Genomic DNA, 143,372 nt, shown 5'->3' with positions numbered 1-143,372 from the left:
AAGACAAAATGAATATAAAGAAGTAGAAACTTACCAACCCATATATCTTCTTCTTACTGACCTCAATAATAATTGAATTAACAAGACAAGTCAGAAAACCATAAGACCCCACTTCACACCCAACCCAACACATGCAAAGTCAGAGAAAAGAAGCCTCAGAGTAGACTCAGTTAAAATTTGCATTTCCCATATTTCCTGACTGTTTCAGGAAAAGAAAATCAATAGATTACATACATTAAAGTCACAGATATAGATGAGGCGAGGAGATAGAATCTGAGAAATTAAGAAAGATACAGAGAAGATGTACAGAGAGAGAGAGAGAGAGAGAGAGAGAGAGAGGTTTTGTTTAAGGCATGAAGAACTTATTTCCACATTTGCAACGCCAAGCTTCAGGGTAGTATTCAAGAGGTGTACTCCGACCGGGTTGAATCGGTACATGTACTGGTTTGCAAGGTGAACACCTCCCACATTTTGATCTGCAACTCGGTGGAGAAGATCCAGGTCCAGTGAGTCTCCTCCGAGTCAGTATCATTGTCTCCCAACCCTGCAACCAATAACTTCCTTTTCTTGTTTCCTCTCTCTCTTCCTTTACTATTCCACCTAAAAGAAAGAACACACACATGCATCAGAGAGATTATTAAAAGAAGGAGCAGAAAAAAAAGCTGACACTTGCAGTTAATTATAACTTTAAAACGTACCGAGTTGGCGAATCGGTGAGAGAGCAGAGTGAGAAGTGGCGGAGGAGGAGAAAGAGGCGAAGGCAAAGAAGAGGAGAGCGAGGGCAGTTGCAGAGGAGAGTCGACCTCGGCGATGGTGTTGGCGTAGTACGCCCATGGCCAGCCCAAAACTACTAAAATAGGGCTGCGTACGTTAGCACGGTTCTGGAGGGTAAAGATTAAAGGGTTAAAGCTCCAGAAAGAGATTGTGTTGAGCGAATGGCCAAATGCTATTATTGCAGATGGCCTCTCAGTCCAAGTCAAAGATCTAATAGCTACTGGCCCCACACCACACCGATCCTCTGGAGTTCCTGAATATTTACATTAATAGCCATTCAGATCTAGACAGGTGAAAAAAGGGAATGAAGGGTAGTAAGTAATTTGTCCAAATAACTATGGGTTCATTCAGGTGGTCATTTATATTTATGGGGTGCACACGTGTGGTTGCGCCCGTGTGGGATCGTGTTTGTCTAGTCACCGGGTGGAGGGAATCCATGTGGGGATGGTCTCTCTTTAAAATCTTTCTCCATCAAGTTTCCCCGAAAAAGGGCTCACTGGTTTTTTAGTACGACAGTTTATTAAATTTTAGTGGGCCCTCTTACAAGATGTCACATCAAACCACTACTGTTATTTGTTTTGGCCGATTCCTCTTTCTTGTGGTAAAGTCTTCAGATTTCAGAACCAAAAGAAGAAAATTAAAAAGAAGGAATTAAAGATTGAGTGGCCATGGTTGGAAGTTTGAACTGTTGTCAAAGTTTAAGATTTTAAGAACCCTAGAGAAACAACCCTGTTCCACCATTCTCTTCTTGCCTTTGTGAAGTTCTATGGCTATCACTAAGGTTGGCCATCTGCAATAATAGACTAGAGAGATAGAGAGAGAGAGAGAGAGAGATTAAAAATTCTCTCTTTACAAAACCAAGGAATCCAAAGTTGCCAAGTTTATCAGAAATGAGAGTTAAAGAATTAAGGATCAGGATTGAAAACCAAAGATACCCAACAGACCCAGTTGCAGAATCCAAAGTGAAGCCCCAAGTGTCGGCCTCTGAGGGGGGAAAAAACTGGTAAAAGGAGATGTTTCTGTTGTGTTTGTTGTTTTATCTCATTAACATAGAAAGAAAGAAAAGATGGGTAGGGGGATTGTACTCATTTGAGAGGGGGAGCCCTATGGTTTCAATGTAGGGGCCTATGGGTTGATTTGAGAGGGGGGCCCTATGGGTTCCATCTTCAATGTAGGGCTGTCAATCGGTTTGGTTCGGGCAGTTTTGGTCTAGACTGAATCGGTTTTGCTATGGTAAGGATGAATCCGAAACCAAACCAATATGAAAAGCTTTGGGTTCAGTTTGTTATCAAGTTGGTTTCGCTGTCGATCCGATTTGACATATAATGCAAATCGTCTGATTTTTCAACCAGTTTCAATTTTGGGTTAAATCGATTTCAATTTGGTTCAATTTCAGGTGTGCAATACCCCAACTTAAAACCGATTTTATAGGATCAGTTTGATTTGGTTTGCCCTATATCGATTCAGTTTGGGCCGATTTCAGCTGTTCGGATTAGGTTTTGACACCCCTAGTTCAATGTAAACTCTTGCAATGGTGAAAAATCATGGGCGAACTGTGAAGATCTGACAGATAGTCAATGAAAAGAGCAGCATATGTATTTATATATGGTATGGGCATCAAGATTTGAATTTCCTGGTTTGGTTACCAGTCCCCCTTTCAGCTAGAAAAAAGTTCTCAAACATGGTGGGCCAATGTAGATATGAAAGTCTGATATTTAGATAGGGTCATACTTAAATTGAATAATGCAAAATCTCAAGTTTGAGTATCTACATTCTAGACCATTTAATTGCCCAATAATTTGCCAACTGTTCCATAATGAATGGATCAAGACCCTATGTTGGGTCCCCAATAAAAATTTAAAAAAAAAATAGAGATTCTCTCGTATCTAGGCTACTCTTGTAAATTTAAGGGGTAATTACTATCACTACCCTACATTTAGCCTATATTTATTAAAACTATCCTACCTTAAACTTCTTTTCTGAAACTACTCTGATTTTAAACTTTTACATCTCTTTCTACCCTTATGTTTTTAAATATCAAGATTGCCCTTCCTTTTCACCTAGTAACCTGCTAATCTATTTAACATACCATTCATCTTCTATTATTTACTATTTTTGTCAAATGAAATCACACACCCGCTTCTTCTCTCTCCCGTTATTTTATTTTTTGTTTTTCTTCAATTTTTTTATTCAACATTTCATCTCCATCGTTCTTCTTCGAACAGATCATGGTTCTAAGTATTGGTATCATATCACCCGTATCGGGTAATACGTACTGGTTTTGCTAGTCACCGATACCGTGCCGATACCGTATCGATAGCATGGTATGAGAAAAATTATAAAAAAAAAAACTCATTTTAAAGGAGATTCAGGGGTAATTTTGCTTGATATAGCTAATTCAGGTCGATACCGTATCTGTTTTGCAAGTTACCGATACCCGTTCCAATACCATGCACTAAAACCATGGAACAGATCGACTCTCTTCAAAACACCCCACTTCTTCTCTCTCTTCCTCTTTTTATTCAATTTACTTTTTACTATTTTTGAAGAGAGTCGATCTGTTCCATGGTTTTAGTGCATGGCATCGGAACGGGTATCGGGAATCTGCAAAACCGATACGGTATCAGCCTGGATCGGCTGTATCAGGCAAAACTACCTTTGAATTTCCTTAAAAAATGATTTTTCTAACCATTTTACCCCTTGTCAGTACTGTGCTACCAATACGGGATCAGCATGGTATCGGTATCGGTGACTAACAAAACCGGTACATCGCCCGATACAGGCGACACTATACCGATACTTAGAACCATGATCTGTTTGAAGAACGATGAGGATGGAATGTTGAATAAAAAATTAATTAAATAAAAAAATTGAAGAAAAAACAACAAAAAAAACTGAATGGAGTAAAAAACAGGAGAGAAGAAGCGGGTGGGTGCTTCATTTTTTACTATTTTAAGGACAAAAATAGTAAAAAGTAGAAGATGAATGGCAGGTTAAATAGATTAGCAGGTTACTAGGTGAAAAGGAAGGGCAATCTGGGTATTTTAAAATATGAGGGTAGAAGGAGATGAAAAGTTTAAAAGCAGGATAGTTTCAGAAAAGAAGTTTAAGGTAGGGTAGTTTTAGTAAATATAGGTTAAGTGTGGGGTAGTGATAGTAATTGCCCCGTAATAGAATGCTACACGGTCGCACGACTTGTGTGGATCCCACCCCTAGATACACAAAGCATCTTGGGTGATTGGGATTTCCACCTTTACAATGGGGGTAAGGTGGTAATTTTTAGCCACCTAAGTCACTTTGTGTGTCTAGGCCTAGGATCCATGCAAGGTGCACAACCAAGTAATGTTCTTTACCCCTAATTAAAAAGGAAAAAGAATATGTCCGTATGCCTTCTCATATGGGACAATGAAATGATCATTCCGCCCATGCCCTTGGATGTCCGTGTACGCGCTCCCATTGGCCCTGTGCTATGCAGCATAACAGCAAATCCCTTTCATTTAAAAGTTATGGAATAACTAGGTCTCCATTAAATAAGGAATTTCCTTTTGTAGAACACAGTAACATACAGGGAGGAAATAGATGCACATAGAGTGTAACTACATGGACCACCCACAAGACCTTTATCATAATAATTTTAAGCAATCTTATTTGATTACTATATACTATTATTTTTTTATTCAAGATTAATTTTATTAATAATGCTATTTTCGGACAAAAATTGGCTGCTGCCTGGGTTGCAGCTATGTTCCTGCTGCCCCAATTGTAAGCGCTGATTTGGAATCCAGAAGGGTATTATGAAATACAGAATAACCATTTCTTTTCAATAGAAAGATAAATGAAGAGGGCTTAAAATGTATTGATAATTCAAAACCATGAGTAAAGGACTCAAGATAGAGGACAAAAATCAGTTAAGGGATTCGAGTCCAGATGATGGTTCATGCAGAGTTAGATCAAGACATAAATTCCAAAGTAATTTCTACCAAAAAAATAAAAATAAAAATTCCAAAGTAATGGGTCAAGTCTGTACAATATGCTAATGGTCTAATGCTGGTACTGGTAGTACTTTTTTTTTTTGTATGGTAGAAAGCAAGCTATTCATTCACGCGTGCCCAACGTCAAACAAAGAAAAAGGAAATACATAAAGCAGATAGATAGCATGATAAGCACAAGGTATGGATATACGATTTCCAAAACCAAGGAGTGAAAATTGACCCGGTCGCACATGCTATTGACAGGGTCATCCAGGCTAGGGGTTGGGCCACTACCATTTTCCTAGATAACAGGTTGTAGCCTATGCTAAATTTAAGCGCATGTACGAACGTGCCAATAGTAGGGGCCCCAAATATGCCAAACAGTCCAAAGTGACACTGCCCACACGTGCCAACATGCTGCCACAACTTACTTTCAAACAAACTTGTCGGATCGGCAATAGTCCGTTGGATCGGCAAGTGGAGCGTTGATTGACGGCAGGAGAGTGTTGGTGAATACGGACCGATGGCTGGGGCTATAGAACCGACGTTAACCTCGATGCCAGAGGCACCAGAGTCAGCAACACTTGCAAAATTATAGCTTTTGTGCTCCATGGATTCGCAGGACTAGTCCCCAACACAGCTTCGCAGGACTGGTCCAGCCTCACAACCAACCGCAGTTCTACCATGCCCGAGCGTAGGTCGAAAAATCCACTGGAGCCAACAGCGAAGACTGAGGCGCTAGCACCTGTACCACCCCAAGCAAAGTCGAAGAGCTCGTTGTGGGTGTCCATGGCCTTGCGATTGAGGATCCAGAGAGTGCTGGTAGAATCGCTGCCGGAGAGGCCAATGCGCATAAACTCAGATTCGTTCCTGACAAACGATAAGGAGAACCCCAACACCAACACCAACTCCAACCCCTCCCTAACATACAAATCGGGATCCCTGGTGCCGTCAACGATTGCGAAGAGGATGAGTACGCCGATGACCTGATGGTCGAAGATCCAAAGCGTGAAGGTGGTATTGTTGTCGGAGATGCCGTCAGAAATGCACTAGCTGCAGAGGCAGTCTGTTGCCTTGCGCTCTGGTCCTCGAAGGTAAGGTCGAAGCTGGAGGTGCTGGAGCACTTGGCCTCCGCCTCACTGGTCAGGTTGTCGTTGAGATGTTTGTTGAGCTCCACACGTTCGTTGCCATCAGATCTGATCTCGCCATCGAGGTCATCATCGGCATCGTCGTCATTGACGTCTTCTTGGATGGTGATTCTGATAGTCATGGTGGAAGAGATGAGGAGGAAAAAAGGGGAAAGGGAAAGAAACACGCACAAGGCGGACGGGATACACGCACCGCGGAGGAAGAAGGGAAAAAAAAAAAAGAAAACCCAAAGCGATAGGCTTTGTTTAGTATTGGTAGTACTATGTATTAGAGGTGTAAATGAATAGTCGAAATTCGTTTTCGTATCTGTGTCCGTATCCGTTTAGTACTATCCGAATCTGTCCGAAAGCTAAACGGATGCGAATATGGATAGGCTATAGCTATCCGAAAAGTTATATTTACATGTAAACGAATAAAATATCCGATTCGAATCCGTATTTGTATCCGTTTAGTACTATCCGAATCCGTCCGATAGCTAATCGGATGCGGATGCGGATATAGCACTATCCGAACCGAATCCGATTCATTTACAACCCTACTATGTATGCAGAAGAGTCAACGTGTCCATTGCCAGAGATTGCCCCCATAAATCTGTTAAATCAAATGCTGATATATAGCTCCATCTTCTTTGAGGACGATTTTTCTACTTGATTCAAGGTTGGCCTTTCTATGATGTGAACAATATGAAGCTAGTGAAATGATTAAAACAAACTTTGCTATGTTTGTTTTCACGTAAAATTTTACTTGAAAATTTTCATTTCAAAAAAATTGACATGTAAAATTTTACATGTTGACAAGTGTTCTAATGTTTGGGTTTTTTTATGGAAAAAAATATTGAAAACTTTTATATTTACGAAGTAAAATTTATCAAGGAAAAAATTTCAGGTACAATTTTACACCGAAACAAACGGAGCCTACATAACAAATCTTTTTTTTGTCAGTTTATTTTGCTAGGTGTTGTTCCATTTCCTAGAATGGAGAGAAGGAATTTTGCTAGGTGCTGTTTCATTCTCTAATTTCATAGAATCGAAGGTAGAGGAGAGGCATAGAATGGAGAGAAAGAATTTACTAACTTTCACCGGAGAGTTGCAGTCCTCAGGTCGCCGGAAATTGCAGCTGGGGGAGTTGCCGGGAGGTATTGATGCAAGTCGCTGGAGTAGAGTCGCAGGATGAAGGAGACACGGGGAAGAGAGTTTAAAAAGGCTGGGGTTGATGCAACGGTCATGTGGGTTTAGACTTTAGAGGGAGAGGGGGTAAAAGAGTCATTTGAACTTCACACCTGAAAGAGCCGTCCCAAAAGTAATTGATTGTAATTTCAAAAAACACAAAAAACACAAGGGAGTGTCTTAAATATATGGCATAATCTAGGGAATGTCTGTGTAATTTACATTTTTTTTTTTTTGTTGCACATTCGTGTACATTCATGGCTGACGCTTCAGCCTTTCATCTAGGGGTGTCAATACCCAACCCGAACCGATGAAACCGGCCCGAATGAATCCAGACCACACCGGACCGAACTCTTAATGGTTCGGTTCGGTTTGTGGATCCAGAGAGGCAAACGGTTTGCTTTAGTTTGGGCTAGCCCGACGGTGCACCGGTAGCCCGAACCGCTAGGCCCGAACCCAAACCGAACCGACCTAACCCGATAAATGAGTAAATCAGTAAATGCCTAATGCCCCCATTGCCTCCTAAATGTGTTGTGATAGTTTCTCACTTTATCTCATATCCTTTGTTAGTGATTACCCAACCAATTGTATCCATAGGCCATAGGACATAGGATACAAAGATGCATTGTATTTGAAATATTTTATGTACTTAAAAGAGAAAGAGAAGAAAAATTAGCACTAACCAGACCTTACTAGTTATATAAAACTGGTACCAAACCGAATCCAAACCGATATCAACTCGTTATCATAAACCGAAATCGACACGAAACCAAACCGCACCGAACCGAAACCGCACCTAAACCAAATATTTCTTAATGGTTTGGTTTCGATTTCTATAAAAGTCACACCGAAACCGAAAAGCCCGAACCCAAACCGGCCCGTTGACACTCCTACTTTCATCTAATAGGGGTAGAAATGATATTGTACTTCTTTTTTCCCCATCTAACGTCTGAAGCGATGGCTTCACAAAGCTTAATATAAAGTCTCATATCCCATTTTTTGTTTAGATAAAAGTTCTCTGTGGGGGAGTGTGAATCCTACATTCAGACACTGAGGGGACAAAATGATTGCCCATCCCCCATGAATGACGGTAATGACCACCTATTGATCCCGCTGCATGCACACTCTCCCATTGGCCCTTGTGTGCGTAGGGGTCATGTTCTCTCACAGAGAACTCGATCTTGCCCTTTTTGTTATTCAACTATGAGATAATCACAAAAGATTTGGTTTGGCAAATGCTTTATGTCTGGCCATAAGGCCCTCTCTTCAGCTATGATGGGTGAGACCTTAGTGCTCCATCTGGTATTGGGCGCCGCTCTGCATGCCGGTTTCCATCGTGCTGTTTTTCATTTAGAGTGCCTAGCTATCTTTATAGCAGATGTCTTCCCAGCCCCCTGTGGAGATATCCACCGTTGTTGAGGATATTAAGATTCTTCAATACTTTTTTTTTAAGTTTTTGTAATTTCAGTCATATATATAGGGCAGAAAATGTATTGGTCCATCATCGTGTCTTCATGGGTACCCTCGGTTCCTGAAGAGTTATTAGATTTGTAATACGCTTTTTCCCCCTAGGACTTAATATATTTAGGCCTCTTGTGAGGGGTCTTTGCACCAAAATAATGTTTAAGCAAAGACGTATAGCAACTACCAGAAAAGAAAAAAGATATTAAGACAAAAATCATGATGACACGATGATTGATTTATGTGTATAATTTTATCCTCAATTATTTTTCTTTATTTTTCGTTTCTTTTCTTGGCTTCTAAACATAGCCATAGTGTTCTATCCAGCTTTGAGTTCAGTTTTAGCCTGAAAAACTTGTAGGCTGGGCTGGGACTATCTATCCCACCATAGCCCAAGCCTCTTACGCACTTTAGTAAATGTGTCGAAAAATATATCACACTAATAGGGCACGTAATATCGTAATATTAATTGTAAAATATTTAAAAAATATTCTAGAATTGCCATATGTTAAATTTCATACTCAAATTAACTCATCACTTATGTACCTCGTAGGATGTAGTAGCGTTTACTATTTCGATACTCCAATGAATTTGTATTCAAATTTCTTAGTGTTGAACTATTCCAAAAATACGCTATGGACTCGACATGCTAAGATGAAGAGAGAATCTTTTCATTCATGGGGTTTGGAGAAGTGGACAAAGTAGTTTGAACATCAATATAGAGACTCATGAAACAGTGGAGAAAGTAGTTTGAACATTAACATGTTCATAAAAGGAAAAATTAACACTTTCCCCTATAGTAGAAACCTAAAAAGGCTAGTCACATTGATATATAGTAGATGACAAAATGTCATACAACTTAATTTGGGCATCAACTAGGCTGTACCCTGGTTGGTAATGATCTCTTAAGAGCTTCTCCAAGGGTTGGTCAATGCCAATGGATCAATTCCTCTTAATGTGCACCGGTGTTTGGTATATTCACGCATTAAGTATTAGTTTTCTTTCTTCCAAGAAATGTGTAATCCTCTTAGGACCCATTCTACTCATGTCGATCCCTTGTATGGCCCTTAGTAGATCTCTTGTAAGATAGAGTGACCCAGCTCCATGAACTTGTGGTTCACGAGGCCTTAGATTGTACATGATCTTCTGTTAAATGAATTTTCTTTTTAACGAAAAAAGAGAAAAAAAATTTTGCATTAGACATCACGATTCTTATTAAACAGTAATCAAGTAAATAAAAATTATGTTTTTTTTATTAATTGGTGGATGTAATGGATCTAATTAGATAGTAGAAAGAAATTAAAGAACAGTTTTTTGGCCTTTATTAGTAATAATGCAGTAAATGGCTTTTAAACCACCATGAACATTATTATCAAAACTGTTATGGAGACTTGAGTATTAATTCTTTGACAGCTTGATTTAGAACAATAATCCAACAAAACATATCGAGGTAGGTATCGACTTAAAGGTAGAGGTTGGACGTTGGAAATTGGAAGTTGGAACAATAATCATAAAGCGAAATAATTTCAGGCCCGGTTCGATCAAACCATATATCGTTTTCATAACTTCCATCGGTTTGGATACTTGATACTCTAATTGTGAAGCAAGGAAGGAAGATTAACAATGTATATGCATTTCCTTTCACCAAATCGAACCGTTTGAAATCAAAATCGAATTGTTTAATAAATGGTTTTTCAGTTTTGATTTAAAACGGTTTGATTTGGTTTCAAGAAACGGTTTCGATTTGATTTGACACTCTTAATTGAAAGAGCTGTATATGAATGTCTCGTGTTTATTGTGTAGGCCAATCCATCCATCATGTCTGCTTTGCACTATGAGATGATCTAAAACCCCCTTGTTTTTATTCGGCTGGATCTTTTAGCTCTCGTCACGACACGAAGAAAGCAGAACTAGGTTCCAATTACCGATTCATAAAATGCTCATCGTTACACATTTGTAGAAGTAACCCTTACACACTCAAATCTGGGTGTTACCATTTATAAATGCACCTCAGCAATCAATCCTACTCTCACATCACCGTCTTCTTCTTTAATTAATTGCAACTCCCAACTCCCTTCTCCATTAGTTATTGCTTCTCTCTCTTTTTCTCACTGCTACTAGTACTTATTTTTCTCTGTATTGAATCGATTTCTTCTCCCTCACACAATTTCAAATTTTAAACTGAGCTGCTACTCCGGTAGCCCGGAGGGATCAGGAAGAGAATGTCAAAAAGTGGAAGCTCAATGGTGAAGGTACAGTCAAAACTGACGGTTGTGTCGGACAAACCGGTAGAGACAGGGAAGACGTATCCCTTTTCCGTATTGGATCACGCCATGGGACTCCACACCCTCCACATCGTCTTCTACTACAGGTATGATCGACCAAAGTCCGAAGACCTCGGCCACTTGAGGGCATCTCTGTCACATCTCCTCACAATGTACCCGACCATTACCGGCCGGTTACGGCGGAGAGCCGGCAAGGAGGATAGCAACTGGGAGGTCAATTGCAACGATGCTGGGGTGAGGGTTTTGGTTGCCAAGGTCCACACTACCCTCGATGAATGGCTTAGATCTGCTGATGGGTCCCATGAGAGAGATCTGACGGTTTGGGAGGACATGCCGGAGGAAGATACCAGCACTTGGTCTCCTTTCCGTATTCAGGTAAGTTTACACAAACTTTCAGCATTCAGGTAAGTATAGTAAGTAGAGTCGATCTCACACCATCCATGAGCTGGTATGAAAATGTGATTCGGTTTCACCATTCATGGGGTGTGGTCCTGAGTTCTGTGGCGTTAGACTTGGCAGTCTCATCCATACATGTGGACCTACAGTCTTACACCCATTCAAAGTGGGGGCTATTTTATTGGTGGGATCTCAATCATGCAAGAGAGGGTACTCTGATTCATTTCCTAGATTTCTAGTTGGATATGGATGTTGGTCCTTTCGACAACCCATATAACCCAAGAGATCCTTGTCAACTCCTGTGTATGGGGGTCAAAATAGAACTGAAACTGATTGTCTGAATCGGAACTGATCGTTTATGATCGAATCGAACAACACTGTGTAAAAATGACTCGATTTTGGTTTCATAGGTTCTATTATCGGTTTGGTTTGATTCAAAATTGAAAAACCATCGGGTTAACCGAATAGAAACGAGTAAAAAAACAAGATTAGAAATATTCTTATTTGTTTAAAAATGGGGTTAAGCACTCTAAAATATTAGGATTCCTTACAGAGAGTTTTTTTGAGTTTCACTTTGAGTGCCAAATTCATGAAACAACGAAAGGTTTTAGTATGAGCATGTCTTAGTGGACTTTGTTAATGTATTGAGTGGGGTATGGATTAGTGATGTCCTCAGGTCGGTTTCCTTTGTGGTACTTTGCGGCATTGAGTAATCACATAAAACTATCATTGCAATTAGCGTGTTTAAGTGAACTTTTTCTAGAGTTAGATGTATATGAAACAATATAATTTCTCCCACATAACAAGGATATGAAAAATAAAATTAAAGGGTACAAAGGTGAAACCGGTATTATAAACTGCATGTAAATTGGATAATGAAAACCGAATAGAAACCGCTAAAACCACACTCGCATATTAAACAATTCTGGTTTTGGGTGATTCTTATCCAATGCAGTTTTGATTTCTACCTTGCAAAATGTGTACCGAACCGGAACCACACCATATAATCAAAACCGCACCGTTTGACAACCTTACTCCTGTAGCCACTATGGAAAATTATCTGCTCTATTTCCTGCCTGGTCCATTTCCCCAAGTCCCTCTGATAGGGAGGGTGGACCCCACCCGAGCAGGGGGTAGGGTGGTTATTTCCGCCCCCTATTAGAGGAACTTGGGGAAATGGACCTTGCAGGGAAATGTAGCAGATAATGATCTGGATAGGATTGTAATTTGTACACTCATGTGAATGGATGCAAATCCACCAGCGTCGACCCTACGCCTAGACACACAGGGAGCCCAGATCCTCTACCACACCCCATGGATGATGTGAGATCAACTCTGGTGATTAAATGTCATTGGAGAAGATCTGGCTTTGCGAAATGATCATCCCACGCCCATGAAAAGCGGAAGTGTCTGCTCAGTTTATGCTTCCTCGCGCATCACCCTTATGATGTAAGGGTGAAATGAAAAGGGAACAAACATTTGGTAGCTCAAAACCTGCAAATTGAAATATCCTGTTGATTCCAAATCCATGGATGTCACAATTCACTTTCTAAAACAAGACCATGAAATTATATGATCCATATTGTCAAAATGCCCAAGAACATATTGCAAAAGCTCTCTCCGTGATGTGAATGAACAAACATAACTTGGTTGTTGCTTGCAGATGAATGACTTTGAAGGTGGAGGCCTTGCTATTGGTCTAAGTTGCACACATATGTCTGCAGATCCAACCTGCTGCACTACATTCTTCAAATCATGGATGGAGATAGACAGAGGTGTCTCCATTGCACATCCACCATTCTTCCACCCTCCTGGGCTACGAAGCAGAGCTTGTCCCAACACAAACACTAAATCTGCAGATTACTGTGCTACCAAATCGAAGGCTGAACACCCATCTCCAGTGAAAACTTCCACTGTAACCTTCCGTTTCTCAGACAAAATGATCAAACAGTGCCTCTCAGATATCCAAACTGAGTGCCCAGATGCCACCCCTTTTGATTTTCTTGCTGCTCTATTCTGGTCTTGTGCTATGCGTGCAAAGACACATATGCATCATGACAAGATGTGCAACCTCTCCATATGTTTTGATTTCAGGAAACTATTGCACGCCCCACTCCCTAATGGTTACTTTGGTAATGCTCTGCATTTTTTAATGGTTTCATCTGAGTCAAGCAAGATGAATGAAGCTAGTGGATTAGCTTATTTAGCTGGGCTAGTTCATAACCATTTGTCAAATCTTGAAGAAGAGGAGTTCTTGTCAGCTATAGATTGGCTTGGATCACAAAGAGGAGGAGGAGGAGGGACATATGCTTCACCTTTCAAGATGTATGGACCTGAGCTGACATGTATAAACATGGAGCATCTGTTTCCTTATGAAGCAATTTTAGAGAACAAGAAGCCATTGCATGTGTCATATCATGTGGGCAATGTAGAGGGTGAAGGGCTGATTTTGATTCTCCCATCACCAGAAGAAGGGCTAGGTCGGACGGTGATCGTGACATTGCCGGATGATCAGACTGATAAGCTACGAAAAGATCCAGCTATTGTGTGCCTTGAGCCTACCATGATTGTTAGTGGGAGTTGATGATGAAATGATTTGATTTAAGTTTGGAATGCTTGAAGAGAATTTATTGTGAAGAGATGGAGGGAATAAGGTTTTATATATAAGAACTCTTCTAGTGATTGATTGTATTAGATGTGTTAAGACTATGTGCAGGTAATCCCTGAAATCAAGGGTTTCCCTCAATAATCATGTAGCCTCATTTAGTTGTTGTTTGATTGCAGCAATAATTCACAGATGGAACATAACTTGGCTGTCCTAACCTATGATTTGGCTCTTCCCCTTTGTATTCTACTTGGGAGTACTAATGGACTACTGCTACAACAAATTGCAGTATCCTTCAACTTAAAACAGCATTTCAAATCAAAAGCAGAAACTTTTAGGCTGTGTTTGGTATTCCATTCGCAATACGCCTGGCATCTCTATGATACATGCTTGGTTTATATGCTTAAATGGTGCTAGCCCGTCTTGACCGGTAGGATTGTATGTGTGATAGCATCTACTATATCAAGAATATCAATGAACCCAATTATTGCAATTGCTCAGATACCCTTTTTTTTTTTTTTTTTTTATGCTTTTAGGGTCTATTTCTTTGTTCAATGTGTGACTGATTGCTCATGTTTGAAGTTGATGAAATAAAAAAGTTTGCTTCACATCTAACCAAATGGGGCCTTAGGTACCACTCTAGATCAATCACTCATGCCTAGGGGTCAGCATGGTCCACGCTCAATTCTATAGTCTTCAGCCCAAAAACCACTGGTTTGGAATTATCTTTTAGGAAATGGTTTTCTGTCCAAGAGTGCGGCCTATGTCAGTGCTTCGTGTGTCTATCTTTTTCTCTTCAAAATAAGAGATAGATGTGTCTGTTTCTTTTCATCTTTTTCACTCTTACTCTAACAATTTGGAATTTGGGTGTTATGTGAATTATACTATTTCCTGCACTGTGATTGGTATATTTACATAATTTCGTCAGCAATATTCCATAGCATGTATGATCCTAGTACGTCTCAATCAATTGTATCTTTTTATAATTATTGAATCAATAGTCAACAGAAGATTCCTAAATAATGGGTTTCTTTTATAAGGATCTCATGGACCATTGGTCTATTCTATCATAATCCAATAAAAATATCTCAGATGGTGTTTGGTCATAGAGGATCTGCTTTTATTTTCTTCACATCTTAATAGGTGTCCATTCCACCATTCTAATGAACTAATTAGGAATGGAGGTGAACATTAATTAATAAGAAAAAAGAATTATGTTCGAAACGGTGATCTACGCCAACATTTCTATGAACCTATTCTCTCCTCCCCATATGAAAAACACCTATCCAAACACCTATGCAACTATGCCCCCTTATTTTGAAGAGGAGAGAGACAGACACATGGGAGCGCTGACATAACACAAACTTCTAAACAAAAAACTACTTCCCTAATTTTGTATCCCAAAAAAAAGTTCTCTTTCGTTTGTAATCAAACTCTTTATTTATTTAGTCTAAGGTAAAATGGGTCATGAAAAAAATGAAAAATCTGTAATTCTTGGATTTATTTCAATGGAATGAGAAAGGATTCAATTTTATAGGGAAGTAGCACAAGTTTATGTCCAATTATAATAACGATATAAAATATATCAAAAAAATATTCCTATAATAATTTAATTCTGAGTATTTTACATTTAAAATTCAAACAAACATGTGTAAAGACAAATAAAAAGGAAACGTCGAAATGACACCTCTATATATAAGTGTATTTAAAACTTGACACCTTCGTTTAATTGTTTTTTCTTCTTCTCAAAAGTATTTAATGTAGTTTTTCAATGAAGGTAAATTACTCATTTCACATAAAAAATACATTAAATATTTTTTTAAATAATTTTCAAATCTATTGATGCCTTAGGGGTGTCAACAAGAAGAATCCCAATAATATATTGGGGTTGTGATGTAGGTAATCCATTCAGTGGAAGCTATCCAATCATATGTCACATTTAGTGCTAGGGACCGACCTTATAAGCTTTATGTGCCTAACACCACTTTATGTGCTTCAGAGAAATTATGTGTGAGAGGATATGGACACTCCAATCAAACTCAAGGTGAATATATATATAAAAAAACTGAAATGGTTCTCATGTTTGGTAGAATAAAGTGATGTTATAAATTAGAGGGTGAAGTGAGGGTTCTCTGAACCGACAGCATACCAAACTACACTCAAAGACATTGAACTTTTTTTTATTTTTTTTAGAATAAAGAAAGAATAAATAATTTTTTTCATATCTCAGGGTGTAAGAATGTAAGATACGTTGTTGGGTTAAAGCGACTTTTTTCTAAATTGGAAAGCCATTGAGGAAGTTTCTTTCTACTTCTTCTTCAAATAGTTACTAATCAAAATTTGAAAACTTACCTGTCAAAGTCGAGATAAGAAGCAAAATGGATCCGGATCCTCTCAAGTGTATCCAACAAGCATCAAACGGCTAGGTGCACTGGCACGCATTCCAACATACTACGCAACCATCAGATGCACACAAGAGTGGATCTGGTTCCCTACGTAGCAAATCCCACAAGGAGGAATAATTTAAGATATGAAACTCATTAGTGCGTTCCATACAATAGACCATATTATTGGTTTCTTTGTTTAAGCAATATATACTAATGTACCCTCTTTGGAGAATTTTTTTTTTATCTAATCTAGGTAGGGGTATGAAAATGAGATTGGACCAATTGAACCAATTGGATCGGATCTTAATAATCGATCAAACTCCTTATTAGTTCAGTATTAGTTTTGTTTTTATTTTTATTTTTTTGGTACAAAGTTTTGTTTTTATTTTAAGAGCTTATTAAAAGATCAAAACCAATAAGATCAATAAAACAATTTGGATAGAAATTATAAAAAAAAAATTTATAAAACCATTAGAATTTTTTATAGGTAGAGGGTTCTCTGAAAGACACTGTAGCCCTACACCAACACTGAGGGCTAATGGGAGCGCATGCACAAATACATCAATAGGAGTGATTATGTGGACCCCCCATAGAGGTAATATCATTTAATCTCTCCATCTTTTAGTACACTACCATTGTACAGATTCTTTCATACCTTCCTCATATAATAAATAATGGGATTCACACTGACATTTCACTATCCTATTCTGATAATGTGGGCCCATAGGGATACTGCCAATTAGGGATGTAAACGGATCGGATTTGGCTCGGATAGTGCTATATCCGCATCCGCATCCGATTAGCTTTTAGACGGATTCAGATAGTGCTAAATGGATACGGATCGGATATTTTATCCGTTTACATGTAAATATAGTTTTTCGGATAGTATCTGTATCTGTTTAGCTTTCGGACAGATTCAGATGGTGCTAAACAGATATGGATACGGATACGAAAATGGATTTTGACTATTCATTTACATCCCTACTGCCAATTTCTAGCTCCTCATTGCTTGTGGTGTTATATATATAGACCGGACCATTTGACACACTTAAATTTAGGAGTGTAGTGTTATAGAAACCTACATTGGACTAATTTGATTAAATGCTTACCCAAAAAAAATTAATAATAAGAACCTGTGGTCAAGAGTGGGGGATCATACAGAAACTTGAGGTTCCCAAGGGCAGCAGCAGGTGTGTTCTCGACTCGTGATGACAATTGGGTGGAATCTCGCAAGCAAGTAGTGGACTAGAAGATGTTGGCGGAGGGCTTTCGTAGCTCCAAACGCCTGCTTGATTCAAGGTTCAAGAGATGATTAAATCGGCAACAGAAAGAACAAATGCAGAAAGACAAGGTGCTTAATCCTTGTTCTATTTTAGTTTCGGCTGGGAGAGACTCTACACTTAGAGAAATGCAAGAGGTGATCTTGCAGCAGCATCGGGAGAAGAGATCTTTGGGATCCGTGAACACTACTCCTTTGGTTACTTTATGAATTGTTTATTCTGGAATATAAGGGGTGTGGAGAATAAACCTTCTTTACGACGGTTGAAGGCAATTGTTGTTTCTTCCAAGATAGCTATGGTGGCTGTTGCAGAACCTAAAATACCTTTCTCGAACTCTCCACGTATTATGAGGAATCTGGGCATGGACGATGTATGCTCTAATGGTGCGGAATATTGGGACAGAATTTGGGTTTTCTGGAAGGGAGACATTCAGGTTTCAATGCACAAGGGACACATGCAATATGTTTCTTTGGAATGCACTTTGAACGCTTCTTCGAAGTGTTTAGTCACTTTTGTTCATGCCTTGTGTACGGCAGCAGAGCGTCGTTTGCTTTGGTCGAGCTTGAGTGAGGATGCGGCAACCATTTCTTTGCCTTGGGTTATTGGAGGGGACTTTAATGCTATTTCTGACCCGTTGGAAAAGCGTGGGGGAAAGGCGGCCTATCCTATATCCTTGGATGATTTTGGGGAATTCATTAATGATGCGGCCTTGGTGGATGGGGGGTTTGAGGGAAGTATGTTTACTTGGTCTAATAATCAAGAGGGGAGGGGGAAGATTCTGGCTCGTCTGGATAGATTTTTGTTTAACGATCATTGGGCGAACCATTGCCATGAGTTGGATTATCCATCATAACAGAACTTTCTCTGATCATTCGCCCGTTCAGCTGGAGTGCTCTATCCAGAGGGTTTCTAGATTCTCCTCCTTCAAATTTCAGCAGATGTGGACCACTCACCTGAGTTTTTGAGTTGTGTTCGGCAGTCTTGGTCAGTGACTATGTTGGGTTCCCCTCTCTACATTCTTTTTGCAAAGTTGAAGGCCCTTCGTTCTCATCTGTGTAGCTGGAATAAATCTACTTTTGGCAAGATAGACCAAAACGTCCATGAAACAGAAGATACAGTGTCTCGCAAGGAGATTGAATGTGACCAAGCTCCTAAGGATGTTTCTAAGGAATTGGCATCCGCTAAAAAGGCTTTACATGAGGTTTTGTTGCAGGAAGAGATTTTTTGGACACAAAAGTCTCGGGTGAGGTGGTTGAAAGAGGGCGACAAAAACACCAAATTTTTCCATACGATGGTCAATATCCGTAGGCAACGCAAAGGGGTGGACAAAATAAAAAACCAGTCATGGAAGTTGGGTGACGGGCGAAGATGGGGTGGAAGATGAAGCCATCAATTTTTTTGCAGTAGCCTTTACTTCCCAGGATCCCCAAAGAGACAATGATTTACTGCAATACATTCCCCAACTAATCACTGATGAAGATAACGCCAACCTGCTGGCCATGCCTTTATTCGAGGAGGTAAAGAAGGCGATCTTTGAGCTATCCGTGGACAGTGCTCCTGGTCCGGATGGCTTCTCGAGCTATTTTTTTACTACTTGTTGGGAGATAGTTGGTAGAGAGGTGCGGGAAGCGGTCAAGGACTTTTTTTTCGGTGGTTTCTTCCCCAGGAGCTATACTTCGGCTCATTTGGTGCTTAGCCCCAAGAAGGACAACCCTGAGAGAATGTCTTATTTTTGCCCTATTAGTCTTTGCAATTTTTCTTACAAAATTATTGCTAAGGTCATTGCTTCTAGATTAGCGCCCATTCTCCCTTCAATTATTTCGGAGGAACACGGGGGCTTTGTCCAAGGCAGATGCATCCATGATAATATTGCTTTGGTTCAGGAGGTTATTAATGATATTGATAGGAAAGCCATAGGAAGGAATGTGGTTCTCAAATTGGACATGACTAAGGCCTACGATCGCCTGGAGTGGGACTTTCTGTACAAAGTTTTAGAGAAATTTGGTTTTGCCACCCCTTGGATTAATCTAATTAGAAAAACTGTGAAGAACTGTTGGTTTTCTATAATTATGAATAGAGGCCCTACAAGGTTTTTCAAATCGACCGGGGGGGTGAGACAAGGTGATCCTCTTTCGCCTTCTCTTTTTATCCTGGCGGAGGAAGTTTTAAGCAGGGGACTTAGATCTTTATTCCTGGAAGGGAGGGCGCGGTATTTTCATCTTCCTAGGAGTTGCCCAAGAATTTCTCACAGTCTGTTTGCAGATGACACCATTATTTTTGCAAGGGGTCTTAAAAATTCTCTAAAACAAATCATGGGATTTATCACCAGATATGAGGTTTCTTCAGGGCAGCTAGTAAATAAGCAAAAGAGCTACTTTATTGTTGGCAAAAGGATGGAGGACGGTAGAAATTACAGGCTTTTCTAGGAAAAGGCTTCCCTTAACTTACCTTGGAGCACCAATGTATTCGGGACGTTTCCAAATCCATTTTTTAGATTATTTTTTGGCCAAGATGCGCAAAAAGGTGGCAAGTTGGAAGGGTAAATTATTATCTTCTGGTGGGAGAATTACTCTTGTGAAGTACATCTTGAGCTCTATGCCAGTACACATTGTCTCTATTCTGAATCCTCCAAAGGTTGTTGTTAGGAAATTTAATGGTATCTGTGTAGACTTCTTGTGGGGCTATTCTGATTGGGGTAAGCGCCACCACTGGGTGGGGTGGCACAATATCACTTAACCTCTTGAAGAAGGGGGTCTTGGCATTCGCAGGTTGGAAGATATCAGTATGGCTTTGAGATTGAAGGGTCTTTGGAGAATCATGCATGAATGTTTCCTTTGGTGCTCTTTCTTCAAAGCTAAATTTCTTCAGAATCAGCATTTTGCTTTGGCTAGCCAAAGGAACATAGGAACCATTTCCTAGAGAAGAGCTTTACAGCATAAAGAATTGTTACTCGCTAACTCCAGGTGGCTCATTGGTTCGGGGAACATTAAATTTTGACTTGATAATTGGTCTGGATGGGGCTCACTTTTGGACCAGGTGAATGGGCGATCACCCTGGATTTGGAGACTTGAGTTGAAGATGTGCTACATATTGATGGTTCTTGGGATGACAATATTTTGATGCAAATTGATTCTCAGGCAGTCAGAGACAGTATCTTGAGCAATTTCTATTCCATCTCACACAAAGAAGATAAATTAGTGTAGTCTCCTTCTAGTGACGGTACCTTCACCACGAAATCTGCTTGGGATATAATCATAACTTCTTCAACTCCGAAACCTTTTGCAAAATGGCTATGGAATCGTGCTCTTCCCCTGAAAATTGGGTTTTTGTTTCCTGACAGATCATGTGTGGTGACATCCCAATCGATGAGTCGTTGAAAGGTTTGGGCATTCCCTTGGTTTCCAAATGTCTTTGTTGTGCTGTGCCTGCTTTTGAGTCAACTACGCATTACTTGGTGGAGGGGAGGACAGCTTCTAAGGTTTGGAATTACTTCTCCTTAGTTTTCAATGTGGAGATATTAATGTCCCAAGATGCCAGAGGACGTATGTTATTTTGGCAGGAACATGCCAAGGGGAAAGGCTTAAGTGGAAATATCATGGGGTTAATCTCGTATCTATTTTTTTGGGAATTGTATAAGGAAAGGAACAACAGAAAGCAAGGAGGGAGACCAAGACCTGTTAGTGTCATTGTGGAAGTGGTGAAAAATTGGGCGAAAGAAATCACTTGTGTTGCCTCTAAAAGATCAATTTCTTTTGAGGATAGAAATGTCCTCCAAGTGTTTAATATTGATCTTGCTCCTTTTCATTGCAAACCACCTTTAGCAGTTTTTTGGTGTCTCCCTTTCACGGCTGTTAAGTTCAATGTGGATGGAGCTTGTAGAGGTAACCTTGGAGTGGGGGGAGGGGGTGGGATTTTTAGGGATGGAAGATGAAAAGTATTGGCGGCTTTTGCTAACTTTTATGGGGAGTGCACCAACTCCATCGCGGAATTTAGAGCCTTAAAGGATGGTCTTAAGCTCTGTGCTGATATGAATCTTGAGGATTTCCATGTAAATTCAGATTCCTCTTTAGTGGTTCACTGTGTCTCTTTAAAGAGATGCAATATTTAGAAGGGATGGTACTGGTTCCATGACATTCTATCTTTGGTGCAAGCCCTTCGGCCGATGGTTTCTTACACTTTTCGAGAAGGTAACAGAGCGGTTTACTGGCTAGCTAATTATGCCTGCAACTCAACGTCTAACACGACTTTTCTTTATTGGCTCAACTTCCCCTCGAAGCTAAGGAAAATAGTTTGGGAGGAAGCAATAGGTTTACCTGTTATTTATAAGTAATTTTTGTTTTTGGGAGTGTTGGACGCAGATTTTCTTTGTCTACATTGTGTATTGGTTGAGAGAGTGACTAGTTCGTTTCTGTGGGTTGGGGTAAGGCGGGTTATGTCCGGAAAATTATCACCTCCAGTTTGCTGACCGGCCCAGTTCCCCAGTTCCTCTAATAGGGGGATGGTGGAGTCCACCCGGGCAAGGTGTTTGGGCATGGGTAGAGAGGTCATTTCAGCCCCCCTTTGTTAGAGGAACTGGGGAACTGGGCCGGTCAGCAAACTGGAGGTGATAAAGATCCGTTATCCCCCCCCCCCCCCCCCTTAACTCTTAATCTTTTATGATTTGACTATTTAATAAAATGTCAAGGGCCAACCCGGTCCCAGATAATATTCAAGTTATAAAAATAATAATAATAATAATTTGATTAAATGTTGCGCAGTTTAGTTTGATGGCATCGAAAGAACTCGGGGAGACAGTAGTGGGTCGCACAATACGGACGGGGAATCCTAGCCATGCGTCCATGTCTCCGAGAACGTGCGCGTGTACATTAGTGCTCCCATTCTGTGAGGTCGTAAATTTGTAAAAGATGGAAGGATATTATAGTAATTGAACAGAAGCCGAATGATATTTAACTTGGGGGGGAAAGCAGTTACGTGGCGTCGCGGGGTGCAACGGAAGATTAGATAAAACGTAAAAAGCCGCAATCTCTTAAGCATTGAAACGCCGCAGCCAAACCCCACCGCCCTCCTCCTCCTGCGTGTTCACCTTTTTTTTCTTTTTCTTTTTTGGATTATTACAGAGAAAATGAAAATTAGGAAGAACTGCAAGCAAGAGATAGAATCAATGGATCTCCTCTCTCTGCTCTGAGCTTGTGATTCCTCTCTTTCTCTCAGTCTCAGAGGAATATTAGACAAAGAGACAGAGATCTCCGGTCGACTTCTCCGGACGGGAATCTGAAGTCATGAGACCGGAAGAAACGAGTTACCAGTCGCCACTGGACAAACCCCTCGATCAGCTCACTGACGAAGACATTTCACAGCTCACTCGTGAGGATTGCCGTCGATACCTCAAGGAAAAAGGTTCATTCCTTTTCCCCATTTCTCTCTCTCTCTTTCTCTGAGAGTTTACCGGCACGTGTCCATTTTTCTCACCGTGACCGTACAGGAATGCGTCGTCCATCGTGGAACAAATCGCAAGCGATCCAGCAAGTTCTTTCCTTAAAATCGCTGCTTGAGACGAGGTCAGATTCCGGCGCCGGTACTCGCCAGAGTTTCGTTTCTTCCCGGACGGAAAACCCACAGCATCATGTGAGTACCTACCACCATAAACCACAAAACCACTGGCACTAACTTTCTTACTTACCGCATTTGCTTTCATCATAACAACACTTTGCTCTGATTCTCTGTCCACTTTATCGATGATTAGTTCCATTTGCCATAAAATAACCCAAATTATTAATTAAATAAATAGAGGTACAGTTGATCTCTAATTCGAATAAAAGAGTAGCAGTAGAGTTCCTTCTGGATTCTGCTTCTAATCGAAAGTAGCTAACGGGCGCCAAATTTCCATTTGTTCAGATCCCTCCTGTATCGGCTGCTGAAGAACCTGTATCGTATCGGCGAAAAGACCCTCCGAAACCCTCTTTTTCCGGCAATGTGTCGGCCCGTCTCCCCTCCGCCGACAACAACAAATCCATCCCTCCCACCCCTAACAGGTCATTTCTGTCGCTTTATTTGATTTCTATTTTATTATTACTTTATCATCTTATCTTATTTTATATTAATCTTCTGCTACTGTTTTTGGTTGTTTAAGAATCCACTTGCATCATGCTTTGACCAAAATGATCAAGAGCAACCTAGATTTTCCACTTCCTGCCTAGTGTAGAAAAAATGTCTCTACCATTTCTTACAGCTTCAGATCATCATTGAAGGTACTCTTAACAATTTCTAAAATTAGTACATCTATGTGGATGGTATAGAATTTCGAGAACCCATCAAAGAGATCATTATTAGATCGGAAGCTTACAAAGTGATTGCTGATATTCGATCTTTAACCTGCTGCCCGGGTTATATTCTTGATGTTTAGATCATAGTTTGATCTATGAGAGCTTCCAGGTAGTGGGACCAACAACTTGTGTGGATCAACTACATTTCCTTGTGTACGTCAAGATCTGTTTCCTTTGCAAGTGTCCTCAGGCACAAACACTTAACCGTCCAACCAAATCTAAGTCCAGTGAGAAACAAATGCTCGCTCAGTCAATAAAGGGAGAGTTAGTGGTGCTAGCGACATCCAATGGTGGAATTTTAAGCCATGATCCTTTATATTTGCCCTTTATTAGTGGAACTGTTGATCTACTGATTCAGTTTGGGTTATTGTTCGGAAATGGATTTCTTATTTCCTTACCCCTCTCGTTTAGACTCTACCCAAGTTAAATGTATGCATGGATGGTGCTAAATTTGCGGTAACTCCTGCTCTAAGCCAAATTATATCCCAACAAAGAATGGATAGTGCATCTTCAGGGTGTATTCTTACTATATAGAGAATGTTGTTCGACAAACCATGACTGTGTTGTCCTTTATTCATGTAAGAACTATCATACATTGTAGGATTCCTTATAAATGGATTACTATTGATGTAACGGTACATGTAATGGGTGCCTTTCAATCAGTATCACATTGCTTTCAAATGGTTTCAGATTTACAGAAAGCTTAGGTAGTGAAGCTTTCTTGACCTATATGGTTTTTGCATTTGTCAAGTTGTGAGCATAAAGATTCTTCAAGTGGTAAAATTTGCACAAGAAAAAATATCTAAAGTGGAAAATTCTTTTCTATCTAAATTGAATCTCATACAGGAAAAAAGGGGAAATGATGAATCAAACAAAGAATCTATATCCAAACGCCACCCCTCAGAAAAAAAAGCATCTAAGAGAGATGCTCATGGAAAAAGTTCCAGGTTTCAGTTGGTACCGACTGGTTTCGACATATTTCGACCATAATTCGGTAGTTTCGACCTGAATACCTATATAAGTGTCACTTATCCCCATCGAAACTTAAGGAAGCCTGGATGGAAACTAGGACAAGCATTTCTTTTTGCCAGAAACCAGGCCAGACACTTATTTATGCCTAATATCATTGAAGTAAATGTTTTTATATTGGCATTTCATTTACTTAGGATATTATTCATAAATAAGCAAATACTCCCTATTTGAATCCAATAAAAATAGTTTTAAAAAAATCAAATTCCAAAAGAATAAAAAGTCAACCCCCCAGTTCAAGAACAAAAACTGGATTTTAGGCGGTAGGTGAAATTTTCAGCTTTCTAATGTTGGGGTTTTTATCAAATCTAGAACTTCATAAATCTTAATATGGTAAAACATTGTTAAAAACCAAAAGTACGGTAAAATATTCATTTGTTTTGATGTCTAAAAAATTATTTTCATTTAGAGCAAGTTTAAACAGCATCTGCGCACGCCAAATTAAGTTTGACCAGAATATAACACCTTCAATATAAATCAGATTTAAGCAATCTTGGATTTGTTTGTGTAGCTTCCAAACAAATCCAAGATTGCTTAAATCTGATTTATATTGAAAGAGTTATGTTCTGGTCAAACCTTATTCAATACCATGTCCAAGAACAATATACAGTATCAAGGTAAGTATTATTTTTAGTGTTTCTATGTGAAACTAATGCATGGATGGGGTTTAAAATGTCAAAAATAGGCAGCACAACAAGAATCAGGGCCAAAAAAAATTTTGGGCATCGAAACCAAGGTTCAAGTTAGCCTGGAGAAAGTCCTAGGTTTCAACCGAGATGAACTCAGTTTCTGGCTAGTCAAAACCTGAGTTTTAGAACCTTGGAGATGCTCCAACCATGTAGTGTCCTGATATTCAGATATCCACACATCAAACATTGAATTTAGTAAATAACGTATAATGTTTGTCCCCTAGAGTTTTAATTTGGAACAAAACATGATGGTGAGTCAGGTTATCAAATCAGTAACTTGAAATTTTGGAGTAGCATATTTTTCTTGGCAATTCAGGAAACAGCCTCTCCACGAAGCAGGGGTGAGGCTGCGTACATTATGAACCTCCCCAGACCCCACAGCAGCAGGAGCATGCACTGGGTACGCCCTTTATATTTTTCTTGGCAATTTGAACTAGGCAAACTAACTTTTGGCAAGATGTCTGGTGAAATTGAGTAGAATGGAAATTTCAAATTTGGAGATCATTTTGCATGCAGGATTCTAGACAGGATATGGAAACAATTTAATATTTCTTGGACAATTTATTTTGGCTTTAAGTTCATGATTTGATGTTTCCGAGGTCCCAATTCTTGGTCTGTTTTGAGGCAAGGTTGTCCTTGCGTTACTTATGTATCCAAAGCTCTTTCTAGGAGAAAGTAAATAAGCTTATTTTCTGTGAGAGGTTGGAATCCTACATAGAACTTGTTATGGTTGATAAACCACATGAAATAAATCTGCTAAGCACACCACAGGCCTCATTGTTCTTTTAGATAGCCAGTTTTCTCTGCCCCAGCAGTGGTGTATATCCAAACACAGTTTGAGAGCGTAAAAATGTGGGTTCAAGTCTGAAAGCCGTCATTTTATGCAAAAAAGTACCCAATGTTAGGACCATCTCCAATCCACCTCTTGGGAACCTTTGAAAGAAGGACTTGAACCAGTTTAATGATTGTGCATCATTTGTTTCTAAAATTAAAAGAAATATCTTTGAAATTCATCATGTTCTAGGTTTCTATGCTTGAATTTGTGTCGTAAAGATACTAACCTTCACCAACCTAATTATGAAGGGAGTTTTATATTCATGTGCATATAATAGTTTGTTTCTGTTTTGTGTCACTAGAAAAAATTTCCTTGGTCTGTCTACAGAGTTCCTTCATAAACCGAAATTAAGCGTAACATATTAGGATTTTACAAGCTTGTCTTACTTTAGCTTTTGAATTTTATCCAAGTTTGTTTGGACTGCCTATTTTGAGTGAGATTCCATCCTAAAAAATTGAGACACACTTGGGCTCCATTTGTTTTGCGTAAAGTGCTCAGAAGTACGATAAGGTAAGGGAAACATTTTGCTTCCAATAATCTGTTACAATTTTGGGGCGTAAAATGGCGGACCCCACTGGAGAATACACCCCTAATGTTACTTTCTATCAAACAATCTCTATATGAAAATTTCGACAGTCTTTTTTTATTTACTTCCAGTTTACATAGAAACAAAGAGAGCTTAATTGAACTGGAAAAGTTTGGTTGATTTGATTGCTAATCTGAGATTTTATCTTCAAGAATAGTCAGATGGTTTTGATCCACCATTGTGCACTGTGCTGTTTATGTGGTAACGTTGAAGGTGCCAACGTGGTTTCTCTGAGGATGCTATGATTGTGGGTTCTCTGTTTCAGCAGAGAGGGGTGCAAACTGGGGGAGAGAACAGGAACCAGAGGGCTTCTTCCTGTTTTGTATTGCATAAAACATTCTGCTAAAGGTTGTTGTGAGGGGTTATCAAACATTCTGATAAGTAGACAGCGCTTGGGCCAGAAAGAAGGCTTATCAAAGGCTAACCCATTGAGGTGTTTTTTTTTTTGGTTGGGAAGGGGGGGGGGGGGGGAGTCCTGAGGATTTATCAGATACGTAATGGATAGCGCTTGGACCAAATATCTCTCTTATCAGAGCCCAACCCATGTACAGCTACCAAAATAATCATGGAATATGACCTTCAAGTTTGTTTTGATCATTTGCATCCATCCCGAAGACACTTAACGAGTCGTGTAGGATTTTACAATATACATGTTCCAGTATGATCAATCAAAACTGTCTCATGACTTATTTGGTAGCACATGGTCTGGACTTAGCTCCAATTCTCTGATCCTAATTTCTATATACTACCATATGTTTATTTGCATCTTGGTTCTTCCTTAACATGGTTCAGTACTTCATTTTATTGTATCAGCGCAATTTTACACCTGGGTAATCCAGATCAACAGATTCATGTACTTCTTGCATATTATGTGTATTCTTAGACTGTTGACATTACTTCCAATAAAGAGATAACAAACCTCTTCTTAAATTTTCTAGTAATTGAATTCACTAGCATTCCTCTAAAATGTCAGCAGAATCAGGAGCCTAGCGAACGAACCAGCGAGTCAGATGACTATTTTCTACCATGGAAAGGTGAATGTCTACGATGATATATCAACTACTAAGGTAATGCTGCTGCTCTTTTACATCAATACCCAGCGAAACGTGCATAGCATGTTAGGCTTCGAATGTGCCAATTGATCAATTTGCAGGCAAGAGCAATCATGCAACTTGCAGGCAGCCCCATCTACTTGCCTCAGGACACTCCATCTGGTGTAAATACAGCAATCCGGACCTTTCCTTGCCATTTACAGGCAGCATCTGACAAACCAGGATCCAGTTCTCCGGCATCAAGCTCTCCAAGTTTGCAAACAAGTATGTCTTCTGCAGGAACCCTATCTTGTCTTCTCTCCATAGTTTATTTGCACTGAATTAATTTATGACGACCAATTCAGTCGCTTACTGGATATCAGTGTAAAAATGATAATAATTACTTTGGGGGGTGAAGGTGGGATTTAACTCCATGCCTGGGAATGACAACCAGTGGAACATGCTGGTACCTTCATTGTTGAAATGAGCCCTGCCCATAGTGGTTGCTAATGTCAATACAGTTCAAACACAATGTAGTTGCAGGAGACACAATGTTAATACCCCAAGACCATATTAATCTGGTATTTACGAGTTTTTTCGGATGTCTTTAGTCCTAATAATCTGTTATTTCGATTCACCTCTACAGCAAGTTCAAACACAATGTAGTTGCAGGAGACACAATGTTAATACCCCAAGACCATATTAATCTGGTATTTACGAGTTTTTTCGGATGTCTTTAGTCCTAATAATCTGTTATTTCGATTCACCTCTACAGAAAAAGTCGCTGAACATACTATGCAGTACAGGGAAGAAGGGAACATGTCTCATGAAGTCGAACCTGGTAAGGTCTACTTTTAATCATCACTTATCCTAAAACTTACTCAAGTATGCAATGCTACCTTTCAGTAACATCACCATCTCAGATATGGATCCTCTCCAATGAGCATCCCGCCCAATTAGTGTCCAATGAGTCATCCGACAACCTTCAGGTGCCTCATTCGGCTCTCCACTCAGTGGAGAGGATCCCAAAAGAGACTGGTTGATGGAGGTATACAGTAAGTGTCACAGAATTAACATTTGTAAGGTAGCTTTTTAGTTTGAAGTCCTAACAGTAATTTCTGGAAGTTTTATAGAGCTTGACTAACTTAGCCTTACTATCTTCAAACACAGTTTCTAGGATGCCTATAATCTGAAGGAAATTAATTCAAATGCACCAATGCATATCAATTTGATTGGAAATCTTAACTTTAATTGCTATAGGAGCTCAAATTTATCAAAAGTCGGGAATGGAATGGAAGCGATTCTGACAGAGGAATTTGATGCTGAATGCACTGGTTCTTAATTTCTTTGTGTACAAATTTGGTCTAAATCAAATTATATTTTCTTTTTCCCAGAGGAAAATTTGATGGTTTAAGATTTGTTACATTAACATGGATAAAGAATTTTGTACGTTAATAATTCAAAAAGATATCGTATCATAGCCCCTGCACCAAGTATTAACAATATCACAAGTTGTTGAACTTCAGAGTACTGTGTTTACCTTTGTCAGACTGATGTTTAACGTAAGCCATAAGTTGGACTGTTTTTTTTTTTTTCTTTGATGCATTCACCTTATTGTATTGACGGTTTTTTTATTTGATGTAAAAGGTCCAGCAAGTAGAAAAGCATCATTGCAAAGATACCTTGAGAAGCGAAAAGACAGGTATGGTTTAAAGGGCTAATATGTTCTTTTGGAGGAGAAAAATAAAACCCAAGTCTTCTACTCAAACTAAATGCCCTTCAACAACCAATTTCTGTCTCTCTCTCGTGACTGTGTTAGAGGAAGATTTAAGAGCAACAGGTGAAGATTAAGCATCCTTACAGGCAGTCAACCCAACATGGCATGTATTCATCATCCCAACCTAGTCCACCTCACACTCCTAACTCATAATGTAGCTCAGTTGAGAACCAGGCCAAGGATGTTGATCTCAATGACAATGGTAAGCTATGTAACATTCCCTTCTTGGCAACTGGGCTTTTATCCTTGTGTGTTTTAGATGCCTAGAACTCTTGGGTACAAAGCTTATCTATTGGGAGCTAAGTGTTCCAGCTCTAAGTGACTGCGGGTGGTGAACTCACTGTATGATAGCTAACTTAAGATGGGTCGTGGTTAAAGACTAGAGAAGCAATGTCAGACCTCATGGTTTATTCTTTGGGGATCAGTATTAGTTTCGTGTTTTTTTTTGGGGGGGGGGGGGGGTGGGGATGAACTGCAGGAGTGATGAGTGATGTACTACTACTGGCATTTGACTCAATTGGATGTAAGTGATTGTTTTAGAGAATTTAAGAAGGGAAACTGCAAAATTTTTGGGTTGCTCTTAATGTTTGTTTCAAGGGTGTAGCAGCCCAAAGTTTGGCTTGGCATTTTGAGGTTGCAAGTTTGTGGTTGGGCAGGGGAAATTACCTGGGTCAGATCCTCTACTTAAAACATATGAGGGTGGGTGGGTCTTTTGAGGCCCAGAAATTCTAGATCTACTGTTGGTGGGTTAATAGATTGGAGCCTTGGGGGTGATGTTGGTTTGGGAGCTAGCAAAGACCACAACTACAACAACAAAAGCCACTTTTTTGTTGTACCTCCAACCAAACAACCAGAGAAATGAGATCTGATGCATACTTCACCTGAGATAGGACATAAGCCCTCCAACTGCCTTAAAGCATTATAGAATGAAGGATTCAGATCGTTTGGCATGCGTTATCAACCTTCTTTCAACTCTTGAAAAGCCATAGTGAGTAAGTTTGCCTTTGGGCACTAGAGCTTGTGGTGGGGAGTTACTTTCAGTACAGAGAACATCGACCTACCCCCACCCCCAATTTTCTGATGGCAGCTGAGTCTGACAATGATGAAGAGCCCCTGGATGTTCTTTAATTTGCATGTTTTAAGTTTAAGGTGTTTGAAAGAGTACAGTATCTTGAAGGTAATAAAACTGCATCCATAGTTCATAAGCAAAATGGCTCTATAGCTTGTAGCTTGAGACATGGCTTATGCAAGGCAACCGAATGGGTTGGACTATCCTAATCAAGGGGCCATGATCAATTACAGCTAAAAGGTGGGGAGGGAAGGCTAAGACAAGCCAACAGATCTAAAACTACTTAGGGGGAGGAGGATGGGGAAGAGAAATGGTGCCTTAATAACGGCACAAATGTGATATGATTGTAAGCTCGATAGACTATATAATGTAGTCTTTAAACATTGGAATATACATTAAAATACTCATCTTTTCATGATATTAGAGCCAAATCCGTTTGTTGTCCTACCTAAGATGTATATCCACGTGTATGCCGTCATGCTGACAGTCTGTCTTCTCAAACATAATATAAACCTCCTACTAATATGTCTCCTACCATCTCATTTGATGTTGTAAGAAATCTAAAATCTTTAATTAATTATGGAAAAATACTCCTCATTCATTCATGAAGAAAAATGTTCTATCGTTGAATAGGTGTTGCAACTTGAAAGCGTTGAGTCCTTTGGGTGAAACAAAAGTATTGGATTAGAAGCCCTTTATAGTTAATGGAGGGACTCACTACTCAGTACAGTAGTATAGGATAGAGTGTGGCTCTACAGCCAAGACAATTAATAAATTTTTTTATTTAAAAAGGGAGATATAAAGCTTTTCACACAGTGATGCTCTCTGTAGGTCACGCAGGCTCACAAATAGTCTCCGACAACCCCCTAAGACGAAAGTATCAAAGCATCACTTCCCAACGTTCTTAAGACCCAACCCCAGCGACCCATAACGGCTCTTAGGTCCAACAATGGTGTTAGGAAACCTTTTAAAAAAAAAAAGTGCCATCGTGATGAATGAATGAATGATGATTGGGTCCTCAATATAAATTCTAAAAGAAAAAAGATTTCATTTGTTTTTTTTTTTTTTTTTTTTTTTTGGGGTTAAGCGAGTAACATGAGATTGTTTACCCATTCATTGCATCTTATGAAAATGGAATTCTAAATGCTCAATGGTGGGACCTCTAATGTATATGGTCCCTCTTAAAAGCTTTATATTTTACGTGGCGAATAAGGATCAAGTAGCCCTTTCTAAGGGGCTGGTGCCAGGTTGCTCCTTCTATCTTAGGAAAAGTCAACTTCATGAAATTGGCTTACAAGGTAAAGAAACCAGCACCATATCAATTTACACCAAATCACTTTCGTAACCAATGTGGGATCATTCCTTACATATTAATATGAGGCCATCACAAATATGCGATAGTTTTTCTTTTTTTAATTTAAAAAAAAAAATTAACTCGAGTCTGTAGAAATTATTTAATTTTCTAATTGTATGTCTTATATGACCATAACTTATTGATCAAATATGTTTCAATATAATAGTTGGATTTAATTGAGGAAACATATTAAATACCAACTTACGGATTAGAGTTCTACTCTGAATAACAATCATTGATGGAAAAAGTGCATCACAATATCTATATAGAGGATTCTAGATCTTCCTTCTATTTGTGCTAAATTTCATATCAGTCCATCATTGAGAAACATTGTGGGAGATCAAGAGGGAGAAACCTAAAAGCTATATTGTGTGTTCTTGTTGCCACCGGTTCGAAGATGAAACAGCATACAATGGTGATCAATATAAATAGATCCCTCTATTTTATTTTTATAACTCATTAACACATAAACAAGACCTTTAAGTATTCATTAAGTATTCATGTGGTTGGGGATATTAATCCCACAAAGTCGTCAATTGAAATTCAAATTTATCTTTTTTTAGCATCTTAGCTCATCATGAAGGGTGTGGAATTTGTCAAATGATAATAAGCTTCTCTTTATTTTTCTTGATGATAGTATCTTGGGATGCATGGGTGAGGGGGAATTGATGATAGATCTTAGTAAACATATATTGGAGAGCCTTCATAGGGTTAGTGTGAAAATTTTCCTTTTAGAGAGACAAAGAGAGAGAGGGAAGTTGGGGTTGGTGCGAAGATAGTGTACTAATATAGAGCATATTTAGATTAGTGGGAGAAAAACTAATATTTGCTTTTAAATAATAACATTCAAAACTTCCACATTTTGCTTGTCGTGGAAGCACATGGACCAGTACTTGCATGAATATTCTTTTTCTTCGTGTAGAGAAAATGCCAGTCTTAACAACTCATACAACTTATATATAATACTTGAATTCTCGTCATTTTTCCAACATGATATATTTTATTTTTTATTTATATTTTCTTTGGGTACTACATTGACAGATTGTTATTTCTTTGTTAAATATTATTAAATGTTAAAAGTTCAATTATAACAAAGAAGTTCATGTTGGGGAAGGGGGATGGTTAATTTGATTAACTCTCTCTGTTTCAACTAAATCGGATCGGCTATATGGATCCTTACCCTTCAATCAGTTCTATTTAAAGTCACATTTACTACGTACAAGGCCTAAACTATGTGTGTCGTTCCTCATCACTTTTGTCATAATCTCAATCGATTTTCTCACAGCTTATTAGGTATTGAAGCTATTTTCAAATCAAATATAATTTGTTCATTCTTTATTTTATCTTTTCTAATTTTACAATACACGTACCCATCTCAACATTTTCATCTCAGTCACACTAAGTTTATCTATATATATGATGTTTTTTTAGCTGCCCAACATTTTGCACCATACATCGCAATTAATCGTAACTGAAACAATTATATCCTATAGATTAATTACCTCATATCATTGAATCAGAAAGTAATTTTACAATCATAAATTGTATATCACTATCTAGCTAGGTTAGTTAATGCATTTGTTACTGATTTGAAGATAAGAATTAAGATGAGGATTGTGTGGCATTGAGATGGCACAGACTTTAGCACCTACTCCAAAACAACCCTGGCCAAATACCATAACCTATACCTCTCCACTTCTCTCCCACTTCATTAATTATAATTATAGTAAACTTATTTTATATACAAGATAAGAACTAAGACGAGGATTGTGTGCTCAACCATGCAATTTCCTGTTTGTCATATTGCTAACCATAGAACATGGACCACAAACCCGAAATTATAATAAGATAACAATAAAAAATTTTTTGTTGTATATGATGTTTTTAAAAAAAATTTTATGAGAGTGTGAGAAAGAGATAGGAAGAAAAACAAAATTTATAAAAAAAAGAGGCTGCCAAGAGTATAACAATCAAAGCCACTGACCATCTATAATTAAAAATCCATTTACTATGAACAACATAATTAGTACATAATTAACCTCTTGTAGAAAATATCATCATAAATAAATCAATCCAAAATCTATGGCTTCAAGTTCAACACGCATAAAGACATAAAATCCTTTCAATTGTTTTACAGAGTAGAAATTAAAGTCAGTTTCACGACAATGAATTCTGGGAAAATATTATTCACATCTTTCATTCTCTTTCCTTCTGACACTCTCTTATCCTTAATATATGAATTCTACGTTGATGAATTGTATAGTAATTGAACAAAAAGATTCCATTATTCAGACGACAACATGTAGATCCCTCTCTCCCCTTAAAGGAAACAACATGACTAAAAATTGGGAGGAGCTAGAGAGAGGTTGAGTAAATGGTTACTTGAAAGTGTTTGATGAAAAGGAAAAAAATATATCTATATTGAAACTTGAAAGTGGGGAACAGTGTGTTTGATTGAGTTGGTGGTTGCCTTGTCTTTCTCACCCAATGAACCATCCAACCTATCCCATTATCACATACACAAGGCCACCCACCATCTTGTCTATATCTCATTGTTCTTACTTTCATTCGCATAAGGACACTTGAAGAAAAATCTCACTTTTCACTTCTCGATCTTACCATACATAGATCTTCCTCCCGTTTATCACGCTGAAAAAAAATCTGGTAATCATGTCCATCATTATCGACAATTCTATCCATAGAGTTTCGCCTTGAAAAAAAAATTGATGCATGAACATGTCATTTCAGGGAAAATTATCATCTCCAATTATTTGTCTCTTCATTTCTTCCATTTCTTTCTATTCCTCTAATAGGGGGGAGTGAACCCCACCTGAGCAGTATGTTCAGGCAGAGGATAGGGTGGTCATTTCTACCACCCCTATAAAAGGAATTGGAAGAAATGGAGGGACAGATAATTGGAGACGATAAAGATCCATCATTTCAGTACTCATGAAAATTTTACATAAAACAACAGAAGAATTAGATAAGTCATTTGGTTGAGATAGATCATCAAATTTTATAAATGACTTATAAAGAGAATTGTCATTGATTTAACTTAAAAAATTCACTTGTGCCCATCGTGACTCAAAAAGAAGAGGGATAGACACAACATATTAGAAAGAGTACAATGTTATTGAAGTTAATTTTCCCATCTTGGTAGTCAAGAAATGTCTCTTATATAATCAACCCATTTCTACTGCATTAGTTTTGATCACTCTGACCATCAAATATGTATGAGGGTGTTAATTTGATGCCTAATTAATGGATTCATGATTATCCATTCCACCAACCAAACCAATTTCAAATTTGGGTGTATGAGCAATAACTCCAAAGGATCTAGAATATGTGTTTGTGATGCTCATTAGGGTTTGGATAATGACATTGGAAGTTCTAAGGAGATATGTTAAAGTAAGTAGTTGAGTATCAAAAATAAAATAAAATATTAAATAACTTTAAGTGTTTTAAAATTAATTTAAGGGAAATGTTTTCTGTCTGAGAGAGTGGCCTATGTCAGCACTCTCATGTATCAATCTCTCTTCTCCCCCGTGAAATGACATCTTTGTCCTCTTTTGAGGGAGGAGAGGGATAGACACATGGAGCATTGGCATACACCACGCTCTTAGGTAGAGAACTCTTTCACTTAAAATTAACAATTGGACTCATAACTTCACTTCTTTTTTAGCACATGTCCAAATTCGTTTGTACCAACTAATAACTTATCTTATGATTGAGTGATCATACTCGTTATCTAAGTGATGGATCTTCTTAATGAGAATGCTAACCTAACATGATTGTCCAAAATCACATAAATGGTAAAATTATATGGGAAAAGGTTCTTTGAGCTGCCGAGGCGGAGGGTACATTAGCATCTCTTGCGACCTAGTGGTTACGGGTTTGAGTTGAGAAATAGTCTCTCCGCAAAGAGGGGATAAGGTTGCATGCATTATGATCCTCCTCAAACCCCGTAGTGGCGGGAGCTTCATACATTAAGTATGCACTTTTTTTTATGAGCCAATCATGATGTTATGTTTCATCATAAGCCACCACATTGGTAATTGGTAACAATAGATGTATCCTTGTGTTACATATAGATGGGTGGATCCGTGTAGTAGAGAATTCATACTCATCTCACTAGTCAAGTTTTAATTATAAATTAACAATGAATTCAAGTTACAAATTTATAGAAATAAAATCTGAATTTTCCACATTACAAAAACTATGATATTTTTCTAATTTAATAGAACTCTAGAATCATTATTTACATGTTTTTATTCTTTTAAAATTAATCAAGTTGTACATACGTTAATATATTGATTTTGAATGTTCCTTAGAGTCTTACATAGCTCATTTAGACAATATGTCAAGTTTTAAGTTTCATTTTTATTGTGTAATTCCATGAGTTGGGACTTTCTCATTATGCTTCAATGGTTGAATGAAAGTTTTCCCCAAAACTTTAGGCTAGGGATAAAAAAATTTAAATACTAATTTTTTTTGGTAAAAAACTCTTACGTGGACAATATGGCTAGAAAATTTGAACGGGAATGGAATTGCAATGTAGTAAGTTTTTTGGACTAATATTTGACTAGTGAGATTCTCATGGATTATGTATTGTTAAGTAGGGATGTAAGTAGGGATGTAAATGGATCAAATTCGAATCGAATGTAACTTTATCTGTTTCTGCATCTGATAAACTTTCGAATGAATTCAGATAGTTTCTGAAAACCAAATTTTTAGATATGGATTACCCTAAATGTATACGAAGACAAATTGAATACAGATTTTCAACTATCCATATACAATCTTAGTGTAGACCAGAGAGTGGAGTCATGCGTTTGTAGAGAGCAACATTGCAATCTCATTGTTTGCGTTGAAGAGTGGAGAACTGGAAAAGAAAATTTGACAAGAAACGGTGAAAGATTGATCCACTAGCCGCCACTAGAGTTGATGTTGGAGAGTCATAGCTACAGTTATACAGATGTCCTCACGAATTTTTTTTTATTTAATTTCATTTCTAACTAATTGCAATGTATCATGAATTTTAATTTTAATAATCTAAAATAATTATTTATAATCGTACCAAAATAGCTCAGATAATATATATGGTATGAAATTGAAATATTTATATATCCAGTTATCCACATCCAATTAACTTTTGAATGGATTCAAATAGTTTTCATAAATCTATTTTTCGAATTTATATCCCTTAAATGGATACAAACACGAATCGAATACGAATTTTCGATTATCCATTTATATCCTTACAAGCTTACATATAGATGACAAATAGTAGAACATTACAGTTCACTAGGCATGCCTAAAAGGACCTATTTCATTATCATAAAAAAAATTTTGGACAAGAGAATGCTAACTGGTCATGCAGTCCTTACACCAGTATGATAGCCCAATGAAAGTGCACATAGAGGCATTGGTTTGGATGCGATTTTCGATTTAATTGGAGACCGAATAGTCCTTTCACACACAAAAGCATTGATTTGTGTTTAAGCACACGAACCACTTGTGATCGATTAACGTTCTCTTTCCCAATTTTTTTTATTATTATTTTTTATGATCACTTAAATGGATCGTCCATTTACATTAACCCATCACCAAGATTTTAAAACTCAAAATCGGGAACGGAATCAGTTAGATCGGATTCCAATTCAAATCAAATCAGAATCTAGACTTGATGGTGACAATCGAATCGATTTAGGAATCGAGAATCAGACCATGAATTGGTCCTATTCAAGATAGTTTATAAAAAAACATGATTAAGAATGGGCCAATCTGATTCTGATTCAGGAAGCAACGAATAGGAACGGTGGAAATCAAAATCGGTGTCTTCACCTATTTGATTCTTGATTCTTAAAACCATGCCCACCTAAGGGTGTCAAAATGGAATCGAAACCGATTGTCTAAATCAAAATCGACTATAAAGATCGAATCGAACCGAACCGCACCATATAAAAACGACGTGATTCTGATTTCATATGTTCTATTACCGGTTCAGTTTTATTCAAACCGAAAAACCATCGGTTAAACGAATAGAAACTAGGTAGAAAACCGATATTAGGAATATTCTTATTTGTTTAAGAATGGGGTTAAGTACTCTAAAATATTAGGATTATTTACTAAGATTTTTTTGAATTTCAGTTTGAATGCCAAATTCATGAAGGGACGGTAGGTTTTAGTACAAGTATATCTTAGTGGAATTTATTAATGAATGGAGTGGGGTATGGATTAGTGATGTCTTCAGGTTGGTTTTTCTTACGGTACTTTTTTGGCCTTGAGTAATCACTTCAAATTATCATTGCAACTAGCATGTGTTAATGAACTTTGCCTAGAGTTAGATGTATATGAAACAATATAATTTCTCCAACATAATAAGGATAAGAAAAATAAAATTGAAAGGTACAAAGGTGAAACCCATATCACAAATCACAAATAAATCGGATAATGAAAATCGAATAGAAATTACTAAAATCGCACCCCATATAAAACGATTCTACTTTTGAATGATTCTTATCCGAAGCAATTTTGATTTATACTTTACACAATACGCACCGACATCGCACTTTATAATCAAAACCGCATGCCCACCACATGGTTGTCGAGACACATTGTAAATTGGAAATGGAATCGATATCGCCGGAATCGATCGGAATCCGACCAGAATCTTAGAAATCAAGTACGAATTGATGGATTCAAAGAACCGGAAATTTTTCCTTATCACATTGATTTTTGAAAAGAAAAAAGTTCTACTTTGGCATGCTCATCACATAAATCGCTTTTTCTTTCTTATTGTTACTCGCTTTATCTTCAGCCAAAAGAAAGAGAAGGAAAGAAGGACAACTGTAAATTTTCCTCTTTTACAGCTTTTTATTTTTTTCCCCCTTCTTGCTGATCTAATGGAGTACCGTTGGCCGTGATTTTAAGATTTTGAAACTGGAAATCTGAAATTCAAGCAACAAATAAGTGAGTTTGTTTTTAATTTCCCTCTCCACCACCACCACCACCCCAAAAAAAAAATTCTGGGTTTGTTGCTTTGATATATTGAACATGTTAGTTGGGTCTCTGTAGTGTCTTTAGTTAGTCTTTATTATTTGAGATTCGGTTACGTTTAATGTGGAGTTGGTAGTGTTTCTGGTGGAGATCTTGTTTGCTGTAAATCGTTTTGTACTTGTTTTGGGGTTTCTGCTGATTTATTTCCCTTTTTATCATGAATAAGACTTCATAGATTCGTTCATGATTGAGGAGAAAAAGGATTGTGGAAGGAAAGCTGCGTCTGTTCGCCTCTGTAGAGTAAGAATCAAAGAATAGTCATAGCGAGCTTCACTTCCTTCTTCTGTGCCAAGAGTCCATGACGTTTTATTTTCTTTGTAATCACGTATTTGAGCAGTAAAAGGAAAGATTCAAGGGTTTCAGTCTTTGTATTTATTATTTTTTTTCATTCTTTTGTATATTGGTTGGCACTGAAAAATTTCCCCAGTTAAGGTTGTGAGTTTTGAATAGTGAATGAGAGGACCTCTTTATGTTTCATTTTATTTTATGCCAATTTTTTTGTTCTGACTTTCGAGTGCTGGAGAAAAATCCATTTGGAGATTTGTGGAGATCTGGGTTTTGTTTAATCTGCTATGCCTCATGAAAATTTTTATCTTGGAGAGAAACCCATTTAGAGATTGTGGAGATCTGGGATTTGTTTAATCTGATATGCCCCATGAAGAATCTCTTCCTCTCTGAATCCTGCAAAGAGACACAGCTTAATGCTCTAAATCCACAGTCATGGCTTCAAGTTGAAAGAGGGAAGCTGTTCAAATCCTCTTTCCATTCACCCTCTTCTATGTAAGTTCTCCCTATTCTCTGGTTCTACGAAACTGGTTAGTTTATATTTCATGAGATTGAAACGAGGTTCCTTTTTGTTTTTTTTTTTCTTTTTGCTAGAGAATCTCTCATCAAGGTACCTGAACCACCCATTCTTCCGTTCTTTAAGCCCATCGATTATGTTGAAGTTCTAGCTCAAATTCATGAAGAACTTGAGTCTTGTCCTCTCTGCGAGCGGTCAAGCCTCTACTTGCTACAGTTTCAAGTCTTTAAGGGCCTTGGAGAAGTCAAATTGCAACGCCGGAGTCTCCGTTTGGCATGGCTGAAAACAACCAGCGTTCATGAAAAACTTGTTTTTGCGGCATGGTTGAAGTATGAGAAGAGAAGAGAGGAGCCTATCTCTGACTTGCTTTCATCATGTGGGAAATGCGAAAGAGAGTTTAGGCTAATAGATATCGCTTCTCAGCCTCCTGCTGATAAGAAATTAAAGTCCCCGGAAGTAGTCGAGGTTACTGGGACCCATGTTTCCGATACCGTCTTCTTTCGAATTGGAGAAGAGAAAATAGCCTGTGATAGGCAGAAGATTGCAGCCCTCTCTGCTCCATTCCATGCTATGCTGAATGGATGTTTCATGGAATCGAATCTGGAAGTCATAGATTTGTCCAAAAATGGAATCTCCGCTACAACTATGAGGGTGATCAGTGAGTTTAGCCAAACAGGCAGTTTAGAGGGAATTCCTCCATCTTTACTTTTGGAAATTTTAATATTTTCCAATAAGTTTTGCTGTGAAAGACTTAAAGATGCTTGTGATGGGAAACTTGCATCTTTGGTTTCCTCAAGGCAGGATGCGGTTGACCTCATGGAGTATGCTCTTGAAGAGAGTTCCTCTTTCCTTGCCTCTTCATGCTTGCAAGTTTTTCTCCGTGAGCTGCCTGACTGTTTGAACGATGATCGTGTGGTTAAGATATTCAGTAATGCTGATCAACGCAAAAGATCGATTATGGTTGGGCCTGCGTCATTTTCACTCTACTGTTTATTGAGTGAGGTTGCTATGAACCAAGATCCTCGGTCAGATATAACTGTGTCTTTCTTGGAACAGTTGGTAGAGTCAGCAGTAACTTGTAGGCAGAGACAGTTAGCCTTTCATCAGTTGGGATGTGTGAGGCTTTTGAGGAAGGAGTATGACAAGGCTGAGCTGTTCTTTGAGGTGGCTTTCTGTGAGGGCCATGTTTATTCTGTTGCAGGTTTGGCTAGGCTCAGCTCTATCAAGGGCTATAAACTTTGGTCATATGATAAGCTAACCTCTGTGATCTCTTCCTACAGCCCCCTTGGATGGATGTATCAGGAGAGGTCACTATACTGTGAAGGTGACAAGAGATGGGAAGACCTCAATAAGGCAACAGAGTTGGATCCCACGCTCAACTACCCATACATGTATCGAGCTGCATCCTTGATGAGGAAACAAAATGTTCAGGCTGCCCTAGCAGAGATCAATAGGATTATTGGGTTTAAACTAGCCTTTGAATGCTTGGAGCTCCGGTTTTGTTTCTATCTTGCACTCGAGAATTACCAGGCAGCCTTATGTGATGTTCAGGCGATTCTTACACTGTCTCCAGAATATAGAATGTTCGAGGGCCGGGTGGCAGCTTCTCAACTGCGTACTCTTGTGCGTGAGCATGTTGAGAATTGGACTACCGCAGATTGTTGGTTGCAACTGTATGACCGGTGGTCTTCAGTTGATGATATTGGGTCTCTCTCTGTTATCTTTCAGATGCTCGAGTCTGATGCAGCAAAGGGTGTTCTATACTTCAGACAGTCTCTGCTTCTCCTTAGGTATATTTTAGTATCTAAAAGGCTCATTCCTTGTGTGTTTTAGTTGGTAATATTATGCTTGCGTCAAGGCAGATAGAAACCCAATGTTTTGATTTATCAGGTTGAACTGTCCTGATGCGGCCATGCAAAGCCTACAACTGGCACGCCAGCATGCATCAAGTGAACATGAACGTCTGGTTTATGAGGGATGGATCTTATATGATACAGGTCATTGTGAAGAAGGTCTCCGGAAAGCTGAAGAATCAATCAACCTTAAGAGATCCTTTGAGGCCTACTTTTTGAAAGCCTATGCCTTGGCAGATTCTAGCCTTGATCCTTTATGCTTTTCAACTGTTGTTTCACTACTTGAAGATGCATTGAAGTGCCAATCAGACAGGCTACGCAAGGGACAGGTATACCTTTTTTTCTCCATCTTCCTGCTATCTGAAACTTGTGTGCACCAAATTGCCAAGCTTCAGCCACCTTTTCTGCTTCTAATGACATTATCACCTTGCTTTTATCGGAAATAATTAAAGAGTGATGATGATAACTTTATAAGAAGATACACACATTGATCCTTTGTATCCTTGACTTGTACAGCATGAAGAATTACTTCTTCGAACTGTAACTTCTATCCCTGAAACTGCTGTGGTTGTGTTGTGTAATTAGTACAAGTGCAATACCACCAAAAGGGAAAATGATGGAAGAGGAGAAAGAAAAGTGTCTGTGTGTATGTATGAATTGCCATTTAAGTCATGATATTGTTGCAACTTGCAAATATTCCGTCCATGTTTGGCGATGTAGGCATTGGTATTTGTGTCAGTATGTGCCAACACGAAAAAGAGAGTAAAAAATGAAGTGTCCTTGTTACGTAGTTTGTACGGTTATGTGTTCATTAAAGTTTATGAGTTTATGGACTAGGGTGTTGGTGAGTCTCATTGTGAGTTTGAGGTCCTTAAGTGGTGTGAGTGAGTCCCCAAGAGACCCAAAGTTAAGTCATCTTTTCTAACCCTTGAGTTAAGTGGTCTTCTCTAACCCTTGTTATCCTGTATTTTTTTGTTTATTTTCTAATTTATTTTGAATTCTCCCATTTTGAGCTGCATCATTTTGGTATCAGAGCAAGTTTCGATTCTTGTGGTGAGAAATTTCTAAAATCGACCCAAAAATCAAGAAGTGAATTCGAGAATGGAGAAGGTTGCCAAGAATCATTTTGCCTCTCTGGTAGACGGGAGTAAATATCTAGTATTCAATGAAGCACAACAAAATGTTATTTTGTGAAAAATAAAGATTGCCGCTTCAAACTCAAGGGCAAGTTCTTTTATAACAAGGGAGAGTCATGATGATGAGCATTTAATGCCCACTTCACTTCCTCTCTTCCAACGTCTTTCTCAAGTAATGGCTCTTTTTTCAAATGCACTCTTTTCAAGATGTTTCTAACGGCTCTTTTTTTTCCCCTTGCCTATATATGTATCTTTTGATTTGAAGAAGGTAGAGTTGATAATTTGTATTTTTAGAAATTTTGTGTGTGCCAGGCCACCTGGGTGAGCCCCATTGTGAATTTAAGGTTTTGTAGCGTTGAGTGAGTCCCCAAGAGACCTTGAGTTAAGTGATCCTCTCTGACCCTTGAGTTATGTGGTCTTTTCTAACCCTTGTCATCCTGTAATCTTCTTTATTTTCTAGTTTATTTTGAAAATCTTCCCATTTTGAGCTGCATCAAGAAAGTACTATGCTTCCTTGAATGTAGAGAAAACTGATGAAAGTGCAGCTGATCCAAATTAGGCCTGTACTGTGTCAAGTTTATATGTAAGCTTCGGCATTTAACCATATAAACTTGTGCTGTGATTGACCATGAATCCATGACAGTAATTAAGTTCATAGATACTTGGGGTAGTTCTATTACTCTTTTTTTTTTGGGTAAATGTTCCATTACTATTGTAGTTGCTACAATGTAGGTCTAAATATAGAGTTGCACATGTGATCCTTCTGGAAGATCATTGTTTGGATGGATAAAACAACCTGACCTTGCTGTTTGTGATATGAGTTCTCAATTCCGTTTACTGAATAGCTAAGATGCAATGTATTAGTTCTATATATATATATATATATATATAGGGAGATGTTCTTTGTGCCGCAGCGCAGCCTGCACCCAGGCACATGGGCAGCCTGTGCAGGTGGGCAGGGTGGTCATTGCGCCCACCCCCATGTGCCTGGGCGCAGGCTGTGCTGCGGCACAGAGAACAGCGCCCCATATATATATATATATAATGTTTTATCGGTAGCTCATAAGGAAAGCAAGTACAACTGAATGTGACCTGAACTCATCCAACAATTAACTGGTAATCCCTCTTCGTAAAATCCCACTAAAACAATCACAAAGGATATATAAATCCTCTTAATGCACCACCTAGGTCAGCTTACTATATTTCATTATTTCCCACAATTCTAGATCATTTAATCTTTATAGTAAATTGTGAATCCTCTCATTCTTAATTCCAACGGTATAGATTCCTATAGCCTGCACCTCTTCAATCTACATTTATAGCTGGAGGGTCATCCCATGCTTACTCCCTGTCAAGCCATTTCCTACCCCGTTTCTTGTTCTATGTGAGGTCTAGCTGCCATCTACTATGGCTTGCGATTCTATATTACCCCCTATCTAGACATTTCCTACCCTATTTCTTTTCATCTAACATCTTTTTGCTTCAGCTTGTTAGTTTTGATTTAGAAGCTCATCAATCTAATGAGGCATCAACCATTGTTGCAATCCAATGAAACAGTCTAGATTGATTAATTTGTTGGCCATGTATCATTGTGTTGTTTGTTTTATGGGAGAAAGAACGCTACCTGGGCGAGTGCAGTGCGCTGCCCGTGTCTGGGCGCAGGGGCAGCGCACCGCACTCGCCCAGGTAGCATTCTCTTTCCCTCATTTTATATCTTCATTCTTTTGTGTGTGTGTTGGTGAGACTGATAAATAATAAGAGTTTGATTGCAACTCTTTTAACCCTTTTCTGTACCTACATCTTTGCAGGCATTAAACAATCTTGGCAGTGTGTATGTTGATTGTGGGAAGCTGGACTTAGCTGCTGATTGCTACATTAACGCCCTAAAAATTCGGCATACCCGAGCCCACCAGGGACTTGCCCGGGTCCATTCCCTCCGAAACGATCGAAATGCTGCATATGAGGAAATGACTAAATTGATTGAGAAGGCTCATAACAAAGCATCAGCCTATGAGAAGAGGTCTGAGTATTGTGAACGTGAACTCACAAAGGCAGATCTGGAGATGGTCACACAATTAGATCCACTCCGAGTCTATCCATACAGATACCGAGCAGCAGGTCATATTCTTTGTCTTCCCCTACTTTATATTTGCAGCTTTAACACTCCCATGGTCGCTCATGTGTTGCACATGGAAAATGAAATTTTTGGGCCTACCTTTTCAATTTAAAGTTTGTATCTCTGTAGACCATAAGAATTAATATTTGCTTGCACACAAGGAATATGTAGCAGTAGGGCCCCATCTATCATTATTCAGTAGGTCCAATATGTAAATAGATTTTTAAACCAAAAATCAAGCATAACAATCTTTTTTAATCCTTCTCTGGACCGTTCATACTATTTTACCTCACAAGTGTGAAAAAGTGTCTTAATTAGTAGTCACCCACTCTCATACCTCTGAAGTACTGTTTTGATAATGCTGATGATGCCGATGGAATGTTTGCCAGTACAGTGGCCTTGCTCTTTATGCATTGCATTTACATAGGACCTTTAGAACCCTATCCCTTTATTTGCCTAATTTAGTTCATTGGCTAGACAAGTCTTCCCACTCAAGTTGACACTGAAATTGCTATTGGGTTTTTGTTGAAGCAGTTTTGATGGACAGCCACAAGGAAAAGGAGGCCATTGCAGAGCTGTCAAGGGCAATTGCATTCAAAGCCGACCTTCACCTTCTACACCTGCGGGCGGCATTCCATGAGCATATTGGAGATGTCTCAGGTGCTCTGCGGGACTGCCGAGCTGCTCTGTCTGTTGACCCCAATCATCAAGAGATGCTAGAGCTTCATAGCCGTGTTAACAGCCAGGAGCCCTGAAAGGTAAAGAGAAAAGCTGTACACTAGCTTAGATTTAAGCATTTCATCCCTATGTTGTCCATATTCTCTCCCCCCACATGTAATCTATGTTTTGATGATTTTTAAGTAATTTAATGGGTTTTTTTTTGTGGGAAAAAAAATAACATTAAATGATGAAGTTAAAGAAGTTAATTTTAAATCATGATCTTGTAGTTCAGATGTGAATTTCCATCTTTTCTGACCTTAGTACCTCGCCATTGCAATGTAGAAATCAATTAAAGATTCTAGAGAGAAGGGAAACAAGATAATATGAAGAACTGAACAACTCTGGTCACCTTTCAATAGATGTCAAGAGACCAGTAAGACATGCCAGGAAACTAACCTTTACCTATCATTAAAGCCCCATTTTGCTCCTCTGTCAGGGTCTTCATTATATATTAAAACCCCCAACTGACACAAGAGCGATGTGGCATTACTAATAGGTTAAGGTGGGGTTGCTTGGTTGCTTGGCTGCTTGGCTGGTCTACACTGCCCTGGACCTTAGCTGTACACAAGACTACTTCAAGGCTTTAAATGGCATGGTCCATTGGGCAGTTCAGATCCAGTTAGTTACCCTGTACTGGAACAATGTACCCAAAAGGCTCCATTTCTGTAAAGAAGTATTTCCTGGAAGGCTGGAACACTAGTTGTAGTTATTAACTTAGTATATACTTGTTTGTTTTTTATTTGTATTTTTTAAATTGAGAATAACGAAGAATACTAAATGGGCATGGTCAATTGAGGATGGTGGTCCCACCCCCCGCCCCTCCAAAAAAAAAAAATTTCTTTTCCGTCACTATGCCTAGTAAAGTATAACACTCCACACTACCTTTACGATTTGTCACTTGGCAGGACATGGGTTAGTCCATATGATAGACGATCCCACATACATCTCAATAAAAAATTTTAGTCCAAAGTACGCAAGTAAAGTTGCTCAAATTCAAAATTTTAGTAAAATTATCAAAATGTTATGAAATAGAGATTAATATAAAATATAAAATGCAATCTTTTGTAATTTTGGTTACTTCTTCTACTCATTTTAAGCTGAGCATATAGTAAAATGTTATACTTTGTTATACTTCAGTAGGCATCGATGCCTACTGAAGTATAACGTTTTAGTTCATTCTCAAATGCCCTGAGAGGCATCCTTTCCTTGTTTGTTGGGTTGGTTCACGTGCGTGCAAATGAGCAAACTTCATTCTGTTCTGTTTTGGTTTTAGATTAAAACCTGTAAATTTCGACCAGACCAAGCTGGATACAATGTAACCTTTATGAACCAAACCAAATATAAATAATACTAAGTCAGCACCCACACTCATATGCCTTTTTCGAGTTGTGTAAAATTACCTACGGTTTCTTTGTTGTCTTGTATAAAATGGGTTGAAAAGTATTGGATTTGACAGTGTGACTGTACCTCTATAATGTTGTATTTTTTTGAGCAGGTTATTTTCACTTGAACTGAATTTGAATCAAAATACCGAGATCATATAGAAACTGAATATAGAAACCGAACTGGTTCGGTTCGTTTTTTATTTTAAAGTTACGAAAATTATTTGGTTTCAATTTGAATTCGATTAGTACATATGATATCTTGAATCGAAATCAAAACCGAACCAATTGACACCTTTTGGCAAGAGGGGAGTTAAATGATAAATGATAAGCTTAGCAGCCACAAAACCAGCATCGGACGACCCCTCTACTTGATCTCTTAAAAGCTCCATCCACGAAGATTGCATGTAACCTTATGCCATATAGGGATCTAACCATGGACTTGGGCTGGACTGTTCTCCAACAAGGTAGGAGCTTGACACTTCCCCCAGGCCCCACAGTGGCAGAAGCAAAAAGAGAAACCCGGATCAGATCTGGCCATGTTACGTTGAAGACAGCTTTTTTAGATTTTGTAGAAACTGTTCCAAAGTATTGTCTTAAACCTTGGGATTGGGGGAGCTTTAAATTCCAAACTGATAAGTGAACTGTACAGAAGAAAAAAAAACAAAAAACCTTTGGGTGCTTCTAAATTCTTTAATCCTGACCTTGCGTTAATGGAATTTAAAAGAGACGTATCTTTTCAATGACTCGAGCTTGTGAACTTCACATCTCTGTACGCTGGATTATCAGAAGCTAAAATCTGGTAAACTAAACCAAACCTCTGCCCCCCAACCCAACACAACAAACCCCCCTTCCCCAATACCAAAGGTCTATAAGGCTTATCATCTTCACTTCTCTGTAGGCTGGATTAACAGATGCTGAAGTCTTGTAAACCAAACAAACCACCCCCCCCCCCCCAATAAAAATTCCCAGTACCCAAGGTCTATTAAGTATCATCAAGTGAACAGTACAAGAGATGAGAGATGATAGATCACAAAAGGAAAATGGAAATGCTAGTTTCATCCGAGGCAATAAAACTCCCACCATGATTATGCCATACTGAATGAGGGAGATCAAGTGGGAGCCTTCCCAACTTGACCGTGTAGCTAACCGATGCAGCACAAAAAAATATTTCTAGCAAGGCAAGCATAAAACCCATATCCACATAAGTCGAGGCTAGCTTTTTTATTTTTATTTTTTTTAAGGGGGGGGGGGGGGTACAATTCCATGACTAGAACTTGAAACAGTTGCCATCACACATAAAAAACTAAAGAGCACAGCACAATACAGGAACTAATATTTACTTCAGGTACATGTTATCTTAGGTTCTATTTGTACGCTTAAAGCTGAAACCTTGGTCAAACTGATTTTCTGAGATATAGGATGTAAATGAGATTTTAAGCAGCAGCATCAACAGCTTGGTTGGAGGCATCCTTCTTCATAAAAGCTTCAAGATACTCTTTCCTGATGGATACAAAAGCTCTCTCTCAGAATATAATGGAAGAATCTTAAAATCCAAAGTTTAAAAAAAAAAAAAAAAAAAAAAAACGGAGTACATGATAAATACCTTGCTGGAAGATGATCATGAGGGCGATTAAATGGAGTCCACACTGGATTTCCCACAAAGAGCCGCATTGCCTACAAGAATATATCATTAAGACACATCAGCTTAACTAAAAATCAGTAGTTACTTCACACGTGACACTGCATGAAGTATATCATTTAGAACAAAAGAAAAATGAATATGTCAATTTTCCAAATAGAATGAACAAACCCTAATACAACTTATTCCCACAAACCCACCTAATGAGAAGAGTTTGTGCTAGCATTTTTTTGGTTAGTTTCATCAATGGAAATAAGAGCAGTTCAGTTTTCCTTCACCCTTTTGCCATGTATGTTCAAGAGAAGGAACGGTGCCCCAAATATTTATGGAAAAGGTTGTACTGTTGCGACCACTTTTGTCAAAATAAACTACTTTCAAGTGCACGGAATAAGGACAACCACCAGTAGTGTTGACAGCAAAAGCAGCAAGACATCCAATGGCAACACATAAGACAATCAACAATGCATAATGAATACAACAAACAGCAATTCAACCACCAACAGCAATGCCGGCTTTCACCACCATCCCAACCAGGGAGTTTACACTGGGAATGAAGCAAAAAAGAAAGTTCACAACTGCATTGTGCTTATTTTCATTCTTGGTGTTTTGGAAAATTTAGTCAATTTTTTTAATTTTAACAGGCATCTCTCTACAACAATAAATGCCTAAACAATAACAAAATTTCCTTCATCATGCAAATATTTGTCAGTACAAACACAATGCTGAATCAGATCACCATGTCTCATTCACTGTCCTTGTACTTCAGTCACCAGGCCCCCCTTCTTGGCTTGGCCTGCCCAAACAGCTTCATAGATCTACTAGCTTGGTGGAAATCAAACCTATGTGTCACTGGGTTTGGAGGGGGGGAGATTATTCAGATGCTTCAACTGTTTGTATGAGTTGGGTCATTTGGAGGGGGATAAACAACATCTTAAGGACAAACACACAAAAGAGGAAAAGTGTTATCAATTGGTTCCTTAAAGTGTGTTTTCATAAGGCTTCCATCTGTAAGGGATTTGAGCACGTGAATTTGTTACTCTCCTGGGTGAGTTGGGAAGTTCATGCTATACAGTCATGGATGTGCATTCTAGGCTCGGTACATCTCGTCTTTTCTTGTTCCTAATGCAAGGGCAAGGGCAAAACCAGGTCATAGTTGTCACGGCAGCTAGGCGACACAAGCCGGTGGAGAGGATAAAAAATCAAGGCGACACCAAGCAGGCGTCCAAGGCGCCCGCCTAGGCGACCAAGGCACATAAGTCGACCAAAGCGCCTGGACGCCTAGGCGACGCCTTGACAACTATGAACCAGATGTGTTTGATCTCAAAATCAATGTCATGGATTTGTATTTGTTGATTCAGAGCATTATAATACCATGGACCTAAACTATAAGATAATGTTAAAACCAGAAGTAAATTAATTTTGAATTTGTTAGTGGGGCACAATGGTTAAATGTGTAGGGGAGGTATTAATTTCTTTTGTCAGTAGTTTACTTATATCAGGTTTATCCAAGTTGTGGGACCCAGTTTGAAGGAATTTTATGGTTTGCGCATAAAGGTTTCCTGAATTATCTTCCATACAATCATGGGATTAGTTTTCATCAGTTATTTGTTTGTTTTTTATTATTTAGTCCGGTTTCCTTGTAAAGCTGGATTGTTTCCTACAAAATCTGAGCCACTTTCCTTGTAAAGGTTGGATTATTTCCTATCAAATCTCAGCCTCTTCCTAAGAGTCATGATTAGAATAGGAAACTCACATGGTCTGCAATTGGGAGGGATTTCTTTTATTATTGTGTCTTAGTAAGCTAAGGAACCTCCAAATCAGCCAGGCATTTAGAGGAAGATTTCCTAGTTATTTCCGTTCATCTTTTCCTCAAGTCCGAAACTGTTTCAGACCAGAATTATAAATATATTGCAAGGCTTCACAGCCAAACGATTTGATTAATGGAATTGACTTGGTATTATGTTGATAGTGAGGTTGTTGCCTCTTGTTCTCTCCTTTCTCTCGCTCCCCTCACCATGATTTGGGGATTCACTCTCTCTCCCCCCTTTCCCCCATACGATTTGGTTCCTGCCCCCCCCCTCTCCTTCATCCAGCAATCTCTCTCTTCTCGTCTCCATCTACTCGATCTGCATCAGTTAACCTCCGCTACACAAAATCCTCTCCCCCCCCCCCCCAGTGCATTTTATGCATGAGAATTCTGCTTTTTTAATAGATTAGCTTCTACTCTTCTATTTCATTAGGCATATAAGCCACTAATCGTAGGCATATATGTGGGACCTTACATTCCATTTCAGTTTCTTGTCTCTTTCATTGTCATAAGACTTCTCTCTTTAACAAGGTTAACCTTATCTAAAATAAAAGATAAATAATCATTTTTTTTTTTGCACATATATGGTAGTAAACAAAGCAAGCAAAAGTTTGTACCTTGATGTAGTTGTTGCTATCCAGCGTGAAGCGGTGATAACTTCCAGCTGGTAATACAATCAGAGCCCCTTTCTTTACCCATACGCGGATCCAGCGGTCATCTTGGTCCCTCACATCAAAGTAACCTTCAAAATAAAGTTGAAATAGAAAGGCCTGAATCGAATGTTCATAGTTTAAGTAATAAAAAGTCAAAACCAAAAGAATACATAATTCTACCACTTCCTGCCACACAGTAGCGGATTTCCTCGTCAGTGTGAAGGTGTTCTTCAAAGAAGCTCTTAATCTTCACCTCATAATTTGGTAGCTTTTCAGGGCATACCTCACAGAAATCCTAAAGAAAAGAAGGCACAAAATAAATTTGCGATAATACTAACGAGACAACTATCTGTCCATACAAAGCAAAACTCTAGCTAAATAATTCATATGAGATTATAAGGAACACCATATAAGAATATCCACGGGCTTCACGAATCTTCTTTAATTCCTCATCAGTTTCGTAATTATCTGCATCTAAACACCAACTGAGGACACCAAGTTCTGCAAGGTCGACATAATTGTATCAACAAATTAGTTCAAATACTCATGTATCTAGAAACTTTGACACTATAATTTTTTGTATGATGTGTACTTTCAAGTTGATCCAATGACACAAACTCCTCAGGATCTCGGTGATGAGGAAGTCTCTGGTCCTCATCGCTATCATCCATGTACCATGCTTGGATGACTTCCTCTCTACGATCCTGCAAGACAGAAAATTTCAGATCATTACTCAACATACCTCTGTTTCTTTCTTATTTTACAATTGCCTTCGGAGCAGCCGAGCAACAATTCAATCAAGAACAACTGTATCTTAAGAATTTGAAGTCATGCGTTTGTGGAGCTATTTTTATGCATGCTTATGGTGAGTTGGAGCTTTCTGTGATAAAATTGTTGATTGAACTACAAGAGAATGACAATAAAATATTACGAGTAATAAAAGAATATGCAGCTCATATTTCGCATCTACGGAAGCTCCCCCTCTAACCTGTATAAATTATAAAATATGCCCAGGGGTTTGATGAACATCACTTTTTATCCCTCATATACATACAGATATAACAAAGCTAGCACATTCACATGACATAACACTTTAAACTCCACAACCCAAGCTTTCTAAATGTAGGCCAGCATTGAGCAAAAGATTTGTCCAGCACTCCAACCAAAGTCCTTTCATCTCTCATCTTAATGAAAAATGTCATGGGAATCAGAACTAGTAACAATTACGATGACAAGAGATACTACTAACAAACACAACAATGTGAAGGTTTCTGCAATTAAAACACAAGCTACCAAACCTCATGCACTTCTCACTATATGAATTGTGAATAAGCATGCACACAAACAAACAGGTGTGTGTCACGCATGCAAGCAAAAAAGATACTGACCAACAGATAGAGATGTGAATATTTTCCTAGTTTCTGCACGTTCCTTTTCTTTTCCTTTGTCTTTTTAGCTTGTTTTCACTTGGATCGATGTAGCCGACCCCATTTAGTTGGGATAAGGCTGAATTGTTGTTATTGTTTCTGCATATTTACCTTTTACATGTCTGGTTCATTTACTCCGGTGACAAATGCCTCAAAGAGCTAGAGGAACATCCAACATACATGCCACCATTAAGAACAATCGACCTTTCCATGGTTTCATATTACTAGCATTATACTCTCTCTAATTTTTTATGTTAGTTCATGTTAAATCCCCAAGGCTCCTCTACAATGGCTAACGAGTTAATGCTGAGGTCATCAAATAATTTTCCACTCAAACCTCTGCCCCATGGCAAAAAATAATCAGTTTGTACAGATAAGCTACTGCTTATTCTATACTTAAAATGACAAAATGAACCTGTTCATATAATATAATGGCTGGCATCAGTGAACATAGCACCGCCAATATAATGGTTTTAAGTATCGGGATTGGATTGGCCGAGTCTGATCCACCCAATACCCAAGTTTTGCGTCCAATCAGTCAAAATCAGGCAGGATGGGCCAAGTCAACTCAAGATCGGTCAAGTAGGACCCTGCTATGGTTTTCAGGTTTCAACATATTAATTTAACACCTACAAAGGCTTAATGACTTGTACGTTGATCAGATAAAAGAGTCCTGAATCACTTGTCTTCATCACTCAAAACCATAATCAACAAAATTCTCAAAAACATGAACTTATTTCATAGCTGAACATCCACCACGGTATAATAGGGAAACTAGTTTGGATTCCTTTTTGAATAGGAAGTAAATCCCACTGATAGCATAACAAACACATCATTGACTTGAAATCTGAAATTTATCAATGAAGAACCAGGGTTTCAGCGAAGTAGCAAACACAAGCGTGTCTTATATTGTTTTTCCTTTACCTATGTACTATTAATCAAAATAGTTGCATATGGGCTTCCTTCCTCATGGAACTAGGCAAATATATTTAGGTGGGCACAACAAAAAATTAACAAACAACTATCACATTATTAGGTGTATGTGATATACTGATACTTATCCATCTACACGTTGATAAACCTACCACAACAAACCTTCAGGAATGGGAGTGGAAGGGGGAGGGGGGCCAAAAGATCCAAATTTCACAAATCGCAACAAAACAGATTCAACAAACTCTCATACTTCAACAATATTTAAACATATCACTTCTCTATTCGAGGGAGTTCAATTTTGTCATTTACTCTCTCTTTTGATTCACGCTACAAGTCATATATCATGTTTTAATAAAGAAAAGGGAAAAAGAAGCCAAATTTTGATACGCCAGCACAAAAGACTCAATTTTGTACGAACATTAGAAGCTAAGAAATCAACATGGACAACCAAAACCTGGCGTTATTGAAATATAAAACACTGTTGTTTCATCAATAGGGAGGGGGAGAAAAAACTTTAAAAAAAAAACTACAAAGCCGATTTCACAATCTGTTGGATTGAGATCCGACTATCAGGTAAATCTGTGAATTGATGTTGCGAAATACAAATCCAGAAGCCAAGGAGATTCAGAAAAGAGAAAAACCATAGCTTGCAAAATATCTGGACTCCTGTAGGGTTTATAACATAACAATTGAACAGAAAATTAAAAGAGGTTTAATCATTGCTCTTTTGCGAGCATAGCTACCATCACATACCATTAGAGAGGTCTTAGAAGGTCGAAGAGAAAATTCAAACATGAGAGTTTACCTTGGATGAAAGCCCCATTTCTGCTCTACGCCGGTCTTACTCCTCAGAGAGATGAACGAGGCTTAAAGACTACGCGAAGAGGCCTTATATAATAAGGAGGGAGCGCGACACAGGCAGGCTCGTTACGCAAGTATAGTTTCGGATCTTTTCCTCGTGGCCTTAAAAAACCAAAGAACTTAACGTGATAAGCGCAAGGGCTAAGATATTCATACATTATTACCGTTTACGAAAAATTAAAAATACATTATTACCCTTGAACGTCTTGGCGTACACTTTTGACCTTTTTTTGAAATTAGAGTTAAAACCAGTCCAGGTTAATTGCATTCTGGGATCTATGATTTGAGGTCAGTTTCGGTACTACGAGTCTTAAATTGGGCTGAGACTGTCAACGACAACATGGGAATTTTTTTTTTTTTTTTTTTTTGGTCGGAAAAAAAAATCGAGAAGGTTCACCACCATACAAGTCTACGTTTGGATAGAAATTAAGGGCCCTCATGTTACGCATGAAGTGATGTATAAAGTATAAACCAATGGGCGCTGTTCTATGTGCCGCAGCGTAGGGGTGCAATGACCACTCTGTCCCTCTGCACATGTGTCTGTGCGTTGCCTGCGTTGCAACACAGAGAACATTCTTTCATAAATTAAAAATTGAGATGGTTCCCCTTGCCGCCAATGTGAGAATCTATCACGCCACAGATTACAACTTCTTTGATAATGGTCCATATAATTCGGGAGGATAGAGAAAAACCCACATAATCGAAACGTAAAAGTCAATGGAAAAGAACACAAGCATCAATACAGCGGTCATTACTTTCATGAGGGCTGGGATCAAATTAAGTCTTTCTAAACGTCATTTGTGGGATTAATATGCAACTCGAAAGAGGATGAATTGAAAAATTAAGGCAAGGATAAACTAGTGCAAATTTTTTCTAACAAATTGAATACAAGTTTGACTTTGACCATACACTCAAATAATTAAAAAAGGTGGGAAGTAAAATAAGCAAAAGAAGAAACATAATGTTTTATAATGGTTCCACAACCTTGCCTATACCCATTGTTTAAAGGAAATTCACACCCAAAGGCTTTTTACTAACTCAATTGCTTTACCTTACAAATGGTAGTTTTTCAAATGGCTGACTATCAACCTTCTTTGTAATTTTTTAATTTCTAACTACCAACCTTTGAATAATTACCTTAGTGATTCTATTTGTATGGGACACACATTACATATAAGGACAACAATCTCTAAATATTGAAAGTTACAGATAATACTTCTAATAAGGTAAAATGTACATGTTAATTTAGAACAAATTCTCTATCTAGAACCCTTAAAGTTCAAAAGATCACAATATATTTAAAAACAAAATCTCTTTCTAGAACCATTAAAGCTCAAAAGATCATAATATATTTAAAGTTTAAGCTCAGGTTATAGGTATTTGATTATTGTATATTATTATTGTAAAAGGCCTCATTAAGTCCCTTAATATATCTAAAGTAGAGTTTCACACAAATGATCATGATTTGGCCTTTTAAGTTTACCGCAAACTTTCGTCAAGCTACAAAGGACATAAATATAGAGTCGTTGAACATATCAATGACACTTAAGTTACTATAGTCAGCCTCCTATTATTGGGGGGGGGGGGGGGGGGTGTGTGTTTTCCATTAAGGCTTAGGTGACTTAATCACGAGCTTTTTAAACTTACACATATAACATACATTAGATTAAAAGAATAATACAAGTACAATACAAAATTCCAAGTTTATGGAGCATGAACTCTCCATGATGTTTCCAAGTATTGAAGTCTTCAACCACGGATGGATTTGGACTTGATGAAGCTTTCCAATTATATTCCTTAAGATTCCATACCTCTTTGTTCATATCTTAAGGAATGACTTGCATTTCATCAACTAAAATCTTCTTTGAAGTATGACATATTCACTTGTACACTTGGAATCGTATTGATCATTTCATTGTACAACAAACATGTTAGTAATCCCCATAAACCATCATCTTAATTTGAGTTTCATCACCAAGACCTAAGTCATAATAATAGACACCCTCTTACCAATAAATAAATAAAAAAATTATAGACACCCATATCAATGTCACTCTGCCTAGTGAAGTAGATTGCTTTACTATGACTTTTTTGCTCATAGTTTCCATCGCTTTTGAACCAAGCAGCAAGGACCACAACCTTGCACCCCCTTAGAACATTAACCTCTTTCATCGGAAGCTAATTTGTGCCCATCTCTTCCTCACTTCCTTGTTCCCCTCTCTACCACATTGATTAGTTATATAGAAAACTTAGGTTGTGTTTGGTATCCATTATTGGAATGCATTCTAAGTCAATTTTGTATTCTCGAACAATAAAAACAATTTTTTTTATCATCTAAGATAGAAAAATTGATCTAAAATGCATTTCAAGAATGGATATCAAACACTGCCTTAATATGCGCCAACCTTCAAGAAATTTTCTATAGAAACAAAATGCTAACAAAAAAAGTTGTATTCCACATGTCACCTGTAAATGTGGGAATCCTATTCGGTATTTCCTTTTGCTTTTGGTGTCAAAATTACATTAAAAAAATATTGAACTATAGGTGGGAGTACACATGTACAATGCTGCTTTGCCATGTAAGCGAGTGCGCCTTATAACTTGAAGGGACACGCCATGGTGCCGATTCCGGGGCAAGTGTCCTTGTAAATTTTTACATGGAAGGGTAGTATAGTCTATTCGATAAAATATGTGAACCGATCCGGAATTCTGGCTCATGTCGTCGGTTCGTCCGATTAGCAAACTGCTGACCGGCACCGATTCCATTTTTCAACGAGGCGCAACAAGGTTAACTAAAGCGAGATTCGAACTCTCCCGCGGGTAGGAGAGACCGTTCGATAGTATTCGACAGTGGGCGCTGACGAACTTCGCGAACCCTGTCGTAGACACAGCGAATTGTCTGGCCGCCGTAATGGGCAGATTCAGTTGGCTAGGGTTTACCCCGAAGCCCCTGTTCCAGGTTCGATGTGTGAGTACTGAACTCGAATCTTCCACGTCTAGACCATCTGCGGTTCGTCTAGAGTTTGGACGGATTTGTTCCTTGTTAATGATAATTTTTTGTTTATTGCAGTTTCATCGGCACTTCACGTCTCTGTTATCTGTTGAATTACCCGTGGATCATGGAGTTCGGCAAGGCGGAGTTCCATTGTTACGTCGAGCATTTTATGATACCAGGAGTATATTCTCTACTAATATTGTGATTTCTTCTATTTATCATTCTTTCTCATCCTTCATCATAAGTTCTATTTGATACTGTAATCCTGTGTTGAACTGTGGGTTGTTTGGGCTTGCATATCTACGGAAATGTAGTCATAGCATTGCAAGAAATTAAGTAGTTTCATAGTATTCCAGCATTTCAACACCCCGTATTATATATTTAGTCTGCTAGTTAGTCTTAAATTGTCATTACTATTACTGTTATTAGTTTTATTTACCATTTTATCAAATGGAGGAGGGGGAGGGGGGGGGATGGTAATTCGTTAACATGCCGGTCTTTTTCTACAGCGATGTAATCAATACCCCTTTTAAGCATTTAGTGCAACACTAGATTCTACTTCTACAATTGGACCTGGGTAAGCACCCACTGCCTCACCATTCTGCATTCATTTCCACTCCATAATGGAGAATAGTTAGGATCTATTACAAAAAATGGATAATCCACTGTGGGAGAACCTTTCCCACTTGGGGCACTAATATATATTTTTAACATGAATGGGCCAATGTTTGCCAGAGAGTACTGAACACAATTGAGCTTCACAAAACCCTAATGAGATTGGTTCCATGGCTTTACTGTAAGTTCCTTTGCCAATGGACCCCAATCATGAAGAAATACATTTCATGGGACTGCTTTACACGTCATCTCTTGCTATTCAATTTTGCTTATTCAAGCTGATTCTGCATTGAATCTCTTGTAAGGGACAAATCTATTTTATTTTCTCCTTGAATTGAAACTCTCCACCTCTATTGAAGAGTTTCTTCCCATTTGTTTTATTCATGAATATAACCCTGCTGGATAAATATCAGCAATTCAATGTTCTCTGTTCTCTTGCCAAAGTTACTGCAAGAAGACATTAATCATTCAGCTGTAATGGTTGAAAAGTGATTATCATTAATGCTGTTGAATAACATCTGCAATACCCTTATTTAATGATGTCCATGATGGAATCTTGAGAGCTGAAAGTCACTTACTGAGTCTATGATATAACTTTTTCCCTTTTATTTTTTGATGAATAATGAACTTCATCGAGTATAGAAAAAAAAAAAATAAAAGAAAAGATTATGATGGAAAAACCGAACAATATTGCAGATAAGGATTACACCTCCCCTCCTTATTCTAATAGTTTTTCCTTCTCTGCTTGATGTTTGGACCATTTTCTTTTTGGTTGAGTCACTGGTTTTATTTTCTAAAAAGCAATGGGAAAAGGTTTAGGTTGCCAGGGAAAATGCCCGGGTTAGAGTATTAAGGGCAGCCATTTTGCGCAAAAAATGTTAAAAGGTTAGGATTAGGACCGACTCCTAACTCAACTCTCCCAGGACCTTGCATAGGCGGGACCAGCACTGAATAATGGCCCATAGAGTTGCTGTGCTAGTATCCATACAACGGGATGTTTCTTGTCAGACATTATGGTTTTGTGCATGTAGTGTTTGAGATTTTCCTAGGAGGTGATTTCAACCCTGGCGAAACAGAAATATTTTATCAATTTTGACAGATTTTGCTCAAATTTCACCACTTTTTTCCAATTACAATAGATTTTGTCCCTCATATAAACCAAAATTCTTTACTAATGTTCGACCATTCCAATAGAAACTTAGAACTCTGAGTTTACCTGGTGAAGTGGGGATCTCCAAGGCCCCTCTTCTTTTGCAAAATGCTTAGGCTACTTGAAACTTGAAGTCAAAACACTTTTCATATCTATGTCATCCTTCTGGGCAGGATGTTAGCTTCTTTTCCAACGTGCCAGACTTTTCCAGTTTGCATCTATTCTTAATGATTTCATCCGGCTCTGTCACCCTGGAAAGTGGAAAGAAAAATTTTCTATAGGGTGTTTTAGTTGTTTCTTTGTAAATCATATAGCTCTCTTTTTAGTTGTTTCTTTGTAAATCATATAGCTCTCTTTCTCCCCGTTTCCAACTCAACATCTGCAAATGCTTATTTATATTCTATTGGTAGGTAGTTAAATGATTTCCATTTATTCATTCATCAACAAGGTTAATATTTATGTTTTTTTTTTTTATCTAATGTCTTTAGGTACTAATTATTCATATTTATGTTTTTTTTTATCTAATATCTTTAGGTACTAATTATTCAATCTTATCTCTCCCCCTCTCTCTCCCTGGTTGGTGTTCAGCTTTTCACGGTTGCAGTTTTGGATCTATTGGAAGACCTACCAGTTTTTCAGCTACAGGACTACTGTTGATAGGGCGTTATTTTCATGCTACAGGTTTTAACCATTTGAATTTTTCTGTTCACATTTTTAGTATTTTTTATTAGGAAATGCCTTTTCTAATGAGATTGAATTTTAGATGGTATTTCAACTTTTTTACTTGCTTTCTTTTTCCAGGAGTATGTCACTCAATAGAACAGGACTACTATCAATTACTTGGTGTTGCCAAAGATGCTAGTCGAGATGAAATTAAGAAGGCTTTTCATGGGGTATGTCATAGGCATTTCCAGACTACATAATGGTTTTGATGTATTGTTTGTTTTGGGTTTTGGAGAGAAAAAAATATGCCTACATCACCTGTGCAATGTATGGCACTAGATTTTGCAACCATGTCTGCATCTTTATTGTGATGTTTGTTTTCCACTTCATTTCTACAATATTTCTCTGCTAGTTTGAATGCAAATATAGGTCTTGTTGTTAAGAATGGATAAGCTGATCTTGAAAGTGAGTGCTGGTTGTCAGCTTGGCTTTGAAAGCCTTAAAGTCTCTCCTTCATGGCTAGGATGGTCCATCTTGACAAGGAACTCAGTGGCTGTTAGGGCATCATCAGATTTTATGTTATGAAATTTTGAATGAGAAAAAACCATGCCTTCTGCTAGATAGTTTGAAAATTTTAGTTTTGTACCTGTGTGAACTGTGGTTTGTGGACTGGTGGGCTACCTGCTTTCATTTCTAATTTATGACGGGCCTAATGTTAAATATTTAAGTTTGTGATCTTTGAACCCAATGCAGCTTGCAAGAAAATATCATCCAGATGCAAACAAGAATAATCCTGCGGCAAAGAGGAAGTTTCAAGAGCTAAGAAATGCTTATGAGGTCCGTGCTTGGAGTGAATTTGTATCATAACTTTTTCCCTATTGTAAATCTCATAGTTAATCCATTAAAAAATATATCGTAGTTATTGATTTTTGGTCTTTGTATCACTTCTTTCTTCATTTTTTTGGTTTTGTAGTCATGTAATTGCTGAATCTTTGCATCCTTAATTGCTTTCTGTTTGATAATTAAGTTGCATTCTTGTCTTGTGGAAGGTAAATTCCAGACTTTGCGAGACCCCGAGCAGAGAGCACAGTATGATAGGGTAACAGCTCTTCTTCTTGCAGGATGATTGCAAGTTGTGATGGCTTTGTCACCTTTCTTGTTTTGAATCAGTTAAAACTATATTTCATTTTTGTTTCTGTACCTATTTGAGGGGTGTAGTTTCCTTTTAATTTGTAGAGCTCGAACTTTCAACCAAAGATTCTAATATTTACTCAATTCTCTCATCATCTTCTGTCCACTAAAGGAGCATAGCAGAGGTTCTGAGAGAAGAGACTATGCTGGTGCAGATTCGGAGGGGTTTACTTATGGTTCATATGCATATCGACATCATTTCTCGGATTCATTTCATAAAATTTTCTCTGAGGTATCTTCTAGTTGCCTTGTTTTCATCCTGCATGTTGATACCGCTCCCTGTTTTATTGGTTTACTAGCTACATTTTAATAGTTTTTGTTGATGCTTTGCAGATCTTTGAGAATGAGACAGAAAATTTTGCAACTGATATACAGGTCAATTAATTTTGCATCAAATGAAACAATTTTATTTATCTTGTCTGGAAGCCAATCAATCTTTATATATATTTTTTTGGTTATTTAATAGGTGGAGCTGTCTCTCTCTTTCTCTGAAGCTGCTAAAGGCTGCACAAAACATCTGTCTTTTGATGCTCGTGTTCCTTGTGATTCCTGCAGTGAGTAAACATTAATTCCAGTTTACATTTGTGATTGGGACATTGCACCAAAAGTAACCTTCTCTTTTCTTTGACTTATAGTCCATGATCATAATCCCTTTCTTTTCATTTTCTCTTTGTTTTTTAGTTGATGAGTTTGTGAAGTGGGATCTTGGGGTTGAATTGCAGGGGGTTGAAGGTGTTTGACCTGGGGGGTGTCCTTCTCTGCATTTTCTTATCCTTCATTTACTCTCTTTGTTGTAGTAAATTTATTATTTTCCTGCTGCAAAAATAACCTTTTTTTTTATTTTTTAAACTAAAAGCCTTTGGTTGCTTTGATTCATTGATTGTCACTGTTTTTGGATAGCAAATGTGTTCTGATAGAACAATGAGTTTCCATCAATTGTAGAAGGGAAAGCATCATAACTAACTGGGGGAAAAAAAATACTGAAGCGTTGTTTGGGTATGTTTCTCGATGCTTGAATTATGAGCAATGAGAAACTTTTCACTTCGCATAAGCACACCCATGACTGCTTCTCAACTTTGATCTAATGACCTTCTATACGCCCCTGATTATACAAAGCCTGAAAAAATCATTTCATTGGTCATAACTAACTGGGAAAAAAAAACTGAAGCCTTGTTTGGGTATGTGTCTTGATGCTGCAATGCCTGTACTATCCTGGAATCATGAGCAATGAGAAACTTTTCACTTAGCATAACCACAACCATAACTGTTTCTCAACTTTGATTTAATTACCTTCTATATGCCCCTTATTACACAAATCCTGAAATTTCATTGGTATAAACATTTCCATGGTTTTCTCGCTCTTAAAAAATTTCATTTATACAATCGTCCATTTGCTGACTCTCTTCAGTTGGAGATGATTCGTCTCCGTTTGAATCATTTCTATTCTTGTGATTTTAGGAGCTGTTTATATAGTCCGTTGGGGTTTTTTCGCTTTCAAGTGTATGCTGAATTTCCATGAATATTCTATGGTTGGATACAGCATGAACCTCGAACCTTATCATGTCTTTCCTTTAAGCTGATGAAATTTTTATGGAAAGATTGAATTAAGATGGTATCTTTAGACCAAATGATCAAGGAATGGAAACTCACTGTCATCTTTGTGAGATATTCAATAGTGTACTGAGGGTGTCTTTAGAGTATATTGAAAATAATCAAGGCAGTTTATTTAGTTGACTGAATTTTTTGACAGTCTCAATAAAGGGTAGATATCATTTTATTTTCCTTTTCCCTCCTGGTTAATAAAGAGAAGATAGTCAATATGTGTTTTTTTACTGCAAGTAGCTGCTTTTTAAGGTCATGTCTATGCCCCCATGCCCCATTCTTCCAGTAGATTGGAAACTTTTTGGAGGTGGGTTAGATGTATAGTGTTATTAATGCAGATCAGATGATGGAGGATCTGCTCGTGGTGGAAAGAAGAGAATAAGGAGAGAAAAAAGAGAAGAAAGGAAAGAGAAATTGTGGGGTGAGAGAGGAGAGAGGAGAGAGCACCTCGAAAACAAACAACTCTATTCCATAATTACAAATTGTGGGTGAGGTCTAGTCTCTTACATGTATTATAAAATAGAGACGTAACTAACCTAAGCTTCCTACTTGAATCAAACAATTAAATAATAAAAGAAATAACAATTTAAATAGATAAAGAACTACTTCCATACGTAGACTCTTTAGAAAGAGTCTTAAGTTAACTCAAAACTACTCTTATCTTCTCCAAATTAAGTCATACAAATAGGATACATTTTATCTAACAAGATTATTTTAATTGCTAGTGGGACCCACTACTAATACTAGCTACCTAATTAAAATACTAATGTCTTGTAATCTCTTTGGACCTAAAATTTGGGCCTTATAATTGAGCCCATTACAAATAAAAACACTAAGATAAAAGCCCATAACCATATATTATCAGAACTGGCAAAAAATAAAATATCAAACTACATCCAATGGTGGTGATCATACTCCTGCATTATTCTCCCCTTGTTAGTAAATACTAGTCCTCGAGTTTTGTATAACAGGAGGATCTTCGACGCACGAGCAACATCCATCCTTAACTGTACAAAATCACCGATCAGACTACAATCCAACGATACAAAATATGTGGCACAGAATTCGTTGTTGAAGTTGCAATGTGGAAGCACAAATTCGACTGATTCAATCAAAAGATCAACTAGTTTATGCTCCTCCATGGGTGGTTCTTCAATGATAATTGGAGCCACTTCTCCTTCCATCGTAGGTGGCTTGTCTTCTTGCTCTTCCACCCATTTTTCAATGATTGAGGCCAGTTTGTTAAAGGAATGCCAATGCATCCGAAAATAAACGATTGATTTCTATCAATAGACCTGCTTAAGACCCAAACCATAGAGTACTGAGCACAGGTGCCATGGAGAGATATATTTTTATATATTGCATCGAAAATCCTCCTCTTTATTGTAGTACACACCTTCCGGCGCACATGCTCTTAAGATTCCAATGAATCTTCGACTTCGGCGGGTACCTCAATAGTCATCATCTCCTGTTAAGGGTTCTGTAGTGGGTGTGAGTGGCATTGTTAAATCGCCATTCCACCCTATGATGTGGGAGGTATTTTCTGTCTCCCTTTGGGATAAGGCATATTCATGGGGAAGAGAAAATCGTCCTTCGAGTCCTCATTGATTATGGCCATCCACGATGGATTTCAGAGATTTGCTCTCTTAGTACAATATTCCATACGATTGGATGTGACTAGCAAATGGTTCTTAAATTCCTTGCATTGTCTTGAAGTTGTTGGCGGACAGCAGACAAAAGAGCATAGTTCAAAAACTCGCTGAAATTTTGCTAATTTTAATATGTCCAAGACGAACTGGGAGGCGAAACCTACAATCAGCACTGTTTCACTGAAATTTAGTTCATTTTGGTCATTTATGTCATGTCTACCTTGTAGACAAAAAATGAACTGTTTTGGTGAAATTTCGATCATTTCGGCCGTTTTCCCCCTGAAACAGTCTGGCAAAAAATGCATTGTTTCGACGACATTTCGGTCTGACCGAAATGGCCTACCGAAACAAGTTTTAAAATTATGTAAAAGAGTAGGATCCGTAGTATCTACAGCCAGGTTTAGTTTGATACCAACTTGATGGAGCTCAGATGATGGAGGATTTGCATGTGGTGGGAAAGAAGAGAATAAGGAAAGGAAGAGAAATTGTGGGGGAGCGAGAGCATGCAACTCGCTTTTCAAAAACAAACTACTCTATTCCATAATTCAAGGTACTAAAACTTGGAACTTGACCCCAACTCAACCCTAGGACAAACTGAGATCAAGATTTTGGTCGAGTTGGTGCATTTTTTTTTTTCAACTCAAAACCTGGTTTCGGTGAGCGAATTCTGTCAAAATCGCTCTAAATGAAAATATTTTTTTGGACATAAAAACAAATTAATATTTTACCGCACTTTTGGTTTTTAGCAATGTTTTATCATATTAAGATTTATGGAATTTTTAGATTTGAGAAAAACCCCAGCATTGGAAAGTTGAAAATTGCACCTACTGCCGAAAATCCAGTTTTTGTTATTGAACTGGGGGTTGACTTTCTTTCCTTTTGGAATTTGATTTTTTAACTATTTTTATTAGATTCAAATAGGGGGTATTTGCTTATTTATGAATAATATCTTAAGTAAATGAAACATTTACTTAAATGATATTAGGCATAAATAAGTGTTTGTCATGGTTTCTGGCATAAATAAGTGTTTGTCCTGGTTCTGGCGTAAATAAGTGTCTGTATACATAGGTTTCCCATCGAGATCTCGAGATCTTGCACTCATATAAAGGAGTTTGGGTTGAGATTCTTGAGATCTCGACCGAGATATTGCACTTTTAGAACTAGTATGAGATCTTGTCTCGACCCCTTGGAAAACCGAGATCTCGGTCGAGATGTCTCGAGATCTCGCGAGTTTTAGAACTATGCCATAATTCCAAATCGTGGGTGAGGTCTAGCCTCTTACATGTATTTATAAAACAGAAAAAAGGCATAAAATAGAATCCTAATTAACCTAAGCTTTCTACTTGACTCCAAAAAACTAAATAATAAAAGAAATAACAACTTAAATGGATAAAGATTTTCCTTCCATAGACTCTTTAGAAAGAGTTCTAAGATAACTCAAACCTAACCTTATCTCTTCGAAACTAAGTCTCACAAATAGGATAAATTCTAAAGCAATAACTTCCTAACTAATAGCTAATGGGCCCCTCTACTAAGTACTAATACAAACTACTTAATTAATATACTATTTCGTGTACCTCCTTTGGACCTAAAATTTGGGCCTTATAATTGAGCCCATTACAAATAAAACACTTAAAACAAAATCCCATAACCATATAATATCAAAACTGGCTAAAAATAAAAGATCAAACCCATCCAATAGTGGTGATCAAGCTCCTGTATTAGTTACAGTATGGGAGATTCAGCTAGTTTGTGGTAATGTCTGATGAGTGATGAGATCATATGCTTATGCCAAACTATGTTACATACTAGACTGCAACACCGGATTGTAAAGGTTGAAAGTGTTTTCCGAGAGTGAGGGTAACTACAAAACCTGTGTTAATGGTTCTAGATGCATGTATAAGAAGTAAAATGAGAGTGGACATTAGTTGCCAAGGTGGTCGCGGGTTAAGTTAAGATTTGGGCAGCTAATTTTACATTTGCATGGTCAAGTGGTGGGACAAACAAAGGGAAATCTGGCTGACACGTGGCGGGCTGTGAAAGTGAGTCAAGATTTTGTTGAGAATTTGGGACTACAGGTAGACTTTAGTAGGATGGTACGAATGATATTAGAGCAGGTGGGGGACAAATTTAGTTTTTCCTTTTCCTGGATGGGGGGGGGGGTTGGTACTCAAAACTTAGGGTTTTGGGAGGTGGTCATCTGGAGCAGTTCTGGATTTACAGGCTCAGAAAGCCAACTAAGGAGAATGTATGGTTTAAGGTTTTATTAGTTTAAATTTTTACAACAAAGAGGATTACAATAGGGTTCAAAATGTAGGAGATGTTAGTAGAGAATCCAATGAAATCTTGATGAAAATTTCAACAAAATAGTCTGTAACTTGTCAAAACTAGGCTTAGGGTACTGGATTCATTAGGGAAGGCTAAGGATGGGGGAATAGATGACCTCTAGGGGGTGTAAATCAAGTGAAGAATGATTAGGGCACTAAAAAGTCTTAACGAATAGTAGCAACTTTACAAGATATTTTGAGTTTTGAGCTGTCGGAATAGGAAGAAGAAGATTTGTGTAGAAAGCAATAACTATTGACGGATGCCTCTTGGAGCTCAATGTTGTGGTGGCTTGGAATCTGCTTTTGTGGAAATTAGAGAAGAGATCATGCCCCTTCAAAGACCAACAGTGTATTTTCACTATAATGAAAATTGGAGTGTTTGGAGTTTAGTTTCAAATTTGTTCTATTTTATTTTGGAGCCTAAAACAAAATAGATGATGCACTAAAATAGTTTGTTTGTTTTTTTGGGTCCATATCAGTGGTTTAAGCCTATTTTGGATTTGGTTACCTCTGCCAAAACATTTTCAAACCCTTAGTTTTGGCAACTTTTGAGAGGAGTGGTGTGAAAAGCATGGATCATGAGATGGATTTCAATTGTGCTGTGCTAAAATGGCGGGACAATTTTAAGATTGAAAATAAATAAGTGGAGGATTTACTTATCTCCACCCCATCGGTGGAAGAAGATGAGGTGATGCAGTTAGATGTTGGATTCATTAGGGATTATTTGTAATTTTTTATTCATGTTTAGAGTCGTAGGAAGGTAGAGTCCAAGTAGAGTTGAATTTGTTTTTCTGTTTTAGATTACGATAGAATTGAGTTTGTTTCGGTTGAGTCCAAGATAGAGTCTATTTCTAATTTAGAACATGGATTTTGGTTGTTTTGTTGAGTCTTTATATACTCTTTGTAGCCATTGTATTATTTTGGGATATTTAGATTGAAAGTGCTTACTGGAGCTGCCCAGAGCTGTGTGCGCAGTTATCATCTTCTCCTCTGATCCTCTCTCTCTTTTCTCCCGTACTCTTCTCTTAATCTCTGTGTTTGATATTAAATACCTATTTCCAGTGACACCTGCAACCTACCAGATCTGAAACTCTAAGAAAATCCTAACCACACAACAGAACAACTTCAATCAAATCTCCCATTCAACATGTAGAACACTATAACTAAAAACCAGCATCATCCATTGGTCCATTCTACAGTACATCAATTTAATAGAATAGAAACTATATAGTAGGATTTAGTGACTATCAAGAACTGTCAATCCACTAGTCAGATCATGGTCTAACTATGACCAACAGGAATGTATAGCCACTGGGAGGTGATAGGCTCTGAATAGGAATGGATCACTTGTGACTTCATCTCCCTTGTATTGATAAATTGCACGGACAGTAAGTAACTTCTAACTTCATCTTCCTTGTATTGATATCAACCTTAGGAGGTGATAGGCTTTGATACCAAATAATATAATTCTAAATTGGTAGGAGACCAACTAGAACCAATAACCAGGATCTGCTTTGGATTGGGAAAATCGGCTAGGTCAAATTATGTGAAATTGTGAAATTAGGGTTAGGGTTTGATGGGACCTAGGGTTAGATGTTAGGGTTAAGTTAGGAGAGTGGATTATATGGGAGAGAAGACATGCTGAAAGTTATATTTAAATCAGATGACTAAGTCTGAAATTATTGAGGAATCCTAGTAGAAATAGGATTGAGGGGTAAAAGGTAATTTCAGACAATCGGCTGGGTGGATGGTAATGAACCTTGGATCGAGTCTCTATTAGGGTTTGAGGAGGATTTGATCAAAATTTCAGCAGGTTCTAACAGTTATATTTGACTGGGCAGAATTCTCGCGAAAATCACCTTGCATGTGACCTTCTAGAAGGGAAGAAGAATAATTACAGAATTTCAATTTCAGACTTGTTGTTTGAAAATATCTTGAACCTTGCAGAGAAATTCCAGCGACTGAATATGTTTCTTCAAGAGATCAGCTATGGTAGAATTGAAACTTGAATGGAGCTTGATTGGAGATCGATGGAGGGGGTTGGGGAAGGGGATGGCTATCTCAGCTCACCTTGGGCATCTCACCCAACCTATCTCAGGATTTTTAACAAAGGCTAAAGCTAATATTTCATAAATCATAATCGTATACCATGCTGGCCTCCCATACAAACTTGTATAGAAGACTCAAAAGTAGATTTAGACACTAAAAAGGAAAGGCCTAACCCTATCATTAACTAATAAGGTAACCTAAATTGACTAAGAAAGTGAAATAATAAAAAAAACAAACTCAAAAGTCAAAATAGGACTCTAACTAAACTAAGGAAGTAAATCCCGTTTTCCTATTTTCTACCCATATTTTAGGCCCATTAAATTGGCCAATTACAAAATAAATCCATGGGATCAAAAGCCCAACACCTACATAACCCAACCCAAAGCTTATTTTCAATAAAATAAGCCCTTTAAGTGACTTATTTACATCATAGAGATTCAAAGGCTAGATGATGAGATATTACCAAGTTACAGTTGCAGCCAAAAAACACCAAAACAGAGGTGCCACCAGTCAGTATATGTTTGCAGCAGTTCAACAGTGACCTCCCATTCTTACTCAGTTAATGACAACATGATACCTTCTATAATCACAAATAGCAACCCAAAGTCAACAGAAACAGAGAACTTACCCTCTTGTATTGCAGGAGAATGAAAAGAAGAAGATGAAAAATAAAAAAGGAAGTGATATGGTTCACAGCCTCCCCTGAACCTATGTTAAAATCCCACTAATCCACCTAGTCTCCTACTAGGATTTTTGTATCCCGCAGACAAGACCTGCTTCTTACAGAATAACAACATAAAGTCATCCCAGGAATTGTCAAAATCATTGGCGTAGTATGATCCCCCTACTCCTTTATTTATAACTTTGCAACATTGCAAGAAAATAGTAACACTTCATGCACAAGCAAGAGAACAATATAGAAAGCATCTAGACTACTACAAATTAAAAAACTAACTTCTTAATCTCGTATAGGACCTAAATCCTTAATATTTGAGCTTATAAAATTGGCCCATTACAAATGAGGACTCAAAAATACAAAGCCCATGGCCCATATAACCCATTGGGCATTCAAAATTAAGCCAACTTGACCCAAACCCAAACAGCAGGCTCATCTTCTCTTCTTGCTGAAATTCTGCATCACCTAAAGTCCTCCATTCAAAAACTAAACAAATAACTTATTTGATGGCCTAAACCTGGCCCCATATGCTGGCTGGCCAGATTGGGCTACTTGGCTCGATGGGCTTACTGGGCTGCTGGAGTGCTAGGTTGATGGATTAGCCTTCTTCCTGTACACATACTATTTAGCAACCCTTGGATCTACGTCAGAGGTGATATCTAAAGGGTCTTGGTGGTAGAATGGAGAGTCCAAACAGCCGTAAGGTTAAGAAGATGTGTTTTATTCAGTTTTTGCAGAGCTAGGAATGAGAAAAATTTAAAAGGGCATAAAGTTGATATTAGAGAAGATAAAAAGCAGTATGTGAGGCTAAAATCAAGGCATCTGATGATATTTATCATAGTGTACTAGAATGATGAGGCAGATGTGTCAAAAACTTGCTAGAGTGAGGAAGAGTGAACTTAGAGACTTAGATAAAGTTGGATGTATTAAGAATTGGGTTAAATAGTTCTACTAAAGGTTGGGGAGGTTATTGAATGACTAAAGCATTAGGATCTTCACCACACCATCCTAGGGTTCACAAACCCCTATAGGGTTTTAGTATGTTCCCCAAAATACCCTCCTGATACCCTCCTGCGGCATCTGAAGCCCCGTGGTGAATGGATTCCCATTCACTGTGGCTTAAGGAAAACTCGCTCCAAAGCATTATCTTCTGAAGTATGAAGGCCATCTTTGGTATAGTTTTTATTTTTGATTTTTGACTTAAAAAACGTTTTTGATTGCGTTTGGTATCATTTATGGAACCTATTTCTATTTAAAAAGGATTGAAAAAAACCAAAAACCAAAAAGAGGTTGAAAGCCATTTATGATTTTTGGCTGGAAAGTGTTTTTCACTAATTGTGCGGACACTTTAATGAGCATGTGCTCATAAACCCCAAAATTGAAGGGTAAAACAGTAAATTGCTTTTGTTTTTTTAAAAGGAAAGCCTCTGACCGTTCTCCTCCTTTACCGATCAAGAGAGGGCGATGAATACTGAAACGAAGAAGAATGGGCCAGAAGGTGGAGCTACGGTAGTTAATGCCGCCACCGTCGGCGCCAGCAGCACCACCACCTGTGCCAGTCAAATCCTAAATGAGACACCTTTTGTGTATCATGTTGCACTGATCTGTGTAGTGAGAGGATCCCCAAAGCTCTAAGAAATTACTTCACTATTTCTGGAGGTATTTGCTGTTTCTTTAATATGAGAGCAATAATTAAGTACTAGGAAATCAGAGCAAGTGTCGATGGATTTCATCTAATTGAACCCAGCACATGTTGAAGCAAAATTTTATCCCCCCTCTTCCCCCTTCTTGTTGTGTGATACTTTAGTCCTCTCTGCTGCAACCTCTCCAACAAGCTCGTCAATCCTCTGTGAGAACTCCCACTCAATCCAACAGCTTTCCTCGCCTCATCTTTAACCTGCACCTCCTGCATCCTCAGCCGCTCATTCCTCATCATCTCCCTCACCCTCTCCTCTATCTCCTTGGCCTTCACCACCTCCTCCCCACCACCACCACCTCCTCACCCACTCCCCGAGCCCACTCATCTCGCTCCTGCTCACATTCGCATGGGACCAGTGACCCCACCGGTATCACCAGTGGTTGCCCATTTATTACTTTTCCCTGATTCAGTGCCACTACCGTCTCAGGCTCCAGAGACTCGAACGAGTTGATGAGAATCCCGTCTGATCTCACGAGTGCTTCACTGTTTTCTACTGCTTTCCCACGAATTACTCAATTTTGTTTTTCCTTTTGGGTTCTTCAATTGTTCCAACTATTTTTCTGTTCTTTTATTAATCGATTTTATTGTATCCATTTGATTAATTTGAACTTCTCTCATCTGTTTCTGTTTTCCAGGAAGGAAGATGGGTGAAGAGGGAATATCTTCACCCACCATTTCTTTAAAAAACTATTATACACATGACCATACCAAACCATTTTTTCATTTTATATTCTATTATGTCTAATGTTTACCAAACGATTTTTAGTTTTTGATCAAAAATGGTTTTCATTAATGATTTTTGTAAAATAGACAAAAATAAAAAATAAAAATGATACCAAAGAGAGCCTAAATAAAACTGCACATGGAATAACAATTTAGGAGAAGAAAGTAGCACCAAAGAAACTTATGCAACAGAAGCTTTTGTAAAATTAGGTTGTCCAAAGTGAAAGAAGCTGTGAGTAAGATGAAGGTCGGGAAGTCTTTTCCATTTTGACTATTTCCTATAGATACAATGTACTATAATGTGAGTGTAATATGATATCTTCCCTTGCAGATGAATTATTGAAACTTCAGATCTTCTTCTCAACTTTAGAATTTCATAGTGATACTGTGATAGTTCATTTTCAGAACAAGGTTTAAGCACTTCATGCTTTGATCCTGCTTATGCTCATATTGGGCTTATGCATTCTTATTCATGATAGAAGTTGTTTCTCGCATTCGAAACTCATGTTCTTGTGTATCTTGGGATGCAGATGGACGTGGCCATCCAATTCATGCCAAGGCAGAAGTATGCCCAACATGTAGAGGCATTGGGAGGGTAAGTGCTTTAGATATCTTTAGGGGCAATAGGAGTGAGTTAATCCTTCTAGAAGGTTTGGTTTTGAGGACAAATTTTTTTTTTCACCACAAAAAGTGATGTTTTATAACTTTCAATGGTTGATTGCTATTATAATATTCACCAAATCTTTATTCAGGTTACAATTCCTCCATTCACATCAACGTGTAGTACTTGCAAAGGATTTGGACGAATTATTAAGGTCTGTCTCAGATAGGACTAAATAACTTTTAGCCAATGGATTTCTTGATGGTAAAAGGATATCTTTAATGAGTATCTATTCAGTGCAGGAATATTGTGTAACATGCAAAGGTTCTGGTGTGGTTGAAGGTGTCAAGGAGGTTAAAGTTACAATTCCAGGAGGTTAGTCTTCACCACTCATCTCCATACAGATATGGCAGTAACCTGGTGGAATAACTTTGTTCTGCAGAAGGTTCCTGAACCTAACTTTGTTGATTGATTGTCTGGAAATTTATTTGTACCATGCTGCTGAAATATACTAGACATGACAGTTCTCAAACTGAGCCATCCTAACCTACTCTATCTGTGCTTGACTACTAAATAGTAAACTTGTAAACAGCCTCTGCTGCGAAGCAGGGGGTAAGGCTGCGTATATTTGCCCCTCCTAGGCTCTGCAGAAGCGGGAGCCTTGTGCACTGGGACGCTCGTGTTGTTAGGTTTTCCTTGCTACTGTATAGGCTTGTGTGTGGACTTGGGTCCTGGACCAGACATTTGATGCAGGAAAAGGCTGCAAATCTGTTCGATTGGGCTTGATCAAGTCTAAATTCAAAACTGTAATGGATTATATGGATCATGGATAAGTTCTTTTTTGGTTTTCTGTTGTAATGGGATAGTTCTTTAAGCCCATATGATGGGGTAGTCACTTCTATAAGGGATTTAGTTCTAGTTTCTTTTTCAGTCTTGGTAGTTTCTGGGATTTTATTTTCCTCGAGAGCTTGGAAATCTTGTTCTAGAAACTCTAGAAAGTTTCTATTTTCAGATTCCTTGGTTTCAAGTCTTATGAGTTATGTTTAAAAATAGATAGTAGTAGTTAGTCTATAAACAAGTGGTCTGATATGCTATGTAATGCAATGGGTTTTGATAGGAGTGAATTAGAATTGTTAGACTTTCTGAGGAGAGGCAACTTCCGTTGGTGTTTTGTGTTAAAACTCCATGGTCATGGTCTGGTTGATTAATCTGTTGTCTACTGTTGCTTTTATCTTTTATTCTGATTTTATTTCTGCAATAGATAGGTCACTTTGATAACCTTTTCTATTGCCTGCAACTATTTCTGGTTGACATCTATTTTTGGTCCTCTTCTCCTACCCGTATCTCCGTCAATCTGTCCGTGTTTCACTCAGTATCTTGTCCTAACTCCTGACACACTTCCGTGCTGAAGCCTATCTTTAGTCCCCCATACCATTCTCTGGTACTTCCCAAACCAGAACCCCTGCACAGTTCTGGTCAACACCCCCCCCCCAACAGAGTTGAGAGATTCCTTCCATATTCAAGCCACTGTTAGGACTACCAGTGTAGGGAACTCATATGGAGTTTTAGCCGTGTTTGAGCTTGGTTGTTGAGAGATATCTCCTAATATGTCCTGGGCTAGCTCTTGTTCTGTTTCTCTAATTTTAGCTGTACTTAATCCAGGGTTAGGGTTTGTGAGCACCACCGACACTTTTATTATAATTAGAAGTGTTTAATGCAGGTCGAACTTCAGATATATATTTTTTACTTAATTTTTGGTAGAATTTTTTCTATTCGAAGTAAAAATATCTGCCACATGGCAGTTTGGATAAACCTGAAACTTTGTCAATAGGTAAACCCAAGTTCCCCTGCTCGCATATCAAATTTCAGCGGAAATGGAATTGGCTAAGTGGAAAAATAAACCTTTTAAAATCTAGCGAAGAAAAATGAAATTTTTTACAGAAGAAATGGAGGGCTGAAATTACAAGGGTATAGGCAACTACTTGCTTGGGAGGGTATATGACTGAATCGAAGTTTGAAATTTGATAGGACCAATCTAGACCATGTCCTAGATATCCACACGGTCAAGATTGCCACATCACCCTTCCAAGTGGCTAAACTTGGCGCCTGTCTAGAGATGACCTTTGGACTTGTAGGTCTAGATTATCTATTGCCTTTTTTTTTTTAATAATTTTTATGCAGGCTGTCTCAACCTGCAGATTATAAATGAGCTGGGGTTTGGTATGCCTCAGGTTTGTGGTGAGCATATTGCCCAGGACTACATAGCTCAACCTAACCTAAGCCTCCCAAGTTCCACCTAAAAGACATGGTGTTAAATTGTTAATTCTGTTTGTTATTGCAGTTTAGTTTAAGGTCCTCAATGATACTTTTTTTAATTAAAATTTCAGCTTTAGAAGGCTATTTTTGGGCATAAATTATGTACAGTGTACATCTTATGTTGAATCTGGGGACATCTTCTCGTGATTTTTCTTTCGTTTAATCCTACTTATTAAAAATGCAAAGGTCAAAATATATTTAGTTACTACTAAATTTTTAAAAGGAACCAGATAAATGCTTATGATAGGTAAATTTGAGGGAAAATTTTGATATTCTTAATTTCTCCTTGTTTTTCTTCTTATGGTGTAGGTGTGGATTCTGGTGATACAATTCGTGTACCAAAGGCTGGCAATGGTGGGGGACGGGGAGTTCAACCTGGAACTCTTCATATAATACTAAAGGTACAACTTCTACTCTTAATTTGTTTATAATTATATTATTCATGTTTAGGATTTTATTTTTACTTGATACTTGTTTCTTATCATCTGCAGTAGAATCTTTAGTTTGAACTTATTCTTCTGAATCAATGATTTCTACTAGCCCTATCCCAGGCCCAATTAGATACTCCATGGGATACCATCTCAGGCCCAAGCCCTACCAGCCCTGCATTTAGTTTTTGTTTCAGTTATTGCAGCATAGTTAGTTTTATTTCAGTTTATTTGACAGGAGCAGTTTCTTTTTTTTTTTTTTCTTTTTCTTTGCATGTATTTCAGTTTTCATTTTTTTTGACTGTCTGCTCTGTCTCTCGCTCTTGCTGCTCTTCTTCTATCTCTCTCTTTTTTTTTTGTTGAATTTGCTGAACCCTAAGGGGAGAGGAGGGGGTGGGGTTACAGGTTTGTCTCTGGGACTCGTGGGAAGGGTTTTGACAGTAAGAGGTGGGATTAAGTTGAAGGCACTGGGTTTGGGGGTTTGCCTATGGAAATTGCAGGGTTGGGCTTGGAGGGTGATAATTCAGGGGTTGGTGTTGGTTCAGCTTCTCTGTTCTCAACAGATGTTTTTTTTTGGGGCTTGCGGTTACAGTGGGGTGGTTCACAGAGGACTGAAAACGAAAATGGGTTGCTTGTTGGAGTCGGGACTCGGGAGGAGTTGGGGGAGGGATTGCTGCGGTGATGTACAGTGCTGGGATGGATGATTTGTAATGTCAAATAGAGAAAGAGGGAAGAGAAAAATTGATGAGGAAGAATAATGGATCCTTTGGCTTTGAACAAATTGGTGAAGGGCCGGTGGGGAAGAAGGGAATAGTTGCAGGGAAAGGGGAAAGAGATCACACGCACAGTCACACTCTCACAGAGTAAAACTCAAATAAACTTTCTATTCAATTCACTATGCCTTTTGTTGGGTTACATGCAAGTATTTAAAGGAAAAATAACAAGACTCCTAGTTGGATTATGAAACTGAAATAACAACTTGCAATATGAAACTCAAACTCTACCTCCTACATATTCAACTCAATTTAAAAGACTGAAGTAAATAAACTACTAAATAAATAAACTTATTCCAACCCTTGTTGGACCAAAAACCATTGGATCAGTTCTGTTTTGGTTTGGGTCTCCAAAGCCTATCATGCCGGTCCAACCAGCCAAGTGATACTGCATCACTTTAGGATGCACACATTTCTGTTGTGATCAATGATACCCCTTAGTGCTTCCAACCACTCTCGACCCACTTGAATAATGCGCTCAGAAGAATCAAACTCTTCACAATAATCACCATCAAAATGCGTTGAAAAATTCAACAAAAACATCATGCTCAGACTCATTGATGATCTTGTTGGTCTTTGATAACATCTCCACCACAGACCGCGAGATGAAATTGTCGCGCTGCCCATCATCTATGAGTAAAATAGAAGTTTTCTGTTGGGCAAACAAACTTTGGTCTTTAAAATGTAGGTATCCATTGTCTGGTTCAGCTCTGGTAGTGATTAATGTAATATGAAAATGTAGATTATGGATCTCAGATCGAGGTAGGCCCGATGATTAAATTTGTGATCAGATATGAGATTAAGGAAGCAACTGCATTGTTAAGATAAAAAATCAGATCGATAGAAGATGAGGGAAAAGAGATGAGATTGATCTTCTTGGGAGGAAGAAGAGAAAAAATCAGGTTTGGGATACCAATCTCGTATGCACTGCTCAACAACACCAAAACTCTTAAAACAATTCATATTCTTTACTCAAATCATCTCTAATTGATGGGAGGTGTATTACATATATAAAGGATCTTTCTAAAATTCCTAAATTATAAAAGGACTCCTAATCACACACACACACACACACACACACTTAATAAAGTGAATAAACTCTAAACAGAAATCTATCTGACTATTAAGTATCCTAATCCAACTCAAACACTTAACTAATAATGCTGTGTACTTTCTTTATTCCCACTTTAGGAGCTTATAAGTTAGGCTTATGACAATGAAACACAAAAACATAGAAGGGCCAACCTATCATAAAACTGTCCAAAGGTCAATGTCAGCCCATTTGACTGCCACCAACTCCTTATAGGCCTCCCAAGCTTGTACATAGGCCTCCATACTGGATTAATGTTTAATGCAACTGCATTAAGGACCATGTTCTGGTTAAATCCAGTTTGAGCAGTTTGATTGATCAAATTATGGTTTTCAAAGATGAATCAAGAAAATATATTAAAAAATATATATATATATATATATATATATAGAAAACCATCTAACCAAATTGAACAGTTTCTAAATCGGACAGTTTGATTCTGATCTTAGGTTCAATTCTGATTTTACATTTTATTCCTAGGAGGTTCTATGTTGACTCGAAAGGCTACCATATGGTCCATTTTTTTTAATATAATCTAATGGCACCCTTTGGATACAAATATCATTAGGGCTGGGCATTGGGTGGGTTGAGCAGGCTCGAGGGGTGGCCTGAGCCTGGCCCAAGGTCTCGAAGAGCAAGCCCAACTTGTTAATGCAGACCTAGTCTAAAAACTTCCCCTTTTTTAATATTTATGAGGTATTGGTTTTTAATTCTTTGGGTTTTATTTGTCATGAGCTGAATTATTAGGCCAAAGTGGGGGGTCTAAAGGAGTACACAAAAATATATATTTGATTAGTAGGGCAATTTGGTAATTTAGTTGGCTTTAGTAGTTTAGTTTAGTCATTTAAGAGTTCTATTTTGGCTAGTTGTCTGAGCCAAAGTTACCTAGAAGACTTAGGCTTCAACAGTTCTAATTAGTTAAAGACTGCTATTTAATAAGTAGTGAAGTCCATTAGGTAATGTAGTTGTTTTTGTATAAATATGTAACCACCTCCCTTGATGATAGTTAATGGAATAGAATATAGAATATGAACTTGAGTTGGTAGGCAAGAGAAGGCTTCCTCTTTGTCTCCTCCCCCTCTTCTTCTGTACTGTTCACTGTATTTGTTCATATTCCCAGAACAGCCCCTATCTCTTTACTTCCTTCTCTTTTTTATTCTCTTTTTCTTACCAATCACAGGCCCCCAAAATCAGCAAACCAAAAAGCCTTTTCAATCCTGATTTATCAGGAAAATATTTCAGATTTGGGCCTGTGGAGCAGCCGTTCTGATCTTAGGTTCCTAATCTTGAATCTAGGTTGTTTGGCTGCATCACCATATGGTTAGGTAGTTCTGGATCATCGTTTTTTCTTGTATTTACTTACTGGAAATGGTAAATCCAGGCAACAATATCAAAAAGATCAGAAACCCTGGTCGCCCATTTGTACTATAATAACCTCACTCTCTGAGAAGATATGAGGTTGTTGGGTTTCTATTGACTAGTGTCTGTAAGGTTAAAATTTCTATTTTGTGTTACTGGAGTTCTGAACTGTCATGTTGGCCAGCCCCTTTTTTTTTTTTTTATAATTTCTGTTCAATTGCATTGAAATTTGGATGGTCTATTCCTATTGGAATCTACTTTAATTCTGCAAAGTTTCATTTGAAGGCCTTCTGTTTTGGAGTCTCTTGGTCAGCTGATAACAAGTAGGTCAATCCTGGATAGTTTACATGGATTTCATTTTTTTTTTTTTTGACTTCATTGGTTATTTGTTTGGATTAGTTTATTTCTTTAGGCAGTAAGGCTCATAAACTTGCAGGATTTCTACATTGTCCTGAATCTATCACTAAGTTTACAGTTTTTCTTTTTGTGTCTGTGTGTTTAGTTCTCTGTATCCTCATCTGATTAGGGACAGCATGTCCATTCATATTTAAATGTTGATCTATATACTCACTACATATGGACTTCTACTCATTATAAACTTTCTATTAAGCTTCAGTGTCTTTCATTAGTGATGGAAGGAAGGGATGAAGTGTTAATTGTTTAATCTGACTGAGGTAAATATGTAAGTTATGCTTTGTGTAGAAACTCTCCTTTGGAAGAGAGGTAGTCTAGAAAGTTGCAGTTTAGCAACATATCAGTTTTCTCTTTCTTCTTCATTTTTTAGTCTGGAAACAGCTTCTCTCCGAAAGCAGGGGTAAGGCTGCTTACATTATGACCCTCCCCAGACCCTGCAGTGGCAGGAACCTCATGCTCTGGGTACGCCCTTAGTAGAAATTGACTTTACGTCTGTTACTCTGTCTTTGCTTTGAGTGTACTTTTAAGGTTGGGATGCTGCATCTTTTCTGTTGCTGTAACATCATTTCGCTGTACAGGTTGATAAAGATCCTATTTTCCTTCGAGATGGTGCTGATATTTATGTGGATACTCATATTAGGCTTACACAGGTGAGAACATTCCTTTGGCATTGACTGCAAAATTTTCAATTTATAGTTTGAGAAGTATTATTTTTTATACAGTTTCATTACTCTCTCTGAAATTGGGTCAACCCTCTCTTTCATCTTTCAAATGATCACATGACCTACAATTTTTTACCACTAATTATCTGTTATCACTATTACTAGTGGCTAAAATCCTATTTTTTGCCAATATTATCTCTTTTGATAATTCTTGTACCACCTAATGTAAAATCCTATTTTTTGCCAATATTATCTCTTTTGTTAATTCTTATACCACATAATGTGCTTTTTTTCCCTATAGCTAGTTATCAAGGTTTGAAGTTTTGGTTTCGACCTTGGCTCAAAAACTTAATCGAAATATCTGCATCATAGCCCGTTGGTAGGTGGCACCAGCAATTTTGAGACTGAATCGCATCACCATATAGTAGTACGGACCGAATTGGGTTCTAAAGGATGTGTGCCTTTCGTCTTCTGGATCCATTTGGATTTGGTAGACCAGTCTTGCTTCCTCCATTTCACCATGAAGACTGCCAGCCGAAAGAACAGGAATGGCTGAGTTGAGATAGCCGGAACGAAAGAGAACGACCCAAGCTACAGCTCCTATTGCTGTATCTGCTCCGGTGGCTTGTAGCGATTGAAGTGGCGAGTGCAGTTACGGGGAGTTTCGAGGGAAGTAGAGAAGGAAAGGAAAAGGCCATTTTTGAGTTTCAGTTGAAACCTGGCCGAAACCTGATAAATTCCGCTGTAGGTTTCGAGGCCCAAATGGCCAAATTAGATCCCAAAACTTCTGAGAAACCCTATTTAAGCCCCTTAAACTTGGTGGAGCCCTTTTATTGTAAAAAAAAACACACACCCAAAATGATAATTTGGCTTTAGAACCTAGGTTGGTAGTATATGTTTTTACGCTGCTGTATGCTTTTTTCAACCAAAACAGAAAAATTTTCCCTATATTTTCTGAATTTTGGCGAAGAATCCATATTTCCACTACTAATGAGTTTAAACGTTTTTTTTTTCTTAAATCTTCAATACAATAAACAGGATTAGTGATTCTTCAAGTCCTTTTTTTTTTGGGTGGGGGGGGGGGTTAAAGGGCGTACCTAGTGCATGAGGCTCCCGGCACTCTGGGGTCTGGGGAGGGTCATAATGTACGCAGCCTTACCCTTGCTTTCGCAAAGAGACTGTTTCCAAACTCTAACCTGTGACCACTGGGTTACAATGGAGCAATCTTACCATTGCACCAAGGCCCACCCTCTATAGATAACCCTAAATGAATGATTTTCAATAAAGGAGATTGAAACTAATTTGAAAGAGAATCAGGAGCTTGTTTTCATGTATGAATCACCGAAATGAACACCCAACATTTTAGATATAGCAATATGTATATCACCGAAAATGAACACCCAACATGTATTAACATCTTTCCTCCTATATATATATATATATATATAATATGTATATATACTAGTAAAGTTGCATGTGTTTGCTTTCATGTATGAATCACCGAAATGAACATCCAACATTTTAGATGTTTTATTTAAACAATAAAATTGTTTATATAAACAAACATTACAATAATCCATTTTTTCTTTTATTTCTTTAAAACTTCTCCAACACAAAACTGAGTAGAGAAACGAATGATACCTTAATTGTGTATAAAATAATAATGGTGGGGTTTATCATGGATAATATTGTAATATATATATTTTTTAAGATAAGATGTTATTAATGGCGGAAGAATTGAATTTAGCTTTAAAATCGTGAGAAAACTAAGTAGTAAAACAAATAGTACCTTAATTTTTATAAAAGAATAATTAATGCAACATTGAGGGGGAGTTTGTCATGGATAATATTGTAATATTTTTTTTTTCTTTTTTTAAGATAAGATGTTATTAATGGAGGAAGAATTGAATTTAGCTGAAAATTATAACAATTAATTGAGGGGGGATCGATTGTTCAAGGAATAATTGATAATATTGTAAAGTTTTTTTTTTGGTAAGGTAAGATGGGATTAATTTATACATTGGAAAGTGGGGTTTTATAGATTGTTCAACGAAAAATGGGATTATGTTACTCTCTCTTTCTAATTTCTAATTTCTAATTAATAATAATTATTTTATCATGGATAATATTGTAATATTTTTTTATTCTTTTTGTAAGATATGATGTTATTAATGGAGGAAGAATTGAATTTATCTGAAAATTATAACAATTAATTGAGGGGGGGGGGTTTATCGATTGTTCAAGGAATAATGGATAATATTGTAAATTTCTTTTTCGATAAGATAAGATGGGATTATTTTATACATTGGAAAGTGGGGTTTTATAGATTGTTCAACAAAAAATGGGATTATTTTACTCTCTCTTTCTAATTTCTAATGTCTAATTAATAATTAATAATAATTATCTCTTATTGAATTTATCTGAAAAAACGTGAGAAAACTGAGTAGGGAAACGATTGGTCCCTTAATTTTTATAAAAGAATAATTAATATAACATTGAGGGGGGTTTTTTAATGGAGGAAGAATTTAATTTAGCTGAAAATTATAACAATTAATAATTAATAATTAATGAAGGGTATTTTCAAAATTATAACAATTAATTGAGGGGGGGGGGTTTATTGATTGTTCAAAGAATAATGGATAATATTGTAAATTTTCTTTTGGTAAGATAAGATGGGATTATTTTATACATTGGAAAGTGGGGGTTTTATACATTGTTCAACGAAAAATGGGATTATTTTACTCTCTCGTTATAATTTCTAATTAATAATTAATAATAATTATCTCTTATTGAATTTATCTGAAAAAACGTGAGAAAACTGAGTAGGGAAACGATTGGTCCATTAATGTTTATAAAAGAATAATTAATGTAACATTGAGGGGGCGGGGTTTATTAATGGAGGAAGAATTTAATTTAGCTGAAAATTATAACAATTAATAATTAATGAAGGGTATTTTTTTGGGTTTATTGATATTGTTGAAGGGTATTTTTGGTATGAAAAAATTTGCCATGACTTTTGAGTTTCTACAGTTATAATATAGTATGATATGATATATATATATATATATATATATATATATCCTTAGTTTGGGTAAGGTAACTGCAAAAAATCTAGTGAAAACTTAAGCAAGGAGGGATGGTGGAAAAATTATACCTTTATAATCTTTGTTTGGGTTCTCTTAGTTGTTTTTTGTCACAATTCCTTTTAGATTCTTTTGAAATTTCAATGAAGTTTTCTATTAGCAATTAAATAAATAGCATTATATGCATCCAGTTCAACCACTAAATTTGCTTCGATTAATGAGACCTAGCCTGTTTTCAAGGACAGGGCTTCTGGTTTATTAAAGAGCCTCTTCCTACCCGATCTGAAATTAATTAGTAACAGCTATGCTGGTGGATGAAGAAGGTCCCAGCAAGTGATTATTCTCCATCTTTGTGATCTTTCTCCTATCCACTGTGAGCTTGGTAGAAAACTGAGGAGGTTGTTTGTTTCCATAATTCTTATACAATTCATTTCCTGTATTTTCATTTGAGGGCGGTAAGGTTGCTCCATTAGGGTTTGAGTCTGGAAACAGCCTCTCTGCAAAAGCAGGGGTAAGGCTGCGTACATTATGATCCTTCCCAGACCCCGCAGTGGCGGGAGCCTCATGCACTGGGTATGCCTTTTTTCCTGTATTTTCATTTACTTGTTACCTGTTATGAGCACTCTAATTGAGCGTTCGCAGATTAATTGTTGTTAGTATAATTGCTATATCATTTGTCCTATTCTTTCCTAGGCTTTATGTGCATGGACATGAACTCATTTTGGACTTCTTCTTTATGGTTGAAATTTGTCTTGAATTTACCATGTTAAATGCTTAATGCTTTCTTTTTTAATTCTTCTTACAGGCTATTATTGGTGGTATGGTTGATGTGCCAACCTTGTCTGGGAAGCTTCAAATAAAAGTATAGGTTTCTTTATCCTTTTTTCTTCTGTTTCATTACGTTGTTCTTTCCTTTGTATCTTTCTTGTACAGAACTGATTCACATAGATCTTTTTCTATGTAATTAATTCACATGATGTTCAACAGTTGGCTTTGCCAATTGCCACAAAGTGACATGTTGCGGTCATTTGCAAGGAAGTGTAGCCTTCTAATCCTTCTCCCTACATCTTATTACACTAAAGTATACTGTCAAAAATTATAAAATAAAAGAAAAATAACTACATATATATCCCCCAATCACCCTTCCCCACCCCCCCCCCCCAAAAAAAAAAAAAAAGAGGACAAAGAGGCCTTGAACCATAAATATTTAATAGGGAAAAGATTATTTGCACCAACCACATAGGAAGGGCTTCCTACGTATTTGCACCAGCCACATAGGAAGGACTTCCTACGTCCGTGCAATTTATTCCACGTGGAAGCTGGTATTTTGATTTTGACGGTTGGATAGATAGAGCATGACCTGGATTGGCCAAGTGTCAAATTTTGGAGCGAAAATCAACCACATACCCAGCCATGTATTGGTGTATTCTCTTGCAAAAATAATGTCCATCAATTTTCAGCCATTTTTTTCACAAGTAAGCCTTAGTGGATTTTCAAAGCTTTGTTTTGCTGTGTGGCCAATTCTGTGAGGGCCATATTAAGAAAAATGTCAACATATATATATATATATATATATCCCCCAATCACCCCCCTAAAAAAAAAAGGAAAAAAGAGGCCTTGAACCATAAATATTTAATATGCAAAAGGTTATTTGCACTAGCCACAAAGGAAGGACTTTCTACATCCGTGCAATTTATTCCATGTGGAAGCTGGTATGTTGATTTTGACCATTGGATAGAGAGAGCAGGGCCTGGATTGGCCACGTGTCAACTTTTGGAGCGAAAATCAACCACATACCCAGCCATGTACTGGTGTATTCTCAAAATAATGTCCATTAATTTTCAGCCATTTTTTTCACAAGTAAGCCTTAGTGGATTTTCAAAGCTTTGTTTTGCTGTGTGGCCAATTCTGTGAGGGCCTTATTAAGAAAAATGTCAACATATATATATATATATATCCCCCAATCACCCCCCTAAAAAAAACAGAAAAAAGAGGCCTTGAACCATAAATATTTAATATGCAAAAGGTTATTTGCACTAGCCACATAGGAAGGACTTTCTACATCCGTGCAATTTATTCCATGTGGAAGCTGGTATGTTGATTTTGACCATTGGATAGAGAGAGCATGGCCTGGATTGGCCACGTGTCTCCTTGTGGAGCGAAAATCAACCACATACCCAGCCATGTATTGGTGTATTCTCTTGTAAAAATAGTGTCCATCAATTTTCAGCCATTTTTCCCCCAAAAGTTGAAGACGGTGGATTTTCAAAGCTTTGTTTTGCTGTGTGGCCAGTTCTTTGAGGGCCATATTAAGATGCCCTCACTCTGAGGGCCTTTCAGGAAGCTAGTTCCGTATTTAACAAATCTCCTTGCCAGTTTATACAAATCACAACTTTTACCTGTTGATCTTAGAGTGCCATAAAATTATAGAAGTTCCTGCTCTCTGGGAGAGAATGCAAATGAATGAGCTTCAATGAAATAGATTCTGTTCCTCCTTGCCATTGTCCTCTAATTTATTACTGATGGGTGATAATACCATATAATGCTAGTACTTTATGAACACTGAAAGATGTCATTAAAATCTTTGGCATGATAATGTAGATGACCAAGATTTATTGTTTTTCTCTTTCCTTCTAGCTTAGCATTGTAGCAGGGATAGTTAGGAACAAAAATCATACCTGCTGGAACAGGCTCGTGTATTATTTCTTATCATTGTTTAAAGCTGGTAATTGATATCTCCTGTATCCAACTCTGTAGGGTTAAATTTCTTTCCTTTTTCTCCCCCACAACCCCCCCCCCAAAAAAAGGGACAATTGAGAGAATAGTCACTACTCACAATGTATTGGTTTAAAGTAATTCACATGGATTTTTGTATGATAATTTGGCCCCATATCTATAGTCAATGTGGGACTGAAGAGTTGGTTAACATTTCTCTTGGAAAATAAGCTGGTGTTCAGTATGTGTCGCAACTAAACAACTATAGCACAAGTGTTCTCTTTTAATTTTTCCATGGCATGTTACTTATTTCAGATGTTCCATTTACCGACCTTTGTGTGTGTGTGGACAAGTAGACCTCTGAATTACCCTAAAAGTAGACATCATATTTAGCTGCACCTGGTGACTGTTAAAAATCCTTTGCTTGATACCTTTGTGTATCCCTTGGCTGTTTCCCTCAAGGTCTTTTGTTTCCTTGTCTCAATCTATGCTCCTTGCAGATACCAAAGGGGGTTCAGCACGGGCAACTTATGGTCCTAAGAGGCAGAGGTATAGTGCTGCATCCCATATTATCTGCTTTATGTTGCTAAAACAATTTGTTATTTTGAACCATTCACACATCTCCCTCCATTTGCTTGTTCTTCCAATTTCTCCCATTATCCGTGATTATTTCGTTGAGGAGGCTGTTCAGTTATCTTTCTTATTATTCCTTTAAGTGTTTTTGCATTCATTTATTATTTTTTTGTGAGATATGTTAGGATTGCCAAAGCAAGGTATCCTCACAGACCATGGTGATCAATATTTGAGATTCTGCATACGCCTCCCTACGTAAGTCATTTATTTTTGTACTAAATGGTCGAATGCTCAATAGCCTTTATGCTCTGTAAGTTTAATTAGTAGGTGATATGAGAATGTTGAAATGGAAAAATGAAACTAGAAAAGATAAAGTGAGAGATTAAAATTCGAGGTGATTTAGGAGTGGCCCTGACAGAAGATTAGTTGGAGCAGCAGCATGGGCATTTGCAACAGAGGCCAATGAGTCTACTGGTAAGGAGTGATTTAATGCAGATTAGAGGAATAGAAAGGCCTAAGTGATAGACCAAAGATGACTTTCGAGGAAGTGGTTAGAAAATATATGAACGGCTTTGGGTTGACAATAAACATGGTTTTAAACAGAGTTAAATGGTGAAACAGGCTCTGTGTAGCACACCCATGCAGTTGGGAAAGACTTTTTAGTTTAGTTGAGTTGAGTTGTTTATTTTCTTTTATTCATTTATTTTTGGTTGTATTGTCGGCAATGGAAAGAAACTTCATTGAAAGAGAGAGGGAGAGACACTGAAAGAAGAAAAGCAAGAAAAGAAACAAAGTATGATGCAGGGGTACCCAACCATAATGCCCTCTAATCCTGCCACAACCTAGAACTTCCTGCACCATCAAAAGATACAACTAGAGGCAACACCCAAGCCCTTAGAGCTCATGTACCTTTCCACTCTTAACACAGTCGACATCTATCAAGCTGATGAAGCAGGGCATTGACACTGGAGGGCTATGGTGTATCCATAAACAAACTGACCCAACAGAATCCCCAACAACGGTCTGTTCAGGCCCAAATTTCAGAACACTGCTTATGAGACTGCTCAAGGAGTAGTTAATTAATATTAAACTTTCCCACTGGTTTCAGAAGTCTGCTTCTAGCAGTCAACTAATGTGCGTCACATGGCAATTATCAAACTAAAAATAGATCATTACCTGCTGCTTGGAAGACTTGAAAGATAAATGTGGCATTTGGTTGTGTAATGGTCTTAAATGCATATAATTGTGGTGTTGGATGATGCCACATTAGCTTTGTGACTTCAACTTCAACTTTAGCAAGCTTATTTGACCTGCATGGAATCTGGAAGAATAGCCTCTGCATTATGGGGGACCACTAATAAAATTATTTGTGTTCTTTTGTCATGCCAACTCTATAAAGTTGCAATCCATGCTTAAATGGTTCTTTCAGGTGTGTGCCACTTAGTAACTTCAGTGCTAGCATGCTGTTTCTTTAGTATAGTTTCATTTTCATGTTATCTTTCAGCTCATTAAATGAACGTCAACGTGCCTTATTGAAAGAGTACGCTCAGGAAGAGTCTATCCATGGAAGCAGCACCTCCGATGAAGGAAATTGGTGAGAATGTTTGCTTTTACTTGTGTTTCAAAGGGTTTAGATTGAATGGCAAGTCTTCTTATTTGATATTTGGATAACATGTCCGTAAATTTCTTTTAATGATTTTTATATTCCTGTGTTTTGGAAATCTGATTCTTGTTCACTTGTCAGATTTGTTATTTGTAGAGGTACCCTAGGTTAGAGAACACTGAGTTGTTCACTTGTTTTTCTTGGAAAATATCCTATCCTAATCTTTTGGATATTTATTTATTTATTTTTATTCCTTTGGCTATTATCTGTAGAGTGTGGACCTGCACGCTAGTATCATGTGTCGATACAGGCGTGTAGTTTCTGACTCGTTAATCCCCTGAAATTCAGTTCCTGTATCAGTTGATCATTTATGCTTCAAATAAACTAGAGTATCTCCGAAGTAAAACATTCTGACTTCCTTTGAAGGAGCTGTTGATTTGCACCTTGAGATAAAATTATTTGCTCTTACTGTATTGCATGTTATTCATATTAAGACCAATGGATATGCGTATATGTACGTTAATTGGCCTATTATAATACATATCAGTATATAAAAACACAACTCAACTCAGCGAAGCCTTATTTCCAACTAAATGAGTTTGGGCACACATACACTGTAGTAAAGCAAGTTGGGAAAAAAATATCTAAATGCAGTAAAGTGCTCAAAGAAATTATCAGAAGGGAATTAAACTAAAGCATTATATCAATTCAAAAGACATCTGCCATGCAACTTTTATGGAGACGGCCATTTATGGAATTGAAATTGCTGTTCACTTTGGATGGTTATATTTAATCATAGAGGGTGGCTCCAAACTTATGACTGGATGGCTCCAAGTCCAGTCTGGAGGTCCATGGGGATATGGGGATACATGCATTACATTAAGAAAGTTAGAGCTCTTCGCTCCAATCACGAGTTCTCTTTCTCTTGGCGATTGAGATCTGCCAATTCACTGGCAGAGAGTTGACCAAATCTGGTGTTACTAGGGATATATTGTATTTTGTATGTGGGCCCTTCTCCTATTGTGTACTGAGGTCTTCCAGCCGTTTTGGGCTGCTCTGGTTGTTTTTCGTATTCTAGTCTCCTCTTCCTTTCAATAAAATCAGTTACTTAACAAACTATTAAGGCATAAAATGCTAACAAGCATGTGTGTCTAGCCATGTGCATTAAACAATGTTTTCAGTCCATCCAAAAGAGAACAATTGATTAGTAAAAAATCATGTACATGCGGATGCACCCAATCCACTGGCTATTGGCATGAGTTGATACCTTTAAGCTTCTTGAACTAGGAAACCTGTTCCTTCTCAACCAACAGTACATCTTCCTGAAAGGCTAAATTTCTTGATTAATGTGGTGGTAATGTTGGCTAAGTAGCTAATCTTGAGGTTATTTTCTCAAAGTTCACAGATCATGTGTTGAAACATTTTCAGAAATTACAGCATCTAAAAAGGCACAAAGTAGTTAAATTTATATTGAGATTGCCATTATTTTTACTAGAAACATTTGTATTGTTTGAAACTTTTTTACTGAATTTCAGTATTCTTCACTTTTCCGTCTATAATGACGGTTTTGGAAATGGTAACAGGCTTTATCAGCAGCTATCTACTGGTTGAACTTACAGGTGGCAGCAAATTACTGATCGATTGACGGATTCAAAGTTTGTGCTTCAATTCATGGTCTTCATATTGATGCTGCTATTCCTGAACAAAAGCATTGGCTGAGGGTAAAGTTGAGCGACCCTCCAAAGTCCAAGCAGGGGGAAGAAATTTCCAGGTTTCGTATGCAACTGATGAATCTGCGGCAAGCATCTGTATATGGAGTTGTTGTCATCTCACTCTTGCCATGAGTTCTGTTTACGTTAAAAGTGCTGTGAGGTATTGAGATTCTCAGAGCCCTCACTTTTCCCACATCCATGTTTTAAAATCCAATGACTAGAGTAGAATCTCATCTTGTTTTGGGGTCAATGCCAATCTACATTGGATTCTGACCACCTTGTTTGATGTATAGAATTGATTTTCCCAATTATGATTAATAAAATTCTTTTTTGTTGATGAGGAAATGTGAAGTTGTTTGTTATTTACTGTTGAAGAAAGTTTTCTTTCACCCGTGTGGAAAGAAGAATTCCTTCTCCACAGGTGAAGTGACCATATGATGAGACTCTTGGGCCAATGCTATCGATTCCCATGGCGATGGAAAACTTGGTCTGGGTGGGAATGTAGAAACCAGGGTCAACTTTTGATTATCCTTTACACATGTAATCTACTCTGCTTATTGAAGATTATATACCAAGAGTTCATTAGTGCCTTGAACTGGCTTGAATCTTGATGGGACAACAAACTGAATCCAGTTTCTATTTTCATTCTGTAAATGCTCTAACCTACCATTTGATTACATTTGTGGTGGTCAGAATAATAACACTTTCCAGCCTAATATATCTTAAGGGAATCCCTCTTCCATATCTCTATTATCATTGTCATTACCTATTAAACATGTTTGTCTTTTCCACATATATGTTGAGAACTATATTAAATATGCTTTCCATTTATATAATTAACCTTTGACCAACTGTATGTGGAGCAAAGTGATTTATTACAGGTGAAGTCTCATAGATAGATAGAACCATGCATAGGTAAAGACATGGAATGACAGACGCAAGGACTTGTAATAACATGGTAATTGGGTGTTGCCTAATGAACAGGAGGCGGCAGACACAGTCACACGGTATGGTAGGGTATCAATATATTGGATATACGGTGGCAGAGATACAGATACAGAGATGCAGAGATTCAAAGAAACGCAAGGCTGAACTGTTTTTAAGTGAAGTGAAGAGGCTTAGTGAGCCTCAAGGGGTACTAAGCTATTGACGTAGGCTTTCCTGGCCGGATGCTCCTCTTGTGGACGGTTAAATGGAGTCCACACTGGCTCGTCCACGAACAACCGCATCAGCTGCTCCCACCACCACCACCACCACCATCAGTGAAAAGAGCTCATTAGCAAAAAAAAAGTAAAATTTCAATCTCATCAGAGATCCATGTGCAAACAACACAGATTGACAATGGATATATACAATTCATACCTTGAGGTATTTTCCAGTGTCAAGGGCCAGACGATGGTAAATCCCGGAGGGTAAGGCGATCATGTCTCCTTCCTTCATCCAGATGCGAACCCAGCGGTCATCCTTGTCTCTCACATCGAAGTACCCACTGCCTTCCAAACAGTAACGTATCTCTTCATTGGCATGGATGTGCTCCGTGTAGAAGTTCTTCACCTTCTCCTCATAATTCTCCAGTTTCTCTGGGCATATATCCAGAATATCCTGCATTTTAAGGTTAATATTAGCAATACACAGCCAATGAATGAACGATGGATAGGAGCCAAGGTGATGATGAAGTATGAACCACGTAGTTATAGCCCCTGCTTTCCCTAATGTTACGGAGCTCCTCATCGTTCTCGTAATTCTTTGGGTTCAAACGCCAGTACAACACTCCCAGCTCTGCAAAATTTAATTCAGTCAAAACAAACTTCAAAACACATAATACACGGTACTTGGGCATCCTCTCCTTAATGACTAGCTTTTAAGAATAAGTTTTATAAAGTCATATCACCTTTTAGTTTGCTCAAGGACAAGAGTTTTTTATCCTCGCCGCTCTCCTCCACGTACCATGCCTACAATTTTATCAAACATCACAATCAGAACGATAGTACTGCCGGAGGATCTTAGAAGGTAATATCAGAAGGTAAACTCACCTCAATCGCCATCGTCATTTCTCAATTCTCAGAACTTCTCTCTCAAGGATCAAGCTACTACACCTTTTACAGTCCTCACTGTCTCCACCGATCGACCATGAAAATTTATAGAGAACGGGAGAATACCATAAGATGTTTGGAATTAATCCTGAAATTTGCTTGGCGTATCTAAATTTTCTGCTTCGATGATGAGCACTGCGTGGTGAATCATGCATGCTTTGCAGCGTCACATTTCAAATATAATGCTTTCGCTGTTTGTGTCCCTATCACGCTGTGTCTCATTTACCGGACTCAGATTGATGTTCACCTGATATGCACCTTAGATTAGATGGCTAGCTGATTAGAGCTATTGAAGATCTCTGATCGTCTGCTTGAGATGCTGGGAGACAGTCACAAGTAGGGTCGGATTTTTCTTAGCCATGATGCCGTGTTTAGAGTTTAGATACCATAATGTGATGCATCTGATTTCTTTGAATCAAAATAAATTTATCTTCGGAAGGCAAAGGGATACATCGTCACCTCTATTGTCAGCTCATAGACAATCATCAGTTGGGGCAACAGTAAACACGATTTCCTCTGCATGAAACATCAATTTCCTCATTGATGCACCCAAACCCTCATACAACTATATTAAATCTGGGGGAAAAGGAGTAATAATAGGGCTGATGTATATCTATTGAGATTGAGGGCCATAAAGCTCCAAATTAATTTGAGATTAACTTATGGATGTCCATTTGCCCTGAATCATGCCATTAGACGGGTAATTATCAATAATGGTGAATGTTATATCCACCATCTTCGATAAGGAAGAGATTGTTGAAAGAGTACCGAACAACTCTTATGGCCATGCATAGATTAGGATCGTCTCCAGGGAGCTCAGCACCCAGGGTGCTGCCAGGGGGCATCCAGCGGTTGAGTTGTGCTGCACACATCTCGGCACACGCCTAAGGATGTGTGCAGCAGCACAGCCCAACGGCTGGCAGCTCCCTGGGCGTGCTAGGCTCCCTGGAGGCGAGCTAAACTTGGCCATGCATCCGACCTCATTACCATGTTTCAAGCATTCCACAGTTTTTTTTTATTATCCACCTAGACCTCTATATTCTTGAACCCTTGGTCCCTAGTCTGTTGCAAACCTTGCATGATGCTTTTGGCTTTCGATGTCAATGTGTTCCCTGCAAAAACTCAACTTACAGTATAGTAAAATTGAGAATTAAAGAGAACTACAACAATTCATCCAGCTGAAGAGAGGTAATCGAATCATAGTAACCATCACATATAACTATTGGTTGATCCACAGCCATAGATGTTAGTAGAAGTATTCATGAAGAGACATACAATACAAGTAATGACTGTCTAAGAGAAGGAAAGCGTGACATTACAATCTAGATCAGCCACCCATCTCTTTATAATTTGAACAATATTGGGGAGGGGGGGAGGGGGGGGGGGGAAGGGCGGGGAGAGGCACCTTGAAACACACATTTAGGCCAAACGTTCTTTATGCCGGGGGCGCAGGCTGCGCCAGACACATGGGGATGGGTGAAATAACCACCCTACTCCCCTGAATACCGAACCCATGTATCTGGGCACAGTCTATGCTGCGGCACAGACAACATCATCCCATCTATTATGAAATACTAGATATAATTAGTAATTGCAGCTATAGATACGAACAAACAAAACAGTCAAACAGGTCAACCAACGAAGAGGATTGAAGGTTCTTAGTGCGTGTCCCCAATGGCCCAATTACCCACATAACAAGATAAAAAAAAAGGAAAAAGGTTATTTCCAAATGTCCTCTTGAAAATGGCCAAATTTATAGTTGCCCCCCTGAACATTCACTAATTTCATGTGCACCCTTACTTTTCAAACTAAGTACCAATATAGTCCCTCCCGTTAGACAAGAGACGTTATGTTCTAAACGTCTGACATTTTTTGTACATGGTTAGACCATGCTACCCTTGATAAAATGGAATGACAAAAATGCCCTTAAAAAAAAAAAAAAAAAAAATACCTGCAACACATCTTCCCCAAATCGATTGGGGAAGATGAGTTGCAGATAATCAGATATCCTTCAACCCCCTTTTTCCTTCCTTCTTGGATTTCTTCCAATCTTTCTTTTCTTCTTCTTCCCTGTGTTCTCAGATGGGTTGCAGGTTAGGAAGATTTTTAGAATAAACTTTGGACTGTTGTTATAGTGTAATGGGAATTCTTCTTTCCCAGATCGTTTGCTTTAACCAAAACCAAGCAGAATCAGGATCTTAAAGAAGAAGAAGAGGAAGATGGAAGAAGCAAAGAGAGAACCATGTATCATGTGGCTGCTAACCTCACTTCAAAAGCCAGGTCAGTGTTCGTTTCCTATCATTCTTGTTTATGGGTTCTGTTCGTTTGTTCACCCGTCATTAAAACTTATCCCGTTTCTGCTTTTTGGGTCTATAGGATCGCTAGGAATAGTAGCCAACGGGTGAGAATTTGTGTATCTCTTATTCATTTTAGTGTTTAGTAGATTGATTTTTTCTGATTGAATTTTTATTCGTATCGGTGGTAATTTATTGGAGTTGTTTGGATTTTTTATCTTCGTTTCTTAAATTGGTTTCAAGTTGTCACTTGTCAGATTGGTAGCAGGTTGAATTGTAACAGAAACTATGCGGCTAAGGATATTAAATTTGGATTTGAAGCTCGTGCAATGATGCTTAAAGGTGTTGAAGAGCTTGCTAATGCTATTAGAGTAACCATGGGCCCCAAGGTAAAGGGCATTAGCATTCGCCGTTGTGTAGTTTATTGTGTAGATATTGGTAGTGGTTTGCCGAGATGTCTGCTATGGCCATTCTTTTCGTGATGGATTAGATTCAAAAACTCATCTTCCCCAAACCCTAAACGAATTGGGGAAGATGAGTCGTAGAGTTTTTTTCTTGTTTTTTTTTCAAATAAGGGTATTTTTGTCATTCTATCCTATCAAAGGGTAGAATGGTCTATAAATTTTCAAAAACTAGGATCCGTTAGAACATAACGTCTCTGTCTAACAAGAGGGACTATAGTGGTACTTAGTTTGGAAAGTAGGGATGCACATAGAATTAGTGAAAGTTCAGAAGGGCAACTGTAAGTTTGGCCATTTTCAGGGGAGCATTTGGAAATAACCCAAAAAAAATGTTGCGAGGTCATACACGAGCTCTGGGGAATTTAGTCGGCCAAAGACCGGATACCTCCTGTTCCCAAAAAAAAAAAAAGTGCCAAAATGATTAATTTTAAGTTTACATAGAGGGCAAAAGGGGGACTTTACACATACTGAGCTTAGATCAAACACGACTAATAACATTATTCCAAATATACTTTTCCCCCTTTTTAGAGAACAGATGTACCTAAATAGAGAGAGCCCTCTTATTCCATGGGTGACAGCTTGATCGAGAATACTAATTAAACACCTAATCTCTATTAAAAATCTAAGTGCCTTTACTAGATAGGTCTGCAAGTTGTATTATTTTAATTTTTTAAGAAGAAAAGCTTGGATAAAAGAGGTTTGGGTTGCAAAGTTCAAATGGGAGTCGTGCTTTCTAGAAACTTTGTAGTAGATTTGAGAGAACACTTCTTTAATTTCCTAGAATCATCTAACCCAGAATATATGGTCTTGGATTCATAATAATAAACGCCCTAAACATTCCAAAGCTGGAGAGAGAGAGAGAGAGAGAGCATAAAGAATTGGTTGGAGAATGTTCCTTATTACTTTGGTAGTTGTGCTCTTTGACTCTTCTTCTTCACTGTTTGATCAAGTTGGGCCCAATCAAAAATTCAGTCCATTGGATTCCTCAAGGCCTCGTAATATGTGGTGAACACAAGATGGGTGGCGAAGGTCAAGTTGTATAAATTAAAAAATATATTTTTTTTTAATGCTGTTTTATCCCTTGTTTGTACCGTGTTATCGATACAATATCAGCAATTAGGTATTACACGATACAATATCGATATTTCAAACCATGGTTTGGTGTGAAGTTACGTCATCCAGTGTAAGTATGGGTCAATGGAAAAACACTTATGAATCTTTATCCTTTCAATTTATTGGATTTTTCAATTTTTATAATTTCATTTAATAAGAATAAAAATAATCATTCTACCCCCTATCCGAGCACACTACGTGTCCTCTTCTTCTCCATAAAAGGTTAAACACCGCCAATGTTTACATTACTTTTTCTGTCATTAATTAGCTACAAAATATCTCTAGATATTTTGTATTTTATTGAAAGATTGATTAAAATAAGAGCAACTTTGTTTGCTATATTCAGACCTTTTCCCCCACAAATATCTTTGAGACTCTGACCATTCTCTCATCCTCTGTAAGTTGCCACACAGAGTGTGACAGAGCCATTGGTAATGTCATTACCAATACTGGTGAAACAAAATAACACAGGAGAGATCTGTGAGAGATCTGTGATCACCATTCCTGACAGATCAATTGTACTTAAAATGGAAATATCTCAAATACACCTTTTTCCGATTACATGGTTGGACCGTCAGTGCTGTTTCTCACATATGCAATGGGTTTTGCTTTTGCTCTCTCCAGTTTCTTTTCTTTCTCTTAAAAATTAAATATCTAGATTCGACTATTACCTTAGTTGCTGGTTTTCTTTTCTTGAGAATGATGTTTGTGGAATACACAGACTTAGCCAACCCCTCTCTCTCTCGCTCTCTCTCTCTCCATGTTGGGAGATCTCATTGAATCTCATTGGGCGGTCTCTTCATTGGAGAGCATCCGATCCCTCTTTGTCTAAGATAGAATCGAATGACAAATCTATATAGGTGTCATTCGACAAAAATCTTTTGTAATACACTGATCCGGCGGTGCACTGTGGTGTAATCTTGTAAACTCGACACTTGAATGCGGCAATATTCAACAGTGCAAGCTTGATTAGTCGGTGGATGTCATCATTTCCACGTGTTGTAAGAGTACACCTATAATACACTTATCAGTTAGAACTTGTAACCTTCGTTTTTTTTATTTTCCTTTGTCATTATTAGAAGGAGTGTCTACTAGAATATTCAAAAGATATTTACCCTGAGTATTTTTTTTTTGGAAGATTGAAAAAATGAGAGAGAGTCGACGGATCTCATGTGGGATATGAAGAGCAATGTAAAACAAATGATGGATCTTGATTCGTGATCTTACTACCAATGGATGGCAAAACCGAAAACCCTCTTCTCCAAATCAAAGCAGCGTTTTTTATTCGTCTACTGAAGCTTCCCTTTGCCGGAGAGCGTAGCTACGTCAGATTTCCATGACAGACACCTGCTCGAATATGGTTAGGGTTTCTTCCTCGCTTAAATCCTATCTTTGATTCTCTTATCGTAATTAACTTGAGGAACCGAAACATTTCGATTTGTTTTTGTTATGTTGTAATAGTAAGAAACAGAGATAAATCTTAAGGTTGCAGAGGGAGAGGTTTTTGCTGAGAGAAGCTCTACTCTCTCTTTTTTGTCCTTCAGTGATGAATAGTCAACAGCTATCGATTTCTCAAAAAACTTCTCTTGCAGGTTATAAAGAGCAACCTATTTCGTTCAGAGAGGTTTTTCAATAAAACCTTAAAAAAAAAAAAAAAAAAAAAACTGATCTTGCCTGTTGCCTGTTACCACCTGGTCTTTGTTTGTTATTCTCAGAGAGAAAGAAGTTTTTCAGTAAAACCTAAGAAAAAGCTAATCTTGCCGGTTACAACCTGGTCTTTATTTGTTATTCTCTGTTTTAATCCTTTTTCCAGCTCTGTTCAATCTCTCTTCTCTCTGTCGTCCTCTGTCTCTGTTGTTTTAGTCACAACTCTGTTTTTTCAGCTTATCTTCCACACCACCTCCTCTTATTCTCTGTTTTAATCCTTTTTCCTGCTCTGCTCAATCTCTCTCTCTCTCTGTCGTCCCCTGTCTCTGTTGTGCGAGTCCCAACTCTGTTTCTTCAGCTTATCTTCCACACCACCTCCTCTTATTCTCTGTTTTAATCCAGCTCTGTTCAATCTCTCTTTCTTTCTGTCGTCCTCTATCTCTGTTGTTTAAGTCACAACTCTGTTTTTTCAGCTTATCTTCCACACTTCCTCTTATTCTCTGTTTTTATCCTTTTTCCAGCTCTGGTCAATCTCTCTCTCTCTCTGTCGTCCTCTGTCTCTGTTGTTCGAGTCCCAACTCTGTTTCTTCTGCTTACCTTCCACACCACTTTCCCAAGTAGAATTTTCTGGAGATTGATTTTCAAGATACCACTACCTTTCTGATTCTTATTGTTCTCAGCTGGTTCTCCCGTCCGTCCGTCTGTCTCCCCTGCTACACTGTCGGCAGCGGCCGGGTTAAGTCGTTAATCCTGATTGGAAGAGAGAGTTGGAGATTTCGTTGGGGTAGATATACAGAGGATAAACCAAGCCACTGGTCCTCCCGTCCATAAACACTTCGATTCGTCTTAATGGTCCACGGCGGTGGTAAGTGGTAGATCGTCACCGCGCCTTCGGCAGAACTCCTGTTCGGTCGGCAATCCTCCGGTGCATCTCCAAACCTTCTGGCAGCTCTCTCAAAAATTTTTTTATTTTTTTTTTTTCGATTTGTATCGAGGGCGGCAAGAGCAAATTCCGTGAGAATCTTTGTATTTCTGTTGTAAACTTTAAATTTTTGGGTAGAGCTGTGGTGTAAAAACCCAAATAGCTGTGGCCTGTGGGGATATGATGAAGCTATTCACAGAGCTTTTTTAGTTAAACTGTGCTGGAAAATCATTTTCGAACCATCAAGCCTTTGGATTAGAACACTAAAGGCAACAACAGGGTAAAAATTTTGTGGATAATAAGCTGTGTTATGGATCTAGAGGTGTATATACAAGCTGTTGAAAACCAATTCTTTCAATGGTTTGATGGAGAGTAGGAGATGGGAAAGCACTCATCAATGGTTTTAGGATCTTGGCTGTGAATACTTGTCCATCCACAATTTCCAATTTTTGATGAACTAATTGGCAATACAAGGGGGTTGGAATGCTAATTTGCTGTTGAAGCTAAGGATTAAAGAATCCGAGTCGGATTGGCCGGTTCCCGATTCTGACCAATTTGGCTTGGCTGATCTTCCCAAATCTAGTTTTAGGGCATATTTGGGTCGATTTCAGTCGATTCCGCACCAATTCAGACCTATACCGATTTTGTGTTTATGAACCTTGGTTGAACACTTGAAGCTTTTCCTTCTTGATATTGTTGTTCAAGCAATCTGGAAAACCAAAATATCTGAGCAACCATTTGGAGACCTGCAATCAAAATTTTGCTATGGAAATGCATACAAGGATTATAACAACTAAGAATACCTTGCCTGAGAACAACTGCCTAGATGAGTTGATAGAAGAGTGATGACCAGGAGCTCTTGGGTTCAACCTCCTGGTTCTCATCGTCCCTCCCTTCCCAATAGAATAGATACTTATCAAAAAAAAGAATACCTTGCCTTTTCGACTTGTCTCGGACCAACTTGTGTTCACAAATTTTCTTACGTATGCAAGGAACCAGAGGATTTTCAGAAATGTTGAGCGCTAAACCCGTTTTTTATTCTGAATTTGATTCATTGATGGGTGAGAGACCAATGTTTTTTCATTCACAGTAAAGTACCAGCAATGATCTAATGTGTTCTTATGCCAGAGGAGTGCGATCTTTTGAGTTTGGAAAAACAGGACGACCACAGGAGGATGTAGTGACTAGTTAAGAATTTTAAGGTAGGGGGCGAGAGAGAGTAGCGAATTTCTAATTACGGTTGGAGTGTATCAATGGAGTGTATCAATAATCAATTCTAAACTCGTATTTTATGTTTTTTGCTGATGATATTATTTTGGTGGATGAAAGAAAGGCAAGGATATACTATTAAGTTGAGTTTTTGAAGATCAATTTTGGCACGAGGGTGGGGCTTGGTCCAACGGTAAAGTTGCTCCATTGTGACCTAGTGTCACAGGTTCAAGTCTAGAAACAGCCTCTTTGTGGAAGCAGGAGTAAGGCTGCGTATATTATGACCCTCCTCAGACCCTGCAATGGCAAGAGCCTCGTGCTTTAGACACACCGATTAAGAAGAAAAAACAAAATATTTGGTGTGTAATTTTAGAAACAATAGGATTGAAAGTGATCGAAGAAAATTGATGATAGAAAAATAGCATAAAATGAAATTTTGGTTCAATCATAAATATAGAACGAAAAATAACCTAAGGGGGTAATTCAAGTGCCAAAGACCAATTCCTTAATTAAGAGGTCATGAATTCAACTTTTCTTTGGGTTTACTTTAAAAAAAATAAAGAATGATATTGCACAAAAAATTATAATAGGATGGATGAAGTGGATGGGTGCATCCAAAGTAAGGGTGTTACATGGTCTGATTTCAGTGTAAATAGTTTCAATGTTTCGGTTTTAAACGCTTTGGTATTAACGGTTTGCAGTATTGATTGGACTTAAACAGTTTCTTTTTTTTAATTCTTATTGAAATGACTTCTTTTTCTTTTAAATTTTTATTGAAATAGATGTAAACTTAACATATAATTGAATTGATCATTGTTATATGTTTTCTTGTAATAATTGTAAGATTATAATTGTTTATATGTTTAATTGTTTAATTCAAATAAATATAAACATAACATTTATTGAATTGATTATTATTATATGTTTTCTTACAATAATTGTAAGGCTGTAATTGTTTATGTGTTTTAATTTTTATTCAAAAGGTTTGAATGTCTCTTAAGTTTTTTAGTGGGATTTGTTTTTACCCACCATAGTTGTTTATTTTAGCAATTAATGACTAGTTTACTATATATATTGACTGGTTTACCGTTGGTTTAAACCATTTAACTAAACGGTCTCAAATGTGAAATCTAAACCGAACCATTTATTAAACATGTTCATGTTTTGGTTTAAACGGTTTGATTCGGTTTGGTTTTAGCACCCTTAGTCTAGAGTGTTGTATGATTGATAGGTCTTTTTTTTTTTAACTCAAAAGAAACTTTTATAGCATAGTTATACAATTAGAAATGATGTATAAGGCTGAATTGTTGAGTAGTGAAGAAACAACATTTAAATAAACTTAGAATAGCTAAGATGGGGATGTTGAGTCACATGAGTGGTAAAACTAGAAATGATAAATAAAAAATAAAAAATTAGAGCTAATTTAGGAGTAGCTCCAATACATGATTAGTTGTGAGAAATTTGCTTGAGCTGACATAGACATGTGTCATGAAGGCCTTTGAATGCTTTGGTTTCGAGGGATGATTTGATTCAGATTGAAGGAACTAAAAGAGTTGGTTGTGAGAAAAGACAAGCATAGCTTAGGACTAGTATAAGTATGCTTTGAATAGAGCAAATCATGGTTCTGAAAATCGGTATTGGATCTGTTGAATTTGTCAATCTGTATTAAGGGTGTCAAACGGTTCAGTTTCGGGTATTCGGTTCGGTTCCATGACTTGAGGGTGTGACTCGAAAGCGAACCGAAAATCGAGTCGGTTCTGGGACCACCAACCGAATCTGAACCTGCTCGGTTCGGTTCGGTTACGATTCTAATTCGGTTTTCAAATACGGTTTCAATTCGGGTCTAATTCGTTTCAGGTTACGGTTCTAATTCGGTTGCACACTTGAAGAGTTGAAAAAGGAAATTGAGAAAGAGAAATAGAGAAAACCTGGAAAGTGGAATATGAAAAATCATTAGGTTAGATGGTTACCAAAAATACAAAGAAAATTGATAGAGTTTTTTATTTTCTCCTATGAAGAGTGGCATATAAATTTTATTCCGTTGGATAATTACAAAAAAAACAATGAAAACATAGAAAAGTGGAATATTTAAAGTCATTTGGTTAGATATGATTACCAATAAATTTAAAAGATATATGGCTTTGGATTAAGTGGTTTATTCGGTTCGGTTACGGTTCAAACTGATGGGTCTTGGCATGAAATCGAAACCGAACCCGAACCGAATTAGAATATCACATACCAGAACCGAAACCAAACCGAATTAATTCGGTTAGGCTTGATTTGGTTAATTCGGCTCGATTTCGGGTTCGGTTTTCGGTTTTGGTTTGGTTTTGACACCCTTAATCTGTATATGATACCAATTCTTGGCTGATCTTGGGCCGCGGATTGGTATCCTCTAGATCGGATACCAATCTAGATTACATCATCAAAAAACCTGCAAAGCAATACTGGGCCGATCTGAATCGCTACGGATCGATATTGGGCCAATCCTAGCCGATACAGGGTCCAATCCCAAAAAATTGATATTTCCAAGCCTTGCAAGAAGGGCCAGAAATTTTTGGGCCTGACCCGCCCTTAGAGCCAAGTATCTCAGTCCAAACCTGTTTGGGCTCAGAGTGGGTCAGGGTGGGTTTGGGCCGACAAGGCCAAACTTGCACCCCTGATTCAGAATCTGTAGTAGTGGAAACAAAGAAGATGATACCGAGATTGATCAAGGATTTAAAAAACTTAGTACAACAGGTCATATTGCGTGTTGCCAATCCCAGCATAGGTCAGTCGCCACTACCCTTAATACAGGTGCAATAGAGCTGGGCTGGGCTGGGCCGGACCGAGTTTTTGAAACCTCAGGCCCAACCAAAGGTCGCTAGGGCTCAGCCTAGGCCTGGCACTATTGGGCTGGGCTGGGCTTGGCGTGACCATGTTTTTATCATTTTATATGTTTTTTACACAACAATAGAGGGTTTTCGAAAGTAACTTACCATTGTATCATGTCTGTCACTACTGTTGGTGCTACAGACATCTCTGGATCTTGAGACTCTCGACCTTGACATATGTTTTGTTCAAGAGATGTTAATTTAGGGGATCAGGATCGTCTACGGGCAGCAAGCAGCCCACTAATGAGACGCAGCGCAATGACCGCCTTACCCCTGTTCGGGCAAGGCACTCAAGAAGGGGTAAGGCGGTCATTGCACCGCACCTCATTAGGGCGCTGCTATGGCTGCTACGGTCATGCAGGCCGTAGACCATCCAAATTCTAATTTAGGAGAGTCCAACCAAATCCAATTTCACTATCCAGGCGATTGGTTCTTTTCCCCCCATATTCCTCTTCACCAGTTTTGAATCTGGATTTCAAAATTGGCCACTTTGCCGTGCCCGAACACTCTACCCAGGTGAGGTCCGCATCGGAGAACTGGGTGGGATAGAGATCTGAAGGAGATAATTTTACAGATTCACGAGTTTGAATCAGGAAATAGCCTCTCCGCAAATCTGAGGTAAAGATGTTTGCATTATGACCCTCCGGAGAACATGCAGTGGCGGGAGCTTCTTATTTCATTGGGTGCACATTTTTTTTTATTGTTCCCATAATAGAGAGACACGTTGATTTTTGTTTCTATGTTTTCTCTTCTTTTATTCCTGTTTTCTCTGCGCACAACCCTAGTTACAATAATGGATAGATAGACCCTACACTACACGTTTTTCTTTCTCAAAATAAGTAGCTAGCCCAGGCAAATCATTTTTCTTTTCCCATAAGATTCATTGTTTATCTAGTCAAAATGATTATTCCATTTAGGAATCCAATCAAACTTGTTATTCGGATTTGGATCAAATCAAACTTTAGCACCAGAAAAAAAAAAATTCCTTGTTTATGGATCACGCTCTTCGCCAGCGCGACCTGCCCAGTGAGACATCTAAAGGCGGGGCTATTCTGTGGGCACCGAGATGCACGCCAGGGTGAGGCCAAACACACTTCCTGATGCACCCGTTGGATGCCTCACTGGGCATTCACCGGACAAGATGCTTGCAGAAAAAGAGCCAATCAGGTGTTGACAGCAAAACGAATGTATTCCATTTCCATTTGGTTGTTTAAATCAACCAATCCAGAGTTTGTTTTCGATTTCCATTATAAACTCTGTAGATTGGTTGATAGTGTTCATTATCATGGGCCACCACGCACTTCAAGTTGCAAAATATGCTAACTCTTGTGTCTGAAAGTCAAGCTAGAGAGCTTAGAGGTAGCTTTCAGTGATGTCACCCAATTATGTAAGTGGGGTCTGAACTCTGGAACACCAGTCGATGAGAATTTTGGAGTGCCTTTACCCCCTACCATTGTTGGGACCATGGTTTAAGGTATCTGGTGAAATCGATCCGATACCATGCTGATATCATATCGGTGACGCGAAAATCTATTTTAAAGAAGAATCATAAGTAAATTTGTGCGGACATCAATCTGATACTGTATCAGTTTTGGGTTGATCGATAATTGTTCCAATACCGGAGACTAAAACCACAGATTGAAACTACCCATTAAATTAAAAGATAAAACCACACTTCTTTCCTAATTAGTAAAGGGGTCTCCAACTGTATTATCCCTTATATTTGCAAGTTCCAGAACCTTCTAAACTATTTTTAGTTCCTAATTTTTATTTTCTATAAAAAAATACTCCCACTTGGCAAAAGATCTAGAAGTTTCGGTGTTGGATCCATTTAAGCTTTGCACTCCCAAGTCTCCCTCCATCCTTACTGCCTCAGTGTTTCTCAATTGCGTCTCCCCGCGCATGACAGACAAAACACTCTTGTTAGCGAAAAAGTGCAAAATTTCTCTAAAGTTCGCTTTTTGATTTATTCTCGTTTCTTCTGATGTTTCTTATTTCATCTTCTCTACTTCTTACTGTCTTCTTTCTTCATCTTAAATCTGCATTTCGTTGAAAACCCAACAATGGTTATTTAAGATTCTCTTTCCTAATCTAGGACGATCCTTATCTGTTCATGATCCGAAAAGAGACTCATTTTAAGAAACCTAAAATCGAAATTTATTTTTTTTAGGAGAAAAGATCTCTGTACCCATTAAACTTCCAGCAATTCCGATTGTTTCCCAATCATGAATCCTTTATACCCAGTTAAAGAAGAGTTTCCTGATGGGAGTTCATCTTATCCTGAAGAACCGCCTTTGTTTCCTCTTCCACAACCCATGGAAGGTCTTAATGAGACAGGCCCTGCACCTTTCCTCACAAAAACTTTTGATATGGTCGATGACCCAACTACTGATCTTATAGTTTCTTGGAGTGTTGCTGGTAACAGCTTTGTTGTCTGGGATCTTCATACCTTCTCCATGAATCTTCTTCCCAGATTCTTCAAGCACAATAACTTCTCCAGCTTTGTTAGGCAACTTAACACCTATGTAAGCCATTTTACTCTCAGAGAGTTGCAAGTTCGGCATTCCAGGACTCTACGTGTGAAGTAGAGAAGAATCGAGAATTAGGGTTTTACTATCGCTAGATTTGACATTTTCCGAATAAGACGTCTCTTTTTGTGGAAATTGCCCAAAAAGTCAAATTTTTTTTTTTTTCTAGAAAATTCTCGATTTCTGATGTTGATCAAAGAATGTGAAATTTGATGTTTGGCAGGGGTTTAGGAAGGTTGATCCAGAGAAGTGGGAGTTTGCTAATGAAAGATTTCTGAGAGGTCAGAAGCATATATTGAAGAATCTGAAGAGGAGGAAGACAGCTTCAGAGCCTAATCCTCAGCAGCAATGTATGGAGGTGGGTCGTTATGGATTGGATTCAGAAATCGAACAGTTGACGATTGACAAACAGGTGTTGATGATGGAACTCGTGAATCTTAGACAGAAACAGCAGAACACTCTTGCCCATCTTCAAACAATGGAGAGAAGACTTAGAGGAACAGAATTGAAACAGCAACAGATGATGAATTTCTTGGCAAGAGCAATGAGGAACCCATCTTTTATACAGCAATTAGCTCAACACAGGGAGAGGAGAAAAGTACTCGAAGAAGCAATCACTAAGAAACGAAGGAGGCCCATTGGTCAAGGACCCAGTAATATGGTTGAAGTTGGTGAGTCTAGCCAAAGTGGAAGGGATGGACAGAACCAGAACCTAATCAAGGTCAAACAAGAAGATTTCAGAGATGTTTACGGATTCGAAGTGTCGGAGCTTGAGATGTTGGCAATGGAGATGCAAGGAATGGGAAAAGCCAAGAAAGAGCAAGAAGAAGAAGACGAAGAAGAAGAAGAGGAAGAAAGGGAATTTGAAGGTGAGGAAAGTAAAGCACTGGATGAGGAATTCTGGGAAGAATTGTTGAATGAGTTTTTGGATGAAGAAACCTCTGAAGGAGGGGAGGAGGTTGTTAATGTATTGGCTAGTAAGTTTGGTTACTTAGGTTCTAGTCCAAGGAAGGGATAGAACAAGTGCTGGTGCCTCCAAGCTTTGATTTTGTTTGAAAATTTCATCTGGGTTCCTTCTCGAATGAAAAAGGGGTATTTTGATCCATAGATATTGAAGATGAAGGAGGAGATAATAATCAAAAGGAACCCAATATTGTATGTATCAAATGTAGTTTAAGCTAGGATATGATGTAATTTTATCTAAATTTTTTTTTTTTTTTTCTTCTTCTTTTAAGTTTGATCAGATTGCAGAAAAAGCTTGGAAGAATAAGGGTTTTTTTTTTTCAAACCAGTGTAAAATGTACTATGTACCCAATCTTCCTTCTTTATTTGATGATTCTGGTTTTAATGGGTTTAATCTTTTTTCCTTTGTACATTAGAATGGAATGTAGAGATCTTTTCGGCAACAAGAACAAGTTGAAGATGTTTTATCTCCAAATTTCAACCTATAAAACGGTGATCAGATGGCTTTGATCGATTGGTTAGACATTTGTGCTTCTTATGCACTTCTTTGGCTCCTATATTTTTAAACTTTTTTTTTTTGACAGTTTCTGGTGATTACGAAGTCAAATTTGCACCATGCAGTGCAAAGGCAAATCAATCAACGATGAAAGTTTTACATATTAACACGCCACTGCACAGCTCAACTGCAAAATACAAATCTGGGTATAGAGTTGTCTACCTAACACTTTAAATTACCCAAATTACATTGAAAGTATATATCTTTCCTTTCCTTTGTGATGATAATTGCATGCAGTAATAGTAGTATTAATTACTGCTGAAGTAACAGAAACTGAAAGCTAATTAAGCTTCTTCATACAAGGTTGCCAGTTTGTCTTTCACGTCCATATGCTGTCTGAGTAGGTTCTATGCGTGGAAGCCAACCTTCTAACCAGAGCTAAGTTCAACTTATAAGAACTAGCCAACCCTTTATATATATTCCCTTGTGATTATCAAATGTTTAATTATGCAAACAGACCAATCAAAGTTTAAATTGGTGGTCCACTTCTTCCTGCTAATGATCAACATATATACCATTTTATAACTTTTGATATTGTTAGAAAACTTGTTTGTTGATGCATGGTAGCTTGAGAGAGGTTGTTGTGATAAATAATAATAATAATAATAATAATAATAATAATACTTTTAGATATAACCCATTAATTGATAACTTAAATAGTGTAAGACATAAATCTTATTCCTTATTTCTTTGTGTTTGTTCAGTAAATCTGGTCCTGGATTGATAAGAGCTATATGGTTCTGAAACTAAATTATATTCTTTATTACTTACCATAACAGTAACATAGGTGAACCATCTTTGAGTCATGATTTTATTTATAATATTCACATATTCCTTTCCTACGTGGATTTGATATGGATTTAGGATTATAGAATATTGCTAAAGTATATATATATAATATGTTATAAAGTTATGTATGCTCTTTGTTGTGATGGTTTCCATACCCCAGAAGTGTACCTCATAACCTACTCTATCTTGAAATCTTTGTTTCAAGATTCCACCATATCCTAATTTTGAAGCATTTGTCTCGACTAATTTATATGTCTTGGAATGAGGAATAGAGAGGAAGGGCAACTTTTTAGCTTTAAGATTTACCTTTTATACTGCTCTTCTCCCCATTCTGGGGGAAATCTTGTATGGTAGAAGAACTGTGTCCACAACACCTACAAAAATGTATTATCCTAGGCCTACACCCATAGATTTGCAATTCGAAGAAGATAATATCTATAATTTTACCCAGTATGATTGTAGATCAATTGTTGAATGAAATGTTGATGGGATGTCAGAATACCATTTAGTAAATTTGATGAAGCATATGATGATGCATATATGCTACAACCTCAAAAAGTAATGGTTATAGAGATCCCAATATAGCTAAAGCCATAATATGTGGTTTCATAGGCCAGCTTAGAGGTTGATGGGATTTTATTTAAGTTATATGGCTAATGCCCAAATTATAGATGCTAAAAAGCATTATAATATATGGCAAAAAAACATGAATCACTACATTCAATCTAAATAGGGCAACATAAGTAATTCCATAGTTCTAGCAACTTGTATCTCTGCACTCCCAACAAAGTGCAAGGTGAAATGTTGGATGATGTCAGCAATGCACTTGTAGGAAAAAAAGGGCAAAATGTAGAAACAAGCAGAGAAAATAGTGTTAATATTATGGATAAAGCTCAAGTAGAATTGAAATATGTAAATATTATAGATTAGAGTCATTAGCCAAAGATGGTTCAGCTATGTCACTATTGCGGTAAGTAAATAATTTAGTTTCAAAACCATAGCGTGCTCTTATCAATTTAGGAGCCGATATAAAATGTACAAATGAAGGAATGGTTCCCAAGTAGAATGAAGGTAGAGTATATATATAGTGTGTAACTTTGGTTGCACTAGGACAAATAATGAGGTAGTGAAAATTGATGAGAGTGAGATTTCGCAAAGTGATTATTTAAGGTTTTTGGGCTCAATCATAAATAGAGAAGGTGATATAAAGAATGATGTTTCACAGAGCATTAAAATAGGATGGATGAAGTGGAGTGGTGTGATCGCTGTATTCCTTTAAACTTAAAAGGAAAATTTTACAGGATAGTCATACGACTACCTATGATGTATGATGTAGAATATTGGACAGTTTAGAAGCATCATATAAACAAACTTAGAATAGTGGAGATGAAGATGTTGATTGAGATGAATGAGTGGCAAAACTAGGAAGGATAAAGTAAGGCATGGTCGTATTAGAGTTGATATGGGAGTAGCTTCGATTCATGATAATTAAACTACGAGAAAGTTGTTTGAGGTGGCATGGTCATGTTCAATAGAGTCTTTTGGATGCTTCAGTACAAAGGATTGATTTGATTTAGATTAAAGGAACTAAAGAGCCAAGGGCAAACCTAAAATGACCTTAAGAGAAGTGAGGAAAGACAAGCATAGTTTAGGTCTTGTATCAAGTATGACCTCTAATAGAACTAATTGGAGGGCAAAAATCCATGTAGCTGACCCCATTTAGTTGGGATAACACTGAGTTGTTCTAAAGGGATGGTTCCTACTAAAATAGTTTAATGAGACTACTCAAGTTTTAATACAACATATGGAAATAAAATGATTATCAATGATGTTTTTAATAATAATAATTTTTTAAAGTCTTTGAACTAGTTCATCTTAGAACTGTTATTCTCCTTCCTTGGAGGATGCACCTTAAAAGAATCCTTAGTAAGACTATGAGGTGACTTAAACATAATGAATTCTTTAACCTTTTTCCACTTGGGGCTCTTGATTTAGGAGACTCTCAATCCTTGTATTTTGTTTTCATAAGGATCTACCTTAAGCCCTTATCTATTTGCGCTTATTATGAACAATCTAACCAAAAGCATTCAAGGCGAGATCCCGTGGTGTATGCTCTTCGCCGATGATATCGTTTTGGTGGATTAGACAAAAACAGAGATTAACGCTTAGTTAGAACTATGGAGATCAACCTTGGAAACAAAAGACTTAAAATTAGTAAAACGATGACAGAGTATTTGATGTGTAATTTTAGTCACACTATAATGGATACTAACATGGTGCGAATCGAGGAAAGAGAGATACCGCAAAGTGACTATTTTAGATATTTGGAGTCAATCATAAATAAAGAACATGACATAGAGGATGATATTTCACAGATAATTAAAGTGGGATGGATGAAGTGGAGAAGTGCGTCCGGAGTGCTATGTGACCGACGTATTCCTTTAAAGCTTAAAGGAAAGTTCTATAGGACTGTGGTACGTCCAGCTATGATGTATGGGGCAGAATGTTGGGCAGTTAAGAAGTGTCATATTAGAAAGCTATGGGTAGCTGAGATGAGTATGTTAAGATGGATGTGCGGAAAAACTATGAAGGATAGAGTAAGAAATGAACATATTAGAACTGACTTGGAGTTGCCCTGATCAATGACAAGCTCCAAGAGAGTCGTTTGAGTTGTTATGGTTATGTTCAACAGAGGACGAGGGACGCCCCAATGAGGAGAAGTGATATGATCCTGATTGAAGGAGCTAAAATAGCTAGGGGCAGCCCTAAAATGACAATAGGAGAAGTGAGGAAGGACATGCATAGTCCAAGTCTTGTACCAAACATGATCTTGGATAGAGCCTATTGGAGGGCAAGGATCCATGTAGCAAACCCCATTTAACTGAGATTCTACTGAGTTGTTGGGTTGTACCTCTTTCCTCTTATTTTCATCCTTCATCTCTATTTTTTTTAAAATCTTCCATCACTCATTTGTCATTTTTTTAATTTTTTTTTTTTTTTTATCATTTCTCATCTCATTTCCCATCCCTCCATTCCCTTTTTTTGTTTAGACATCAGTTTTTTCTACTTTGTTTTATTTGGATTCATATACGTAGCCGACCCTATTAAGTTGGGATAAGGCTGAGTTTTTTGTTGTTGTTGCTGTTAGTAACTATACAATAAGTTCCCCTCTTAACTTGATATGCATCAATGGTAATATATGATGACAATTGGTAACAAATGCACCAAAATACCACCCAATTAAATTCCCCGATACTGTGGTTAATGGATATATTTGTAACATGGTTCAAGGAATTGGGATCGGATCAACTGATTTGGAGAGAGAGAGAGTCTGAAACTGAGATAGAGTGTGCAAGTGAAACTGAAAAAACTATTTAAACTCTTTTGGTTTAAAAGAAAATTGTTGTCAGAGATTTTTTTTTGAGGTGGGGGATGGGGAGGGGAAGACCCTCAAGAGTAAAATCTCTCTTTTCTGTTATAGTTATACAATGTTTGATTTTGTTTTACTATAGTATATAGAAATCCTCTCTAAATCTCTACTGGGGAAGAAAAGAAGAAAAGAATTTCTACGGGGAAAATCTAAAAGTAACCTAAGCAATAATAGAAGTACCACTAAATGCTACACTAACTCATGAATCTTGACAATCCAGATTTCTTAAAATTGCTTCGGTTTTATGTTAATGATGTGATGTTAATCATATCATGGAAATTTCCTATATTTATCTCCTAATCTAGTTGCTATCATCATAAGAATTGAAAACCCCCACCATATAGGGGTATACTTTTGACTCCAAACAAGTCATTTTCTTGGAACCTAATATTCTGATTACAATTAAGTTCCATCCTTATCTCAGGAATATTTGCTAAAATTACAGGAATTGAAACTCTCATTATCCAAAGTTTTATCTTAATATACTGATTACTTTGACTCACTTTTTGGTCACTTCTCATGCCTTTCTTATGTTGAAATTTGGCCAATGAGAATAGTTGTGGAACCCTTTGTCAGGTGGAATTCCACCTGTGTTAGCTATGTGATAAGTTAGTTATTATGAGCTAAATGGAACTAAGCATGATTACAACTAAGTTAACCCATCCATCTTTACAGCTCTTTGGTGACCAGCTAAATCACTTTTCTGTTGAAATGCAGTGTCTAAACCTCATAAAATAAGTTTTTAAATTTTTTTTTTAAAAACCATTATGGAGGGATTTCTCATAGACATATATAGACTATGGTTAGACGAGTTCTACTTATTCTAAGCTGAGATTAATTTTAAAAAGCTTTTGAGGAAGGTATTTTAGGATCTTATCAAGCATGGTTGGATTAGGTGCTCTATGTGGCAAATCTTTTACAATTACAATTGAAAATTATCCTCTTCATTCATTGAATCTTAATTCGCTTTTTAAATTGAGTTTTGTTTCTGATATATTGTTCTCTTTTCTTTCTTAATTTGCAGTTTAAGTACGGGTCTTCTCCTCTTTGGAATAACTAATCACCTGCAAATCAAAACTAATCACCTGAAGAATGGGAAGTTATTTCAGTTAGATGTTGCATATACAACGTGAAAATGATATAAATAGAGAACTGCAAATTAATCTAAAACTGAGGAATCTTTTTGGTTATTATTAAGTTTGAGATTGTGAAGTGGTTGCAATTGATGTTACTGATCTCTACTTTGACTTATCTGAGATAAGAAAACTGTTGGCTATTTGATGTTTCTATTCCTTGAGAGTGGTTTTTGCAACATTTTATGGATACTATAAAGCCAATTTTTCAATTCTCATCTAAGTTTGTTACATATTGAATGTGGATCTCTTGGCATGTTGATGGTGATTTTCATTTATTAGTGCCATCGTTTGAAGAATATAAACATATTTGGGAAGCTCTATAAGATCCGCGATGTGACATTCATGACATGATACCTCTACAGGTGTCTTTAGAATATGTAACCGTATTTTGATTTCCTCTTGTCTTATTCTTAAAATAGAGTTTTTTAAGATTTTTTGAAAGTGATTTATGAGTATGTTATTTTCAAGAATTTTCACTGGTTTGTATGTTTTTTAGTACATATGTGAAATGACAGGTTTTATACTCACTGAAAAAAAAAGGTGTGTTACAGTGATAGGGGGAAAAAGTTAAGGTTATAAATTATTTGACACATAGATGCACCAATCCAAGTCAAGCTCCATGAGAGCCACTTAAGGAGGTTTGATCATGTTCAACAAAGACCCATGGATGCATCAGTAAGGAAGAATGACTAGATTCAGTTTGAAGGAATTACAAGAGGTAGGGGCAAACCTAAAAAGACTATTGGAGAAATGGTAAGAAAATATGGTAGGCTCAATCATAGTATGACTGCAGATAGAGTTGTTTGAAGGACAAGGACCCGTGTAGCCGATCCCTTGTAGGAGGATATTCCTGGGATGCTGCTTTGACTACTATTTTGACTTTTTACTTTAGTAATTTTATTTTATTTTTACTCATTTTTACTTTTTATTTTTTTCTACTTCTCTTATCTCTTTTTTCTGTCATGGCATCTTCGGATCCATGTAGCTGACCCCCATTTAGTTGGGATAAAGTTATGATTGTTGTTGTTTTTGTTTGTTGTTATAAATTATTTGGCACCTTAAGAGGTGTCTATAATAAGAAATTTTCTTTATTTTCGGATTCCCATAATATAACTGAATATTAATTTGCCTTATTAAACAAGTGTAAGATAATTGGGGTTGCTAATGAAACAAAGGTCCTTAATTGGGCTGCATTTGTGTTTAACCGCTTTAGTTGAATTTAAGCATTTGCTTATTTCAAATAGCTACCAATGAGTTTAATAGAGATTTCTCCCTCAAAAATTTTAGAGAAATTCATATCTTAGATAACCTTGCAATAATTTTATATAGCTTTCAAGGAAGGGCTTTTAAGATCTTATTAGGCATAGTTGACTTGAGTGCTCTATGTGGCAAATCTATTACAATTACAATTGGAAATTATTCTCTTCATTCATCTAAATTTGTTTTTGATTTATGGTTCTTTTTTTTTTCAATTTGCAATTTAGGTACGAGTCTTCTCCTCTTTGGAATAACTAATCACCTCTATAGCTCTATTAGATGAATAGGTTAGTTTTAAGTAATGCTTAATTTAGTTATTTTTTAGTTTGGGGCTTTGGGGAGGGGAGATTAACATTTTACAGATGCTTTAATTTGTTTCTATTACTGTAGGTTTGAAAAATGAGTTGTCGTTTCAGTTAGATATTACATAACGTGGAAATGATATATATAGAAGAGTGGAAATTATTCTAAAACCGAGAGTGTTTTTAGTTACTTTATTAAGATTGAGATTGCAATTGATGTTACTAGGGTCTCTACTTTGACTTATCTGAGATAAGAAAACTATTGTCTATTTGATGATTCTATTCCCTAAGAGTGGTTTTTTGTTTCACCAAATAAATAAAAAAAAAAGTGATTTTTGCATCAGTTTTTGTATATTATGTGGCCAATATTTTAATTTCTCACCTAAGTTTGTTACATATTGAATGTGGATTTCTTGGCTTGGTGATGGTGTCTTCATTAATCAGTGCCATCGTTTGAAGAATATAAACATATTTGGGAAGCTCTCCAAGATCCGCAATTTCGACATTCATGACATGACACCTCTATAGGTGTCTGTAGAATATGTAACCGTATTTTGATTGTCTCTTGTCTTCTTCTTAAATAGAGTTTTTTTTTTTAATTATTTGAAAGTGATTTATCATTATGTTTTTTTTCAAAAAATGTCACTGTTTTGTACGTTTTTGAGTGCATGTGTGAAATGACAGGTTTTATACTCACTAAAAAGAAAAGGTGTGTTAGAGTGACAGGGGGAAAAATAAGGTTATAAATTATTTGACACATGGATGCACCAAACTAAGACAAGTTACGTGAGAGTCTCTTGAGGTGATTTGGTCATGTTCCACGGAAATCCATAGATGCACCAGTAAAAAAGAGTGATCAGATTCAATTTGAAGGAGTTAAAAGAAGTAGGGGCAAGCCTAAGATGACTATTGGACAAGTGGTAAGAAAAAATATGCAAATGGTAAGGCTCGATCCTAGTATGACCGCATATAGGCTTGTTTAAAGGACAAAGATCCGTGTAGCCAACCCCTTGTAGGGGGTTGTTCCTGGGATGCTGCTTTGATTATTGCTTAGACTTTTTTCTTTAGTAATTTTAATTTTTTATTGTCTTCTACTTGTCTTATTTCTTTTTTCTGTCATGACCTCTTCGGATCCATGTAGCCGACCCCATTTAGTTGGGATAAGGTTATGATTGTTGTTGTTTGTTGTTATAAATTATGGTCGATTGATAAGCTAAAAATAATTTTTAAAAGTTTTCGAGGAAGGGGTTTTAAGATCTTATTAGGCATAATTGAACTGAGTACTCTAAGTGGCACATCTGTTACAATTACAATTGGAAATTATCCTCTTCATTTTTTAAATTAATTTTATTTCTGATTTATGGTTCTTTTCTTTCTCAATTTGTAGTTTAGGTACAAGTTTTCTCATCCTCAAAATAACTAAACACCAGCAAATCAAAACTTTTGGTTTCATAATCTTTGGCAACAAAGAATTATAGCTATATTAGATGAATATATAGTCTAGTGTTAATGTTTATTTAGTAATTTTTTGTTTGGGGCTTGGAGGGGATATTCACATTTTACAAATGCTTTGTGTCTATTACTTTTGGTTTGAAGAATGGAAAATCGTTTCAGGTAGGTGTTACATAAAGTGGAAATGATATAGAGGAGTTGTATGTGGCTGCTTTATTGTGGAGTTCAATCATATGGAGTGGATGAATTATCTAAAACTGAAGTGAGCGTTTTTTAGTTTTTTTATTAAGGTTGGGATTGTGAAGTGGAAGCAATTGATATTATTGGTCCATATTTTGACTTATTTGATATAAGAAACTATTGTCTATTAGATGATTCTTATTTCTTGAATGTTTTGGCAACATTTGTTAGATACCATATGACCAATTTTTTTATTTTTCACCTAAGTTTGTTATATATTGAATGTGGATCTTTTGTATGGTGTTTTGATTAATCAGGGTTATTGTTTGAAGAATGTAAACATATTTGGGAAGCTCTTGAAGATTCACGATTTGTCATTCATGATATGACACCTCTTCAGGTGTAATTAGAATATGTAACCTGAATATGTAACCTTCTGTTGATTGTCTTTTGTCTTTGTTTCTTTAAGATAAGGTTAAATAGATTTTTTTTAAAATTATTTGAAAATGACTTAACGTTATGTTATTTCAATAGTTATCATTGTTTTCGCATCTTTTTTGAGTATATATGTGAAATGACAGGTTTACACTCATTAAAAAGAGAAGGTGTGTTACACTGAAAGAGAGAAATAAAAAAACAAAGTTATAGATTATTTGACACCTTAAGTTTAGGGTGTCAATTGGATGGTCCGGTGTGATTTTTTCTAGTTTTGGTGTGAGTTTCAGGGAAACCAAAGCAAACCAATAAGGAATTTTCGGTTTCGATTTGGTTCGGTTTGTGATGTTGGTTTCAATTTGGTTTGAAACCCAAGTATAGACTGTTTTGGGTAGGGTTTTTAGGATTGGGGTTGTTTATGGTGTTCAATTCGATCCTACCGGGCGGGTCAATTAGTGGCCCATCGGTTTAGCCTGAACCGAGCAGAAATCGAATTGTGCTCTAACCTGTAAATCGAGACTGAACCGATAAGGCCTTGATTCGGTTTGGATTGGACTCAATTAGGCCCGTTCGGTTTAGGTTTTGACACCCTTATCTTAAGTGGTGTGAAACTGTGAATAATAAGAAAATCTCTTTGTTTACGTATTCCCATAATATATAACTGAAAATTAATTTATCTTATTAAATCAATGTAGATGTAAGCCTTTCCATGTGGGATAATGTCTTATTATTTAATTTGGGGATTTTCTTATTGGTACCCCTCATGGTGTTAAATAAATAATTTGTAACTTTTTTTTTTTTTTTTGTCTATTTAACATGATATACAATTTTTTGTTCGATGACGGGTAATAGTGTCATTTCATATGAATACTTGAAAAATGTGTTTAACAATGATTTTTTTTATAATGACAAAATGTCACTTTCAAATTATTTGAAAATCCGTTGATACTTCTATCTTAAACAACTCTTGAGAATAATCCAAGGGTCAATTAAAAAAAAATGTGTGAAGTTCGAAAAAAATATGAGAAAAACAACATGTTTTCTTATGGTTTTAGATTGATATTGATTTTGGTCCTTGCATCGAATCAGATCTAACCATTTAACACCCTTATGTATTTATATATACACGATAAATCATAGAAGGTGGGCCAACCGTAAGGTTGCTCCATTGATCAAATGGTCACATGTTTAACTGTAGAAACAACCTTTATGAGAAAGCAGGGTAAGATTCAGTGATATTTTTTTGGGTAATTTACACATACCACCCCTGAGGTTTAATAAAGTATAATTTTACTCCCAAGTTTTGGATAATTTTGCATCGAATCAAATCGAACCGATTACACCAAAATTGAACCTCAGGGGGTACGTAGAATTATCCAAAATTAGGAGATAAGATTATACTTTCGTTAAACCTCAGGTGTGATATGTGTAAATTACCCTATTTTTTTGGCTCAATTTAATATTCGTTTTTTTCCCCTAGAAAAGGTCCCTGATTTTGAACCAGAATTCGTATGAATGATATAAGGGCAATTTTGTCAATTAATATGTATGTGAAGTTTTAGCGACACATCGTCGTAACTCAAAAAACCAAAAAATAAAAAATAAAAAATCTCAAGTTTCCTATGATCCTATCCTTCCCCGGTCTCCCCTTCCTCTACCTTCTTAACTCTTCGTTTCGAAGCTACCTGCGTTCTTCTTCTTCTTCTTCTTCTTCTTCGTGACCAAAGGAGAATTAGGGTTTGAAGTTATTGTCTAACTGACAGATCTAAGCCTTCTCTGTCATCTTCCTCTGTTCTTACGGTTTCACCTCGTTATGTCTCTGTCCCATCGGGCAATGTCGGCGTTGCTTATGAAATGCAGATGGGAGATCTCTGAATTCGGTTTCTATTGAGGTAGAGGATTTAGAGCTTCGATGGGAGGCGTGCCTTCCACGCCGCGCAATAACGCGCAGCCACAGGACACGGTGGAATACCTAATCGGCGTCTTCGTGGGTGAGAAATCATACCCTCTCTCCTCGGATTTCTGGGATGAATTGCTCGAGCTTTCTCTCGCTCTCCAATGGCCGCATCATCGAGTTAACGAAGCTTGCGAGATTTTCGGTCGGTAGTTCTCTTAGTTACCACTTATAGTTCTTGGACTTTGAATGGAGTAAAATATTTAAGCTGCGGCCTCGTTGTTTACCTGGAATGAAATCATAAATTGGTTTCGTTTTTGTTCTTCATAACGGGCGAGTGCGTATAGAGAATGCTCTTCACTTAAAATGGGACAATTTCAATTCATTACTAAGAATAGATAATTGAATTTGCTTCAGAACAAACCTAAAAAGGCCTTATTGAAGCTTCGCCTCATGAATTAATGGTAAAGGAACTCCAATCGAAATGGTATCATGCCATGTGGAAACCAAACGAAGGCCCTCTTATGTTGCTTTATCATCCAATGCTGAAATTTCTCATATATTTTTTTTTGGGGGTGGGGGTTTGAGGGTAAATCCTCTCCAATAGAACTGTTTCTGGTATACAGTGTTGAGTTGGATGTGCTGCCTTAAAATGTACAAATTTTGCGTTCTTCCATCACTGTAGAACTACATAATGTGTCGGTGCTGGGGGTTGTCTGCGTTTGTCTCAGAAGCTGCTACAGTTTGCTTTTATGAACTGAATTAAACAATATTTCTTTTCCTATGGTAATAACAATCATTATGTCATTATGTCATTATGTCAGTCTCCCTCGTCATAGCTTATTGCCGGCTTGTAACAAATTTGCTACTGTTATGTTATGTACCACATAGCGAAAAATTTGTAAGTTTATCAACAAATTAAGCTTCCTTATAATCCTTATCCTCGTTGAGGGAAATCTCTGACTGTCTTCCTCTCTTTTCTTTGTAAGTTTCTATGTTCCATCATTTCCCTTGCAGCAATCTAGTGCTTTGGTATTTGTTGTGACTTATGAAGGAAGTCCACAATGATGGACTACTCATGATAGTGGTTGGGTTAGCAACTTGTGCATTCTTCTGTCTCTAAAACCCACTTACTTAAAAACCTATCTGACCCTCCATCCGTCTGCTTGTTACTATATCTAAGAAATTATTGAATGTTCCATCAGGGGCAACTTTAACTTTGGCATTCACCAGCAAGTCCTCATTTTGAGTTTTCTGTGCAGTACTATCGATTTGACAAGGTTTTAACCAAATGCTCTGTTGCTGTTATTACAAAGAGCTCCCACTCGCTCTGAGGCTGGTTGTTGTCTGAAAACGCTTGCTTTCTGTACATTCTCTCTCTCTCTCTCTCTCAATTTACAAATGTCTCCTCTTAGTAATTGCATTATATGGTATGTTTTACTATGTCCAAATGCATCAAAGATGCCCTTATTTACATGACTAGAAGTCTAGAACAACGTCTGAAGGTCTGTTTGAGGCTTTGTAGTGGTGTGTTCTTGTTCTAACTTGAATTTTCAAGCTACTAAGGGGATTGAATTGGCATCAACAGAGTCTGAGCAAGTCACGTTTATGGAATGTTATTGCTTATACCATGTTGCATTTTTGTATGCCAATGCAGTTTTAGAAGTTGAAAATATGTTTTCTTTAATGATTTGATTATGATTCTCTTCTCTTTCTTGTAAAGATGCACACACTGATGCCATTTTAGGAGTTCCTGTATGGTACAGTGATATTAGTATAATAATATTCTCTCGCCTCAACTTTTTGGTGTAAACTTTGTTGTCTTGCTAGATTCTTTTGAATAACTTTGTGGAGTGCTTATTTGGTTTGGTATATTTTGCAGCACGCAACAACTATCATACAAGGCACCTTGCAAAGATTTTGATTCATCTGGTTCGGTGTTTGCAAGAGTCCATGTCAACTTCTGGTGGACCATCAATGGTACATGTCAAGGCTGTTAATGCAGCATGTCTATCGTCCATATTTCTGAAGTATTTAATTGAAAATTGCAAAGGTGATAACTTTGAGGAATTGTACCTATCGCTTGATGAAGGTGAAGCAGCACCAGAAAAAATCCTTGGAGGTAAGTAACTGCTTTATGGCATATGGCCACAGATTTCACTGAGGACACTGCTGTTTTGATTAGTTGTAATGAAAATTGAATCATTTGATAAATGTCTGTTAATTGGATACAAGAGGAAAATTTGACCAAACAAATAGAAGCCATCCACTCTCTCTTTGGTGAATATGTTGTACAAAAATTATCTAATTGGTTGTCTGATTCATTGATGATTTGATGCTAGGCTTCATTTTATGTCTTTTTGGTTTGTGAACAATTCTATATGTACTCTTTAATCTGTCTGCAAGCTTGGGGTAGTTTCATTGGTCCAATCTTCCACATCACATCAGACTGAATTTGTCCCTAAAATACTGAACAGCTCTGGTTTCACTGACCTGGTGAGGCACTGTATTTGCTGGCTATGTTTTACTCCGTTAAATCCATGTGAAGACATACTTTTGTCAAATTTGTTCGGTTTTGTGTCTTTATAATAAGACATTGAGGTCAACCATCATGGAGTTTCTTGTAACTTGCATAATCTCTGTGTTGTGTTATTGTGTTCTCCTGTTTCTTAGTTTTTCTGTGATAAATGCCTACTGAACTTCAGGTTGGTGGGCTTATTGTTATCTTAAGCTGTTAAACAATCGACGTTGCCACTTGGCTTGGATTGCCAGTTCAAATCTGTTTTCTACCTTTCTCAAGTTTTCAGTTTTCCCTGTTGTATGTTGGGTCTTTTCATGTCCAATAGATGATAATCTTATCCCCCCCCCCCCCCTCTTAATAAAAGAAATCAGGGCCTTACTTCTGGTTCTGTTTAATGTAGATCAGAACACTGCAAATTTTGTGATGCGTGGTGTGCTTAGTTTTATTGCCATGTCTGATGTAAGGTATGATCTTGATTCTTCAATAGATTTTGTGAGGTTCCTAAATAATTTATTCTGTTGCGTTCCTAATTTTATATTAATCTTTGTTTGGTTGCAAGTTCTCACATGTACCTCCTACACCATGAACTGCTGAACTTTATGCTTATAGCTATGTCTACTCAGCTTTGTTATGCTCCTTCTCCGGGGCCAGAAGATGTGCACCCATTCCTTGATGCAGCAATGATTCAGGTGACGAAATGGATTTTGCTTTTCTTAGGTGCCTTTCAGAATTTCAGAGAGTTAAATGTAACAGATCCATGGTGCTACACTTTTTACTTCACAGGAAACTTCTTTGGTTGGTTTGGTTGTTCGCAAGCTACTACTTAATTATATCACACGTCCTCATTTTCCCTTGCATAGTGGATCATATTCCACTGTTTCTGGTGGAAGTCAGCTCGGTGTTCTACACAAAGTTGGTTCTGCCGCTGGTATGGTGTTTTCTTATTTATATCTCATTACTTTTAAGCAAAGTTAAAAACTTTCAATTTTGGTGGGCTTTCAACCTCTGCCGACACCAAAAAAATTCGGTAAATTTCGCACGGAAATTTTGATAGTCATTTTGTTTCGGCCCTTGCCGAAACTGAAATATTTCGCAGATATTTTGACATTTCGGTTGAAAATTGGAACCATTCTTTTAAGAGGTTATGCCTTTTTCCTCTTCTCATAAAGATAGAATTTCTCAATAGCTTTACTTGTCTTAAGCATCTCTTTATCTTGCTGATGTTCCAACTAGATTTGGATAAGTTATATTATGTTGCCTCATTGCTTATCTGTATCTTCTCCTTCTTTTTGCACAAGCCCCATCTTTCTGCCAATAAAAGGATAAATAAATTTTTTTTCCCCTTCTTGCATCTTTCCGCATAATAAGTTTCTCGTCATCATGCTAATATTCATTTCTCTTGAAATCCATCTTCATACCTCAGTGATCTTAATGCCAGATGGTTTCTTTGTATTTTTGGTCACAGAAAATTTCTCCCTCCTCTCCCCTTCGGCTGCTGCTTTCTAATACAGCTAAAGAAAACATATTTAATTTTATGCCTTATCCAATGACCCTGTCCATGTATCTTGTGGTTATAGCAATGGGAAACTGATCTGTTTTAGCAACAATAACTGTTACTTCCATATGTTATGCTTCTATAGAAGCCGCTGATACATATTTTGTTTCTTGGTTGCAGCAAATCTTGTACTATTTCCGTTCAGTTATTTTGTTAGTTCAAGTGGTGAAGGTTCAAGAAGCCCGTTGGCTGAAAACAGTCTTTTTGGTTTACTTATTCTTATTCATTATCGAAAATGCAACGTGGTGGATGAGTCCTTCCTAGATAAAAGTGAAGATGATGCTACTATGGATTATCTTCTGAAAGATGGTTCAAATTTTTCTGAGAATCCATACTGCAAGGCCTTAGAAAATGCTAGAGATATTGAGTGTAAGACCATTTTCTTCCTGTTTTGTCCTAATAGTGGCATTCTATTAATTCAATCATCATATAATTCTGTGTAAATGAATCTCTTCTTGTAGTTGATCGCATGGATATTGAAGGGAATGCTCACAGTGGGCCACTTGTGAGGTTGCCTTTTGCTTCTCTATTTGATACCCTTGGAATGTGAGTATCTATACCTTCTTCTGGTCCTTTATTTGAAGTTTGTAGGTAGGTTTCTACATGTTACTTCTGTATTCCTGTTCTGTTTTTTTCAATCATCATTCAAAGATTAATATCCTTGAATGTTCTGTCTCTGATTGGATTTACATTTATATATAACGGTACTATTTATTAGATGTCCTTGAGTTTAACAATTACTGCTCTTGTGCTTATTTCTTTGTCTCTCCCAGTTCCCTCTTTCCATTATCTGTTAACAACTTTGTATTTTATTAGTGAACAGGTATAATAAATGAACAATGGAGGGTTAGTAACACAGAAACTTACAAAATAACCCTCCTTCATTACTTTTCAAAATCCTCAAGCTTGAGGGTTCTAATTTCTAAATTGTGTTGGACGAGTCACTGGAAACATTTGATACAAATCTTGGGAAATTCTTTTGTAATGTCCCCCAAAATGCCTCTGAAAACTGGATATGGAAGAATTCTCCATAAGAAAACCAAGTGCCATCCCCTTCTACCTTTCTTAATCTATGGTTATTTAAAATCTTGACCAAGAAACTATGATATATGGGAAACAGTACAGAGAATGAATCATTGATGTACTTTTATTCGTTACTTCTTCAACCATGGTCAAAACTCAAAAGCACATGAAATAACTGAACTATATGAGCAAATGCTGCAGTTCGTTAATAACTGCAGATCATCGACTCCATCTATTTTCTACATGATGAAGTGTCTTCTGGTATTTCCCTCTCTACCAATGAGGTGATTAACGGTTATTGTCATGTCTAAGACAGCCAATTAGTTAGGTTTTAAAATATTGTAATTGGTATCCGAACTGGTCACCTATCTTGGGATGCATGATGGCTTATCTTATTGCAGTTCTCTCATTAACCATTTCCTCATGTTACGCCCCTTCAGAAAATTTACTGAGTGAAAAATATAATATGATTGCAATTTTCTATGTAAAAAATAAAAAGACAATAAAGCAACAGCATATTTTGTTGTATTTGTGATTTTCTAAAGCCAACTGGTGGATCTTAGGATCTACTTCAAATAACAGATTTATGTTTAATTCTATAGATGGCTTAATTATTACTAGTCATCGAAGTAAATTCTTTTTTGAATTTAATTTATAAAAGTAAAATTGAATAATTGATTTGTTGTATAGTTTTTGTTTATCTTTTTGTACATGGCTATAGCTTGTTGACCTAGTAAATCTGTGCATTGAAGTCTGCTCATTGCTGACTAAAATACTACTTCTTGTTTATTAAAAAGAAAAAGTAAAAGAAAGTAATGCAAGTTTACGGACTCAGAAGTCACTTATTTTCGTGTAACTAAATTGTGTACATAGAATGATGCACATTAAAATTTTAGCTATGGTTGTAGAGGCAAGGGATTTTGGGGTCTACCATCGCACTACCCTCTCTCATGGTGGAGTGAAGGGCATCATTGGATTATGTTCTCGGAAGAGAGAAGGGATAATGAGTTGCCACCTAGATTAGGGTCTAGGACCTAGGAATTTCTCTTTTCTTTTCAGGAAAGAGACTGACTCTTTGAAAGTACTGGTCAAATTAGAAATTCTGGGGTTGAGTCAGATTACGGACATGGGAAGGTGTTAGGCATCTGGTCTACCTGGTAAAACCGGTCTTCCCAACTGCTCGGCACTCTATTATACAATAAGCATTCTCCAAAAGTAGTGTGGCATGTAAAGCACAAAATAACTATAAGTTTACACATTTACCAGTTTCTAATGTGCTACACAAAGGGTTAGAGATATAAACAATGAAAGGGAAACTAAACCCTAAATAACTACAAAAGCAAAATGATTTACAGAAAAATTGGCAGCACAATGGCTAATGTAAGACTAGAACCAAAATAGGTCTAATCCCAGGCAGGATCAAATAGAAAAATCTCCAAAGAACAAAAAAGAGAGCAATGGGATCTCAAAATTGGTTGCAGAAGAATGATGAGATCTCAAGTGATAACCAAAAGAAAGAATATCACAAAATTAATAACCTTCTGAAACAGCATTGATCTTGATGTGGTAGTCTTCAAGAAATCAATGTGACAATCAGTTGAAAGAAATCCCAGCAGCTTGTAGCACTCTTGAGATTGATTTGAACAAAATTAGGGTTTGGATTCAAGAATCGATGGAGAGGGTGAACCCTGGTGCAACGGTAAGGTTGCTCCATTGTGACCAAGTGGTCACGGGTTCGAGTCTCTGGAAACAGCCTTTCTGCGTAGTGGGGGTAAGGCTGCGAACATTATGCCCCTCCCCAGACCCCGCAGTGACGAGAGCCTTGTACACTGGGTACACCCTTTTTTTTATTCAAGAACCGATGGAAGGGATGGGGGAAGGGAATGGGCATCTCACCCTAGGCCTCTCAACTATCCTATCTTGGGATTTCAACATTGCATAAGCAATTTTTCTATTCATTCAAATTGGTGTACAATGCTGGCCTCCCTTACAAACTTATATAGAAGACTCAAAAATAGACTTAGACATTAAAAAGGAAAGGCCGACCCTATCCTTAACTAGTAAGGTAACTTAAATTGACTAGGAAAGTGAAATAATAAAGAAAAGAGACTCAAAACATGACTCTAACAAACTAATGAAGTAAATCCCGTTTTCGTACTTTCTGCCTATATTTTAGGCTCATTAAATTGGCCAATTACAAAGTAAACACATGGGATCAAAGTCCCAATACATATATGACCCAACCCCAAGCTCATTTTCAATGACATGAACCCTTTAGGTGACTTATCTACATCAATGGCGTAAAAGGGTTAAAACAAAAATGAAACATGAGTATGAGAATGGAACGGAAGCAAATACATAGGCAAGTTTAGAACCAGCCAAGTGGACGGTAGCCAGTCTCAGGCAGTATTGTTTAAATAACAACAATAAAGTCAAGAAGCATGTAGATAAAGCATTAAAACCAGACAAGTGGATGGCATATAACCAATCTTGGGCGGTATTGGTTAAATAATAACACTAATAAACATATTCTGGAAATGACCAGAAGAATATAGTAAATAATATTATCTGAGAATGATCAGATGTATAGAAAGCTGTAAATAGCAGGAATTAAATGACAAGAATTAAATATATTCCGGAAATGACCAGAAAAGTACAACATAATCCACACTTTGAACAGTGACCCAATCACTTGTGGTTATGCCGTTGTCGAGATCAATCTGGTACATAGTTGTCAAGGCGTCCAGGCACCTTGGTCAACTTGGGCTCCTAGGCGGACGCCTTGGATGCCTTGGTTGCTTTGATTTTGGATCCTCTCCAATGCCTTGGGTTGCCTAGATGCCGTGACAACTATGATCTGGTATATCCCCACTGTCTATAAAGAACAGCGGTGATAAATGTTGATCAAAAATAGAATTAAACAGAAAATTGATTCAATCCTTTATAACATAATGAAAATAATACTGTTTGAGCCTTAAATGCTTGGCATTGCCACAAAATAAACCCCCTTTTGTGCCAGGGTTTAATGAAGGCAGAAAAAATGGAATAAATGAAATAAAATAATGAATAAAGAATTGATTATACTTTTCAATTGACACCAGAATAGGGTCAAGGAGATGTTCCCATCTTAGGTTGTGTAGTTTCCACTTCTGCAAGGTTACTTGTGATAATCAGGGATTTCCTACACTATTTCTGGACATTCCAGACTCTGTCAGAGTTTCTGGGGTTTCCCAGTCTTTTCTAGGGCTTTCTATGGTTTCCTAGGGTGGAAAATTCAAGATTTTTCCTTCCTTTTTTTTTTCTTTCTTTTTCTAATGATTTATATATATATATATATTCCAAGCTGTGGACGCGCGGACACACAGTTCTGGACATGCCAACACACGGTGCTACTCCGATTATGCATGCACGTAGTGGCTCTGACGCCTGCGTGCTTGGGTCGACCCGGATTTTCTATTTTTTGTATTTTTTTCTTAAAAATTTCAAAAATTCATATCTCCCAATCCATTAGTCCATTTTTTGCTACCCAAGTGTCGTTGGAAACCTTGTGACGAGTGCTATCCAATGGTGTGAGATTTGGGCATTGATTTGGCAAAAAATCTGTTTTAAAAAAATGCTTCAAGTGTGGGGTCAATTTGGAAGTAATTTACAGAAAATAATGGCCAAATCGCCTCATTTTCACGCCATCTTTTAATACAGAACTTTTAATGATAAAATGCACCTGATTGTGAAGTTCAGACCAATTTCGAAACCGTTTAATCGGTTAACCCTCGCTAGGGGCAATTTGGTCATTTTAAAAAAACCTTCTTCGTTGGAAAGGGAGAGTCTCTAGAGAGTGGCCTAAAATATCCATTTCATCATTGTTGGGAACATTTCCAAGGTGACAAAATGTTGTATCTACAATGGTGCACTGGTTTGTACAAACAGATCTACACTTGTATGATTATAGACTGTGATATACACTAATGTAAATGATTCCTCTTCTTGTCAGTCAGCCCCTTTAATTTTTTCCCCTGTTATTTTATTCATTTAAGTGGAATGTATCAATATTTTAAACCATACGCTGAGATGAACACTTAAAACTATTGATAAGGCCTGTCTCCCCTAAATGTGACCAGCATGTATTTTCCCACTTTCAGTAAATAGTTGTATAAAGAACAAACCATGCATGCTTTTGAGTCGATATCCAGACTCAACCTGTTTGGGATTTGTACTTGCATCATTGACCTCCAGACTACTTAGGACAAGTGCATGCTACACAGTTCCATCTTACAATATCAAATAGTCTTAAAGTATCAGGCGTGAAACTATTGACTGACTAGTTACTCTTTTTGGATTAATATTTTTGTTGTCAACTTTTCAGCAGATTCTTGGCTGTTCAATCTAGATGTGAGCCACAAGACCTTCCTACAAACACAGAATTATCCTGCCAATTTAGATCATGGAATCTATTTCTAGTGACTTTGAACTGATCCTGTTGGAGAAATCTTGATACCTTATGAATGCTCATGGTCTGTCCTGCAGGAAGATTAAACTATATGTGTCGACTGTCCACCTTCAGTCAAGCAATTTTCATCACCCACAACTGGTGGATCTCATGGCCCTCCAAATCCTTGTTGATGATTGACACAACTCCGTTTCATGATTCACCTTATCTTATTTCTTATCAACACTCTACTAATTCTTAAATATATTTTCAGTATGCGAGGTCCTTGATGCAGATCAATAGATAGATACTCTAAAAGAGGAGCAAAAAAACACTGAGTCAACAGCTCATTGAGTTGACTCAGTTGATATTTACTGATTTGATTCAGTTAGACGGGTGTTCTGGTTCACCATAATAACCAGGTCGTGGGTTTTTTTGTTTTCATAGTTCCTTGTAAGGTCTGGAATACTCTTTATAAATCCAAGCCAAGTTGGATTTGTTTTTTAAGATTCCTAGTTGTATTTGGAATACTTCTACAGCCTAATGTAGGATAGTTTCTTTAGTTGTTTTGTTTGTTTAAAATTCCTTTTGTGATTAGACTTGTTTCCTATTGGCTGATAGCATTCCATGGCCATTATTAATCAAGTTTATGGTTTTCTACTTAAATTTGTCAGGCTCTAGGTCTAGGAGCCCCCACCCCCGCCCCATGATTTTGTATAAAGATTTTATTGGCTATGGCTATTATGAACTGTGAGAGACAGATCCTTGCTACTGTCAGAGACAGCAGCCCCTCAGTGAGACTCTGAGGTTGACTGGAGAGATTCTGCGGAAACATACGATCTTATCTGACCGTTAAGATTGTCAGTTCTTGAAGTTCCTAAATTCCAGGAACATTACTTGCTATTTCTGAAACATATCCTCCACAGACTTGTATCAAATTTTGGGGATTTGTTCTACTCCATCATACCTTCTTTCGACCAGGGTTTGAGGGTAATCAGATATTTTGATCTTGAGTTATTAATTTCTCTGACTCTGGTTTAATTTTGTAGTTTGTGATCCTGTCTATAGAGTTGCAACCTAATACCTGTTGATAGGTTGAGACAACTCCATTAGTCTTGCTTTTGATCTTTTGGGTTTTTCTTGCTACTATGGCTTTTCCCTTCCCTCTTTTCCTGACAAGATGCATGGTCTTAATTACATAATATGTTTCATTTCCTTCATAAGAAGGTACGAGAAATTACTGTGGGAACCCTTGAGCTCTGGAATACCATTTGTTACTTGCACAAAAAATGAAATGAAAAATAAAAATATTCACTCGTAAGTTGAATAGTGGTACAATGGAATGGTTGATGGATCACTGTGCTTTTGGTGCATGGGTCTGAGGTAAAGCTATGTCACTAAGATTACGTTCCCAGGTGTTGACTGGTCTGACTAACTGGTTCCTGTACACTTACACATGTTTATTTACAAACCGGATAAATTGTAATGTGCGGGGCCCCCATATGCATGCCCCATTTCTACATTTATCTGGCTGGCTTCTGGATATGCAAGTGGTTTATGTGCAATCTGATTGCTGGGTAGGGACGGAATTGTTTGTTGTGCTTAAGGTATTTTGAGTATATCCTAACAGTTTTGGCTCCATAGGCACTTGGCTGATGAAAGTTCTGTTCTACTGCTGTACTCATTGGTGCATGGAAACTCGGATTTTTTGGAGTATGTCTTGGTGCGAACTGATTTGGACACATTGGTAAGCTGAAGCTTTCAACTCCCCATTATAAACTGTGTTGAACTCTTCCTGGCAAATTGTTGCTCTTTGAACGTTATATGTCTGTATTCATTATTCCTGTGGATCTTAACCTAGTTTAACAATAGTGTACATGTTATTCACTTAATGTTGAATTTGACTTAGTGGATTTCTAATGGGTGCTCTTATGCATTCAATTGGAACTTAGGGGCTGTTTGGTAACGTTTCTATTCTGAAAAAGTATTTCAGAAGCTTATTTTTTTTTGTTACTTTGGAGTATTTCTATAGGAAAGAAACACGTCTCGTAATGCTGAGTAAAAAGCATTTCTTAATCAGGAAAGAAATAAAAACATGTTTGTAATGCACAGTTACACAAGTACTTCTGCCACTCCTGCAAATTACTGTTAAAACAACTCTGTTTCCCACGTGGAATCTAAGTAAGATTTTTGAAATGTATCTCAAAATTATTTTACTATACCGGCTACATGGCAATTTCATACCATTCAATAATAACAAAAATTGCCATCATTCAGCAATATTCATTTTTCTTGTACATATTAAACCAACTATGTTGTCCACTTGGGATGTAAATAGGATTTTCAACGTGCATCGTAAAATTACTGTTACACCAACTATACTGGCCGTGTGGCAGCTCATAACATTCAATAGTTACAAAAATCCCATCCTTAAACAATATTCATTTTTCTTGTACATATTAAACCAACTAATGGCAGCAAGAAGCTTTTGTCCATCATTTCTTTGGGGGCAGGGATGGATGTCGTTTCGACGCTTTTGCCCATCTTTTGAGTTCTATAGTGTCTTATACATGACAATTGAAATTTGTACTCATGCCATAATAATTCAGAAAATTAGACGTAAGAAAATTCAACGAGTTGATGGATTCGAACTAACATCTCTTGGGGAGTCCCAAGTGCTTTACCTGTTTGGGCTAAAGACTCACATACAGGAAAGCAAAGGAGTTGAATTCTGATTGAATAAGACAATCATCTGAACTAGCACAGATCATTAAAATTCAGTATGAAGATAGCATGAGAGAAAATGCTACAAGTAATCTTGAGTACCCCTGAATAGTGATTGATTGAACTTGACAAGCTCCTATTCCTATTTAAAAAGTTCCAAACTGTTCTATCCTCTTTTCAGAACCATCTTCATAAGTTCAAATGACCCATCAATCATCTCAAGAGGCTTTACCTGATGAGTATTCCAAAATCGCCCTGGAACCACAGTAAAGAAAAAAATTGAACTATAAAGGAGACAGAAAAAAGTGTGTGGATCACCAGAATAATCAATCCACACCCCCTCTTCCCCCTCCAAAAAGAATAAGTGGATTTCAACATCAACGCATCATCATAATTTCCACATCCCAATCAATAGACTACTGCCAATACAAAATGCTTTTAAAAGCAGTCATGTCTTTCACTAAGTCCTTTTTCCCGATCCGTTTACATCACCTCAATTTATGTCCTTGACCCCTTTCCCTCATTTAGAGTTTTCGAATCTCACAAAACAACCTGTCCCAGTTCTAATTCTAGGTCCACATTTTTCTCATTTTATCCCAAAGAACAATCAAACCAAGATAATAGAAGTAGTTGACAAATAAGGAACAACAACCCAATTTTAACATTCATTAAGTCCATATTGCAACCATCTGATTTCCCCCATCTAGTATCTATTATAGCTCAACGATTCATTCTAATTGCATAACAAGATTAAGACCATGGATGGAGGTGTAGTGGTCTCGAACAGCAATGCATCAGCCTTATCAGCCAAAACAGGGGATGAACGTGGTCTTCCTCTCTCTTCTCAGTGTCTCATCTCTTATGACCCAATTGGTGCAATGTTTCATCTTGCTCAACACAGTAGTAAAAGAGTAGAAGTAAACACTACTACTGGAATTGAATGGCACTGCATCATGCATTCAAGTGCATTCCTTCACTGCTTTCCCTTTGGCGACAAAGCAACCAGTGTTTTTCCGATCAATTCTCATAGGGCTTCTCATCTGAAACATCATTTCTTTAACCAGTGCCTTCACTGGCGACTCTCCCCTAACAACACTATGCCTTCCCGCCCCACAGAAAACAATAACAGCCGCCGGAATAACCAATCCTCCTGCTATGGAATGCTGATCTCAGCTCTTCCATCCACTGTAACATGATCACCAAGGTAGAACCCAAGTACATTCCGTGCAAATCCAACTCCCCTCCGAACAACTCCATCTCAAGGTCTTCACTTGCACTGGAGATCCAATCAGTTCTTCAACCAGCAAACCCTTTTCTGTCAGCAACTTCTCAATCAGTCCTTCCATCATAACGGTAACAAGCTTGGCTCTTGAAGAAACGACATAATTGTCGGGCATGAATTCAAGACGGAATTGTAAATGCCAACCAAGAACTGAATGTTTGAATCCTTCATCTTGCCAAACAATGATACCATTTCTGATAGCTCTGAATGGGTCCCATATGTCGAGAGAACGATTTTCGAGCAGATTGTATCCATAACATGCCCTGCATCCTCCATCAGTCCAAGAACCCTTGGCATCTCCGTCAAAGATCCCGTTCTCCCATATCCATATATGATACACTAGACGCTTACTGTCTGCTCTTGATTCAACACACTTCCACTCTAGTGTATGAGTAGATACTGCTACTTCCTCTCAAACCATAGTAATTTTATTTGATCAAATCATTGAATCGTTTCTTTCTCTTTAGAGAAGGCATCGATTGTATCCAAAACATACCCTCATGAGAGAACGACTTACCTCTGTTAAATCCCACACCCAGTGACGTCTGTGACCTACCGACGAAGCTTGGCTCTGCAAAATAGAAGAGATCAGTGACTGCAAGATGTGAGAGAGACTTCAGGTAACTTCGTGCTGTAAGACAACAGGTTGGCAATGAAAGGTAATGTACTAAGAAAGCGCAACAATACTCGATAGGGTCAAAATCGAAGGCAGTCAGTATTATTCGACCAGAGGACGTATAATTTATAGACTCAGCAACAAAGATTCCAACAATTAGGTGCTTTTTTCAATATACCTCTTTCTCATAAGGTTCCACATGCCTGTCCAAAAAAACAGAAAAATGAACTGGTGTTACTGAACAAGTTTCTGTTCTATTACTGTTCTTAAGGAACAAAAAACCACAGAAACACTCCAAAAGAACGTTACCAAACAGAGCCTTGTTCTCAGTTACATTATGAGGATGTTTGTATAGTGTAGTATTGTCTAATATAAGGTAATGACAGCGTAGGCTAATTAAAAGTATCTCTGTATTTGGTGGGGAATTGACAGCTGATGCCTATTCTTGAAACACTTTACAATGCTTCGAGGAGGACGTCTAATCAAATCTACATGCTGTTGATTATCCTTCTCATACTAAGTCAGGATTCAACCTTCAATGCCAGTATTCACAAGCTGGTGAGAGTCGCCCACTAGACTAAATTATGCTGACTCTTTAAATTCCTATTGTACCAATATTTTGTTTCTTTTACAGATCCTGCCTAGTGTTCCCTGGTACCAAGAACGTCTCCTCCATAACACCTCGCTTGGTTCTTTGATGGTAATAATACTAATAAGGACTGTGAAGTATAATCTATCCAAGATGCGGGTATGGCCTGAGTCTCCTTTCTTAGCTGATTTCTTTGTGTTGATGTATTTTCCCGTCAACTTTATTGAGAATACTTTGTATTTGTATTACCATGGTGTGTGTGTCTGATATTGGATTTGGTCAAAGTTCAAGAAGTCGCTGGCTTTCTTTTAGGTGTAAGTTTGTGGTTTATGTTCCATTCTCATTTTGCCTTTTGAAATTACTCCAGGATGTTTACCTCCATACGAATTGTCTAGCAACTTTAGCAAACATGGCTCCACATGTTCACCGGCTGAGTGCATATGCGTCGCAGAGACTGGTTAGCCTTTTCGATATGCTTTCGCGCAAGTATGGTACTCTTTCATTGGCACATCCTCTGTTTGACATTTTCTTTACTGGATTCCCCCTCACCTTTCCAATGCTACCTATTTCAGATTTGAGATGATGGTAATTGATAGCTGGTCTTAAATATCTGATTTCTCTACAGGTATACCAAATTAGCGGAGTTAAGAAATGATGACATGCTAATGAATAAGGCCAACTCAGTGGATGGGGGCAACGTCACAGAAGATGTGGTAGACCTCTGTTGTGTATTTCTTTTTACGTCTTGTTTATCCTAGCATTCATTTTGTTTGTGTCTCCTTTCCCTGTTCCTTCTCTAAACAGAGTTTAATTATTACAGTCAACTGAGTTGCACATCTATACTGACTTCCTGAGAATTGTACTGGAGATCATAAATGCAATCCTTACTTATGCATTGCCTCGGAATCCTGAGGTATTATCACTGATCAAATAATGTTGGATACTGTTCAAAAATATATTTATTACATGCTGGAACTATTCCCCCCCTGGTATCTTTCTTATTCAAGCAGGTTGTGTATGCAATAATGCATCGTCAGGAGGTTTTCCAGCCATTCAAGAATCATCCACGCTTCAATGAGCTGCTTGAGAACATTTATACTGTATGGAATCAAGTCCTATTTTCATTCTATGGCATTTTTTTTGAAGATTATGCTCATAAACTAATTTTTTTGGTAAAGTTGTTACTGTGGAATCTTTTATTTCTTGACATTATATGATTCTTGTGATGTTTTTATTTTACAAAAGTACTTAATGCTAGTGTATTAAGTTGGTGGTTTTCATATAGGAACTTCTACAGAAATGAAAATTTATTTTCAGTAAGAATAAGAATTGATGTTCATGGACTTGACTATGGTATGACGCTTTGACACAATATATATATATATATATATATATATATATATATATATATATATATATATATTTATTTATTTATTTATTTATTTTCTTCTCGTAAGCATGTTGGTTTAGAAGATATTTTTAATAGATTGGGCATTCATTGATTTATTTGCAATGGTCTACACTTTTTAGTCTTGAATTTGGGTGGGGGGAGGTTTGATGGGACAGATTGAGATCATGAATTTGACAGATGTTTTGATTAGGGTATATGCAACATTTTCTTTCATGTATACCATACAATTAATTCAAGGAGGGCACTTGAATAAAAAATAGATAAATAGGCTCCAACAAAATGATGACAATAAACAGTTGCACTCTGGAACAACTAGAGTTGCAGCTAGAATAATCAAGTTCGTTTGTTACGATATAGAGAAGTACATTTCGTGACCAGCAATCCAAGAAGTAAAGACCTGTGATGGCATTCACCTGAGATCCCTCCTTGAGAGCATTTTATTCAAATCTTCCGTCTTCATCATATCTATGGATATGAATTTTCCTCCTAAGCAAAAGCTTATTCACATCTTTTCCTTTGAGGTGGACCACCATTCAATTGTTGTATGGATTAATCATTAATGTAAAATTAGCAAAAACCTCAAAATTGACCGGGTTAAGCCACATCCCTTAAATTTTGATGGGTTTTCTGGAGGTTTTAATGTAGACCAGTCACAAGGGATAACCAGTCCACAAGAGGATCGAAAACTTAAGGTCCAGTAACGGTAAATACATCGATAAGTTCTCAGATTTGCAGGATGTTTCAGAACAATTAAAAAAAAGAAAAAAGAAAAAAGAAAAAAGGAAAAAAAAAAAAAAGAGAGAGATCTAAGAAGGGAAGAAGAAAATAGGGTAGTCTCTGATGCAGGAGCTATGGCTAGGACTTGATAGTTTTATTTTCTTTTAATTCTGGTTCAATTTTAGTTTGGGTCAGTTTAAGTGGTCATGTGACTATTTAATTGGTTATGTTCAACTTCCAATGTAGGATAGTAGTTTGTTGCTATTTTTTTTGGTTTTATTTTAGGGAGTCATGTTAGAGATAAACTTCCATGCGTGGGAGAGTTATAGTCTGTTTTAGAGTCCTGATTTCATGTAAAGACTTATTTATATTAATAAGATACAGGACTAACAAGCCTCGCGTTGAATTAGAATACAATTTGTTTTGTGCGTGTCTGGTCTGTTACTCGGTGAAGCTTGAATACCCACTGATCCTCTCCTCCTCCCTCTCTCTTTGAATCGGGTCTGAACACTCCTAAGCTCTATTTTTTAGTAATTTCTAGTTGAAGACTGATCGTAGGGCAGAGCTGTTCGTATTACAATAAATCCCCTGTTTCTGAACTTCAATTTTGTTTATTTCCTTTCTTCTTTAATTTCCAGAATAGTCTATTCTTTTGAAATTTTAAATCCAGATATATCCCAGCTATTGTTTACTTACTTTTAAGGTCCAGTTTGCTTAAAAATTTACGAATTTGCTACTGAACCTTTAATTTGAAATACCTATCATTCTTGTGGGCCCATAGCGAACCCATAATCAAGGTATTGAGTCCGGGATTGCATCAGTCTCTCTCAGACTCAGGTCTCTCACCTATGGCATCTCACCATACGCTCTCAGAGAGCAAAGCACAAAGCTATGTTTTTTTTCTTCTAAATCTCATTACTCAAATTCTTGTACAAGGTTGTAGCCCCTTACAAACTTTTATAGAAGACTCAAAAACAGATTCAAACACTAAAAAAGAAGGCCCAACCCAATCCTTAACTAAGAAAGTATAACATAAACTAACTAGAAAACTAAAATAATGAAAGAAACTGACTCAAAACATGACTCTAATTAAACTAATTAAGTAAATCCCGTTTTTATACTTTCTACCCATATTTTAGGCCTATTAAAGTGGCCCATTACAAAGAAAACCCATGGGATTCAAAGGCCCAATACCTACATAACCCAACCCAAGGCTTATCTCCAATAAAATAAGCCCTTTAGGTGACTTATCTGCATCAGGTTTGGTTGAAGGGATTTTAGGATGTCTGTTGAGTTTATTTGTTATTGGTTGGTGGTGATGTTGACTTTTGTTCCTTCTTTATTGCTCATGCTGTTTTTTCTTGGCCTGCATATCCTTTCTCTCTTCAATTTATCTTTTTCTGTTGTTCCTGATTAAAGAATATGGGAAAAAAAACTGTCCGGGAGTGTGGCCTACGCCAACACTCCAATGAGTCTAGCTCTCTCCTCATATGAAAAGACAGTTCTACCCCCTTGTTTTAAGGAGGAGAGAGATAGACACATGGGAGTGCTGGCATAGGCTACACTCCCAGACAGAAAAGTGCTTCCCAAAAAATATAGAGTCATACAACTATGCAATGTCACCGGCAATCGGCTCACGGACGATCAGTTCCAAGTGCATGCTACATTACAAACATGGATGGTAATAAAACCTGAGCTTTATAGCACATAGTCAAGAGCAAGCTTACAAAACCTATATTCTATAGCCCTACTAATGTCCAGAATAGAGTATGTTCGATCAACTAGTTCCACTCCTAAAGCTGCCATGATTGAACAATCAAAACTTACGCTGAACGTATGCCTTATGTTCCCCATCTTTTTTGGGCTTAAATAGAGAAGCCCCACTAGAAATGTACAGAAAAGGTGCATAAAGGAATCTTCTGTACTGATGTAGTGCTAGGAAAAATATTCGTCTCTGTAGCATGTGCCTTTATAACACCGAGTTTGGGAGGTTTTCATTTCCTATTAGATTCACAATTGCCGAATTTGGATTCCATCTTCTTTAGGAAATTTCTCAATCAAAATTTTCCTCTCCCCTTCCTAGGACAATGCCACAGCCTATTTCTTCCCCTTGTAAGATAATCTAGATAATCTTCTCCGATCCTAAATATATGTTCCTTGTGTAGGTTGGGTTATAAGTAGGGGTTCAAGTGGGCAGGCCTGGGTTGGGAATTGATAAATTAGCTCGAGCCTGTCATGGTCCTGCTTATTTTTGTTCGAAGTTGATTCTAATTTTGGCCTGACTTGCACCCCTTGTCATAAGAATATTAGCACTTGTGATATGGTCACATCAAGTGCAAGACTAGGATCCATAGGATTTTAAACATGTTATCTACCTTGTTTTGTAAAGCTTTGTTTTTTGGTTGGCCTTGTACTTTGTCTAAAGGATCTTCCTTTTTTCTCTTTCTGTTATTAAGAAAATCTTTGGGGCAGAAGAGGTAGAAAGGGAGAGCTTTCTATTTCAGTAGTTTTTTCACATTTGATGGATGTGAAGTCTGTCAATCATCTCTCTTTTACTCTTCTCCTCCCCTCCCCCTCTTTTCCTGATGAATGTCGTCTTTTAGTCATTACCTTGTTGCAAAGGAGGATTCTCTTACACTTGTCCCCTCCCCATTATAATTTCTCTCTCCCCTTTTCTCTGTGGCTGGGAAATTATCTTCTTTCTTGAGTTTATTTAACACAAATATCCTTTATATGGTGCTGGCACTTGGCTCTATTTGGTGCCAGAAGCAAGTTTAGTGGTGGAGGGCCGGTCAGGAGAAAGGGATGATTCTGAGAGGGGATGTCAGTTGCAGAGGAGAGAGGAAATCACATAAGAAAGGGGAGGGGGGGGGGGGGTGGAGAATCGCACATGCATAGCCCACAGGCTTGAACCACACAATTCAAATCTTATTCCATCATTCAACTGCTCTCCGTTTTGGATTACATGGCGATTTATAAAAACCAAAACAAAGACTCGTAATTAGACTCATAAGACTGAAAAGGAAGGAAATCTAAATTTGCTATTAACGACTCTAACTAGGACTCAATGCTAGAAACAAACTCTTAACTCTACGACTCCAGCAATAAAAAAAAATTACAAAATAATTCAAATTCCTAAATCAAACCAATTACAAGATAAATCATAAAGTAAAATATCCTACTTAATCAAAAAACCCAAATCTAGACCTGGTTTATCTCCGTCTGAATAACCAAATGTGCTTCCTGCATCAATTAGGTTCCGAGAACTAGAATTTTACATAGAATCTCTGTTGTAGTTGGAGAAGCTTGTTGGTCTCAATAAAATTCCTTTTAGGGCATTCACGTGGGATCCATCATCAGGGACTGTAATTGATTTTGTGAGGTCCTCCCTAGGCTTGTCAATCGGTACGGTTTCGGTAATTTGGTACAGTTTCGGTACGGTACCAAAAATAGGTACCCAATACCGATACCGTACCGTACCGTTTAAGAACCCTATTTTCAATACCGCAACCGTACCGTTACGGTACGGTATGGAAACGGTATTGGTTCGGTATGAAAAACGGTATGTGGTGTGTGAAGTTTAAGATTTGAATGTATTTAAAATGATACAAGTAGTAAAAATGCAAGGGGATCCGTGACAGTTTAGTTATTAATGACATATTAATATTGACAGTCTGACAGAAAAAATCAAAAAGATGGTTTATTGTTTTATGTACAAAACCATTTAATAGATGTACATGGGACAGTCTGACAATAAAGGGTCAGGCTGGATATAATTTCTTTATGGTTTCAAATTCAAACTGTGTGGTCAAATCACTCGGCTGCTTTTACATTTATTTAATTTTACAAATATACCTTTTAAACGGTACGGTTTCGGTATATACAACGGTATTGTATCTAATACCGATACCGTACCATACCGTGGTCAATACCGTTTGACCATACCATACCGTACCCTTTTTGCAACGGTACGGTTTTACACGGGCGGTTTCGGTTACGGTATACAGTTACGGTTCCAAATTGACACCCTTAGTCCTCCCTCTACCCTTTATTGAGTGGGTAGTCTCCAACCCCTCCTCTTAAGTAATCCTTCAAGCTACATGGATGAGCTCTTAGAGATAAGTTGGGGCTTGTGATCTGGGTAAATTCAATTTTGATTGGTGTTGCTGATTCTGTGAAGCTGAGAGGATTTCCGGTGGACTTGGCTTGTTGTCCTATTTTTCAGCTTGTGGTGGAAGGGTAATGCAAAAATTGACCTCTAACCAGGGAAACCAGCGGGAGATCAATTGCAGCAGTATCAATACAATAAAAGAGCAAAAAATTAAATAACTAAAACTCTTTTAGCTATTTTCAGTTTACATATGAAGGAGAACATCTCCCCTCTGAACTTCGGATTCGTTCAAAGAGAAAGAGTAGTACTTTCTATTTCTTTCTCCCTCTCACCACGTGAAAGCTGTTAGTTGAACTAGATCCTTATTACCGTTCCTGACCCATAGCCAGTAGGGAACTTACTCTACCTATTGACTTGCTCTTTCTCACCCTCTCGACTTCGCCAAAAGCGCCTTCTGTTCCTTCCTATTCTGATTTGTAGACCTACCCTCTTCGTTTGATTGTAAGAGCATGCGAGTCAAAACTCTGCCACTAGTCATGATAAATTACTAGTGATGTGGGCTTATAGTCGTTCGGCTGAATTTTCCATTTCACATCAAAGAAATTTGCGTAATGATCCCAAGCGGTGGGGTTGTCGCTGCTATGGCAAGGGTTGAAGAGGCTTTCAAGGGTGGAAATGCAGAACAAATGTCCAATACTCGTTCGTAAGCCCCCTTAGAGATAGGGGCGAGGCGCCTTGTCTACGTAGCAGAGCGACTAAAAGAATAAGAAAAAAGAAGAAAGGGATATAGAAGGGGGGGAATAGGATCAGCTATCTCAGCCCATCATCCTCTCACCCACGGTATCTCACTGTTGCCGCATCTCACAGCTTCATCAATAGCTCTTTTCTGTTCAGCCGCGTACTTATTTGTAATAACCCAATTACAAAGCAACCCAATCCTAATCTAAGTAAGAAACTAATTAATAAAATCCATAAAATAGAAACTAGACTCTAAGTAGGATTCCCAATTAGGATTACAACTCAAATAGGAAACTAAATAAGTGTCTAATAATAAAAATAACACCAAAAATCAACTCCCTAAGCCAGCAGTCCATATCAGCCCCCAAATCACTGTTCACGTAAACAGTAACTTTTTTCCTCCCCCCCCCCCCCCTTTGGTCTTCTTCATGCTTCGATCTACATCAAAGGGGACTCAGCTAGAGTCGATGGATGAATAGCTTCAACTACAAAAGGCTTTGGGAGGCTTACTCCTCTTGGAAGTAGAGTAAAGCGTTGAGTGCCCCTATGATGATGCAGGAAAATTATTGGGGGGGGGGGGGATACCCAGTGCAGAAGGCTCCCGACACTGCGGGGTCTGGGGAGGGACATAATGTATGCAGGAGAATTATGGAAGTGGTTTTATTTTAGTGGAAACAACCTTTGGGTTGGGTTAAATATGCATTGGGCGTCCAATGGGTTTTCATTGTATTGAGCCACTTTAATGGGTCTAAACTGAGGGTATCAGTCATACCCTAAGTTGAAGTAATAGTTAGAATTGGAGTTGTTTTCAGACTGTCGATTAAATAGCTAGTTTGATTAGTGTTTGGTTTAGGCTATTCTTAGTCATTTTAAGAGTCAGATTTTTAGAGTTTTTATATACTTATGTTTCCAGCCGTTCAGTTATAGGAGTTTGAGTAATAGAATTTCCAACCAAGTAGCATCGCAGGTGGATTTCTTGTTTCCCTATTCCTTTATTGTATTTGGTATTTTATTTCTTCCACTCCCAGGTATAGTTCAAGAACTCGCCGAAATCTCGGTAATATCTCGGTTTTTTGACAAACCGAGATGAGATTGAAGGTGAAATGGAAAGTTACAATGTCTCGGTCAAGAGCTCGGTGAGATCTTGGTGGTTTCGGTCATCTTGGTGGGAAATCTTGGTATACAAACACCTATTTATGCAAACCTTGGTATACAAACACATATTTATGCCAAAAACTAGGGCAAACACTTATTAATGCCTGATATCATTTAAGTAAATGAAAATCATTTACTTAAGATATTATTCATAAATAAGCAAATACCCCCTATTTGAATCCAATAAAAATAGTTTAAAAAATAAAATTCCAAAAGAATAAAAAGTCAACCCCCCAATGCAATTACAAAAACTGGATTTTTGGTGGTTGGAGCAATTTTCAACTTTCTAACGCTGGGGGTTTACTCAAATCTAAAAATTCCATAAATCTTAATATGGTAAAACATTGCTAAAAACCAAAAGTGCGGCAAAATATTCATTTGTTTTGATGTCCAAAAAAAATATTTTCATTAAGAGCGATTTTGACAGCATTCTCGCACACCAAGTTAAGTTTGACTGGTACATAACTCCTTTAATATAAATCAGATTTAAGCAATCTTGGATTTATTGGAAAGATTTCAAAACAAAGCTTTCAGATGATGCCTTTTGGAATTTTATTTTTTAACTATTTACTTTTGGAATTTAATTAAATGATATTAGGCATAAATGTCTGTCCTGGTTTCTGGCAAAAGTAAGTGTCTGTCCTGCTTTCCCACTAAATGGAACTCCTATTTGGACTGATAGTGCTATTGTGTTTAAATGACCCAAAATAGGCTGTATACCAAGTTTCATGACCAAACTAGGTTTAAAACCCACCGAAACCAGCCATCGAGTTCCAAAAGTTTTTTTTTTTTTTTTTTTTACCCCAACTCGGTTTTCGGCCAGGGCGAAACCTGTACCGAAACCGAGTTCCTGAAACATGCTCCCAGGTCTGTTCCTTACCTTTCTCAAGCTTTGCAGCGCCCCTGTTTTTGCTACTGCTACAGCTAGCTTTGATTACTCAGAATTACTTTAAAACTGGTCTTGATTGATCCCAACTTTTATATCTGCATTTTATTTGCTTAGTTTTATTGATTGCGAGTGATAACTGTGAGTTTCTAAGCTTAGATTATCACATTCAATTATATCAATCTCAGCCTTGTGCACAAATTCCTTTATTACTATGGGCTTCAAGTTTATGGCATAAATGGAACATTTAGCCTACTATAATTACATTCAATTATATGAAATTCTCAAAAGTACACCCAATTTATGTTGATGTTCAACCTTTGTAGGTTTTAGATTTCTTTAATAGTCGCATGGATGCCCAGAGAATGGATGGGGAGTGGTCTGTGGAGAAAGTCCTCCAAGTCATAATTATCAATTGCCGATCATGGCGAGGTGAAGGAATGAAGGTAATTGACAATTATGATCTCAGGGAAGGGGTTGGGGTTTGTGCATTATTTGGGTACATGTAACTTTTTTATTGCCCTTCAAGCGAATAATATCTTGTGGGATTTCTATAGTTATTTTAATTTGGATTTTGTTCTTTTGTTTTAAATTTTGACAGATGTTTAATCAATTGCGATTCACGTATGAGCAAGAAAACCATCCTGAGGAGTTCTTTATTCCATATGTTTGGCAGCTGAATCTATCTCGCAGGTAATTCCTTCCTATTTTTTTCTTTTCGTGTGGGTTACTGTTTGAAAGGGGTGAAGGAACAGGCATGTAAGGTTAGCACTTTGCATCTGTATCTTGGTATAAAAAATTGTTGGGATATTTCCATCCAGAAGTTTCACCTGTGATGTCAGTCCAAAATAGAATGAGGATTTGAACCAATCAACCAAAATGAGATGAGGATATTACTGCTCTAGTGGTGCATGGTGCACTTTTCCTTAGTTATTTTGAATTGAAGTTCATTGCTTACACTAGTCTTGTTTCTATGATTACATGAATTGTATGAATGTTATTTGCAATTATGCAGACATTGATTTTGTAAGCATGGTTTGTTACATGCTGAAAGTTTCTCTTATAAATGGTTCTGACAATTTCCTGGCTTGTTCTCTTTGCCAGCTGTTTCAGTTTTAAACCAAGTGCCATAAATTTGTTCCCAGTCGATATGCCTGTTGAAGTAAGTACACTTTTTGCATTCAATTTTTTGCTGCTTTTTATTTTTTTCCCCTCCTAGTAGTATGGTCTTTCTGTTGGATAATGATATACTTGTTTAGTACATATGTTGTCAGAGCTTCCATTTGGTCAAATTGAGCACTTAAAACTATCAATATGGTTGCCTCTTTGTTTCATTCGTTTTTGGAAGAATGTCCTTGGAAGTAGGCTTTTACTTGGATGGCTGACTCGTTTGCATGCTTTGAATCTGTTATTATGGCAGTCTGATCTTCAGTTTGTAAGATATGTAGGATGTGTATTGAAAACTGAAAGGTTCAAAAACACCCATGTACTTTTATCCAAAGTAGTTGCATTTGGCTGCTACTTGGAATTGGTTATGTGTTCCTCAGAGAAGGTTTACCAGGTAGGACCATCATGACCTTTTAGGTAACATGTTCTAAAAAGTAGTTGTAAATAGTACGAATCTGGATCCTATGCATCTCTCTCTCTCTCTCATGCACACATACATGCAAGTATGTACAGACTCCTTTGCTTCAAATGAATACTACCCTGATTATGTTAAGATGCAGATGACAACACATACCGTCTAGGTTCACATTCACACATAGATGATTCAGGGGTCATGAATATGTGAAAGGGAACTTGAAGGATAACCCATCTAAGCCATAGCCCAGTGCTCATGGTTGGTTTTGGCGGGCAAATCAGCAAGTCATGGAACATCTGGGGCATCGGGCTGGCCCAGCAATAACTGGCAGCCAATCGATGTAACAAGGTCCTATCATTTCTTTTACACCATGGATTGGAAGTTTATCTGTGTCATCCAACACAGTCCATTTCTTGAAAAAAGGCTATATTTGAATAGCATTTTCTGCACCTCTCCCATTTTCAAGAACTCTCTGCATGTTCTCTCTCCGGTCTTTACCAATTTAGGTGGGTGATACTCTTTCACAATGATATTGGTTTGTTGTTTGTTCTGTAGTCTGTTGTTTTTCTTATGATCCTAGATCTTATAGCATGTCATTGTCATATGTGATGTGTGCATGGGTAAAATTTTAACTAGACTTGGCTACGGTTCTATATTTCTGATAGATAAAGAAGTTTCAAATTTTATGGTTCTCACTGTTCGCTTCGCAATCTTGGTTCAGTCCCAAATAAGATGACAGGATGATTTATTTGCCTCAGGAACAGAAGGCTCCCACAGTTGAGGAGTGAAGGATCAAACTGTTGAGTTCAACGTGTGGAGGGAGGTTGACTTACGCAGTTGCTGGCAGTGCTTGAGGGTACTGGCAACAATCATAAGGTTTTCAGTAAATGTGTAAATAGATATAGTAGAAATTATTCTTCTCATTCTTTTTTGTTTATATGTTATCAGTTGATGTGAATCTAATTGTGGTGAGGGTTCCGTAAATGAATTGATATACCACCATGTTGAATAAGAGATGTTGCTCAAATGTTGCCCTCATAGAACAATTTTTATCCTTACTAGCAAAGCATACTGTCACAGTCAAATGTTTTCACTAACACTTGATGAAACAATATGGATCTATGCAACCATGGTAGCAGATGCAGGGGATGCCCGATGGCTTGTGCAGCATTTTCTTGCCCTCATCAAGCATTTTATTTCATGGACAGTGATGATCATCTACTATGTGATAGAGTGGCCATCGAGCATTTTGACTGATACCATCAGTTGAACAGTG

General features: G+C 37.5%; 9 protein-coding genes and 1 long non-coding RNA gene across 21 annotated transcripts; 7 read left to right on the top strand and 3 right to left on the bottom strand.

Annotated features, from left to right (window-relative positions):
* Positions 1-344: 344 nt before the first annotated feature.
* LOC122643090 (EPIDERMAL PATTERNING FACTOR-like protein 4) lies at positions 345-543 on the bottom strand. The gene has a single exon (XM_043836725.1). The coding sequence runs from the start codon at positions 530-532 to the stop codon at positions 347-349; it is 186 nt and encodes a 61-aa protein (XP_043692660.1). The 5' UTR covers positions 533-543; the 3' UTR covers positions 345-346.
* Positions 544-5,604: 5,061 nt separating this feature from the next.
* On the top strand, positions 5,605-14,000 carry LOC122644219 (protein ECERIFERUM 26-like). The gene is made up of 3 exons (XM_043837834.1): positions 5,605-5,611; positions 10,737-11,181; positions 12,866-14,000. The coding sequence occupies exons 2-3, from the start codon at positions 10,744-10,746 to the stop codon at positions 13,784-13,786; spliced, it is 1,359 nt and encodes a 452-aa protein (XP_043693769.1). The 5' UTR covers positions 5,605-5,611; positions 10,737-10,743; the 3' UTR covers positions 13,787-14,000.
* An 8,651-nt stretch (positions 14,001-22,651) lies between these two features.
* LOC122643157 (protein TIFY 4B-like) lies at positions 22,652-29,976 on the top strand. 8 transcript variants are annotated; one of them, XM_043836806.1, is made up of 7 exons: positions 22,652-22,871; positions 22,957-23,099; positions 23,367-23,500; positions 27,907-28,003; positions 28,090-28,259; positions 28,744-28,808; positions 29,612-29,976. In XM_043836806.1, the coding sequence occupies exons 1-7, from the start codon at positions 22,754-22,756 to the stop codon at positions 29,686-29,688; spliced, it is 804 nt and encodes a 267-aa protein (XP_043692741.1). In that variant the 5' UTR covers positions 22,652-22,753; the 3' UTR covers positions 29,689-29,976. The 8 variants fall into 8 exon arrangements, with proteins under 8 accessions (XP_043692741.1, XP_043692737.1, XP_043692740.1 ...); XM_043836802.1 differs by having other exon boundaries at positions 23,367-23,506; positions 27,910-28,003; XM_043836805.1 differs by having other exon boundaries at positions 22,653-22,871; positions 23,367-23,506; positions 27,913-28,003.
* Positions 29,977-39,632: 9,656 nt separating this feature from the next.
* LOC122642114 (ETO1-like protein 1) lies at positions 39,633-46,019 on the top strand. The gene is made up of 5 exons (XM_043835531.1): positions 39,633-40,006; positions 40,106-41,818; positions 41,919-42,210; positions 44,826-45,135; positions 45,668-46,019. The coding sequence occupies exons 1-5, from the start codon at positions 39,882-39,884 to the stop codon at positions 45,886-45,888; spliced, it is 2,661 nt and encodes an 886-aa protein (XP_043691466.1). The 5' UTR covers positions 39,633-39,881; the 3' UTR covers positions 45,889-46,019.
* A 2,471-nt stretch (positions 46,020-48,490) lies between these two features.
* LOC122644126 (1,2-dihydroxy-3-keto-5-methylthiopentene dioxygenase 2) lies at positions 48,491-54,635 on the bottom strand. The gene is made up of 7 exons (XM_043837730.1): positions 54,503-54,635; positions 51,930-52,041; positions 51,744-51,838; positions 51,518-51,632; positions 51,302-51,426; positions 48,842-48,912; positions 48,491-48,738 (listed from the first exon to the last, which is right to left on the bottom strand). The coding sequence occupies exons 1-7, from the start codon at positions 54,518-54,520 to the stop codon at positions 48,672-48,674; spliced, it is 603 nt and encodes a 200-aa protein (XP_043693665.1). The 5' UTR covers positions 54,521-54,635; the 3' UTR covers positions 48,491-48,671.
* Positions 54,636-57,330: 2,695 nt separating this feature from the next.
* On the top strand, positions 57,331-89,562 carry LOC122642673 (chaperone protein dnaJ 1, mitochondrial). 4 transcript variants are annotated; one of them, XM_043836221.1, is made up of 19 exons: positions 57,331-57,526; positions 57,629-57,734; positions 59,907-59,999; positions 60,120-60,211; positions 60,735-60,831; positions 61,031-61,080; positions 61,285-61,404; positions 61,506-61,547; positions 61,639-61,726; positions 72,428-72,492; positions 72,650-72,712; positions 72,801-72,873; positions 75,124-75,215; positions 79,457-79,528; positions 83,429-83,485; positions 85,839-85,887; positions 86,097-86,166; positions 87,416-87,505; positions 89,098-89,562. In XM_043836221.1, the coding sequence occupies exons 1-19, from the start codon at positions 57,470-57,472 to the stop codon at positions 89,123-89,125; spliced, it is 1,404 nt and encodes a 467-aa protein (XP_043692156.1). In that variant the 5' UTR covers positions 57,331-57,469; the 3' UTR covers positions 89,126-89,562. The 4 variants fall into 4 exon arrangements, with proteins under 4 accessions (XP_043692156.1, XP_043692153.1, XP_043692152.1 ...); XM_043836218.1 differs by having other exon boundaries at positions 57,332-57,517; positions 89,134-89,562; XM_043836217.1 differs by having other exon boundaries at positions 57,333-57,526; positions 89,134-89,562.
* A 713-nt stretch (positions 89,563-90,275) lies between these two features.
* LOC122642675 (1,2-dihydroxy-3-keto-5-methylthiopentene dioxygenase 1-like) lies at positions 90,276-91,304 on the bottom strand. Its single transcript, XM_043836223.1, has 5 exons — positions 91,260-91,304; positions 91,118-91,178; positions 90,911-91,005; positions 90,589-90,828; positions 90,276-90,458 (listed from the first exon to the last, which is right to left on the bottom strand). The coding sequence occupies exons 1-5, from the start codon at positions 91,275-91,277 to the stop codon at positions 90,345-90,347; spliced, it is 528 nt and encodes a 175-aa protein (XP_043692158.1). The 5' UTR covers positions 91,278-91,304; the 3' UTR covers positions 90,276-90,344.
* Positions 91,305-93,555: 2,251 nt separating this feature from the next.
* Positions 93,556-93,978, top strand: LOC122642676. The gene is made up of 3 exons (XR_006330077.1): positions 93,556-93,599; positions 93,696-93,720; positions 93,871-93,978. It is a non-coding gene; the product is annotated as an uncharacterized LOC122642676 (long non-coding RNA).
* A 10,000-nt stretch (positions 93,979-103,978) lies between these two features.
* Positions 103,979-105,386, top strand: LOC122642674 (heat stress transcription factor A-6b). Its single transcript, XM_043836222.1, has 2 exons — positions 103,979-104,363; positions 104,590-105,386. Exons 1-2 carry the CDS (start codon positions 104,064-104,066, stop codon positions 105,382-105,384), a joined length of 1,095 nt encoding a protein of 364 aa, XP_043692157.1. The 5' UTR covers positions 103,979-104,063; the 3' UTR covers positions 105,385-105,386.
* An 11,128-nt stretch (positions 105,387-116,514) lies between these two features.
* Positions 116,515-143,123, top strand: LOC122642585 (dymeclin-like). 2 transcript variants are annotated; one of them, XM_043836094.1, is made up of 18 exons: positions 116,515-116,965; positions 118,643-118,882; positions 119,682-119,745; positions 119,841-119,970; positions 120,065-120,209; positions 120,957-121,205; positions 121,298-121,382; positions 127,930-128,032; positions 131,340-131,465; positions 131,542-131,655; positions 131,864-131,982; positions 132,122-132,209; positions 132,317-132,409; positions 132,507-132,596; positions 140,841-140,960; positions 141,116-141,207; positions 141,619-141,676; positions 142,855-143,123. In XM_043836094.1, the coding sequence occupies exons 1-18, from the start codon at positions 116,779-116,781 to the stop codon at positions 142,882-142,884; spliced, it is 2,133 nt and encodes a 710-aa protein (XP_043692029.1). In that variant the 5' UTR covers positions 116,515-116,778; the 3' UTR covers positions 142,885-143,123. The 2 variants fall into 2 exon arrangements, with proteins under 2 accessions (XP_043692029.1, XP_043692031.1); XM_043836096.1 differs by lacking the exon at positions 131,340-131,465.
* Positions 143,124-143,372: the final 249 nt, after the last annotated feature.

This window comes from Telopea speciosissima, chromosome 10, assembly GCF_018873765.1.
Source record: "Telopea speciosissima isolate NSW1024214 ecotype Mountain lineage chromosome 10, Tspe_v1, whole genome shotgun sequence".
NCBI classification, from domain to species: Eukaryota; Viridiplantae; Streptophyta; class Magnoliopsida; order Proteales; family Proteaceae; genus Telopea; species Telopea speciosissima.
Note: the sequence above shows the minus strand (reverse complement) of the source record. Positions and strands in the feature narration are given on the sequence as shown.

Coding starts and splice junctions, on each gene's coding strand:
- LOC122642673 (XM_043836217.1), top strand. CDS start 57,470: ATGGGCAGATTCAGTTGGCTAGGGTTTACCCCGAAGCCCCTGTTCCAG. Junction 72,713..72,800: donor GATTTGGACGAATTATTAAG/GTCTGTCTCAGA, acceptor TATTCAGTGCAG/GAATATTGTGTAACATGCAA. Junction 87,506..89,133: donor ACCTCCGATGAAGGAAATTG/GTGAGAATGTTT, acceptor TTGAACTTACAG/GTGGCAGCAAATTACTGATC.
- LOC122644126 (XM_043837730.1), bottom strand. Junction 51,633..51,743: donor CCCGTGGATATTCTTATATG/GTGTTCCTTATA, acceptor TCTTTTCTTTAG/GATTTCTGTGAGGTATGCCC. Junction 51,427..51,517: donor CTACTGTGTGGCAGGAAGTG/GTAGAATTATGT, acceptor TTTATTTTGAAG/GTTACTTTGATGTGAGGGAC.
- LOC122643090 (XM_043836725.1), bottom strand. CDS start 532: ATGATACTGACTCGGAGGAGACTCACTGGACCTGGATCTTCTCCACCG.
- LOC122642585 (XM_043836094.1), top strand. CDS start 116,779: ATGGGAGGCGTGCCTTCCACGCCGCGCAATAACGCGCAGCCACAGGAC. Junction 131,466..131,541: donor ATGCCAGTATTCACAAGCTG/GTGAGAGTCGCC, acceptor TTTCTTTTACAG/ATCCTGCCTAGTGTTCCCTG. Junction 141,208..141,618: donor CAGCTGAATCTATCTCGCAG/GTAATTCCTTCC, acceptor TCTCTTTGCCAG/CTGTTTCAGTTTTAAACCAA.
- LOC122644219 (XM_043837834.1), top strand. CDS start 10,744: ATGTCAAAAAGTGGAAGCTCAATGGTGAAGGTACAGTCAAAACTGACG. Junction 11,182..12,865: donor GGTCTCCTTTCCGTATTCAG/GTAAGTTTACAC, acceptor TGTTGCTTGCAG/ATGAATGACTTTGAAGGTGG.
- LOC122643157 (XM_043836802.1), top strand. CDS start 22,754: ATGAGACCGGAAGAAACGAGTTACCAGTCGCCACTGGACAAACCCCTC. Junction 28,004..28,089: donor ATGATATATCAACTACTAAG/GTAATGCTGCTG, acceptor ATCAATTTGCAG/GCAAGAGCAATCATGCAACT. Junction 28,809..29,611: donor GTCTCATGAAGTCGAACCTG/GTAAGGTCTACT, acceptor TATTTGATGTAA/AAGGTCCAGCAAGTAGAAAA.
- LOC122642675 (XM_043836223.1), bottom strand. Junction 90,829..90,910: donor GCAGGGGCTATAACTACGTG/GTTCATACTTCA, acceptor CTTAAAATGCAG/GATATTCTGGATATATGCCC. Junction 90,459..90,588: donor ACACTGGAAAATACCTCAAG/GTATGAATTGTA, acceptor TGGTGGGAGCAG/CTGATGCGGTTGTTCGTGGA.
- LOC122642114 (XM_043835531.1), top strand. CDS start 39,882: ATGAAGAATCTCTTCCTCTCTGAATCCTGCAAAGAGACACAGCTTAAT. Junction 40,007..40,105: donor TTCCATTCACCCTCTTCTAT/GTAAGTTCTCCC, acceptor TCTTTTTGCTAG/AGAATCTCTCATCAAGGTAC. Junction 42,211..44,825: donor ACAGGCTACGCAAGGGACAG/GTATACCTTTTT, acceptor ACATCTTTGCAG/GCATTAAACAATCTTGGCAG.
- LOC122642674 (XM_043836222.1), top strand. CDS start 104,064: ATGAATCCTTTATACCCAGTTAAAGAAGAGTTTCCTGATGGGAGTTCA. Junction 104,364..104,589: donor TTAGGCAACTTAACACCTAT/GTAAGCCATTTT, acceptor GATGTTTGGCAG/GGGTTTAGGAAGGTTGATCC.